Below are 144,179 nucleotides of genomic sequence, written 5' to 3' on the forward strand. Positions count from 1 at the left end.
CTACGGCAGTATTTTATGAGAAGGTACAATCCTGAGTAAGTAAACTCAAAGTCTTTATAGAATTGAAGTCTGACTGCTTGTAAGTTTCATAAAATTCTGACACATCGCTCATTTGTTTCCTAGGACTTTAAACTTTTTATGAATTTATTACATTTGAAGGAGGTTATGGGAGTACAATTTGGAAAGGAAGAAATTAAAGTATCTCTATTTGTAGATGATATGATGGTATACAGAAATGATCCTAAAAATTTGACAGGAACTCCCTGCAACCACTAAGTACTTTCAGCTAAGGACCTTGATATAAAACTTAAAAATCAGAAGCCCTCCCATATTCAGCATGACAAATGGGCAGAGAAATAAATCAAAGAAACAACACCCTGCAATAGCCACAAATAATATAAATAATATTATCTTGGGGTATCTCAATCCAAGTAACCAAAAGACTTATATGAAAAAAACTTTGCAGCATTGAAGAAAGAAAAGAAAATATCAGAAGACAGATCTTATATGCTCATGTACTGGTAGGATTAGTATAGTAAAAATAGCATCCTAGCAAAACCAATGTACAGATTCAATTCAATCACTACCAAAATTTCATAATAATTCACAGATCTTGAAAGAATATTTTATTTTTCAGATTCATACAAAAACATAAAAACCTAGGATAACTGCTGGAGGTACCGTCACCCCCAATTTCACTTTGTGCTTCAAGGCTGTTAAAAACAAAACAGAACAAAACAAAACAAAAACTCAGCATGGATGGTATTGTCACACAAAAAAAGACACATAGATCAATAGAATGAAATTGAACACACACACACACACACACACACACACACACACACATTGGTTTTTCTAGACAGGGTTTCTCTGTGTAGCCCTGGTTGTCCTGGAACTCACTCTGTATATCAGGCTGGCCTCAAATTCAGAAATCTGCCTGCCTCTACTTCCCAAATGTTGGATTAAAGGTGTGTGCCACTGCTGCCTGGCTATATTTTTTACATATTATTTCCCTGGCTGATATAGTCTCTACCCAAACAACATCAAGTATGGGTTTCATTTCATAGAGTGTGCTCACCTATGGACAACTGATTATTTTTTTAAGAAGAGAGAAATGCACACTGGAGAAAAAAAAGATAGCATCTTCATTAACTGATGCTGTCAAACTGAATCATTGTATTTAGAAAAATAATTTAAATAGATATATATTTATCACTATGCACAAAACTGAACTCCAATATATCACAGACCTCAACATAAAACAAGATACATTGAGCCTGATAGAAAAGTAATTTGTTGGCACATGCAAAGACTTTCTAAAAAGAATGCAAACACACCACAGGAACTAAGGTCAACAATTAGTGAAAGAAACCTCCTGAAACTAAAAAGCCATCGGTTAGACAAATGATACATCTATTGGACAAATGGGCAGCCTACAGATTGGAAAATATTTTTATGGACTACACATCTAATATAGGTCTAATACCATATATATGTATAGAGAGAGAACTCAAAAAATTAAACATTTAGAATTCAATATGGGATATTGATTTAAGCAGATTTCTCAAACAGGAAACTCAGATGTCTGAGAAACACTTAAAATAAAAGTCCACTATGCTTAGTCATAGGGAAATGCAAACAAGCATTACTTTGCCATATTATCTATTCCTGTCAGAATGGCTAAGCTCAATAAAATAAATGACAGCTCATGCTTCCATGGATGTAGAATAAATGAAACCCTCCTCCATTGCTGGATCAATGTAGCAGTTCCTAAAAAAGACAAGAATTGTTGTATCTCAAGATACAGCTATACCACTCAGGGCAATTTATCCAAAAGATGCTTCATTTTAACACAGAATCACTTGCTCAACCATATTTGTTCACAGTAACCAGAAGTTAGAAACAACCCAGATGTCCATCAACAGAAGAACAGATAAAGCAAATGTGATATATTTACACAATACAGAGTTTTTAATGGCCTGAGTATACTGAAACAATTCTCTACTGTGTGATTGTGCTCAGTCATTAAAAAAAATAGCATCATAAAATTTGAAGGTAAATGGATGGACATAACAGAAATCATCCTGGAGTAACACAGATCCAGAGAGACAGATATGGTGTGTATTCACTTGTATGTAGACATCAGCTGTTAAATCAATAGAACCACAGAATTTACAGATAGATTAAGCCACTAGCAGGACAAACAGATCTCCCTAGGGAAGAGAAATAGAGTTATGGGTAGATGGGAGTGGAGTCTAGAATGGGGGGATCAAGTAGAAAGGTATGGTAGGAAGATCAGGAAGATGGGGAGAGACAGCAAAGACTATGGTCTATTTGAGAGCTAGTATGAAAACCTAAAGCAGGAGAAACTTCCTAAAGTACAAATGTGTATGAAGGTGAACAAGATGAAATCAACAAATAATGGGGGATAGATCTCCAAAAGGATAACTCTTGATCAATGAAGCTTCTAGTACTGAGTTTGGGTTGTACCTAATTGGGTTTTTGGCCAAGGTGTCCCATGGGAATTCCCAAACAACCCAGGCTATTGCTAAGACTATAGGTTGCTCTCTGAAAACTGACAGCAAGGTCACATTGCTGAAGAAAACACCCACGAAAAGCTTGTGGAAATGTCTAGCTGGTGCCAACATAGAGCCTTCTGTATATATTTGATAATGTATTTGGTACATTACTCTGCAGGCTATCAAATGATAAAGGTAAACACCAATCCACCCATCAAATGGTTTGATCTACAATGGTGTCCTTTCCTCAAGATATGCTAGGGCAATGATGGCATAAAGCTTGTGAGAATACTCAACCAATATTTGTTCCTACTAAAGGCTTGCTCAAAGAGATGAAACCCATACTTGACACTACTTGGGTGATCAAAACATAAGAACTGAATCGTCTAAGGACCTAGGGTAAAGCAAAATACTACTGTTTTAAACACATACACACACACACACACACACACACACACACACACACACACACATACACACACATGCATGTACATACACCTGCTCACAAACTACAAACAAAAATGTAGCAATAAAATGACTCCTAATACCATTCTGCCATACTCATAGTTCTTGTTAAGTCATCATTAAGACAAATAAGATCTATTTATCTAAATTGACAAATAAGTTGGACTGAAAAATATATATCATACTTTGTAATTTACATAATTGTTATAATTTTGTTCAATTTACATTGAGAGAAAATAGCCTTTTATTGGACAAAATGGGAGAATTGTTGAGGTTTTGCCTTTTATTCTTTATTGTAATGCTAAGTGTGGGCCCCCAAGACCTGAATCTACATATAGCTCCTGGGACCCTGCCCCCAAGTTTACTCTGATTGGTGAATAAAAATGCTGACAGCCAACAGGTTGGCAGAAGAGACATAGATATGGTTGAGATTTCATGGGCTTGGAGAGAGAGGACCAAGAGGAGGGAGAGAGAGAGGCTGCCATGGAAAAACATGCAGGAGGGAGAAGGGAAGTCATGATGGGCTAAGAGCCAAGAGAACATGGCCCAGAGGACTGCTCAATTTGGTTAAGAGAAGTGCAGATAGGAAGTGATAGATTGGGATTATAGATAGGAAAGTAGATTCAACAATATGAAGGTAAGCAACTGGCCACCTACTATGCCCCCTAAGGCTTATTAAAATACAAAGCCTGTGTATGTCTTTCATCTGGGAACATAAACATTCTAAGGTAGTAAAGAAGCCCTAGGCCAAGAGTTTTAATAATTTTTACTACAGAACCAAATTTTATTTTTAACATTATCAAAATACACATATGTAATATAAAGTCAATATATATATTATATTTAGATTAAGGAAAATTTAGGTTATAATTTAATAATTTAAAATTATACTTCACTAAAATCTACATTACATATGTAAAATAATATTTTAAAATTATAATCCAGAGCTAGCAAGTGGCTTAGTAGATAAGGAGGCTTGTTCATACATCTGCGTTCAATCCCTTTAGCCCACAGCAGTATGAGAAAACTGACTCCTGAGAGCTGCTCATGTATGCACTATGTCAAGAACACACACTGTCTCTTCCATAAAACTATGAAAAAAATGCTAATCCATAAAACATGGTCAGAAATGTTTCATAAACGTATTCTTTATTATTAAAATGAAAATATGAATAGATACTTTTATGATAATTTTCTCTTATGAAATTATAGCATTGCCACAATCTTATGAAATCTCCAAAGCATAGACTGCTGTCCTTAGAACCTGGGCAATCACAGGCTCTCCAGTCCTAAAGATTGAAACCAAAGAGAGTTAGTCAATTTTCACATAAAACTAGCTTATACATTTTCACATTGCACGTTCAATTTAAAGAGTGTGAGTACAACGGATATTTTCTGCCCCATACTTTTTTATGCCTGTCATGGGTATAGATGATGTCATCTTTCCATGCAAGGTCATATTAAAGTTATCACTTCTCGCTGAAAAGAAAATAACAGAGAAAACTGGCTTATTTGTTCTTGTTTTGTTGTTGTTGTTGTTGTTGTTGTTTTGTTGTTGATTTTTGTTTGTTTGTTTTGTTTTTTCGAGATAGTGTTTCTCTGTATAGCCCTCGCTGTCCTGGACCTCACTCTGTAAACCAGGCTGGCCTCGAACTCAGAAATCCACCTGCCTCTGCCTCCCAAGTGCTGGGATTTAAAGGTGTACACCACCACTGCCGGGTTGGCTTATTTGTTCTTGTTACAGAAAAAAATATTTTTTTATCTAGTATTTGGAAACTATAGCAAAATGTTTACCAAATATGAAAAATTAAAATTTCTTTAGAAATATAGTTTAATTTGAGAAAAATCCCTTACATTAATTGATATGTTCCTATATTTAAGTGCAAATTTTTCTCCATAGGAAACACTTGTGCTTAATTTTAAACTAAAGGGTAAAGAAAAAAAATAGGCAATTTATTCAGATTATCAGGCACTTTTAATAAAATTGGGGTGTATGTAAAATGTAGAGGTCTGTGACAACATCAAATTTCATGGCTTCTAAAATAAAACTCAGTAGAATATGCATACTGCAATTTTCTGGAATAATCTCTTTATGTCAAGCCATCAGTGCCTAGAAATTTAGCTCTTAAAAGCCAAAATGATCTATCTTGGAAATTTAATATGATTTTAATTTACATTTTCATAATGTAATAGTGAAATATCTAATTCAATTTATAAGATTATCAAGAAATGATTACCAAGGTGCCCAATAAAATTAATAAAAATAGACATTAGGAGGATGAAGTATAGATACGATAGCATTTTATTTTTATACATGTGAAATTCTCACGAATAAAGTAGAACACTTGAAGAAAAGGAGTTAATGCGATATGGCGTATATCCAGTAACTAACTGGGAAACATTGCATAGTTAAAATGTGTACATTTTTACATTTCCATCTCACACTCCTCTATTAACTTCCTATTAAAAGTATTAGGAGTGCTCTCTGTTCCCCCAGATCCAATACCCCAGCCTCACTGAAACCTCTGCAACAGAATACCTGTTGCAGCCTTCTTTGTTCCCCTCCCCCATCTTCTGTGGATCACACAAACCTTCCCCTCCTAATATCACTCTCTCCATTTTCTGCTTCATTCTAGCTGCCAACTCCAGCTAAATCACAGACCATTCATGGAAAAAAAATTTTTTTTTCACCTCTCCTTCTGTTCCTTGAAAGGAAAATTTCCAACTTCATATGGAAAACAAAACAAAACAAAACAAACCACCACCACCAGTAACAACAAAAAACAGTATAGCTAAAACAACCCTGAACAAGAAAAGAACTGATGGAGATCTCCCCATTTCCAATTTCATGTTGTACCTTGGAGCTGTGGCAATAAAAATCACATGACATTGACAGAAAACAGATACACTGATTAAAGAAATCTAACTAAAGACCCTGACATAAACCGCCACACCTATGAACACCTGATTTTTTTTTTTAATAAAGAAACCAGAAATAAACACTTGAAAAAGTACATCTTTAACAAATGGTGCTCATCTACCTGGATGCCTGCATGTAGAAGAATGCAAATAGATTCATATTTATCACACTGCACAAAATTCAAGTCCAGATGGACCAAAATCCTTAACATACAACAAAATACACTGAACCTAACAGAAGAGAAAAAGAAAGTGAAAGAAAAACCTTTAACACATTGTCATAGAAGAACACTTTCTGAACAGAACACTTATAGCAAGGTACTAAAATCAACAATCATTAAATGGGAACTCATGGAACTGAAAAGCTTCTGTAAGGCAAAGTATACCTTAATTTGGACAAATCAGCAACCTACAGAATGAGAAAGAAATTTTACCAATTCCATGTCTGATGGAGAACTAGTATCAAACATATATAAAGAACTAAAGAAAGTAAGTATCAAGAAAACCAAAACAATCTAATTAAAAACTGGAGTACAGACCGAAACAAAGAATTCTCTATAGAGGAAACTCAAACATCAGAGAAACTCGTAAAGGAAATGTTCAGCATCCTTAGCTACTAAGAAAATGCAAATCAAACCTCGTTTTGTTGTTTTGATATTCCATCTTACACATGTCAGAATGACTAACAATAACAAATGATAGCACATGGTTTTGATGGTATGGAAGAAGGGTAACTCTCCTCCATTGATGGTGGGAGTGCTGACTTGTGTAGTCACAATAGCAACCTGTATAGTAGTTACTCAGAAAGGTGGGAATTGATTTACTCCTACCATTCTTGGGCATACATTTAAAGGACAATCCATCCTGCCACAAGGACATTCCCTCAACCATATTAACTGCTGCATTGTTCATAACAGATAGCAGGAATTATAAATAAATCTAAGTGACCCAAAACTCAAGGATGGATAAAGAAAATGTGGTACATTTTCACAATGGAGTATTACTCAGTGTTGAAAAATTGTGACATTAAATTTGCAGGCAAATGGACGGAAGTAGATTAATCTTGAATGAGGTAATCCAGACCCATAAAGATAAAAAGTATGTATTCACATATATGTGATTAAGTAGATATTAAATAAATGATAATCAGCCTACAATACATACACAAAGAAAAGGTATATATAGAAAGGAAGGGAAGGGGAGGCACAGGGGTCTCCCTGGGAGGGGAAAACAGAACAAATTTTATGAGTGCACTGATGCTGCATGTAGATGGGAATGAGATAGTCATGTGGGGAGTGGGAGTGGAGATAGAGTTAAAGGGGATATTGATGGTCATTTGACAGATGATACAAAAGTCTAGGGCAGTAGAAACACTCTAGAACATATAAGGGTGATCCAAATGAGGTCTCCTAATAATGGAGGAAAGAGAGTCCAAAAATACCTATCTCTTGTTTCAAGTGAAGCTTTTAGTAGTAGGACTATGATGCATTCATTTTAGTTGTTGACTAAAGGGGTCAGTGGAAATTCCCAAACAAGTCAGGCTGTTGCTAAGACAATGAGTTGGCCACACTGCAAGAACAATGTCTACACCACTCCTTGAACATAGGTAAGCCCGCCTGGTGCCTACGTTGAGCCTTAAACCCTACATTCTAGTCTCCTTGGTGTGGGAAGGTACGCTGTGGGATACTAAAAAAGAAACAAAATCACCAACAAAGCCACAATACTTTTGGCCTATAATCTGTATTGCCTCTAAGGTAGGCTAAGGCAATGATGGCACAGAACTTGTGGAAGCATCCAACTCATATTTGATTTGACTTAAGGCTCACTCCATAAGCCAGAACTCATACCTGATGCTGCTTGAAGTGACCAAGAACCAGACACCAAACACTACTTTAATCCCAGCACACCTTTAATCCCAGCACTTGGGAGGCAGAGGCAGGCAGATTTCTGAGTTCAAGGCCAGCCTGGTCTACAGAGTGAGTTCCAGGACAGCCAAGGCTACACAGAGAAACCCTGTATTGAAAAACAAAAAACAAACAAACAAAAAACCAAAACCAAAACCAACAACGAAAAACAAACAAACAAAGGCAGTAAAATGACTTCTAAGGATAGTCTGCTGTACTCAAAGATCAGTGCATTATTCAGTCACCATCAGAGAAGTTTCCTGCAGCAAATGGGAACAGATGCAGGGACCCACAGCTAGACATTATGCAGAGCGAATGAGTTCTTGGAACGTGTACCTTTAAATGGGATGTCTCCATCAAATCCTTTCCCTCAGAGTTCAGGAAACCTGGCAGAAGAGGAGGAAAGAGTGTAAGAGCTGGAAGGGATAAAATACCAGAACAAGGCTCTCTGTATCTACTGGGGAAGGCTCATATGAACTTGTAGACACGAAAGCAGTTCTCTCATAAATTATAGCTTTCATCTTGTTGTTTATATGGAACTCCTACGTATCTGAAGGACTGGATCTCTGATTCTTCTAGATCTTGTGGATCTTTTCCTTCTGTTGGGTTGCCTCGTCCAGGTCCAATGTAATGGTTTTTATTTTTATCTCATTGTATTTTATTTGTTATGTTTGGTTGTTATCTCCTAGAAGCCCATATTCTAATGAGAGACAGAAAGGGGGTAGAGGAGGCGAGGTGGGGAGGAACTTTGAGAAATAGAAAGAGGGGAAACTCTAATCAGAATATATTGTATGAGAAAAGAATCAATTTTAAATGAAAGGAAAAAGCTGCAAGATATATATACTCACATATATAATATATGAGTGCTCTATCTGCTTGTACACCTGTATGCCAGAAGACAGCATCAGATCACATTACAGATGATCGTTGCTGGAAACTGAAGTCAGGACCTCTGCAAGAGCACCTCATTCTCTTAATTACCACACTTCTCTTGTTATAGATTTAGTGTGTGTGTGTGTGTGTGTGTGTGTGTGTGTGTGTGTGTGTGTGTGGTGCCCATTTTCCAATTAAATCAGCATGTTTGTTGTTTTGTTTATTTGTTTTTGGAAACAGTTTGTAACTCTGGTTGTCCTAGAACTTTGTCTGTAGATCAACCTGGTCTTGAATTCAAAGATTTATTCACTCTGCCTCCCAAATGCTGAGATTAAAGACGTGCACTGGAACCCAGCATTTTTATTTTTTTGTTACCTTGCTATGTTTATTCCTTGATTTTACATTCTATACAGGTCAAGTGAGTAAAAAGTTTAAATAATTATATATATGGATATATCTATATCTCTCTCTATCTCTCTCTATCTATCTATCTATCTATCTATCTATCTATCTATCTGGATTTTCCCTGTCCAATTTTTTTTAATTCCTACATTTTTATTAGATATTTTCTTTATTTACATTTCAAATGCTATCCCCAAAGTCTCCTATACCCCCCACCCTGCTCCCCAACCCACCCACTCCCACTTCTTGGCCCTGTACTGGGGCATATAAAGTTTGCAAGGGGCCTCTCTTCCCAATGATGGCCGACTAGGCCATCTTTTGCTACATAATCAGCTAGAGACACGAGCTCTGGGGGTACTGGTTAGTTCATATTGTTGTTCCACCTATAGGGTTGCAGACCCCTTCAGCTCCTTGGGTGCTTTCTCTAGCTTCTCCATTGGGGGCCCTGTGTTCCATCCTATAGATGACTGTGAGCATCCACTTTTTTAAAAAGAAAAATTACTAAATATTCAAATATCTTAAGCAATCTTAAAGAGATCATGTTTTTATGCATCAGGTTAATTGTAGTATTACATAAAGCATATTTTAAAACTATATCACCATTATCATCTTGAAAGTTATTGATACAGTATTCCATTGACAAAGGGAAAATTAAAATTCTTACCAAGGAAGAAATCAGTTAATAATTATTTTTTATTTTTTGCCTCTTTTATTTTTTATTTTTTGCTTCTTTTCTTTGCATTCTTGCTTCCAACTCTGGAAACATTATATTTAAAAAATGCCAAGAGAGTAAAGAAGGTTGTGGCCAATTTGCAAAAAATACCTGTGTTAAAAAAGGAATAATGTAAGTCTGGATTTAACCAAAGTTTTTTGAAAAGAATGCCATGTACCTGAAGAAAAGATAGTTTATTTCTCAAAGTATTAATTTCCCAATTACAAAATGAAATTATTATAGAGTAGTATAAAATTAATATTTTCAATGCTTACAAAACTTTTCATATTAATCAGCCTCCAAAGAGAAATGTTTTATGAATTCATTTACTGTATTAATTTAAAGATACACGAATGCATTTTATGTTCCAAATTTATCATCAATAGAAACGGAAACGTTCTTCAAGCTTTAAGTAGCTATAGTGTTTAAAATATTGATCATTTTCCACACATAAAACATTAATTTGTAGAAAATTGCTTTCGTAGATTTTTGAAAATTAAAATTTATTACATAAGAATAATAATTAAACTTCACGAGTAATAAACCCTATTAGAGTCAAAAAATACCAGCTATCCAATACAGCTACAACACAAGACAAATAAGGTTAGTGAATCTTTTCCATTTATTAAATATTTCATATATCTCAAAGGATAATATCTCAATGATATACCTGTAATATTGCAATGAAAATTATAGGTAGTGAATAACTAGTGTTCTTTTGTAAACACAGAGTTTGAAGAAATAACTGAGAATTGATGAAAAACTACATCCAGTAGTGCTTCCAAGAAGAATGTGGTGGTAGTAAGAGACATATCCGACAAGAACAGAAAAATTCAGAGAGCTCATTATCATCTTCTGCATTTAAATAAATAACATCCAGAGAGAGGAAAGAGGAACCTAGTGGTGCCACTGAGTCCTTTTTGAATACATTTTCCAAAGCACATGGAAGCAAGAGGAAGAAAACGACACTTACATCAAGAAGAATCTGTGACAGAACAGAGCATTCTGCTGTAGTCTTACTAAGACTGACCTGAAATGGTTGCATAGAACAGAGAGTGCAAAGAAATAACAAGAGGTGTGTTTAACTTTAAGAGGGCAGAATTTCAAACAACCAAACAGTAATGATATGCTGTGGGCAGCACTGGCTGTTCTGATTGAGAATTTCAGTAGAACAGAAGGAATGGGAATGGAAAGACTTGGTAAGTTTATAGCCGGGTCAGGAAAGAGCAAAGCCACATGTTTGGAAGAGCAAAACCTAAATGTGGCCCAGTGAGGGCTTGCTAATGAGATTAGTGTGACTAAACATGAGTGGACAGTTGTGCATCAGAACAATCAGCTAAGGCCTGGAGTGACTGAGCTCCGTCACTCAGAATGGCCTTGTTGCTCAGGGGAAGTCTTCTAGAGTGACTGAGCTCCATCTTTCGTTTTTTCTTTTACTTCTCTCCTCTCTCTCCTCTCTCTCTCTCTCTCTCTCTCTCTCTCTCTCTCTCTCTCTCTCTCTCTCCTCCCTCCCTCCCTCCCACCCTCCCCCTCTCTCCCTCCCTCCCTCCCTCCCTCCCTCTCTCCCTCCCTCCCTCCCAAACACTGCTTCCCCCTCCCCATGGTTCCCCCTCACAGAGTCTCTCCCCTTATTCCCCTCCCCTTCTCCTCAGAGAGGATGAAGCCTTCCCTCCACCTCTCCTCCCAGGCACATCAAGTCTCTGCCTGATTGGGCAAATCCTCTCCCAGTGAGTTCAGACAAGGCAGTCATGGAGACTGAGCTGCATGTCTGTTACATATGTGATGGAGGCCTCAGTCTAGCCTGTGTATGTTCTTTGGTGGCTCAGTCCCTGAGAGTTCCGGTGTGTGTGTGTGTGTGTGTGTGTGTGTGTGTGTGTGTGTGTGTGTGGGAGGGTTCAGATTAGTTAACTCTGTTGGTTTTCCTGAGGGGTTTCCATCCCCTTCTGAGCCTTCCACCCTTCCCCCAACTCTTCCATAAGAGTCCCTGATATCCATCAAATGTTTGGCTGTGGGTATTTGCATGTTTCAGTCTGCTGCTGGGTAGAGCCTCTCAGAGGACAGTTATGCTAGGGTCCTTTCTGTAAGAATAACAGAGAATCATTAATAATGTCAGGGATTAGTGCTAGCCCATGGGATGGGTCTCAAGTTGTACTTGTTATTGATTGGCCATTCGTTCACTTTCTGTAGACAGAAAAATGTTGGGGTTGAAAGTTTTGTTGGTGGGTTGGTGGCTCTATACCTCCACTGAGGTACCTGGGTAGCTATAGGAGGTGGCCTCTTCAGGTTACACATCCCCACTGATAGGCATCTCAGCTAAGGTCACTCTCATTGAGTTCTGAGGGGATTCCCCTATCCCAGGTCTCTGGGACTTCCTAGAGATTCCCCACCAATCCTAGCAGCTGAAGATTTGCATTCTTTCTCCTAGCTTTTGAGGCCTCTCTCCTATCTCTGACCACACTGGATCCTGCCTCCCCATACCCCTCTTCCATCCAGTTCCTTCCCTCCTTCTGCTTTCTATGATGATGTTGTTTGCCCTTCTAAGTGTTCATCCTTTCTTGGGTCTTCTTTCTTGTTTAGCTTCTTTGGCTCTATAGGGTATATCATGGGTGTTCTGGACTCCATGGGTAATATCCACTTTGTCATTGAGTGCATGTCCTTTTGGATCAGGATTACCTCACTCAGGGTGATATTTTCTATTTCCATCCATTTGCCTGCAAAACTCATTGTGTCTTTGTTTTTAATAGCCAAATAGAATTCCATTGTGTAAATGAACTACATTTTCTGCACCCATTCTTCTGTTGAGGGACATCTGGGTTGTTTCCAATTTCTGGCTATTATAAATAAAGCCGCTATGAACATAATGGACCATGTGTCTTTGTGGTATGTGGAACATCTTTTGTGTATATGCCCAGGAGCAGTATAGCTGGTTCTTCAGGTATAACTATTTCCAATTTTCTTAGAAACCACCAGACTGATTTCTGGAGTGTACAAGTTTGCAATCCCACCAGCAATGTACAAGTGTTCCCCCTTCTCCACATAATTGCTAGAATCAGCCGCCACTTGAGTTTCTGATCTTTGCCATTCTGATTGGTGTAATGTGGAATTTCAGGATCATTTTTATTTTCATCTCCCTGCTAAGGATGTTGAACATTTCTTTTAGTGCTTCTCGGACATTCTAGATTCCTTTGTTGTGAATTCTCTGTTTATCTCTGTGCCCCATTTTAAAATTGGGTTACTTGGCCTTTTGGAGTCTAGCTTCTTGAGTTCTTTGTATATTTTGGATATTAGTCTCTATCAGATACAGGATGAGTGAAGTACTTTTCCTAATCAATAGGCTGCTGCTTTGTAGTATCATCAGTGTCTTTTGACATATAGAAACTTTTCAGTTAAATGAGGTATCATTTGCCAATTGTTGATCTTAGAGCCTGAGCCCTTTGTTTTCTGATCAGGAAACCGTCTCCTGCAACAATTCAAGGCAATTTCCCATTTTTGCTTCTGTTAGATTTAGTGGATCCAGTTTTGTGTTGAAGTCCTTGATCCACTTGGACTTAAGTGGCCATGGCTCAGACTTGAGTGTCATTGCTCATGCGGGCAGCGGGTCTCACTAAGTGGTCCTACTTATCCAGAGAAACAATATGCAAGTGTCGTGGGGTCCTGACAGCTTCAAAAATATTCTCAAAGAAGTAAGGAAGACCAGTCCAAAATTGGCTAGAAAGTTGGGCCACACTAGTTGAGCTTTGGAAATGGGCCTCTAAAGTAGACAACAGAGAACTAGAGCAGTTAGTAATATGAAGCAGCAGCAGGAAATGTTGTAGAAAGTGTGCAAAGCCAGAAAAAAGAGAAACACTGGGTCCTGCAGGATCATCCAAATCACAGGGCAAAAGCTGGTCAACAGAGTCACTCTTAACTGCAATATTTATGGGATATCAGGATTGAAGCTTTAAAGTTCTATATCTGCCATGCCGAATTTCAGTCTTCCTTGTGCTAAGGTATGCTTTTGTACCTTTTGACATCTCCCTTTAGACCTTAGTCTAAATGTTTATCCTGTGCTTGTCACAATTTCATACTTCTATTTGTAGATGTAATTTTTTTAACAACAGCTCATATGTGAAAATTCTTTCCATTCGTTGCAAGTTAACCTGTGGACTTGAACTTTGCAGGGATTCTGCAGGGTTCTTGACACTATGAGAATGTGGTTATTATATTTTACATTAGAAGAAGGGCATGGATCTTGGAAGCCAAGGATGGGTTGCTGAAGATTGGAAATTCATGCAAGAGAAGCTTGACCCCATTGTATGAACACTATGGTGATAAGTCTGATAAGAGGTAGGGCCCAGCTGGGCGTGGTGGTGCACGCCTTTAATCCCAGCACTCGGGAGGCAGAGGTAGGTGGCTTTCTGAGTTCGGAGCCAGTCTGGTCTACAGAGTGAGTTCCAGGACAGCCAGGGCTATACAGAGAAATCCTGCCTCAAAAACCCAAAATAAAAAGGGGGGGGGGAGGTTAGGGCCCAGCAGAAGACTCACTTAAAACATAGATTTTACAAATAATTGAGCTTGATTATTTTCTATATTAGCACCAAACCCAATTTCTGGATTTTCTAGCTTTTTGTCTCACAATGTGATAGCTCTCTAACAAACAGGTCTCAGACTATGTCAAAGACCATGATCTGATGTAGCAAAAAGTCTCTTACAGAATTGTAATCTTATATGAAATTTTAATGTAGTCCCAAATGGTGGACTAAATAAACTTGTTTTCATTATAACATACTAAGACTTAACCACTATTATTATTTGTATCATTATAAAATACCAAGATTCATTCATAGTATTCAAAGTAGAATAATACACATGGTATCTATCTGGCTTATCCATATTGTGAGAGAAATTGTTCTTTTTCAGGGCAGAATGTATCTTTGCTATGTAATGTTAGGTTGTCATTATCCATCCATCACAATCCATTTTAGATTGCTGCCCATTTTCTGTGATAGTTCTAAGCTTAGTTCTTACCTTTGTTTGCTTTGAAGTTCTAATTGATTCTTATGCTTTCTTTTCTGCTGAATTTCACTTCTTCTTATATACTTCTTTCTGATTGCATTCTCTTTTTGTTTCTATAGTATCCTTCTTTTATCCAATACTAATGTGGGAATATATTCTAAGATTCTCCAATAGTTATGAAGTTATGCTTAGCACCAAATGGCTCGCATTCAAACAAACAACATAGACAACTTCACTTTCTGGTTTAGTTTCTGGTTCTACTATCCATTAAATTAAAAGATAGCTCATATTCACGTTTTTACTCACAAATATTTTGTCCAAATTTAGGTATTCACCTGTGCTAGGTCCATTATTCTTGAATTTTCATGTAAAATATCTAAATGAGTATAACTCTATTGTTCCTATTTGTAGTTTTAGAGAGAGATAGTGCTCTCAGGGTTAATCTTAGCAACTTAATCCAGTATTTTTTTTCCTGATGAAGCACTCTTGTTTATTTTCATTTCCTTTAAAAGGAAGCTCTCAGTAATTCTTCTCCACAATATAGAGGCATAATTCTCTCATAATTTTGAGGCTGTTCTTGTGTAAATTAAAGACTACCTGAACACAAGCCCTGGGATGCCACAGCATGTGACATTTCAGCCAGGATGGCTGTTGACTGGTTAGCAGTAGATAAGGTTCTTAGATAAAGAGAAGTCTTGCATCCTGGGAGGGACTAAAGATAATTGTTCATTTTCTTGTGCTCTTCAAAATGGTTTGTAATTTTAAACTTATCACTTTTGCTTTACCTGGAATCTCCTTTTAGTATCTTCAGGCCATCATTGGTGGTGGGGAACCAGCACCATGGTTAAGGCCCCATTACTCCACACTGGCAGTTTCTTCAGCTTCTTTAAAAGAACTAATTTCTACTGTCTCCTTGTCTAAGTCATAGAGGTTCTTTTAATGTAATTAAAAAATTAATCCTTTTGTAATTTCACACTTTTTTTTTTTTTTTGGTTTTTGGTTTTTCAAAACAAGGTTTCTCTGTATAGCCCTGGCTGTCCTGGAACTCACTCTGTAGGTTGGCCTTGAACTCAGAAATCTGCCTACCTCTGCCCCCCAAGTGCTGGGATTAAGGCGTGTGCCACCACTGCCCAGCTCACACATTCTATTTCATATGCTCATCTGCCACTCATCTCTCTCAAACTTCCCAGACACACCCTACTTTATTATGTCCTCCATCTGCTCCCCCAAACCCTGCTTTTAAAGGAAACTTACTGCAGTGGTTTGAATGACAGTTTCTCCCTTAGCCTCAGGTATTTGGACACTGGTTCCCAGCTGGTGGCCCTGTGAGGGGAGATAGCTCTGCTGAAGAAAACATGTCATTGGGGTAGGATAAGGTTACCCCAAGTCTAGTTTACTCTCTGTGCTTCATGTTTGTAGTTGAAGATGTAATCTCTTAGCTTCCTGCTTCCAATATCATTTCTGCCACTTTCTCCTGTGCCCTCCCACCTGTGGATTCTCATACTCGGGAACCCCACCTCAAGGCAGACTCTTCTATAAGCTGCTTTAGTCACTGTATTTTATCATAGCAACAGGAAAGTAGTGGACACAGAAATGGTATCAGAGAGTGAGATCTCTGTGAAGAACCTGTGGGGTAGAAAAGCAGTTGAATTGTGTGCATATAACTTCATGGCTTATTCAAGTAGGAAAATGGAAGACAACAGCACCAAGAGAAATGTGGAGTGTAGAGGCACAGGTCGACCAGTTTCAGGGAGAAAGTAAAACAACTTGGCTAGCAGTCCTCCTTGTGGTGTTTTTGGTAAAGAAATGCCTATCTTCTTCCTGGGTTCTATGAACTTCAATCGGAGAAATGCAAATCAAAATGACCCGGAGATTCCACCTTACATCAATCACAATGGCTAAGATCAAAATCTCAGGTGACAACACATAGTGGTAAGGATGTGGGGAAAGAGGAACACTCCTCCATTGCTGGTGGGACTGAAAACTAGCACAACCACTCTGGACACCTATCTGGAAGCTCCTCAGAAATCAGAACTAGATCTACCTGAAGATCCAGCAATACCACTCTTGAAAATATACCCAAAAGATGCCTCACCATGCCACAGGAGCACATGTTCCACTATGTTCATAGTGGCCTTGTTTGTGATAGCCAGAAGCTGGAAACAATCTAGATGTTCCATGACAGAAGAATGGATACAGAAAACGTGGTTTGTTTACACAAGGAATACTACTCAGCTACTAACAACAAGGGCATCCTGAGTTTTGCAAGCAAATAGAACTAGAAAATATCTTGAGTGAGTTAACTCAGACCCAAAGGGACATGCATGGTATGTACTCACTAATAAATGGATATATGTCCAAAAAAAAAGTACAGAATACCCAAGATACAGTCCACAGAACTTAAAAAGGCCAACAAACTAAGGGCCCAAGTGAGGATGCCTCAGTCCCACTTGGGAAAGAGAAGAAAGCAATCACAGGGGGGCAAGGGAGGGAGGGATCTGGGACGAAAAGGGGACTGGGGTGGGGGGGAGAGGGGAACATGACCCAGTATTGGGTGGGGGAAAAGGACTGAAGCCCTGAGGGCCAGGAGAAAGAATGGAAACAGGCAACCTCAGGAAGTAGGAGGTTGGGGTGACCCTCCAGAATATACCAGGGACCAGGTTTAGCAAAGGACTACTTGGGGGTTAATCATGCTTAATGCCAAGATTTATGACTGAGCTCAATGCTTATGATTAACATGATTAAAAGAGAGAACAGATTCCTCAAAAGTTGTCTTCTGATAGCCACATGCATGCATGCATACATACATATATACATGCCTACATACACACGAACACTCAAAGAGAGGGAACTTAAATGAAATACCCTATAGCGGGGAGAGGAAACTTGTAGAGCCCACCTCAAGCAGAAAGACAGGGTATCAAGTCAGGGATGGCGTTGCCTTCCTAAGGTCAAAACTCTGACCCATAATTGCTCCTGTCTGAAAGAACTGCAGAGATGGAAATGGAGAGGAGCCTGAGCAAAAGAAGGTCCGGTAACAGGCCCAAAGTGGGATCCAGCTCAAGGGGAGGTCCCAAGGCCTGACACTATTACTAAGGCTTTGGAGTGCTCACAAAAAGGGACCTATCATGATTGCCCCCTGAAAGACCCAACAAGCAGCTCAAAGAGTCAGGTGCAGATATTTGCACCCAATCAATGGACAGAAGCTGCTGACCCCTGTGGTTGAATTAGGGAAAATCTGAAAGAAGCTGAGGAGGAGGGTGACCCTGTAGGAGGACCAGCAGTCTCAATTAACCTGGACCCCTGAGATCTCTCAGACACTGGACCACCAACCAGACAGCATATACCAGCTGATATGAGGCTCCCAACACATATACAACAGAGGACTGCCGGGTCTGGGTTCAGTCAGAGAAGATGCACCTAACCATCAAGAGACTGAAGTCCCCAGGGAGTTTAGAAGTCTGGTGTGGTGGGGGATAGGAACATCCTCATCTAGACAGGGGGGCAGGAAGGAGGTATGGGATGTGGAACAGTCAGAGAGTGGACTGGGAGGGGGATAAAGTATGGAGTGGAAAAAAAAGATTAAGTAAAAAGGAACAAAAAATAAAATTAAATTAAAAAAAGAAAGTCATGGAATGATTTTAATGGAACTTTGCAAAAACTACTACAAATATGATCCTAGGGCGTGAACGTCTATGATAAGCAGGAAGCTAGTTCTGACAAGGTACTGTAGGATTATGGTAGATGGAAAAGTAAAGGGAGCCATGTTTAAATTCTTCCTTCAAAAGTTCAGTATGCTACTGAAGCCAGCAAACCTAGCAGAATAGGAAGGTTCTGAGTGTTTAGAAGCCTCAAGAGAGAGTCCATTTTATGAAGGTGTGAAAGTGAATCCTAGGTGGCAGTGGAAAGCAGAAGATGATAGAGATACAAGAGCAATGAAATATATACCCAAGAGGTCAGCAAACAGCAAGTGGAGCAATATATTGTAGTCAGCAAAGCTGGAGGTTTAGAGACATCTAAAGCTCTGGGCACTTCACATGAAACTTCAGGATCAGACATGTTCACTTATGATTTTTGATCTTGCTTTGGTCTGTTTTTGCTCCACTATGTCCCAAGTCTTCCCCTTTGGAAAGGCAATGTGTCTAATGTGTTTTAGCTATTGAAAATATGTAACTGTCATTTGATTTTACGTGGGGCTTACAGCTAAGAGATTGCCTTGAATCTCCAAAGACACTTTGGACACTGGTCATTTAGATAGCATCGAGATTGTTGTGTTTTCTAGATACTTTTAAAAGTTGACTAGTTGTATTTTGCGGTATGACATGGCCTTGAGCTTATAAGAGACAGGAAGTGGAGTGTGGCAGTTTGAATGAGAACACCCCATAGGCTCAGGGATTTGAACACTTGGATCCTGGTTGTTGGCACTACTTGGGGACATGGAGCAACCTCAGTGGACAAAGTGTATAATTGGAGTGGGGTATGAAAGGTTTGTCCCATTTACACATCATTTTCTCTGATTTCTGTCTATTCAGTAAATACCAACTCTGTACCTAACTGAATAACATGTGGAAATATATATTTTAAAGAATGATACTAAGTAAATGTGAAATTTTCAGTAACTGAAAAATTACAAAATATGTCTTGTATTACAAAATAATCAGGCTTAGTCTTCAGAAGGATAAAGGGATTTTGAAGATGCTATTTACATCTATAATAGTTTATACAAATTTATATAATATTTAATATTGTAAAAATAAAAAATTCACAAGTGAAATCAATTTGGTCATATAAATGTACAGGCAAAATTAGTTAACAGACTGAAATTATACCACTTATAACCCCCTTTAAAAGAATAACACAGAACTGTAGTGCATTTAATATCATATTACAAGTAGTTACATAAATTCTCTAGTACATGTTTATAAAATATATCCTACATGATTTTATAAGCCTTTAATTATCAACATATTTGCTCATGGTTAATTATTACCTTGCTATAAACAACTGTAAATTCTAAAATCAATTTTATTTACTTAAATTTATACACATTATATCACTTACAGAATCCCATCAGTATGAACATCATTTTTAACTTATTATAGATCCAACAACGTCCTTTGTCTCCACATTTATTTATGTCCCAGTAAATACAAGAACGACTTGCTGTTAATTGAAAAAGCAGTGGCCCAGGGATGGATCCTAGAAAACAGTCAGTGACTATGAGTTCTACATAAAAACACTACTGAATAGGATTAGAATAATATTTTCTTTTTTTTTTACAGATGGATAAAATAAATCTTTTAATAATTCAATATTATTGAAAATATGTTAATTGATCCATGAATTTAATACCTATTTCCTCAAGTCTTCCCTTACATCTTTTTTTAAAAAATATTTTTATTACATATTTTCCTCAATTACATTTCCAATGCTATCCCAAAAGTCCCATACCCTCCCCCCGACTTCCCTACCCACCCATTCCCATTTTTTTGGCCCTGGCATTCCCCTGTACTGGGGCATATACAGTTTGCCTGTCCAATGGGCCTCTCTTTCCAGGGATGGCCAACTAGGCCATCTTTTGATACATATGCAGCTAGAGTCAAAAGCTCCGGGGTAATATTTTCTTTAAAAACACACACACACATAATCTTATACACATTATTTAAAATTGTTATAGCTTTTTAATTGATTGGCTCATCTGAATGTATACCAATATCAGTAGTTTGAAATGATTTTAGAATTCTAAGTTGCTGAATTTGCAGGGAATATTTATGAGACATATTTAGAACAAAGGAGCTAAACTACTTGATTTTGTGACTTCCAGTACCTTTAAAGATACACGACTTTGAGATTTTCACCGACTGAAAATGACTTCATACTGCTTTGTGATTGCATTCTGTTGTTTATGTCTCCATAGTGTTCTTCCCTTACCCTGGGGTAATATATTTCAAGATTTTCTAGTGGGTGTGTGGAATTGTATGCAACATCCATCTGTGCACACTCACCCAAACACACACTTTCTGGTTCAACATGCTGCTGTCAATTAAATCAAAATACATTTTCTCTTCACGTCTTTTATTTTCTTTTAGTGTGTAAAGGAGTGGGATTTCATAAATCTTCATCATAATTTTTGAATTTTGGTTCACTCAAAATGACAACCTCATTTTGTCTAAGGCTTTCCGTGGCTCTTCTTTCTACAGCTTCATCACTTCACAACCTGCCCGAACCCTTCCCTTCCCTATTTTCTCCCCCTCTACTTTCATCTCACCTATATTCTAGGATCCCTCCCCAGCACATGCATCCCAGCAAGCAATGAACCATTTCTAGCTTTATCATATGCTTCAGGTTAAAAATACAAATGATTCAAACTACACTACCAACTTTCCAGGCAGGTAGTGCCTAGGGTGCAGTAGTGGTAAAATTGTTTATGGGGATGAGCAATCATTATCTTAACTGAATCTGAGGACTGCTTTGTAGGAAGGAATTAATGACTAGTACTATAAACGTGGTACACACACAGAGAGACACACACACACATGGGTAGAGACTCATTTACCCTAGCAAAGAACATATTGATGTTTTTCCAAATGGTCATGTTGTGACATTTCATCCTGAATACTGCTGATTTCCATATATTTGTGCTGCTCCTGATCTGCATCTGAGAGGCTTCTTACTATCAGTATCAGTATCAGTATCAGTATCAGTATCAGTATCAGTATCAGTATCAGTATCAGTATCAGTATCAGGTAGTACTTAAAGCAGGCTTGTGTTAAGACTATTTCACTGTGAGTGCTTATCTATAGATGTGACATTTGTATCACCCATCTCTTATCAAAGTCCTGGGAAACATCATAGAAGACTGGTTGAGGGAATGTTAAGAGCTAGAGGACAGAGAGAAGAACACAAAACAGTGTCCCCTAGACATGACTTAGCTGGTACAAATATGAACTCATAATAGCTGTTGTTACTTTCTCAGGCATTTAAAATAGCAAGCCAGTTTAAGATCTCATAATGGATTTGGAAGATGCCTCAGGATATCCAATCTGTTCTTGGGGTAATTATATCCATAGAAACATCACATTAGGGATTGTCGACATCAGTGATGAAACTATTTTAAAGAACTTAAATTCTGTTTGGTTACTTTCCAAGCCTATGAGAAGTATGAAATCTTTGAGTATGTTAATGTTTTGTACAATCTCTCATATGTATGAGATGATGAAGATACTTTGGTTCCAATGCATGTTCTGGCTGATGCAGTGTAATTGATGCATATTTTATTTAGCTGCATAGCTTTTATTTCACATATTTTCTCTGCAATTGGCTCTTATGTTTTTCAGAATAATCTTCTATTCATTTATTTTGTGTTATTGTACATTATCATTTAATTATAAATTTAAATATACATATAAGCAAAATAGGTGAAAATACATACCAAATAATCTCAAAGTTGTATAGGTCACAGCTATGCCCAGTGAATGTAAATTATGAGGTACAGTTCTGAAAACAAATATCAATCATATTACCTGTGAGTGACATGTGGTAGGCATATATTTTTAAAAAGATATATAGTTATTTAAATATATAATACATATTTATTTGTATGCATCTTAATATATGAATATAAGTATTTTTATAAATTTATGATTATGTATTTATATGTAATGTAGAATTATATATAATGATATGCATAATCTCCTATTCTACAAATCTTTACCCAGTTGACAAAAGTTCAATTTGGCCTATGAATATAGTGTAAAGCCTTCCATTTCTGCACTCCTTTTGTACTAGCTGCCTAAAAACTCAAACCCCATAATTCTTTCCATGGGAAAGAACTTTATGTATCAAATCTGCCCAAGCCACCTTTTCCTGAAACAAATCAGCTCTGTCTAGCTCTCACATTTACTTTCCTCCATTGGCCAGGTATGGAATTGCTTAGAGTCCATTTCAGCGTTGTTAAGTCCACTCTGCATTTTCCTAGTTTGCTGTTTCTGGCGGATTCTACACTCCATAAATTCTACACTTCATAAATCTCTCCTTTTATTAGTTGCATATTTGTACTTCTTTTGTAGTGTCTGTACATTGTATTTCCCATTTATTGATTTAACCATTTGTGCTTCATTTTTTTCTGACTTCTTCATATATTCTGAGTATCAATCTACTGCCAAAGGTATAACTGGATATAGTAATTTCTCCAGCTCATTGAACACCCCCTTTCTTTTTTTTTTAATTTTTTATTAGGTATTTTCCTCATTTACATTTCCAATGCTATCCCAAAAGTACCCATACCCATCCCCCACATCCCTACCCACCCATTCTCCCGTTTTGGCCCTGGCGTTCCCCTGTAATGGGGCATATAAAGTTTGCAAGTCCGATGGGCCTCTCTTTCCAGTGATGGCCGACTAGGCCATCTTTTGATACATATGCATCTAGAGACAAGAGCTCTGGGGTACTGGTTAGTTCATATTGTTGTTACACCTATAGGGTTCCAGACCCCTTTAGCTCCTTGGGTACTTTTCTCTAGCTCCTCTATTGGGGGCCCTGTGATCCATCCAATAACTGACTGTGAGCATCCACTTTTGTGTTTGCTAGGCCTAGGCATAGTCTCACAAGAGACAGCTATATCTGGGTCCTTTCAGCAAAATCTTGCTAGTATATGCAATGGTGTCATCGTTTGGAGGCTGATTATGGGATGGATCCCAGGATATGGCAGTCTCTAGATGGTCCATCCTTTTGTCTCAGCTCTAAACTTTGTCTCTGTAACTCCTTCCATGGGTGTTTTGTTCCCAATTTTAAGAAGGGGCAAAGTGTCCACACTTTGGTCTTCGTTCTCCTAGAGTTTCATGTGTTTAGCAAATTGTATCTTATATCTTGGGTATTCTAAGTTTCTGGGATAATATCCACTTATCAGTGAGTACTATCATGTGAGTTCTTTTGTGATTGGGTTAGCTCACTCCAGATGATGCCCTCCAGGTCCAACCATTTGCCTAGGAATTTCATAAATTCATTCTTTTTAATAGGTGAGTAGTACTCCATTGTGTAAATGTACCACATTTTCTGTATCCATTCCTCTGCTGAGGGGCATCTGGGTTCTTTACAGCTTCTGGCTATTATAAATAAGGCTGCTATGAACATAGTGGAGCATGTGTCCTTCTTACCGGTTGAACACCCCGTTTCTTAATCATTTTTTTACTGTACAGTTTTTAAAAAATATGGTGAAATCTCACTTGTCAATTATTACTCCCTGGTTCCTGAGCTGTTGGATCCATTTTCAGAAAGACATTGCCTATGTTTACATTGTGAGGTATCTGCAGAAAATATTTCAGTTAATTTCTATTTTACAATGTCATCATTATTTTGGCATCTCACATAAGATCTTTGATGTAGTTTTCTTGATGTTTATGTCATTTAATTTTATAAATATATTCAAACAGGCTGACTTTTGTGCAACAACTTTGTGTATTACTGCTTTGCTATTAGAATTCAGATGGATACTGAGGGCCACTTGCTTATTTTTTTATTCTAAACCATAGTTTAATTCTCAAGCCCAGGCTGGTCTTGAACTCATGATCATTTTGCCTGGATCTTCTAGGTTATTGAAAGATAAGTATACAAGACTATGTGATCAGATTTTCTATAAATTATGATATTTATTTTCTTGTTTATACTCCTTTTACTTCTTATTCACTTTTTGGTATTTTGGCTGAAATAGCAAGCCTCACATATAATAGTGAGAGTAAACTCTTGTGAGAGGGAGGATGCTTTTTAAAATTATTTTCAATAACCAATTAAAATGAGGTTAAAAATAAGGTTTTGGGACTATTTTACCTTTCTCTATAACACATTTGCTTGAATATTTTACATTATATTTAAAGAAGTAGTATTCATTATTTTTAATCATCTATTTGTGTGTGTGTGTGAGGAAAGGAGAAAGAGAATGAGATGAGAAAGAGAAAGGGTGTGGGGGTACTGCACAAGTCAGAGGAAACCTTTCAAGATGTGGTATTTTCCCATCTGCCATGTGATTTCTAAGGGATAGAATTCAGGTTCTCAGACTTAGTAGTAAGTATCTTTACTCATTGAGGCATTTCTTCAACTCAAGTATGGGTTCTTTTCCATTTCACTTCTTTGAGATTTATATTTTAGTTCATGGAATTATATTTTTAGTTGCCCAAATGGGAAGTATGATTATGATCTTAGATGTCTTAGTATCCCATCAAAATGATAACTGTCAGCTTTTTAACACAGACAAGTATTTGTCAAACCAACAAATAGTTATCAAATTACCTATAAATATCATTATTTCACTCTCAGTTTCTGTTTTCTTCAGTTTTCACTTTTATCTCCATTTTACACAGTCTTCAAACTACCTATTAAAGATGTGCATCTGACTGCAACCCAAGCCCCAGAGAGGCTGAGGCAGAAGCATCGCAGATTTGAGGCCAGCTTGGATTGTACAGGAAGGCCCTATGCACCAAAACCAGCAAGACACTTGATGTACAGCATCATAGAACAAAAACAGAACACCTACCTCACCATTTGCCTCATGTTCTGTAGATAAATTCATTATGCATATTGTGTATTATGTCCAAATTCTCCCCTATTTTCCCTCCCCTCTGCTTCTTTATTTTCCTTTTTTTCCCCCATGAGAACTATGCATTTGCTAGGATATGCAACAACATCTGTCTCTACATTCATTCCACAACTAACTGAGAACATGCCAAAAGCAAACTATTGTTTTCCACTTCGTTGGTCAGCCTATACAGGACAGTTAAGCCACAGATACTTGTTAAATATTTGACAGAATAAGTTTAGAATAATGCTCTTTTATTAACTTTCTAGAGTAAAAACAAAAGGCAGCATTTTCAACAAATGGTGCTGGCACAACTGGCAGTTATCATGTAGAAGAATGCTAATTGATCCATTCCTATCTCCTTGTACTAAGGTCAAATCTAAGTGAATTAAGGAACTCCACATAAAACCAGAGACACTGAAACTTATAGAGGACAAAGTAGGGAAAAGCCTTGAAGATATGGGTACAGGGGAAAAATTCCTGAATAGAACAGCAATGGCTTGTGCTGTAAGATTGAGAATCCACAAATGGGACCTCATAAAATTGTAAAGCTTCTGCAAGGCAAAAGACACTGTCAATAAGACAAAAAGGCCACCAACAGATTGGGAAAGGATCTTTACCTATCCTAAATCAGATAGGGGACTAATATCCAATATATATAAAGAAATCAAGAAGGTGGACTCCAGAAAATCAATAACCCCGTTAAAAAATGGGGCTCAGAGCTAAACAAAGAATTCTCACCTGAGGAATACCGAATGGCTGAGAAGCACCTGAAAAAATGTTCAACATCCTTAATCATCAGGAAAATGCAAATCAAAACAACCCTGAGATTCCACCTCACACCAGTCAGAATGGTTAAGATAAAAAATTCAGGTGACAGCAGATGCTGGCGAGGATGTGGAGAAAGAGGAACACTCCTCCATTGTTGGTGGGATTGCAAGCTTGTACAACCACTCTGGAAATCAGTCTGGCGGTTCCTCATAAAATTGGACATAGTACTACCAGAGGATCCTGCAATACCTCTCCTGGGCATATATCCAGAAGATGTTCCAACTTGTAAGAAGTACACATGCTCCACTATGTTCATAGCAGCCTTATTTATAATAGCCAGAAGCTGTAAAGAACCCAGATGCCCCTCAGCAGAGGAATGGATACAGAAAATGTGGTACATTTACACAATGGAGTACTACTCACCTATTAAAAAGAATGAATTTATGAAATTCCTAGGCAAATGGTTGGACCTGGAGGGCATCATCTGGAGTGAGCTAACCCAATCACAAAAGAACTCACATGATAGTACTCACTGATAAGTGGATATTATCCCAGAAACTTAGAATACCCAAGATATAAGATACAATTTGCTAAACACATGAAACTCTAGGAGAATGAAGACCAAAGTGTGGACACTTTGCCCCTTCTTAAAATTGGGAACAAAACACCCATGGAAGGAGTTACAGAGACAAAGTTTAGAGCTGAGACAAAAGGATGGACCATCTAGAGACTGCCATATCCTGGGATCCATCCCATAATCAGCCTCCAAACGATGACACCATTGCATATACTAGCAAGATTTTGCTGAAAGGACCCAGATATAGCTGTGTCTTGTGAGACTGTGCTGGGACCTAGCAAACACAAAAGTGGATGCTCACAGTCAGTTATTGGATGGATCACAGGGCCCCCAATGGAGGAAAGGAGCTAACCTGTTCTGCAACTGTATAGCTGGAACAAAGATATGAACTAACCAGTACCCAGGAGCTCGTGTCTCTAGCTGCATATGTACCAAAAGATGGCCTAGTTGGCCATCCATGGAAAGAGAGGTCCATTGGTCGTGCAAACTTTATATGCCTCACTACAGGGGAACGCCAGGGCCAAGAAGTGGGAATGGGTGGGTAGGAGAGTCGGGGGGAGGGTATGGGGGAGTTTTGGGATAGCATTGGAAATGTAAATGAGGAAAATACCTAATAAAAAATAAAAAAAGAGTGTTAGGTAGGCTTAACATATTCATGAATGAAATAAATGATCCATTCAGAATAATAAACTGAAATTAACTGAGCCATTTTTTAAGCTACCAGTATACCAAATTAACTTAATTTAAAATTAACATAAACAAGTAAAAGTAAAAATTATATATTTGCATGACTTTTAACAACTTTCTCTATTTACTAGTTTAAAACAGAAAATCTTTTGCTGTAAAACTCTGAACTATTTCTAAATGTATAATTTTATGAACTAAATATATAATATTTATGACTCTAACATACTTACCGGAGGATAATCAAGGTGATTGGTATACTAGCTGAACTAGAAAAAGCAATTGAAGAAAAGAAAAAAGCAAAAAACAAAGGCAATGCATAACACTTGGTGTTACATTTTCCAGAAGTGGCATCAATGGGATCAGCTTCAGAATCTGCATTTGCCAATCCATGTTTAATGCAAGAACAATTGTAGAATGTCTATGAACAATGACGATAAAAAAACAGAATCTCAGATGCAGCCATGAGAAAACCGCCTTATTTGTATAAAATTTAAAGTTTAGTTCATATGCAAAGGGAGACTTCCTAGTTTTTCATTTTTGTTTAAGTGTTTTTTAGAATAAATTTTAATCATATCATTCTCTGATTCTCTTACCCTCTCCAACCCTTGCTATTTGTTCCCCTTTCAAATTCATAGCCTCTTTTTCTTCAATTGTTGATATATACTAGCTCAGTCTGTATAATGTTACTTGAATTCAGGGCTGATGAATAATAACCAACTAGTATACTTTTTCCTGGAGAAGACTATTTTTCATCCTCTCAGCATACCTCAGACAGGGTCTCACTGTGTATCTCTGGCTAGTCTGGGATTCACTGAGTTCTGGCTGCCTCTGCTTCGAGAATACTGAGATTAAAGGCATGTGCCACCATACCCAGATAACAACTCATTGTTTTAAAAATATTCTCATACTAAACCTGTTCTATATTATTTTGAAATGCAATATTGATTCTAAAATAAGAGATTTATTGCCCGTCAGTGAATTACTTTTTGTGTAGGTATCTGTGGGTGAATAATTGTTGTAAATAACAAAGAGTTCTACAAATTTAAGAAACAGACACCAACCTAGGTTAAATTTATTATCTTTGGATAGTAATATAATTTAAGGACAATTAAAGATAAGGTAATGAATAAAGTTAGACTTTAGCTGATATTTGAAATACAGATAATTACCCAAGTATGAAAGTTTGTGTAATCAGGCTAATACTTTATTTTGAGTATAATCATGACAAATTTGATTTTCATTAAACTCAGTGGACACATTGCTCCAAGAATCAAAGGGTTTTTTTTTTGGTAAAGTTTTATTTATTTTATTTCCATGAGTAGACTGTAGCTGTTTTCATGCACACCAGAAGAGGCCACAGATCCCTTTACAGATGGTTGAGAGTCACCATGTGGATACTGTGAATTGAACTCAAGACCTCTGGAAAAGCAGCCAGTACTCTTAACTGTTGAGTCATCTCACCAGCCCCGAAACAAAGGTTTTGAGAACACAGTAATTGTAATCCCAGTATGGGGGAGAGAGAAGTGCAGGTGCATGCACACACACACACACACACACACACACACACACACACACACACACACAGGAGAAAAGACTTACACAGTGATTGGAGATAAAGAGATCACTTGGGAATTTGTTAGATCATCAAAAACTATCCTTAGTTACAAAGCAACAATTATAACAGAGAAACAAAAATGTAAATATGTATGCTCCCCAAACAGGTAGAAAGATGGCTTAGGCCTGAGTGGTCAAGAACACATTTAAAAACATGATTAATAAACTGGGAATCTTTACCAACCCTACATCTGATAGAGGGCTAATATCCAACATATACAAAGAACTCAAGAAGTTAGAAACCAGAGAACCAAATAACGCTATTAAAAAATGAGGTACAGAGCTAAACAAAAATTTCTCAACTGAGGAATACCAAAAAGCTGAGAATCACCTAAAGTAATGTTCAACATCCTTAGTCATCAGGGAAATTTAAATCAAAACAACACTAAGATTCTACCTCACACCAGTCAGAATGGCTAAGATCAAAAACTCAGGTCACAGCAGATGCTGGCAAGGATGTGGAGAAAGAGAAACATTCCCCCAATGGTGATGGGATTGCAAGCTGATCAAACCACTCTGGAAATCAGTGTGGTGGTTCCTCAGAAAATTGGACATAGTACTACTAGAGCACCCAGCTATACCACTCCTGGGCATATACCCAGAAGATGCTCCAACATGTAATAAGGACACATGTTCCACTTTGTTCATAGCAGCGTTATTAATAATAGCCAGAAGCTGGAAAGAACCCAGATGTCCCTCAACAGAGGAATGGATACAGAAAATGTGGTACATTTACACAATGGAGTACTACTCAGATATTAAGAACAATGAATTCATGAAATTTTTACGCAAATGGATGGAACTAGGAAAAATCATTCTGAGTGAGGTAACCCAATCACAAAGGAACATACAGGGTATACACTCACTGATAAGTAGATATTAACCCAGAAGCTCAGGATACCCAAGATACAATTCACAGACCAAATGAAGCTCCAGAAGAAGAAAGATCAAAGTGTGGATACTTTGGTCCTTCTTAGAAGGAAGAACAAAGTAATACCCATGAGAGGAGATAGAGATACAAAGTGTAAAGCAGAGACTGAAGGAAAGACCATCTAGAGATTGACCCACCCAGGGATCCATCCCTTATACAGTCATCAAATGCAGATATTATTGTGGATGCCAAGAAGTGCTTGCTGACAGGAACCTGATAGAGCTCTGCCAGTGGCTCTGCCATTGCCTGACAAATACAGAGGTGGATGTTCTCAGCCACCCATTGGGCTGAGCGCAAAGTCCCCAGTGGTGGAGCTAGAGTAAGGAGCTTACAGCCCCATAGGAGGATCAACAATATGAACCACTCACTGCCCCCAGAAATTCCACAGACTAAACCACCAACCAAAGAGTACACATGGAGGGACCCATGGCTCCAGCTGCATATGCAGCATAGGATGGCTTTGCTGGACATCAATGGGAGGAGTGACCCTTGGTCCTGAGAAGGCTTGATGATCCAGTACAGGGGAATGCCAGGACAGGGAAGTGGGAGTGGGTGGGTTGATGAGCAAGGGGAGAGAGGATAGGATAGGATAGGGGATTTTTGGAAAACAAACCAGGAAAGAGGATAACAATTAAAATGCAAATAAAGAAAATATCTAATTAAGAAAAGAAAAAAAAATAACATAATTATGCAAATGCCCAAACTAAAATTATTCAGTCCACAAATTTGCCAAATGTCTATATGCTAAACATCATTTTCATTTGAGGGCGCATATTTGTAAACAATACAAGAAATATCTGTTTGCCATTAGAGAGCTTTCTACTTAGAAAAACAAGCAATTAAAGTTTTATATGATTTATATGTGGTTACTATCAAGAAAAATAGGGCAAGAAAAATTGCAGGCAGTATTAAGGGAAATAACTTTTGTACTTAGCACTATCAGGGATTGCATAACTAATGGAATACTATTTGAGATGAAATTTTAAGAATGATTGGAAGAACATTACAAGCCTGTCTAGAAATGTGTTCCAGATAAGAGAAGGAAAGCAGTCAGGCATAAAGCAGTGAACTAGAACTTGTTTGACAAGTTCAGTTTCCAAGCACTGCTAAGGCAAGAGCAGAATGTGAAACAATAAGAAAACAAAACAAAACTAAACTAAACAAAAAACAGACAATAGCAAAAACAAGGAAGGGAATGAGAAATGTAAGTTGTATACAACTTGGTAATTGCAAATTAGGTTAAGGAACATGTGGGGATGAAGGTGAGGAATTACCTGAAAGGTTAGACCCTTAGTTAGAACAGAAAGCAAAAGGGAGCTTATTAGTCATAAGGCTCGCACACACACAAAGTAGCCACCAGTTTGTTTATAATTAAGAAAACTAATCAAGTTAATTGATGCCAGCAGGGCACATCAAGGAGCACCTCCACAGAGGAGGACTCAGAATAGTGAGGACCTTAGACCTCAGGCTTCCATGGCATGTCCAACAAAAAAACAGAGTGGGAAGTGAGTTTATAGCAATAAACAAACAAAAAATGGTGCCTGTAGATTTCTTCAGAGTCCTTTCTAAACTGGTGAAAGATGCCTTCCTTCCTTTGTAGCAGAGATAGCCACATACTGAATAACGCTTCCCTGCTTTTAGGCAATCTGAGAGAGGCAAGAGAACTACTTCATAAATATGCTCAAATCAAAAATATTTATTTTAGAGAGGCATACTTGCAGGTAATGCGCTCTGGCTTCCTTCACACACATAGAATCATCATAAAGACAATAGTAAATTACAGGTGAGAAGAGTTGGTGAAATCCTACCATTTCACATACAATTTATAAGCTAATGATGAACAGTGCTTATAAACTATAGAAGGTGGGTTATAAAAATGCCATTGAAATGAAGCAGCAAAATATATTTAATTCCAATAGTAAAAAAGAATTTGCAACTAATTTGTTTAACATAATCAATGTGTGAGATTTTTCTTTTATTCATGAGTCAATAATTTTTATTTGAAAAAATTAACATTAATAAAATGAAGGTAAATTAAAATTCTTCTATATAAAATATATTAAATATTAAAACAAGAGTTGAAATTGCAGTTTAAAGATATATGCAAGTGTTAGGTAAGAGAAACAATAGCCATACATGAAGCTACAGATACATGGAAGATAAATCAGATAAAATCATCGAAAGAAGGCTAACATTAAGATTCTAAAGTCATTGAAAGTAGATTTGAAGACAGACTATAGTTACCAGTCATGAAAAAGAATGTTTTATGAAGAAAAATATCCTTTAATAAGACATAACAGTGTTCCATACACATAACACAGCCTCAGAAATAAAACACAAACAAGAAAAGATTTTGAAACTGTGCAAGTATGCAATCTTTCTCATGTGTGATATGAATAACTTGGTGTTATTAGGAGCAGATCCAAATAAAAAGTAAAATGGGCTTGAAATGAAGACATAAACAATAAATATCAGCAAGTCTTATTTGATATGGTGGATGGAGTTTGTTGAAAGAGAAGAGTATATCAGAAACTATCAGAAAGAGAACTAAGTATGTATAACATTGCTAGACATTTGCATTCTGTGATATGATGGGATCATTGTAAAGGAATTTTAATCTAGCAACATGGTTGCTCTGGCAATAGATAACATCCAAAGACCTAGGCCTTTGTGATCTGACTGCAATGAAAAAACACCACACACCTTTATTTCCTCTGGCTGGAATACAGACAAGCCTTTAGTAGATATCTTTAATCCCAAATAACAACATCTAATTGAGAGGCATACAAAGTGATGAATCGGAGAAATATTTGACAGAGAGCAAAGAAGAAAGAAGACATAGAAGAGCAGCTTGGGAGAAGGAGATGGTGTGTGTGTGTGTGTGTGTGTGTGTGTGTGTGTGTGCATGTGTGTGTATGACAGTTTTTACCAGGACAATTTTATATATACAGGTCCAGGTGAGGACAGAAAGAGCCAGAGAATGAGAAGGAGCCAGAAGACTAGAACAGAATGCCAAAGTTAGTATGAGGCCAGTCAGAAATTCAGAAGTTGAGAGTAGCCCGATTGAATTAACTTGGAGAGGAGTTTGGGAAAGAACATGTAAGCTGAACCAGCTATAGTTCAGAAAGAGGCAGAAATTCTCACCTTATTCAGCAGTAAGTGTCCAAGACAATTAAGTCAGGCGAATACTAGGCACTTTTATAGACCGTAAAGGTGAAATTAAAATTTAGGTGTAATTGCAGAGGAATCACTATAGAATAAAGGATCAATTAATGACTGGAAAACAGATCAATGAAAATAACTACATTTAAACACAAGAAAAGAGATAGAAACATATGGAAAGTACTAAAATGTATAGGACAGTGTAGAAAAGTCCCCCCCCCGTCTGTGTTAGGAAGTAATTCAAGATGGCTATATGATTTCTTCCATAGCTCATGCATGACTGCATAGTACCACGGGGAAAGAATCTATAGTTTTAGTTCCCTTTCTAAACTATAATACAAGTGTAATGAAAAAGGAAGCTACTTTGAGTAAACCTCACCTACCTAGGTGAGCTTCAAACCATATCAGGATTTTCTGGATGTCATAGTTTCAAGCAGGCAAAGTAAGATTCTATTTTGTTGGTCTTGGGGGAAAGGGTTCATCTCTTCAAGAATTTGAGTAGTCCATAATAGTCAAAACTGCTTCTGAAGAGGGCTAGCAAAGAAATACATATTTCACTTCTTTCAAGCTCAAAGAAATGTATGTGCTTACAAGTCATTCCTTTTCAGACCTCCTAGAAAGAGCAGATCATGTACTCGCACCCTGATTTCTTTCCATACAACTAAGTCATGCTATCTCTTGGCTTCTGAACTTAGAATTGGGATGTCATGACGAATGTTATTTAAAACGCACAAATGTATTGCTAATTCACTAGGTAGGGAAAGAATAACAAATGTCAGACATGCATCTGGACTCAAGATGCAAATCAATCAATCAACCAACCAATAAAGTGAAAATTATATCCAAGTTAAGTGAAACTACAGATAGCACAGAACAATGAGAAAATTCTAAATGCATCCGGAGACAGACAGAAGATAACAATAGAGCTTAGTGGTGGTGACTTTTGATTATTAGTTTGGATTGTGTGTACATGAGGTTGGTTCCAGAGCTTAGTTAGTGGACTTGAGGGAGTGTAAGAACAGGTGCCTAGTAGGAAGGGTCCAGAAGGAAACAAAGTGAAAGCATCACTCAGTGCAGGCACACTCCCCTGTTCCTCCCTCCTTCCTTTATGAAGTAAGGTGAGAACTTTAGGCACCTCCACACACAGACTTAAAACTAATGCAGCTAACTACAAGGGGCTAAAGATGTGAAAGTCCAAGGAAAGCAAATCTTTGTTTCTTCCTATTGTTTTCCTTGGGTGTTTGACAAAGAATCAGAAAGTCCAAAATTGTGTATTTTAATTGCTTGGGGGAAAGCTAGTAACCCATGAACAGTTAAAAGTTCTCAGACATGATGGAGAAGTTCTTTAAGCAAAAGTAAATCAATACCATGAGAATAAAAATATTACAAAAATGTGTAAATCTTGACTGTAAAAAATAAATAGTAATAGTGTATGTCATTTAAAAATATATGAACACGTAGGACTATAAATTTCTACAGCCACTATGGAAATCTATCTGGTAGTTCCTCAAGAATTTCTTAATAGATCTACCACAAGATCCAGTTATTTAAATATTGGGCATATAACTAAAGGAGTCTACATCCTACTACAGAGACTCTTGCTCAACAATGTTCATTACTGACCTATTAAAAAGTGCCAGAAATTAGGAACAGCATAAATATCCATCAACAGATCAATAGATAAAGAAAACATGCTACTATGGTACTTTTATACAATGGAATATTACTCAACTGAGGAGGAGGAGGAGAAGGAGGAGGGAGTAGGAGGAGGAAGGGGGAGAGGAGGAGAAGGGGGAGGAGGAGAAGGAGGAGGGGAGAAGGAGGGGAGGAGGAGGAAGGAGGGGGAGGAGGGAGGAGGAGGGAAGAGGAGGAAGAGGAGAAGAGAAGGAGAAGGAGGAGAAGGAGGAGGAGGAGGAGGAGGAGGAGGAGGAGGAGAAGGAGAAGGAGAAGGAGAAGGAGAAGGAGAAGGAGAAGGAGAAGGAGAAGGAGAAGGAGAAGGAGAAGGAGAAGGAGAAGGAGAAGAATAAGAATGAAAATTGCAGGTGAATCAATGGAACTAGGAAAAAAAGGTGATCCTGCATCAGATAATGGAGACTTCCAAAAGATGAATATGTTATGGATTTCCTTATATATGCATTTAAGTCAATGTAAGCAAGCTACACTCCATGAAATCAAAGAGGATACATGTAGAGTCAGAGACCTGGAGGAGGGTTGGATCTCCCTAGGAGGGGGAAACAGAATAGTTAGGTATGGATGGACAGGAGTGGGTGGGGGAATAGGATGGGAGGATCAACTAGGAAAAGGGAGATGAGAGAATTAAAGGAGCAAATATGGAAAGGACAAATACTTTGGGCATTTGAAAAGTTGTGTGCAAGCCTAATGATGGTAGATGCTTCTTTACATATATGCATATATGAAATAAATTCAATGGAATCTCCAAATAACAAGGGAGACAAAACACAAACTACTCAAGAAGCTCAGGCCATTGCTAAGGATATAGTTTGTTTTCCCCAACTGATGGTAAGTCCTTCTTGCTGAAATGACAATCACATAATTCCCTGACTGAATTTGAAGAAGTTGCACTGATGCCTACATAGAGCCTTCATCCCTACCAACTAGTGTTCACCTATAAGGCACTTCAAGGTACTCTGCATGCTACAGAGGAAAATTGTAAGTACCAAATGTACCTGCAAAGGCTGTGATCTACAACGATGGTCTTCCTTAAAGTATATTGATTCCATAGTGGCCTGAATGTTGTTATAGTAACCAAAACATATCTGCCTGGACACTCTATGAGATGGAAACCAGCCCAACACTTTGTAGTGGCTAAGACAAATGACCACATAGGTCGTGGCCTCAGGGGAAAATCTAATACTACTGCTTTGTTAACAAAATACAATGACTTATAATGATATTCTGCTATACTCATAGATCAGTGTCTTACTTGGCCATCATCAGAGAAGCTTCCTTCTTTTCCAGCAGATTGGAACAAATGATGAGACTCATAACTGCAGAGAGTGAGAGCTCTTGGAACATCACTCTTAAATGGGATGTCTCTGTCAAATTTCCCTATGTAAGGGTTCAAATAACTCTTCATAGGAGGAGGAAGAAGGATTTTTTTTAGAGCCAATGGGGATGGAGGACACCAAAGGAACAAGGCCTTCTAGACACATGACTAATGCACATATGACTTCACAGAGATAATGGCAGTATGTACAGGTCTGGGCCTGACTGGGTTACCAGCTCTGAGAGGGGAAGTAGATACAACCCTTTATCCCTAACACAGAAGTGGTCTCCACTTGACAATCACTTGTGAATGAAAATACAGTTTTCTCCAACCAAGTCTCATTGAGAACTCAAACTACTTTCAAGTGAGGCTGCATGTCCATCAATTGCTAGACAATACATAGCAAATTCAAACACAATATTTCTGTTTGTCTGCCCATCTGTCTGTCCATATTCATCTGCTTGCACACCTCCCTGTCTCCATCTGTCCTTCATCTGTCTGTCTGTCTGACAACACTTTGTCTGGGGGCATTTATTTATTTATTTATTTACTAACTACAGAAAATTTGCTTATAAAGTATAGTTTTCAGTTTTATTTTTCAGGATATTCTGTGACTGTCAATGCCCCAGTACAGAGGAACTCCAGGGCCAAAAAGGGGGAGTGGGTGGGTAGGGGATTGGGGGTGGGTGGGTATGGGGGACCTTTGGGATAGCATTGAAAATGTAAACGAGGAAAATACCTAATAATTAAAAAATAAATAAATAAATAAAATGCGTGCCTCTTAGCATCTATATGTGTTTCTTATTTGTTTGTTTAGTGTTTTTTTCTTCAGCTATTTTTCTTTCCTATGTTTTGTTCTACTCTGGCTTTTAAAATGTATTATTATTATTATTATTATTACTATTATTATTATTATTATCCTGATTGTCTTTTAATGATATAGAGAAAGACAGGTTTTAGGTTTGAATGGGCAGTGATGTGGGGAGGATCTAGTATAGATGGAGGAGGGGTAACTCTATTCACTATATTTTGTATGAAAAAACATTTTCTATTTAAAAAATTAAAAATAAAAGGTATGAGTGCCTATAAAAAATAAAAAGAATCAAGAAATAGAGCTTGGGAAAGGACTCATTCAATAGAATGGTTGCCATGCACCAAGAAGAACCAAATTTTAATAGTCAATACCCAAGGGAAAAGGGAATCTAATCCCCTAGCTCTGGGTTGGGAAAATGAGAAAGGAGATAATTGGCCACCCAGCCTAACCAAAGAGATGAGATCCAGATTCAATGAGAGACCTTTTTGCAGAACTTAAGGCAGAGAGCAACTGAGGAAGACATTTACCAACTTCTAGATTACACACACACACACACACACACACACACACACACACTAAATAAAATGAATTATTAAGATGTTAGAAAAATAAAAACTATCCAAAGTCAGGACAAATAGTTTAAGGGTATTACAGGCGAAGGAGATTCTAATAGCTCCTTTCTGTTTACTAAAAAAATATTAATCTTTGGGGTATACCAATGAAAATCACAATTTATTTTAAAATATCCATTATTCTTCAGAGGTAAGTAAATATTTTGATAAATTAGAAACACACAAATAGCTCCTTACATCTGCCACATCTCCCTCATTAGAATCCTCTATGATTCTCTTTACATTTGTATGTCTTGCGATACCTATTTCATATGTAGGATTGCCATACTTTCTTCTTGTGTAAGATTATTTTACAAATTCAAATGTAAAAGAAAAAAATCCATGTATTATTTTTCATTTTCTCTCTAATCTGAGATACACTTTCTGCTTTGCAATACTCTTATGAACTCCGATAAAAAGCTGTCACTATCCTTTGTCACCTAAGAGATTCCGTAATGCTTTGGGTGAAATAAATTGGCTCCTCCAATGGGGAATGGGAATGAGGTGTCTGTTGTGCTCAAGAAGCTGCTGATAGAAGTTCTCAGCCTTGATGTCTTATACTCAGAGCTGCATCACCTAACAGGAAGAACCAGTCAAAGGGGCAACAACATAAAGGAAGCTCCCAGGGTTTTTAAAATATAAATGTGTGAAAAAAAATGTGAGCATTTTTAGAAGCATAAATTGTTGGCCTAAAGAGACCCAAATGCAGATTACTAATATGAAAAAAGACATAATTTTCATATCATATAGGCATTGTTTCTTCCTCATTGTTCAAAATTATTTTGTCATTTCAGTTCTTTCCTTTTTAATGCTGAGCCTGTACACTTTTCAGTTCCATTCCTATCAGTTTTCTCTAACCACAGACTTTGTTTTTGTTAGTTTGACTTAAATGCTATTGTTGCCATCTAAGATTACTGTCTTTCTATACAACTTCTGGCAGCTACACCCTTTACTGGAAACTTTTCATTTTTAAATAGCGAATGCTGTTATACATGATGTGTGACAATTTTGTGGGATCCTTTTATATTTGATATGCATTATGAATTAATTTCCTTGTAGAAATATAAAACAATTAAAATGATTTCATGAGATGAATGCATCTAAGTAGGATTCCCCACACGGTAAAGTAGTTCAATAATTATACTGTGCTTAGCCTCTCATTAACTGTACATTTGATGTATTGTGGCATGGTGGACATTTACAGCTGTGTTTACTAAATGCCAAGAATGGAGGGTTGGATATTATCCCCAGCACCTACATAAAAATTCAAGTGTGGTGTTGTACTTTGAACCCCACTGCTTCAAATACAGAAATGTGTGGATCTCTGGGGCTCTTGGGGGCCAGGTACCCTAGTCTATTTGGAGGAACTCCAGGCCTGTGAAAGACTGCCTCAAAGATCAAGGTGCTGATCCTGGGGAATGACCTCAGAGATCATCCTCTGACCAGCACTTCATTTTAATGTCAAGTGCTTTATATTTGTGCACATGTGTTTCACATGCACACACATACATACATGCATCAAAAGAAAACATGTATACATACAAAATGAAAAGAAAAACCTGTAAACGTAGACAAGTAGTATATTTCTAATTGCTCTCTACAACATAAGTATAAGGAGAAAAAAAAAAAAACCTCTGGGTGGTCCTAGCAGTCCAGGGAATAAGAAATTAATGTTAGTGCCAAAAGATGTGTAACTACACTATCTTTTAGTAAAGTCAGTGGGTAGTTCTTTAAAACAGAAAGCAGACACAACTCAGCTAAGTTATATTTCTCCAATTCCCATGAGTTCTCTATATCTTGGTTTTCTAGATTGTAAGATATATTTTGTGAAAGCATTGTATATGTGGTAAGATCTGGTGCACAAAGAATGAGGAACTGGGGATCTAGCTAAGCAGTATAGCATTGTATTCAACCTCCTCACATACTTCAAAATAATATCCATAACTGAGTTACTGTGGAGCAGAGAGAGGAAACAGAAGGAAACTACAGTGTGTGCATTTTGAATCTCAGCAGAAGACACATTCGAAGGAAAGATGAGTCACAGGATAGCACTGGCAAACCCTTTGGTGTATAAAAAAATTATGTAAATATTTCAGTGGGTGCTGATGAAAAGGAATTCTGAAAACACAAAGCAGGATTTCTTTCCATGTTGTTGAAATTAAAAAAATATGGAAAATATAAAAGCAAAATTCTAGAGAGAGCCAAGAGTAAAATCTAATCACGATGTACAAGTTGAGCATGCTACTGGTGAGGAAGAATCATAAGAAAATTTACCTTTTCATAGTCTAGGTGTTTAGAAGCAAGGCAGCCTGCAAAGCAGGGAGAGAAATATTCAGTCTCATCTCTTCCACATACAGAAGAATAGGTGGAACGGTCACAACCACAGTGTGCATTGCATGGAGCTGTGAGGTTTCCCAAACTACCTGTTCTGTTAAATTGAGATGAAATAAAATGATAATACCTTCATTTAAATTTACTGCATACATCAAGATATCAATAAAATTCAGAAGTATGCTTACTGAAATAATTTTTAACAAATTTACTAAGGTATAAAAGCATAATAAAAAGCATATTTAAGAGTGTAGCACATGACACTGTAGCCCTGGAGAGGTGACTTAGCTCTTAAGAGAATGTTCTGCTCTTCCAGAGTACCAAAATTCTGTTCCCAACATCATCATGGCAGCTCACAACACTTTGTAATTCCAGTAACAGAGAATCTTCTGCCTCTTTGGTTTCTGCAAGCATCAGGCATGGATGTGGTACATAGGAGAACATTCAAACACAAAATCTAAACATAAATAAATCTTAAAAATGTACCACTTGATTGATTTTATGCTATAGTGAAATTGTCACTAAGGTCATGTTAACAAGTAAAATCACCACCTACAAGAGGTCCCACCCCACCCCCACCTTCTTCAAAGATTTCCTTTACCCCTTTGTAATTCCTCTTCTTTTCTCCTCTTTTCTTTTTCTTCCTTCCTTTTTCTTTCTTTCATTCTTTCTTTCTTTCCATCTTTCTTTCTTTCTTTCTTTCTTTCTTTCTTTCTTTCTTTCTTTCTTTCTTTCTTTCTTTCTTTCTTTCTTCCTTCCTTCCTTCCTTCCTTCCTTCCTTCCTCTTCCTTTCTTTCTTTCTTTTTCTACCTCGCTCCCTCCCTCCTATCCTTTCTTTCTTTTCCTTTTTCTTTCTTCCTTCCTCTTTCTTCTTTCTTCCTTCCCTTTCTTTCTTCCTTCCTCCCTTCCTCCCTTCCCTTTCTTTCTTTCTTTCTTTCTTTCTTTCTTTCTTTCTTTCTTTCCTTTCTCTTTCTTCCTTTCTTTCTTTCTCTCTTTCTTTCTTTCTTTCTTTCTTTCTTTCTTTCTTTCTTTCTTTCTTTCTTACTTTCTTTCTTTCTTTCTTTCTTTCTTACTTTCTTTCTCTCTCTCTTTCTTTCCTTCCTTCCTTCTTTCTTTCTTTCTTTCTTTTTTTCTTTTTTTCTTTCTTTCTTTCTCTCTTTCTTCTCTCTTCCTCCTCCTCTTCTTCCCTGTCTCTGTCCTCTCTTTCTTTTTCTCTTCCTTCCTTCCACCTTTCCTCCCTCTATTTTCCTCTGTTTTTCCTTGTGTGACAGACCAACATAATCTCACTATATAGTCAAGGCTGACCTTCAACTCATGGCAGTCCCTCCATCTCCCTTATGTTTCCCATGTTCTATGGAACTTTTTTTTTTTCACCTCAGAAAGTAACAGATGTTGAATTTTATCAAGTTGTATTTTTTGTCCACCTCAAGAACTTCCATTTCATTTTTAGTTTGTTTAGTAGGATATATCTCTTGATTTTTATCTCTTAATCTGATTTTTCCTGATGATTCTTGGTTGATTATATATACATATATGTATATATATAGCCCATATATATGTATATGAAGAAATTCATTAAATATTCAATTCTGAGATTAAATTTTTGCATTTTATCACCATAAGCATTTCTTATTAATTTTTATTTTGAAACACTGAAAGTTCTCTTTGCTACCTACTTAAAAATATGTAAGTTATTAACCATGATTATATTATTGTGTTATACATATTAACAGTCATTTCTTACATACAAATGCCTCCTTTAATATACTGACCATTTTTTTCTCCAGTCACTTCTTATTCTCACAATTATCCAGCCTTTGGTAGCCACAATTTCACTGTGTCTTTTAGTTTATTGAGCAGGGATTTATGATTTTATTTATCTTTTCTTTTTTATTTGATATTTTCTTTATTTACATTTCAAATGTTATCCCCTTCCTGGTTTCCCTCCCTCCTGGAAACACCCTATCACATCCTCCCTCTCCCTGCTTCTATGAGGGTGTCCTCTACCCATCCACCCACCCACTCCTACTACCCCCCCCCCCCCCGCGTGCCCTTGATTCCCCTATACTGGGGCATCTATCGAGCCTTCATAAGACCAAGCGCCTCTCCTTCCATTCATGCATGACAAGGCCATCTTCTGCTATATATGCAGCTGGAGCCATGTGTACTCCTTTGTTGATGCCTTTGTCCCTGGGAGTTCTGTAGGGTCTGGTTGGTTGATATTGTTGTTCTTCCTATGGGGTTGCAAACCCCTTCAACTCCTTCAGTTCCTTCTCTAATTCCTCTACTAGAGACCCTGCACTCAGTCCAATGGTTGGCTGCAAACATCCACCTCTGTGTTTGTAAGGCTCTGGCAGGGCCACTCAGGAGACAGCCATATCAGGCTCCCATCAGCATGTGTTTCTTGGCATCCACAATAGTGTCTGTATTTGGTAACTGTATATGGGATGAATCCCCAGGTGAGACAGTCTCTGGGTGGCCTTTCCTTTTTAAAAAAATTAGTGTAGGTTTGTGGGGAGCCGCCCTCACATTCGCTGTTACAAGATGGCGCTGACATCCTGTGTTCTAAGTGGTAAACAAATAATCTACGCATGTGCCAAGGGTAGTTCTCCACTCCATGTGCTCTGCCTTCCCCGGGACGACAACTTGGCCAATGGGCTGCAGCCAATCAGGGATCGACACGTCCTAGGCGGAGGATAATTCTCCTTAAAAGGGACGGGGTTTTGCCATTTTCTCTCTTGCTCCTGAAGATGTAAGCAATAAAGCTTTTGCCGCAGAAGATTCCGGTTTGTTGCGTTCTTCCTGGCCGGTCGCGAACTCGCATAAGATAGGTTGGCCTTGAACTTACTGTTTAATTATACATTTCACTGCAGTAAAAGTTCTTTGGTTAAATTCATTCTTGAGAATTTTGTGTCATTTGTTTTTTGGAAGTACAGCTAAAATATTATTTTTTTGTAATCATCATATGGTTAATTCAACCTAACTGCATTTGATTCTTTCCATCCAGCCCTTTGAGACTTTATGGTGTCTGCTGTAATGGCTTTCTTTGATCTCTAATTTTACTAACTTCAGTTTCTCTGGTTTTCTAGTTTAGTTGAAGGACAGGAAGTTATTTACTTATTTATTTTTCAAAGAATCAGTGTTGTGTTATACTTCTTTTGGGGGGGTCTGGAGAAGTGGCTCAGGAGTTAAGAGCACTTGTTGCTTTTCTTTCTAGAGAACCAAAGTTTAGTTTTCTGGGACGAGGTATTCCTGCATTGTATGGAATTACAGTATGCCTGCAGTTCCAGGTCTTTTCTGGCTATAGGCACCCACACATGCACCATACACAAAAATAAAATAAAAAGTACTCCTTTCTGTATTTTTAAGTTTCTGGTACATTTTTTTTCATTCCTACTAATTAGTTACTATTGAGAAAGTAACTGGTTCTGAATAATGAAAGCAAACCAAACCAAAAATCTATAGGTCACAGGACCAATAGCAGCTTCCATGATACTAATTTAGACCATCTAGCTCACAGGTATCTAAATCAATCTCTTCAAACTACTGGTGTGAAAATTTGTCCCTCATACCAGTAGCATCACCAATTGCCTGTAAACTTAAAATTCTCAGTTTTATCATATTAGAAATTGCAGGATGGTAGCCAGCAATCTATAACCTACATGTCTCATAGGAGATTGCTATTAAAGTTGAGAAAAATAGTGTTTTAAGAATGTAATAAAAAAAAGAATGTAATAAATTGTGAAATGTTGTAAACAGAACATAATTCAGCAGTCAAGTTTCTTTTTTCTTTCTTTTTCTTTTTTTGTTTTTTTGTTTTTTCGAGACAGGGTTTCTCTGTGTAGCCCTGGCAGTCCTGGAACTCACTTTGTAGACCAGGCTAGCCTCGAACTCAGAAATATACCTGCGTCTGCCTCCCAAGTGCTGGGATTAAAGGCATGAGCCACCACACCCGGCTAGCAGTCAAGTTTCTTATGTCATGACAAGTTTTATTGTACATCTAGTGATCTCTTGCTTACTAGAAAATTATGTAAAGATGTATCAAATTATGTTTCTAGTTGTATATGTAAATTTTCCTGGGATATGTTTTTGAAGCATGTTGGAATGTCTGCTTTATATACATTATGTTTCTAAGTATTAATAATGTATCTCCTAGCTGTCCTGAATCATGTAAAGATTTTTAGTTAAGACAATACCATCATACTTGTTTGGTTTCACTGTAGATTTTTATTTCTTGCATTTGAGTTCTCCAAATTGGTTTCATTGATTTCTTATATAATGGAGTATATTTTCAACTCAATACCTTGTGTTTTTTGCCATACACACACACAGACACACACACACACACACGTACATAATGTACATACTCTGAGGTATATGAAATTCTTTCTTAGGGGGAAATTATATATATTCTCTTTTAATTAAATGTATTTTAAAACATAATTCCATTTGAATGTTTTGTATTTTAAAATGATAGTCTATGCATTATGAATAATTTTCAAATGAATTTGTAGAGAAAGCATCTCTATGACATTTAACATTCAAGTATGTGAGTGCTTACAATACAATGCTTAGGCATTCATTTAAATGAGTAGGATTTTACTTTATCTGTAAATGCTTTGTTCACCTTGAATATTTGAGCAACTTATTTGGGCATCTTATTTTTTAATTGGCAAACAAATTGATAGAAATTGGATGCTTTTCCATTTATTTTCTGCTGAAGTGAGGGAGCAATTAAATCTTAGTATTTTTGTGTTCAGCAATTTTTCAGTTGACATGACATTAATTATCTAGTTCCAGGCTTTCTCAATTTTCATTTTTCAAGCATTTCTCCTTTGCCTATTATACTTATTTCATAAAACTTACCATAGTTCAGTTATAAATATACCTATTATTACTATGTCTATAGGGTCATCACTTTCCTCTAAGTCCCATGGGTGAATTTGTGAAAGAAGTGAAGTTACAGTCATGTTTTATATCCCTTTGGATAGCTCCAGTACCATTTATTGGATTGTAGTTTGTTATATGCTATCCCATTGTAGTTGAAAGTGCTATTATTCTTTTTTATCATTTCACTTACTTAATCCTTTGGATTTAAGTGTCATTTATGTTATATAATATTTAATATTAACTCTTGCCAAGTACTTTGAACTTTGGATATTTCATCTAAAATGTCCATGTAGATGCTCATATATTCTTTAAATTTATTGTTTGATGTTTATAAGAAAGTAGACAGATCAGTTCAAGAACACAGGTCAAATCACATTACACATATTCTACATATTCTAGTAACATCTTGTACATGCTACATACTCTAACTCAAAGTTCTAGTTTTGCTCATAAATCTAATAAATGCATGATAAATATATATGTATATATATATATATGAGATGCCTACATTTAATATGAAAAGTTAAACTATATATTTTACTTTACTTTCATGTTTAATAATATGAGTTAAATAAATATATAAGGTCACTGGATTACGAGTCTGGAAAATATGCCTTCAGTTATAATTTTAAAATGTAGTATGCAAACTTATATTTACCCTTCATAATTGGCAGTGATTCCAGCAAATTTCACTCTTTCACACTTTATAAAAATGTTTAATATTAAAAGCAGAAGTGATATGATAGACGTTATCACTATAAATTTCATTTGGCTTCTAGAAGACATTTTCAACTTGGAAACAATGAAACCTCCCAGAAAATTGCCAAGTGCACTTCCTGGAACTAAAATAATTCCTAAGAAAGAGAAAAGAAAATACTGTTTAGGCATACCTGTGGAGAATATCGAAAAATTATAGATGCCATTTCTTCTACTCAAATACAAATTTTCAAACTAAAAACTAAACAAAACAGCTAGAAAATATATTATTTGAATAAATCTAATACATATATACATACATACATACATACATACATACATACATAAATACATACATACATACAGTCTTGTGCAAGTGGATGAAGCTATTCCAGGTCTACTGGACCTAGAATTCTGGTAGTGACGCTGATGCTTTGCTCTGCTATTACTGGGTATCTAATACAAGCCAGGAGCTTAGTCCTGACACAGTATTTAGGAATTGTGCTATTGAAAGATATTAATACTTAGAGGTTTAAATGTAAGACTTATTGCAAAACACTTTGATAAAATAGCAGACTCCCTCAAATCATCCAGTAGATAAGAATTACAACAAACATCTGAGATATCTCATAGATGTTCCACACAAACGAACAGTCTTACAGCAGTGTGAGCCTCCATAGTACGTAATATAAGGTATTGTTTTTCTCCTTAAGCATAGATATTTCGAAAAAGGAAATCAAATAAAAGGAAAACTGAAGCACAGAAAAATAGAAAAAAAAACCCACCACAATATAACACAGTAAACTAAATGTAGACCACTGTATGTCTACATGTGATGGGTAGAGAACACAATACCAATAGCAACATAGACAACAGATTAAGTCTATTGAGGATTTGAATACATACAAATGAAATGATCCATAGAAATGCAACAAACAAGCAAACAAACCAAATAGTGAAGATATAAAGGTGCTGGGTGAAAAAGAATACCAAGTAAGAGAAGTGAACAATAAAACATGTAATTGATAAAATTCAAGTTCAGGTCCAAGATAGTGATATAGGGAGACTCAGCAATTGTTCGTTCTTCCATGGACAGGAAACAAAATAGTAGACTTGCAACTTATGAGAACTGGAAGTTGTCTGCACAGAAAATGAAATATTGCACATTCTGTTTTCAGAGAATGACAAAGCAAGGTGAGCAAAAACATTGCTCCTTGAATACAAAAGTTTAAAAGGAGGAGAGCTTCCTGTACCTGGGCAGGACAGTGGCAGTGGAAGGCAAGACATAGCACTGAAGGTTGCATCCTGCAGACAGGAAGCCTGAAGGAATAACAGGCCTGGAAGGTGAAAGCCAGCTAGCTTTGGAAAAGAAATAACAGGAAGATCCGTGAAAACTCAATTATAGAACCTCCTGGAGGAAGGTTCTATTGTCAAAGACTCAGTCATTCTCAGACTAGAAATCCTGGCAATGTTTCAAGACTCCTCACAAGAATGTCAGTCTTCTTGTGGACATCGCAGTGCATAGCTGGGTAAGAAGCCGCACCAGACAGTTATAATTTGGATGAGTGTCTCAGACACAACATACTGAGAGGTATATATTCACACACACTGTGAGAGGTATACCAGGCATGTCTTGGATGTTTCCTGTGCCTCAGGTTGCAAAAATACTAAAAACCCTCAGAGCAGATGTGTACCAATTCAGTATGGTCCATAGACTGCCCAGTTTAGTGTTCAGTGTGAAGAGCTCCCTCTAACACCAACACTGTCTACATAGCCATTATACAGAGTAAAATTTCCTAAGTGAAGGTAAACCTAAGGTAGCATATATTCTCCCTATGCTCGTGTGGCTAGACAGGCTCACTGCTCTACCATGAATATCCAGGTGCAGGGAATTGCAGACTAAGACTCCAGACAGTGCATAGCCCTAGAACGGTCTACAAACTTTGTCAGACGTTGGACATGGCTTGCTTCTGTTCCCACTAGCTTGATGACAATTGAGAATACCAAGAATAATCTGAAAATACATTCTACTGTTCTTACCCTGTTCATTGTGAATTTCAGATCTAGATGATCCAGAGAGATCTTAGCAAGAACAATGTTTTCTGTTACTTTCCCCCATGTCTCTAATTTCATTTTAATATTGCAATTTTGTTGTTTGATCTTCTTCTTACTTTATTGTAATTTTAATTGAGTTTTCCTCTCCCTGTTTCGTTTTCATTCTTTTTTATCTATCTATCTATCTATCTATCTATCTATCTATCTATCTATCTATTATCATTTTAAGGTTTCCTTCTTCTATTATTATTTAAATTCTGGGAATTTTCATGTGTCCTAGGCAAGTGTGCCACCACTGTGTGACAAGCTCTAGCCTTTCAATTTCTTTTTTAAAAGTCCATTATTTTTATTTTAAAATTTACTTCTTCCCTTTCTCTCCTCAGTCCCACAAGAACAGAGGACCAAAGCCAAGTGCTGGTGTACAATGGGCTGTTACTGCCGCCTGTGTTATAATTTCTGAGGATTTGTATATTGTATATGTAGTCAAACATGTAGCAGGGAAGACTGCATGTGACTGGCAAGTCTGGTGATGAAGTGTGACACAGTATAAGGCTATGCTTTAAATTGTTAATCTTCAACGTGAAGTACCTTCTGTCTGTCTAGAGATCCTTCAAATCATGGACACAGCAACCAACAAAAGAAGCACTTTCAAATAAAACAGTTAACACTAACAATGTCTTTAGAGGCCCATAATTCCTAAGAGTGCTATCTATCCAGGACTAGTCACCAAAGAGCAGTCATCCCACAAGTTAAGATGCCTACACATCTGCTTAAAGGGCCTGAGTTAGACCACCCTTTCTTTTTTCTTTCTTTTTTTTTTATTATTATTAATCATTTTATTCATTTACATTTCAAATGATATCTTCCAGGTTACCGCTTCACAAGCCCCCTATTCTATTCCCCCTCTTTTTTCTCCCCTTTTCCTCTATGAGGGTGCTTTTCTACCCACTCACTCACAACTGCCTCACTGCTTTAGCATCCCCCTATGCTGGGGCATTAAGACTCCATAGGACCAAAGGTGTCCTTCCCACTGATGTCAGATAAGGCCAGCCTCTGACACATATATATCTGGAGCCATGACTCTCTGCATGTATATTCTTTGGTTAATGGTTTAGTCTTTGGGAGCTCTGGGCGGTCCAGTTAGTTGATATCGTTCTTCCTATGGGAATGCAATCCCCTTCAGCTCCTTCAGTCCTTCCCCTAGCTCTTCCACTGGATTACATTTATTTACTTTTGTAAATAAATTCAACATTACATGAGAACTCAATTATTTTTTGTCTTTTTACTTTTTTATTAGATATTTTCTTCATTTACATTTCAAATGCTATCCCCAAAGCCCCCTATACCCTCCCCCCACCCTGCTCCCCAACCTACCTACTCCTGCTTCCTGGCCCTGGCATTCCCCTGTACTTGGGCATGTGATCTTCAGAAGACCAAGGGCCTCTCCTCCCAATGATGGCTGACTACAGCATCCTCTGCTACATATGTAACTAGAGACCCAGCTCGGGGGGTACTGGTTAGTTCAAATCAATTATTAAGAGTAACCTGAGCACAAAAATCCAACACATTATAAAGGTCACCTTATACAAGTAAATAATTAACCATGTGAACTCATCTGAAAATCTACATATAAAAAAGTATAAAAATCAGCACCATACAACACATGAACAGTGTGAATGAGTTAAATAAGATATTTCAAGATAAACAGCTCAATAAAGAGAGAGTCTGAAAAATACTACAAAACTTGAAAATGACAAGCTGTATAAACTGAATCAAAACCAACTAAACTGGGTATGGCAGAGCACACCTAAAAGCAGGAGGAGGAAGACTTGAAGACCAGCCTCAGGTATAGATCAAGGTCAAGTTCATGATTTGTCTCGGCTATTATCTCACCCCATCTCAATAAACAAAATTAGTTGAAAGCCTTACCACTTGGTTAAACAAATCAAAAGAAAAGAGTTTAATTTGGGCACTCTCAAGATGGCTCAACAAGGATTGCTACCCATCTTTGAGACACATATGGTAGAAGGAAAGTATAAACTCCCATAAATTGTATGCTGGCTTCCACATGTGCATTTTTGAAAGACAATGCCCATATATACACACAAACCATAAACAATAAAAAATGCATAAGTCAATGAAAATATTTCTAAAGATGTATTATGCCATTGCACTAGTCATATAAATAACAATACTTCCATAATATACTTGTAAGACCTTTAAATGCATTTCTGTTACTTTAGAATCTCAGATTTGAAGAACACTAGCCATTAAAGAAAGGGTGAGGCATAGAAGAAACTGTTCTTAAGAGGGTCATTTATTATAAGGATGGACCATGTAGAGACTGCCATATCCAGGGATCCACCCCATAATCAGCATCCAAACGCTGACACCATTGCATACACTAGCAAGATTTTATCAAAAGGACCCAGATGTAACTGTCTCTTGTGAGACTATGCCGGGGCCTAGCAAACACAGAAGTGGATGCTCACAGTCAGCTAATGGATGGATCACAGGGCTCCCAATGGAGGAGCTAGAGAAAGTACCCAAGGAGCTAAAGGGATCTGCAACCTTATAGGTGGAACAACATTATGAACTAACCAGTACCCCGGAGCTCTTGACTCTAGCTGCATATGTATCAAAAGATGGCCTAGTCGGCCATCACTGGAAAGAGAGGCCCATTGGACACGCAAACTTTATATGCCCCAGTACAGGGGAACGCCAGGGCGAAAAAGGGGGAGTGGGTGGGTAGGGGAGTGGGGATGGGTGGGTATGGGGGACTTTTGGTATAGCATTGGAAATGTAAATGAGCTAAATACCTAATAAAAAATGGGGAAAAAAAAGACATTAAAAAAAAAAGAGGGTCATTTATTTTCTGTGGTATTTGTAAGGGAGGTCCACTTATGATTTGATGAAATATATCACTTACTGATTCTTACAGTATTAGATCTTAGAATTAGTGCAGTGATACCAGCATTTACTCTGGTTGATGTTCACATAGCATACTCTTTTGGAGCCTCATCCTTTAAATATTTGTGTATCTCATATTTAAGGAAACCTTCAGTTAAGCAATATATGCTGAAATTTCTTCCCATTATGTCAATGTTCAGTCTATTTTGTATATTATATACTTCAAGTATAGATAATAAGTAAATGTTCTTCCTATCTGCCTAAATCTTATGTACATGCCAAATACTGAAGCAGACATCTCTTTGTTCTAAACATTTTGTAAATACATTTTTTTTTGTACTGTAAACAGCCATACATACATATTGTATTTTTGCCTTGGGAGCAGAAACAATTTAACTTGATTTTAGTTTTAGCAAGTGGCAGCCACATACACTGCATTCTCCTTATGTGGCATATTAGGTAAGTATACATATCACCCTTAAACATACATATCACAACAATTCTGAAATCAGCACAGTAACAAGAAAATTCTACCTGTGAGCAGAGTGGCACGTGAGGGTGATAACAAAAACTGACTTTCTAAATATTTGGGCAAAAATTCTGCAGCTCCAATAGTAGCCAAGGCCTCTGTGGCTTTGCACATTGAGTAGCACATCAGCAGTGGGTTCCTCAACAGACTCTGAAACAGGACAGGTCATATCACAATGACTTTATCTCATCATGTACTATTGACCAATATGCAGAACTTGCTTCCTGTATTCTAAACAAAAAGTTTATAACTATGTAACCCAAACTACATAGACCTCTAATAGACACATCTCATATGAGACTTGTAGTTTTGTTTCTCTGCAGTAAACATAGCTATTTTATTTTTTATTTTTTCTATTTTTAAGTTATTTTATTTATTTACATTTTAGTCATTGCCATCCCTCAGTCCCCCTCTCACAGTTCCTTTCCTTTTCCTCCTCCCCCTTGCCTCTGAGAGGGTGCCCCCATGCCCTATCAGGCCTCCCCCTTCTCTGAGGCCTCAAGTCTTCTGAGGATTAAGCATATCTTCTGCCACTGTAGTCAGATCAGACAGACCTCTGCCATATATGCCTCAGATTGGCCTGTGTATACTCCTGGTTGGTGGCAGTTTTGGGGAGCTCTCTGGTGTCTGGGTTAGTTGAGTCTGTTGGTCTTCCTGTGGGGTTGTTCCCCCTTTCAGCTTCTTCAGTCCTTTCCCTAATTCAACCTTAGGGGTCTCTGACTTCAGTCCAATGGTTGGGTGTCTCTGTCTCAGTCAGCTGCTAGTAGGGCCTCTCAGAGGACAGCTACGCCAGGCTCCCTTCTGTAAGCATATCATCAGTAATGTCAGGCCTTGGTGCACCCCAATGAGATTGATTTCAAGTTGGAAGGGTCACTGGACTGCCATTCCTTCACTCTCTTTTATTTTTGTCTCTGCAGTTCTTTTAGACAGGACCAATTCTGAGTCAGAAATTTTGACTATAGGGTGGTAACCCTGTCCTTCCACTTGAGGGACTATATGTCTTCTCATAGTGGACTCTCTGAGTTCCCTCTCCCCAATGTTGGTCATTTTGGCTATGGTCACCTCCAATGAGTCCTGAGAGTGTCTTACCTCCAGGGTCTCTGGTACTTTCTGGAGGTTCCCCCAACCTCCCACCCCCAGAGGCTGCTTATGATCTGTCAGTTTCTTGAAAATATTTTTCAGTGCCTTATTAGATACGCTTATATTGTGCATTTACCTAACTCACCTGGTAAGTGCTATATAATTTTGAACCGTGTCACATATTAATCAGTTCTTAGGATTAAATTCTAATGTCATCTTCAATTTCCCATTGTCACAAATGTGGTTACAATAGACCCCCCTATCATGTACTTTTGATCTCCTATGAAAGTATCTTTAGAATTGTGTACATTTGGAAGGGTTGTTTTGTTTTTGTTGTTGTTTTTGTTTTTTTGTTTTTTTGTTCTTTTTTTTGTTTTTGATATTGGAGATTGTGGTAGTTTGAATATGCTTATCCCATAAGGAGTGGCACTGTTAGAAAATGTGGCCTGTATTGAGGAAGTGTTTGGGCTTTGGAGATTTCCTTCTATGCTCAGGCTCCACCCATTGCTGAGGAGATCCTCCTCATAGCTCCCTGAAGATGCCAGTCTCATCATAGCTGCCTCTGGATCAAGATGTTGAACTATCACCTCTATATCAGCAACCGTGTCTGCCTGGACATTGTCAGGCTTCCTGTCCTAATGATAATGGACTGAACGTCTCAACCTTTGCAAGCCAGCCTCAATTAAATACTGTCCTTTATAAGAGTTGCCTTGGTCATAGCGTCTCTTCCCAGTAATGGAAACTCGAATTAAGCCAGGGCTTATGAATAATTTATTTGATTGTTTGTCCAGATTTCCCTCCTGATTTTATCTTTAATTAAAAACACTTCAATATTTGAGAGTCCAGTTTACTTAATGAAGAGGGTATCCTCTAAGACTCACCAGAAAAGTATTTCACATTTGGCAAGACCTACAATTCCATCATTATTGAGCATCAGAAGGTTTTAAAATTTCCAGTAAGGATATATCTGAGTATTCTAAAACCTAGCATGTAATAACACTAATATTATAGCAAAAAAGCCATGAGATAGTTCCATCCTTCAGACTGTGAGCACTTTTTAATAAACCCCAGGCACAGCTGAGAGAAATAAGCCTCATGCCAATTTTGGGTTGATGAGTAAAACTGTTAAAGTCAATGCTAAAACAATATTAGAACTTTTTATTAAGTTTTTTTGGAATCAAAGCATCCAGTGGCAATTTGAAACACTGATGAGAACAATTGAAGTAGACACACACATACAAAATAAAATGCTGTACATGATAATGACAGGAAGAATTAATGCTGAAAAATGAATAAGAAATCTATATATTTAATGCAACTTCAACCACAATACCAGTCATGTTATTTCTGAACTATCAAAAACAATATTGAAATTCCTAAGGTACACAAAAAGATGCCAATTAATCTGTAATACAACATGGCTAGAGGTGTCAGTATACTTGATATCAAGGCATACTATAGAGACATGGTAGAGAAGCATGACACAGATAGGAGACACAGACTATAGTGAGTCAAAGACAGAGCTGTGAAGGTTCATTTATCTACAGCCAGATGACTTTTTTATTTATGAAGGGTCAAAAAGTACACAGTGAAGAAGAAACAGGTTACTCAATTTACACATAAATGTCCACTGACAGTTAATTGAAAATTGGCCCCATCTTTCATTCTGTAGAAAAAGCCAAATCAATAGTGATTAAAATGTAAAATACAACTAGAAAGTATAAATTTGCTAAGATGGAACATAAAGGCTACCCTGTTTCAGTCTGAGCAAGGATGATATATATATATATATATTGTCTACAACTCCAAAGGCACAGAAAACAGAAGCAATGTAGATAAGTGAGATCGTATTAAAAAAAAAAAAAAGAAGTTTCTGTTAATGAAAGAAAAAAACCTGAAAGATGGAATTAACATAATCCTGAAACACCTCCAAAATCATGTTACTAGGTTTCAGTTTCAATAGGCAGCATGAGAGTATTACAGAACTGCAAATTATATTTGCATGTATTTTTATTTAGATGTCATTCATAAGTCTTGACTTATTACTTATAGTTTGACCTGGGCCTTAGTAACTAAAGCTTTTAAACTGAAAAAAAACAAAACAAAACAAAACAAAAAACAAAACAAAAAACCCAAATGGAATGAAGATACAACTTTTGAAAGGGATAAAATACTTGCTTAATATTCTTCTTTCTAAGGACTAATAGACAAAACAGGTAAGGTTCCAGAGAACCTTTAAAAAAGGTAATCCAGTTTAAAAGTGGACATATGTTCTGAGTGTGCCTTAAAAGAAATATAAATAACTAAGAAATGATACATATAATGTGAAAGATAATTAGCCATCATAGTAATGCAAGGACCTCCACATAAAACCGAATGTATTGGAATTAATGGAAAAGTGGGAAAGAGTCTTGAATACATGGGCACAGGGGAAAAGTTCTATAACAGAACACCAATGGCTATGCTCTAAGATCAAGAATTAACAAATGGGACCTCATAAAAATGCAAAACTTCTGTAGGGCAAAGGACACTGTCAATAGGACAAATGGTAACCAATAGATTGGGAAAAGATCTTTACCAATCCTACATCTAACAGAGGGCTAATATCCAGTATATACAAAGAGCTCAGGAAATTAGACTCTACACAATCAAATAACCCTATTAAAAATGGGGTACAGATTTGACCTTAGTACAAGGAGATAGGAATGGATCAATTCACATTCTTCTACATGATGACCGCCAGTTGTGCCCATGGAAGGAGTTACAGAGACAAAGTTTGGAGCTGAGACGAAAGGATGGACCATCTAGAGACTGCCATATCCGGGGATCCATCACATAATCAGCTTCCAAACGCTGACACCATTGCATACACTAGCAAGATTTTGCTGAAAGGACCCAGATATGGCTGTCTCTTGTGAGACTATGCTGGGGCCTAGCAAACACAGAAGTGGATGCTCACAGTCAGCTATTGGATGGATCACAGGGCCCCCAATGGAGGAGCTAGAGAAAGTATCCAAGGAGCTGAAGGGATCTGCAATCCTATAGGTGGAACAACAATATGAACTAACCAATACCCCCCCCCCCCCGGAGCTCATGTCTCTAGCTGCATATGAATCAGAAGATGGCCTAGTCGGCCATCAGTGGAAAGAGAGGCCTATTGGTTGTACAAACTTTATATGCCTCAGTACAAGGGAATGCCAGGGCCAAGAAGTGGGAATGGTGGGTAGGGGAGTTGGTGGGGGAGTGTGTGGGGGACTTTTGGGATAGCATTGGAAATGTAAATGAGATAAATACCCCCCCAAAATGGGGTACAGAGCTAAAGAAAGAATCCTCAACTGAAGAAAGCAAGAAGCACCTAAAGAAATCTTCAATATCCTTAGCCATCAGGGAAATGCAAATCAAAACAACCCTGTGTTTCCACCTCATACCAGTCAGAATGACTAAGATCAAGAACTCAGGTGACAGCAGATGCTGGCGAGGATGTGGAGAAAGAGGAACACTCCTCCACTGCTGGTGGGATTGCAAGCTTGTACAACAACTCTGGAAATCAGTCTTGCAGTTCCTCAGAACATTGGACATAGTACTACAGAAGGACCCAGCTATACTACTCCTGGGCATATATCCAAAATATTCTCCAACATATAATAGGGATACATACTCCACTATGTTTATAGCAGCCTTATATATAATAGCCAGAAGGTGGAAAGAACTCAGATGTCCTTCAGGAGAGGAAATGATACAGAAAATGTGGTACATTTACACAAGAGAGTACTACTCAGATATTAAAAACAATGACTTCATGAAATTCTTAGGCGAACATATGGAACTTGAAAATATCACCCAGAGTGAGTTAATCCAATCACAAAAGAACACACATGCTATTCACTCCAGGATAAGTCAATATTAGCCCAAAATCTTGGAATACCCCAGATAAAATTTAAAGAACACATGAAGCTCAAGAAGAAGGAAGACCAAAGGAAATGCCAGGACAGGGAAGCAGGATTTGGTGGGTTGGTAAACAGGGGGAGGGGGAGGGGGAGGGGATAAGGGGATTTCAGAGGGAAATCCAGGAAAAGAGATAATACTTGAAATGTAAGTAAAGAAATTATCGAAGGAAGAAGAAGAAGAAGAAGAAGAAGAAGAAGAAGAAGAAGAGGAGGAGGAGGAGGAGGAGGAGGAGGAGGAGGAGGAGGAGGAGGAGGAGGAGGAGGAGGAGGAGGAGGAGGAGAAGAAGAAGAAGAAGAAGAAGAAGAAGAAGAAGAAGAAGAAGAAGAAGAAGAAGAAGAAGGAAGAAGAAGAAGAAGGAAGAAGAAGAAAGAGGAGGAGGAGGAGGAGAAGAAGAAAAAGAAGAAGAAGAAGAAGAAGAAGAAGAAGAAGAAGAAGAAGAAGAAGAAGAAGAAGAAGAAGAAGAAGAAGAAGAAGAAGAAGAAGAAGAAGAAGAAGAAACAAAATACTCAAGGAAGCAAATATAGAGACAAAGTGTGGAGCAGAGACTGAAGGAAAGATTATCCAGAGACTGACCCACCTGGGGATCCATCTCATATACAGTCACCAAATGCAGAAACTATTGTGGAAGCCAAGAAGTACATGCTAACAGGAACCTAAAATAGCTGTCTCCTGAGAGACTCTGCAGAGCCTGACATATACAGAGGCAGATGTTCGCAGGATATCATTGAACTGATCACAGGGTCCCCAATGATGGAGTTAAGAGAAAAGACTGAAGGAGTTGAAGGGGTTTGCAACCCCATAGGAAGATCAACAATATCAACCAACCAGAGCTCCCAGGGTCTAAATCACCAACCAAAGAGTACACATGGAGGGACCCATGGCTCCAGCCGCATATGTAGCCAAGGATGGCCTTGTGGGGCATCAATGGGAGGAGAGGCCCTTGGTACCATGAAAGATTGATAAAGAGGAATGGGAGGGCAGAGAGGCAGGTGTGGGTGGGTGGGTGGGTGGGGGGCACACCCTCATAGAAGCAGGAGGAGGGGATGGGATAGAGGGCTTCTGGGGAGGAAATTTGTTAAGAGGATAACATTTGAAATGTAATAAAATAATTATCCAATAAAAAGAAAGGAAGATACAATGATATGCCTCTTATCCCTGTTAAAATGATGCTTCAATCTACATATAAAATTCTCCCCACATGCCCACTTAGTTGCTAAACTAATGGTGCTCTTTCGGGGGAATTTGGATCTTTTGCGAGGAGGAACGGTTACCTGGAGAGAGGATGCCCCCACAAGGACAACTTTGAGCTTTATATTCTAGCACTACTTTCTCTCTCCTTTCTGTTTATGTAACAAGACATGATACTATGAAGGCATTTCAGCTACATGTCTTCCCCTCCCATATACGTGCCTATAGCTCATGCCTTCTCTGTCATGATAGAATGCATTTTCCAGTCCAAAACAAAACTTAATTAAAGTCTTACTGACATATAATCACTTACTTCAAAGGATTCATGATTTAATAAAGAGAATTTGAAGAATAGTTGCAGGTAAGAATAAATCTTTTAAAATAATATATCCACTTATTTTTGGAAGAATTCAACAAATTCACATGTACTTTGACAAAGTCAACTGAATCCAAATATAAAAATGTGAACTCCAGTAGTTAGACAGGTTCTCCAGTGGAGTGATAGGGACACCAATCCACCTTCAAACAAACAACACAAATAACAAACCATCTAGGGAAAGATAGTGAGAGTTCTCTAAAGCAGAAAAAAATGACTAGTAAATATTTTTAAAGTAATGGGGTCTTTTCCCTAGTGAAGGTTATTTCTCTTGCTCTCAAGGTTTCTTAATTGCCTGTAGTTCTTTCTCTACAGGTGACAGAGAGAAGCAGGATTGGGGATACATGGAAAGGGAAGAAATGGAAAGAGGGAAGAGCCACATCATACTTTAATTTTAAAATAATATCTTAAAAGAAATGGGATATTTTGAGTAGGACCATAAGCAAAAAACAAACAAACAAATATCTCCAGGAAAGTGAAAATAACCGGAAATCGGGACGATAGAGATGTAATTCTAAAGTGAGTTAGAAAAATTCAATTGGGAGCTGAAGGGGTCTGCAACCCTATAGGTGGAACAATAATATGAACTAACCAGTACCTCCCAAAGCTCGTGTCTCTAGCTGCATATGTAGCAGAAGATGGCCTAGTCGGCCGTCATTGGGAGAAGAGGCCTTTGATCTTGCAAAGATTATATGCCCCAGTACAGGGGAACGCCAGGGCCAGGAAGTGGGAGTGGGTGGGTAAGGGAGCAGGGCAGGGGGAGTGTATAGGGGACTTTCGGGATAGCATTTGAAATGTAAATGAAGAAAATATCTAATATAAAAATTATTTTAAAAAGAAAAATTTAATTGATATTTTGAAGACTTTTGGATTCAGAGTGTAAAATTCAGTGGACATGAGTAAAAACTCTATATGATAATTACAACCATGCAATCTATGTGCCAAAAAGAATTTTTTAAGTAGAGCAAAGAACATTCAAAGTAGGACTACAGTATTGGAAGGGGCTTTCTCTGAATCCTGGAGTCTGTTACTTCAGGAGGCGTGTTTCTCACCTACAGAAACAAAGGATTTTGCATTCAATATTGTGATTTGTGGGTTTGAGTGTGAGAGGATATGTTGACCCAGGTTCTTCCAATTCATATCATCTTGTTAATTGTCATATTTATTTCTTCAGAGAGAATAAACACAAAACTACATAAAATCAATAAAAAAAACCAAGTCAAACTTATGGCTGTGGCATTATCTGTTACTAGCACTAGGCAGGTCTTTAGGTATTCCAAATAAGGGGGTTCTTTCTTTCCATTATGACAAAACTAATCTAATAGGAGACCCCAAAACTTTCACCCAAATTTAGGAAACATTTTTGTTATTTGCTTAGCGCTATATGAAGATTAAGCAGGTCAACCTAACTGATTTGTAAAATATTTTAAATAAAATGTATAATATTTTAAATAAAAATATATTACTATACCCAAAGTGCATGAAACAAATCCTGTAAATTATATCCATATTTCATATTCTTAAGCTTCTTGTAAAAGGCAAGAGGTTCCTTTTCTTTCTGTTGCTTTGGCTTGTGTGCACCTAGAGGTTATCAATAAAATAGTTTTATGATTATGTTGAAGTTGGTAAGAAAATATAAATCATGTATTTGTACACATTGTAGTAATCCAAGTTATTCATGGAAATACAAGAGAGTTATTTTTAAACAAACCAAAACCAAGGTATGTTTTAGAATGCAAACTCTTCTACTGCAGTGCTTTGCAAAAGACACTGCTGTAGAAGGCGATTGTGTAATTTCTCAAATCTGCACTGCCCAATTCTGAAGTCAACCACTATGGATCTCTTCTACTACTACTAGGTTTCTTAATGTTCATTTGTGCTGAGTTAATTAGTTCTAATGTAATGTAGAACTCAACAGCCAAATTCAATAAATAACATGGCACAGCCTTAAAATGCACCCCCCCTACACACACACAAATATCACAAAGTATTTTGTGGTATGAAAGGAATAATCAAATAAGAACTTACTTTTTTGTAATAGTACATAGTAATAATGTAATAGCACTAATAGTAGAAGTAAACGTAGCTATAACATTTTCATTTCCATATTTATCATTACACTTTGTCTTCCTTAACATGCCTTTATTCAGTGACCTCTCCTAGCCCCCTTATCTTTTGTTCCCACATAGCTCCTATTCTCCCTTTATGTCCCATCAGTGTATGCCATCTCAGCATTTTTCCTGCAAGTGTTATGCGTTTTCCTTACATCTAAGTGAAGTATCACTCAGTTACACAATTTGCTTATTGAGTCATTTGTTGTTGGGTTTCTAGGCTGTTTTTATATTATGGATCTTGTTGTTCGTGCAGGAACAGTAATGAAGGTTTCACTTGATGGTTACATAAGTGTCATTGGGACCTTCCTTAATGATAGATATTCTAGATAGTGGAAGATGGAATCTCAAAACAGTTTCAACTAGCATTTCTCTGCTGAAGGTGTTACAGTTATGTGCAAACATTTTAGGTTAGTATAAAGAGTAATCAACTTGTAACTTATTTTCATACACATATGTGACCAAGTTCTGTTCTTTCTTATTCCTTTTCCCTTTTGCTCTCTCATACACCACCACCCCTTCCATTTGATTTCTATCTCCTGCAACTCTTATGTTTTGCTTATGTATTTTCTGTATTTCATTATTGAATATGCAGCTTCCTTAAGCTCTTTTTAGACACTCACATGATCATCTTGTCAAACCACAACCCTCCCTCTATCCTACACATGAACACACAAATACATACATGAATGCATGTACATGCACATGCACACATATGTGTACAGACATACATACTTTTAAATTGGCATTCTACATATGGATGAAAAACACATTTGGCATTTGATTTTTTTAGTCTTGATGATTTGACTTAACAGAATTTCTATTTTCATCAGTTTTATTAAAATGTTTATGGTTTAATTTTCATTTTTAGCTGAATAAAATTACAATTTAAATAGGTCTAGGGATTTCTGTGGTATCAGGCAAAGAAACAAACCATGAAAAAGTGGGAATGCAAATAATTCAAATTGGCTTGGTCAACCTGGATTAACCTTGGAAAGTCTCATGCCTAGCAGTTTATTGTCAGCATATTTAAACACAATATAATTTGAAAAAAGTTTCCTGGTATAACACAATCCATTATGCACAAGGAGGCTCTAATTGAATCCAAACCACATCAGAGTACATGTCATTTCTCCCAAGATGATGGGTTCTGGAGATATACTACCTGTATTAATTAGCTCAAGGGTCTAAGGAATAGTCTGTCCTGCATTCAGTTGTACAGACAGCATGGAGTTCATTTTGATTATTAGCCACTTCTAGTCCTGGAGGTAGGAGCTTAGAGCATCTCTTGGCAATATGGATAATGTGAAAATCATTTAGACTATTAGGTATCTTATATCCTCATTACGGAAGCTTTGGGGAGTCCCTGGCTATAAAGATAATGGAAGAGTCACTTAGAATATTAATCACCTCCAGTCCTTGTTTTTGAAGCTTAGTAGGTTTGTAGAGATGGCTCAGTAGTTAAGACCACTGAGTGCTCTTCCAGAGGTCCTGAGTTCAATTCCCAGCAACCACATGGTGGCTCACAGCCATCTGTAATGGGGATCTAATGCCCTCTTCTGATGTCTTTAGACAGCGTTGGTATACTCACATACATGTAGGAGCTTAATATAGCCTGGCTCAACAGGTAATACTGATCACCAGGCTATTAATAACCTCCAATTCCCAACTTTGTGGATGGAAAAACTTCTCCCATTTCTTTGAGAAGTCAGTCCTACATGCTTAACATTCCTGGTTTGCCCACAGACCTGTGGGTACAAGGACCTTCATGCTCCCAACACATAGGTACCATACTTTATCCCATTAAACTATTTGTAAACATCTAGATTTGATCTATCTTCTAGCTACTGTAAATAGTGATGCAGTAAGTAAAGGTATACAGATATTTCTGTGATATAATCCATCCAATATATGTAGACATACCATTTTGGGGCACTCTGTAAAAGTTGTCCTTGTGTAATTCAAACACTGATTTCTCTGTCCTCATAATTGGTTCAATATGCACACATTATTGTTATGGTTCTTCAAAAATATCCTGTCTCGAGTTTGTGTAAACAATTCCTACCATTTAGTCTCTCTACTTATTCTTTATCAAACTGATCACTCAATGGTTGGACAGAAGAAAAAATAGGACAGGACTTCCAGCAGCCAGGGGAAGGAGAGAGAGAGCAGAAGGGACATTCAGATATGCTATGAGTAAGGACTATGAAAGAGTTCATAGAATTCAGCTGAAGAATGGAAGGCTCTAAGTGCAAGTATTAGATTAGCATAGAGAGTAAAGATATTGAGGTAAACCTTGGAAATGAATCTTGGTCTCTCTGTCTCATTATTGGGGACTAGTTAGGATAAATAATTCACTTTATAGGCATACATATGGAAGAGTGGTATAACAAGGTCACATGGTAATTTCATTTTACATTTTAAAAAGATTTTTAATTATGGTCTCTCTCTGTGTGTATGAGTATGTACACATAAGCACTGCCTGTGGAGCCTATAGGTGCAAGCAGTTATGACCAAACTCATGTTCTGTGCAAGAGTGGTATTCATTTTTAACTGATAAGACATCTCTCCAGCCCCTTATTTTCATATTTTTTGAGAAACCTCCAAAGTTTATATATAGCTATATAAGTTTATGTTGTCACCAGCAGAGAATTAGGGTTTTTATTTCCCCACATTATCACTTGCACATTTCTCCTGATTACAGCTATTCTCACCATGTTGAAATGGAACTTCAATGGTTTAAATGTTTAATGCAAAGGTTTAATTTTCATTTTCTTAATGGGAAAGGATGTTGATCAATTTTCAAATATTTACTGTCCATTTTACAAACTGATTATTTGAGTTTTAGCATAGGTCCTGTTAATCATGAGCTTTCCTTTCTCAGAACTGTCCCAGCTATGTCGCAGAGGCTTGGGTACATTGCACGTTTTCATCACTCATTTCCGTTTGTACTTCTTCAGTAACTGAATGTTCAGACATCTCCCTGACCACTTTAGCTCTTTGCCTGCTTACTCTTGCACTCACTAGCAAGTCCATTTCTTCACACTAATTTGAAACTCCTACTTGAGGGTTCTAATTCCAACTAAAGACAAGCTGACACATTCAACCTTGTGGACAGAAAAACTGCAGAGTTCTTGGACTATATTCAAGATGTCCATTTTTGGGTTAGCTGACCACTTTGTACATCATTCTAATTAATCCTCTCTGTAAAAATTTCATTCTATAAGTTCTGTTACTCTAGACAATTCTGACTCACACACTCAAAAACTAGATTTGTGTATATTTTCTTGAAAAAAACAATATCACACTTTAAATAAAAGGATATATTAACAGTAAATTATGAGTAACACAAATATATGCTAATGAAGCTGTAGTACATAAATATTAGGATGTGATATTGCTTGATTTGGTAAAAAAACGGATACTTGAACATACATTTCTTTCTACAGAGCAATACAAGTAGGTGAAGCATATTCATAAAGAGGTGTAGTTTATCTGTGCTATGAAAATTGAAGTTGAAGACATAAATTATTACAACAAATTGATTATATTTTGATACTCACCAGGTAAACGATGTGGAAAACATAAAAATGGGAAAAATGTGAACCATGCGAGCAGAGTGGCAAACAGAAAACCAACAAACCAATTGAACTGCCACAGAAGAAAGTTGTCATTTACCCTTGAATAGAGAAAAGGAGGAAATTTCAGTCAGGCACACTTATAAAACAAGTCATAATTACTTGTGAGAATGGGAGAGTTTTCTGAAATTTGCATTCATTTGTAATTTGTCACTCTTAATTTGGGGGCTTTGCTGATAAGAGCTGGTTGTTAGTTCTCAGTGACATGACTCAGGTACCAGGTGTTCCTGCTTGTTCTTATTTCAAGTTTTCTTCAATTTAATTTCTGCCCATGGAAAACCCAAGTCTTGCTTCTTTCTCAGGCTTTTCAAGTCTTTGCACCTGGGCCTCTATAGCATGAAGCATTGTATTTTAGGTTGCACAGTTTTTCTAATTTATGGCATCTTGATATCACATGCCATCACAAGGTCCCTTGTGCTAAGCATACTTTGTATTTTTGTGACCTTTCCAGTTTTCCTATGGGGCCCATTTGCAGTCTTCTTAAGGTTTCCTTTACTTCTCTCACAAAGCTTAGTAGCTGGTAAGGTAGAAATGTAATAGTGATTCTTCAACTAGACGTATGAATACAAGTTCTTTGATCATTATCGAAATGTCAAATTCATCAAGAATAATAATTATGTTTATTTTAAATAATTCCCATTTTTAGTTTAGCATTTTCTTATGTTCATTTATTTTATGTTATGTATATGAATGTTTTCTCTGAATGCCTGTAGTGTACCACATGCAGAGTCCATAAGAAGTTGTTGGAGACCCTGAAACTACAATCAGATGGTTGTGAGCCATCACATGAATGCTAGAAACCCAATCAATACAGGTTCTTTGAAAGACCTGTATTCATTACAAGTATTCATTACTGCTAATTCATCCTTTTAGCTCTAAGAAAAGTAATTTTCTAAAGCTAGACCTTGATAAAGTGATAAATCTATCAAAGTTGATAACCATAATAATTTGTGTGGGCGTGTAGACAATATACAATACAATTTAAAATATTAAATTGGAATTTTAACACAAATTAAAAAAAATATGTCCAACCAGTAAGAAGGACACATGCTCCACTATGTTCATAGCAATCTTATTTATAATAGCCAGAAACTAGAAAGTACCCAGATGCCCCTCAATAGAGGAATGGATACAGAAAATGTGGTACATTTACACAATGGAGTACTACTCAGCTAAAAAAGAATGAATTTATGAAATTCCTAGGCAAATGGAGGGACCTGGAGGGCATCATCCTGAGTGAGGTAACCCAATCACAAAGGAACTCTCACAATATGTACTCACTGATGAGTGGATATTAACCCAGAAACTTAGGATACCCAAGATATAGGATACAATTTGCTAAACACATTAAGCTCAAGAGAACGAAGACCAAAGTGTGGACACTTTGCCCCTTCTTAGAATAGGAAACAAAACACCCATGGAAGGAGTTACAGAGTCTTACCCGCGTTTCGGCACCAACTCTTACCCGCGTTCACGCAACCGGCCAGGAAAGACGCAACAAACCGGAATCTTCTGCGGCAAAAGCTTTATTGCTTACATCTTCAGGAGCCAGAGAACAAGAGAGCAAGAGTGCAAGAGAGAGCAAGAAAGCAAGAAAAAGAACAAGAAAGCAAGAGAGAGAAAGCAAGAAAGCAAGAGAAAGAACAAGAACAAGAAAGCAAGAGAAAGAAAAAGAACAAGAACAAGAAAGCAAGAAAAAGAACAAGAACAAGAAAGCAAGAAAAAGAAAAAGCAAGAACAAGAGAGAGAGAAAAAGAATGGCAAAACCCCGTCCCTTTTAAGGAGAATTATCCTCCGCCTAGGACGTATTACTCCCTGATTGGCTGCAGCCCATCGGCCCAGTTGTCATCATGAGAAAGGCAGAACACATGGCAGGAAAACTGCCCCTGCACGTGTGCAGATTATGTTTACTACTTAGAACACAGCTGTCAGCGCCATCTTATAATGGCAAATGTGAGGGCGGCTCCCAACATCTCCCCCTTTTCTTTTAATAAGAGCAATAGGCCACCCATATTAATGAGAGTGGAGATAGAGGTCAAATCCCCAGTGTGCAGGTAAAGGAGCCATGTACAGGATTAGCTCTTAGGCTCACAGGCTTTTACCCAGAGCAACCCTGACCTGCTCCCGTGTCGTTTTTCCTGGGGAGAAGGACACTTGGACACTCAACCTTCTTGAAAGATGACATGTCTCCCTAGAATAGGCTCATATATGCTGCAGAGCCCTTCTACTGCAGTGCTTAGCCGTGCAACTCTCTCGGGCTGCTGAAGCACACTCACTCTATCCCGTGCAATGAGACTAGCCTTGTGGGGTGCAAGAGCTGAATGGCCAGCGACCTATTGCTTAAGCATAGATAACCATATATCAGGGGAAGCACCATGTTCTAGAGCTGCAAGTGCCTGGGCAATAACCACCTTGTCTCTCCTAGTTTGGGCCTTAAGCTTACAGACCAACCAAAGAAGCAACACTAATCCACAGCAAAGTGTATCTCCAAATAATATCAATCCCACCCATTCTTTAAAGAAGGAAAATGCTGAGGAGATCCAATTGGGTAATCCTTTGGTCAGGGACAGGTCCAAGCGCGTGGAGTTGACCTGAATGATGGCAAGTCTCAATTCCCGAAGGGTCTGTTCAAATTCAGCCGTCCAATTCTGTAACATATACTGAGAAAGACTTTTTGACAAGTTAGCTGCCCTAGTAAATTTCTCATACTGAATGGAAGTAACGCATAATGAGAGGTCCCCCAAGCTCCCGACAAACCCTGAGCCAGTCTTGTAAACCTTTGTTCTTTCTTGAGGCTATGGCTGCTCAGCACTCCTGTGTGGCTTGCTCATAAATGAGCTATTCTACCAGAGGTGCGGCTTGCTCCAAATCTGCAAAAATACTCTCTGCTGCCTCTGTCATTCTGGCCACAAAATCTGAGAATGACTCCTGAGGTCTCTGGACGATCTTTGTTAGTTGTCCAGTGGCTTCACCTGCTTGGGAGAGCGCCTTCCAGGCCCTAATAGCCTTTTCATCTGATTCAGAACTATTAAGAACTGGCTCCTTGAGCTCACCTAGTGATGAGTATAGGCTCCTTCTCCTAGAGACCTCCGCTAATTGATCTTTTTTCTTTTCTTTTTCCTTCTCCTTCCTTCTAATCTCTCCCCAGGTATTCTTACCTGACCTAAACTTTTCCTCAGGTTCAAGACCCGTGGAAAGGCCTGTATACTTATTTTGTGAACCATATTTCCTCTTTGCTCCTACTCTCTCTCCCTGCTTTACTTCTGATAGATTGCCCTGAATTTTATCCAGAATTTTCAGCCCTGCCTTAACCGCTTGATAACATGTGAAAAGGAACATAAAGGCTCCTAACACTAGAGAAAGTTCAAGGCCAAACATACCTTGTAAAGCTATTTCCCACTTTACTTCTGATAGACTGTCTTGAATTTCGTTAGAAAGTTCAAGGCCAGACTTACCTTGTAAAGCTATTTCCCACTTTACTTCTGATAGACTGTCTTGAATTTCGTTAGAAAGTTCAAGACCAGACTTACCTTGTAAAGCTATACTTACGGGTACCCTGTTCCCCAGCTGAAGAGTTCTGAATTCACGCAGTTGAATCCTTCTCAACAGTCTGTTTTACGGGAACACTTCATTACCACCGTTCCCCAGCTGAAGAGTTCTGAATTCACGCAGTTGAATCCTTCTCAACAGTCTGTTTTACGGGAACACTTCATTACCATGACCCGCAGTTCTGGTTCCGGAATGAGGGATCTTCCTTGCGCCGGTGATGGTAACCGTCCCAGGTTTTCTCGTCCCGGGTCTTCTTGTCCCGGGTTTTCTCGTCCCGGGTCTCCTCGTCCCAGGTCTTCTCGTCCCGGGTTTCAGCACCAACTCTTACCCGCGTTTCGGCACCAACTCTTACCCGCGTTCGCGCGACCGGCCAGGAAAGACGCAACAAACCGGAATCTTCTGCGGCAAAAACTTTATTGCTTACATCTTCAGGAGCCAGAGAACAAGAGAGCAAGAGTGCAAGAGAGAGCAAGAAAGCAAGAAAAAGAACAAGAAAGCAAGAGAGAGAAAGCAAGAAAGCAAGAGAAAGAACAAGAACAAGAAAGCAAGAGAAAGAAAAAGAACAAGAACAAGAAAGCAAGAAAAAGAACAAGAACAAGAAAGCAAGAGAGAGAGAAAAAGAACAAGAACAAGAAAGCAAGAAAAAGAACAAGAACAAGAAAGCAAGAAAAAGAAAAAGCAAGAACAAGAGAGAGAGAAAAAGAATGGCAAAACCCCGTCCCTTTTAAGGAGAATTATCCTCCGCCTAGGACGTATTACTCCCTGATTGGCTGCAGCCCATCGGCCCAGTTGTCATCACGAGAAAGGCAGAACACATGGCGGGAAAACTGCCCCTGCACGTGTGCAGATTATGTTTACTACTTAGAACACAGCTGTCAGCGCCATCTTATAATGGCAAATGTGAGGGCGGCTCCCAACAACAGAGACAAAATTTAGAAGTGTAACGAAAGGATGGACCATCTAGTGATTGCCATATCCAGAGATCCATCCCATGATCAGCTTCCAAACGCTGACACCATTGCATACACTAGCAAGATTTTGCTGAAAGGACCCAGATATAGCTGTCTCTTGTGAGACTATGCCAGGGCCTAGCAAACACAGAAGTAGATGCTCACAGTCAGCTATTGAATGGACCACAGGGCCCCCAATGGAGGACCTAGAGAAAGCACCCAAGGAACTAAAGGGAACTGCAACCCTATAGGTGGAACAACAATATGAACTAAGCAGTACCCCGGAGCTCTTGTCTCTAGCTGCATATGTATCAAAAGATGGCCTAGTCAGCCATCACTGGAAAGAGAGGCCCTTTGGACTTGCAAACTTTATATGCCCCAGTACAGGGGAACGCCAGGGCCAAAAAGGGGGAGTGGGTGGGTAGGGGAGTGTGGGGGGGTGGGTATGGGGGACTTTTGGTATAGCATTGGAAATGTAAATGAGCTAAATACCTAATAAAAAATGGAAAAAAAAACTTCAAGCAACCACAAAAAAAAATGTCATGGGTCACACTAAAATATAAAAAAAGAAAAAAACTGTAACTATGAGGATATTTTATTTATTATGAGATTCTTGGTTACCAATAATTGTTAAAAGGTATATAAAATACAATCAAAGACAAAACCACAAAAAGTATTAATTGCTTTAAAAAATTTCAGAGTGAAACCTCAACCCCTCATTGTAGTAAAACCCAAAAGAAAGTAGTATCAAAAGACTCGTGTACACTTAAATATCATCAATGTCATAAGCCATAGCTTTAGTCAACACTGTGTAAACAAGTACAATCTGAAAGTGTTTCCTCTGAAATTGAGAACCTAAAGTGAGTGTCCACTCTCTGCATATTTCCTTCCACCAGAGAGCTCTTAGTATTAACCTAAGCAGCTGGTTGAGGAAAAGAAGTAGGAGAAAAGCATACATAGGAAAGGGGGGAAAATCCAAATACATTTAAAGGTGATAAGATCTACACATAAAACACCCTACAGGCTCAATCTAAAAACTCTTGAGCCATTATGACATCTTGAGCCATTATTTCTGGCCAAGTATCAGAATAGAAAATTGACATATAAAGATTATTCTAGGCCCCCAACACACATACAGCAGAGGACTACCAGGTCTGGACTCAGTCAGAGAATATGCACCTAACCTCAAGACATTTGGGGCCCCAGGGAGTGGGGAGGTTGGTTGGTTGGGGATGGGGATGGGGGTATCCTCTTGGAGACTGGGGGAGGAGGTATGGGATGGAGAAGAGTCAGAGGGTGGACAGGGAAGGGGATAAAGTCTTGACTGTAAAAAAAGTTTAAATACTAATAAAAAAAGATTAGTAAGTTTCCTAGAACCAATTCAAAGCACAGTGAGTAAGCAATCAGGAAAATAACCACATTCAGTTATTCATTTGCACTAAAGTGTAAAGAGCCTAGGGAAAATATAATGAAGGTTAAGGACACTATGATGAAGTACACAAAACATTAGAAAGTAGAAAATCGTCATGGATTGGAAAAAATAATAAAATAAACTAGTAAAAGCTGAGTTGACTTTTGTATACATGAGTTAAGAGAATTAATATTGTGAAAACAGGTTTATCACTGAAAGTGTTCTATAGATACAATGCAATACTAATCAAATTTTAATGGATTTTTTTTTTGGTTTGTTTTACAGAATCAGAGGAAATATTCTCAAATTCAGGGGGAGACACAAAGACCTTAAACAGCTAGAGTATATGAAGAAAGGAAATACTTGAGAAACTGCCACACTGTATTTCAAAATGTACTGCAGATTCCTCATGCCCTAAATTTCAGTGCACTTATCTAGTGCTGAATTTATATAGATAGATACTGTTTAAGTTTGGATTTGTCATCTACTGTAGTATTTTCTCTCTTTCTGGGGACTGAAAGATTTTTGGCTATAGTACTCTGATCTGGCACCTGTGGTGTCTAATACTCTGTAGCATGTATGTTAAGGCCTTTATGGCTTTTAGAGTCTTCATTGAGAAGTAAGGTGTGCTTCAAATAGGTCTCCTTTATATGTTACTTGGACATTTTCCCTTGCATCTTTTAATATTCATTCTTTGTTCTACATGTTTAATGTTTTGATTATTATGTGGCAAGGAAACATTCTTCTCTAGTCCAATCTATTTGGTGTTCTATATACTTGTACCTTAATAGGCAATACTTCTTTTGCTTAGAAAAATTTCTTCTACGATTTATTTTGAAAATATTTTATGGGATTTTTAGTTGTGATTCTTCTCCTTCTATTCCTATTATTCTTAGATTTGACCCTTTCATAGTGTGCCAGATTTCCTTGATGTTTTGTATCTGGATATTTTATATTTATTTTTTTCTTTGACTAATATATCTGTTTCTTCTATCATATTGTTAATGCCTGTGATCCTCTCTTCCATTTCTTGTATCCTTTTAGTGAAGCATGCCTTAGTATTTCTGTTTGAATTCCTACATTTTTCATTTCCAGATTCCCTTATCGAACAATACACATTAAGAGTGGGAGATGTCAACCCTCTACTCTCACCAATAAACAGGACATCCAGACAGAAACTAAACAGAGCAATAATGGAACAAAGAGTTGTTATTACTAATAAGGAGTTAACAGATATTTATACAATATTTTAGCAAAACACAAAAGGATATACTTTCTTCTCAGTACCTCACAGAACTTTCTTCAAAACTGACCATATACTCAGCCACAAAGCAAGTCTCAAAAGATTCACGAAAATTGAAATAACGTTTCATATTTTATCAGACCACCATGGATTAAAGCTAGACTTCAACAGCAGCAGAAATGACAGAAAGCATACATACCCATCAAAACTGGACAACTCAGCCGGGCAGTGGTGGCACACACCTTTAATCCCAGCACTTGGGAGGCAGAGGCAGGTGGATTTCTGAGTTTGAGGCCAGCCTGGTCTACGGAGTGAGTTCCAGGACAGCCAGGGCAACACAGAGAAACCCTGTCTCAACTCTCTACTAAATGACTACTGGATTAAGAAAGAAATAAAGAAATTAAAGACTTCAATAATTCAGTGAAAATGAGTTCACAGCATAACCACTCTTATGGGACAAAGTAAAAACACTGCTAAGAGGAAAGTACATAGCACTAAGGCCTTCATAAAGAAATTAGTGAGCACTCATATTTGTGACTCAAAAACATATCTGAAAATTCTGGAAAAGAAATGTGCAAACACATAGAAAAAAATTAGATGGCATGAAAAAGTCAAACTCTGGGCTGAAATGAATAGAGACAGAGAACAATGCAAAGAATCAATGAAAGAGAGAGCTAGCTCTTTGAGAAAGTCCACAAGATAGACAAATATTTAGTCAAACTAACAAAGAGTCAGAGAGAATGTCCAAATTAACAAAATCATAACTGAAAAGGGGGGTACTAGAGAGATGGCTCAGCGGTTTAGAGCACTGACTGATCTTCCAGAGTCCTGAGTTCAAGTCCCAGCAAGCACATGGTGGCTCACAACCATCTGTAATGAGATCGAATACCCTCTTCTGGTGTGTTTGAACACAGCTAAGGTGGGTGTACTTAATACTAAATTAGTAAATAAATCTAAAAAAAATGTTTATAAAAAAAAGAAATGAAAAGGGGGACATTATAGTCAATAGGAAAATCATTAGTTCTTACTTCAAAAACCTGTATTCCATAAAATTGGAAAATCTAAATGAAATGGATAATTTTCATGATAGGTACCACACACCAAAATGTAAATACCCCTGTAATGCTAAGGCAATAGACCACAAGCTGGACTATAGAGCAATACTGATAAACATTGCATGGTACTGATACAAAAACAGACAGGTTTATCAATAGATTTGAATCGAAGACCAAGAAATAAACCCACATACCTCTGGACACCTGATTTTGACAAAGAAAATAAAACTATATAAGGAAGAAAACTTTAACAAATGGTATTGGTTTAACTAGATGTCTACATGTGGAAGAATGCAAATAGATCCTTATTTATCAACCTGTACAAAACTCAATTACAAGTGAATCAAAGACCTCAACCTAAAACTGGGTGCATTAAATCTGATAGAAGTGAAAGAAGGGAATAACTTTAAATGAATTGTCACAAGAGACAAATTCCAGAAGAGAACACCAACAACTCAGGCACTATGATCAATAATAAATGAGACCTCATAAAGCAGAATTGGTTTTGTAAGACAAAGGACATCTTCAAACAAACAAAATGGTAGCTTACATAATGGGAAAAGGTTCTTTTTCCAACTCCACATCTGATAGAGGGCTGACATCCAAAATATATAAAGAACTGAAGAAATTAAACATCAACAAACCAAATAACCAAATTTTAAAAAGGGGGATATAAATCTAAATGGGGAATTCTCAGAGAAATTTCTAATGGCTGAAAAGCAGTTAAAGAAATGTTCAAAGTCCTTATTCATCAGGGAAATGCAAATCTAAACAACTGTGAGATTTCATCTTATACCTGTCAGAATGGCTAAGATCAAAACCTCAAGGGACAGTTCATGCTGGTGAGGATGGTGAAACATGGGTGACACTACTCCAATGATGGTGGGAACTTTTACAAACATTTTGGAAATCAATTTTGTAGTTTCTCAGAAAATTGGGACTCTACCTACTTCAATATTCATCTATACCATTCCTGGGCATATACCCAAAAGTCATTCCACTCTCATTAACTATGGACACCCGTTCAATTATGGACATTTGCTCAACTACGTTCATAGAAGTTTTACTTATAATAGCCAGAAACTGGAAACAACTTAGATGTCACTTAAGTGAAGAATGGATAAATAAAATGCGACTCATTTACACAATGGAATACTACTCACCTGTTAAAAACAATGACACAAAATTAGTAGGCACATGGATGGAATGAGTAACCCAGACCCAGAAAGATACACAAGGAATATACTTATTCATAAGTGGATATTAGTCATAAAGTACAGGATGTTCATGCTACAAACAACATATCCATAGAAGTTAAGTAACAAGGAGGGCCCAAGGGAGGATGCTTGAATTGTACTGAGAAGGGAAAATTGATTAGACCTGGGGAGGGGTAAAGGGAGGTGACTGGGTGAGGGAGTGATTGGAATGGGAACAGTAGGGATGAGGTGGTAGGAGGACAAAGAGAAACAGAACTGAGAGAGGGAAATGAAATCAAAACAGGGCATCTCTGGTTCAAACTACAAACCTAGGAATCAGAATTTCTCAGAATTCTATGAGGATGATTCTAGCTAAGGATCCTACCAATGGGGGCTATGGAGTCTGAAACAGCCATCTCCTGTCACCAGGAAACCAACCCAGCCAAGATATTTTTACCCACAATTTGTCCTGCCTGCAAGATGTGCATGGGTTAGAGATGGAGCAGAATTTGAGGGAAGGGCCAACCAATAACTGGCCCAGCTTGAGACCCATGCCATGATAACCAATGCACCCCTGACATTATTAGTGATATTCTGTGACACTTGCAGACAGGAGGCTAGCATAACTGACATCAGAGCACCTTCACCTAGAAATTAATGGAAACAGATACACAGACACATAGCTAACTTTAAGCAGAGCTTGAGGAATCCTCTGGAAGAAGAGGAAGAGGAGTTGAAGTAGCTAGAAGGGTCAAGGACATCACAAGAAAACCTAGAGAATCAAATAACATGGGCCCATAGGGCCCCATAAAGACTGAACTCCCAAACAGAGAACAGGCAAGGGATTGACCTAGGACCTCTGCATATACGTAACAGTTGTGCAGCTGAGTCTTCATGTGGGACTCTTAAAGCAAGAGCAGGGGCTATCTCTGACTACATTGCCTGCTTTTGGATCCCTTTCTCCTATCTGGGCTGCCTCTTCTAGCCTCAGTAGAAGACGATGCGTCTAGTCTTACTACAATTTGGTATGCCAAGGGTGGTTGACATCCATGGGAGGTCTTATACTAAAGAGAAAGTGAAGAGGGGTGTATGGATGGAGGAGAGGGGAAAAGGAGGGAAGGGGAGAAGTGGAGTGAGAGCAAACTCTTGTGAATGGGATATAAAGTAAATAACTTAATAAAAGGAAATTAAAATGTAAAATGTATGGCATTGGTATTAAAAAGACACATTAATCAATGGAATCAGACTGACAACTTATGTATGTACAAACATTGAACTTTTGACTAAAAAACTAAAACTGTATACTGGAGAAAATACATTATTTCCAAAAAATTGTGGTGGTAAAACTAGATAGCTGCATGTACAAGAATGCAAATGGATCCTTTGGGAATTCATCTCCTGCCAATATAACAAACAGCAGCATGTGCTGATAGAGTACACAATGGTACATTATTCATCTGTTAAAAATGAAATTATGACACCAGATTTTTCACCAGAGACTATGAAAGCCAGAAGAGCCTGGACAGAGGTTATACAGACACTAAGAGAACACAAATGCCAGCCCAGGCTACTTACCCGGCCAAACTCTCAATTACCATAGATGGAGAAACCAAAGTATTCCACGACAAAACCAAATTCACACATTATCTTTCCACGAATCCAGCCCTTCAAAGGATAATAACAGAAAAGAAACAATACAAGGACGGAAATCATGCCCTAGAACAAGCAAGAAAGTAATCCCTCAACAAACCAAAAAGAAGACAGTCACAAGAACAGAATGCCAACTCTAACAAAAAAATAAAAGAAAGCAACAATTACTTTTCCTTAATATCTCTTAATATCAATGGACTCAATTCCCCAATAAAAAGACATAGACTAACAGACTGGCTACACAAACAGGACCCAACATTCTGCTGCTTACAGGAAACCCATCTCAGGGAAAAAGACAGACACTACCTAGAGTGAAAGGCTGGAAAACAATTTTCCAAGCAAATGGTCTGAAGAAACAAGCTGGAGTAGCCATTCTAATATCGGATAAAATCAACTTCCAACCCAAAGTTATCAAAAAAGACAAGGAGGGACACTTCATACTCATCAAAGGTAAAATCCTCCAAGAGGAACTCTCAATTCTGAATATCTACACTCCAAATGCAAGGGCAGCCACATTCATTAAAGACACTTTAGTAAAGCTCAAAGCACACATTGCACCTCACACAATAATAGTGGGAGACTTCAACACACCACTTTCACCAATGGACAGATCATGGAAACAGAAACTAAACAGGGACACAGTGAAACTAACAGAAGTGATGAAACAAATGGATCTGACAGATATCTACAGAACATTTTATCCTAAAACAAAAGGATGTACCTTTTTCTCAGCACCTCATGATACCTTCTCCAAAATTGACCACATAATAGGTCACAAAACAGGCCTCAACAGATACAAAAATATTGAAATTGTCCCACGCATCCCATCAGATCACCATGGACTAAGGCTGATCTTCAATAACAAAATAAATAATAGAAAGCCAACATTCACTTGGAAACTGAACAACACTCTTCTCAATGATACCTTGGTCAAGGAAGGAATAAAGAAAGAAATTAAGGACTTCTTAGAGTTCAATGAAAATGAAGCCACAACATACCCAAACTTATGGGACACAATGAAAGCATTTCTAAGAGGGAAACTCATAGCTCTGAGTGCCTCCAAGAAGAAACGGGAGAGAGCACACATTAGCAGCTTGACAACACACCTAAAAGCTCTAGAACAAAAGGAAGCAAATTCACCCAAGAGGAGTAGAAGGCAGGAAATAATCAAACTCAGGGGCGAAATCAACCAAGTGGAAACAAGCAGAACTATTCAGAGAATCAACCAATCGAGGAGCTGGTTCTTTGAGAAAATCAACAAGATAGACAAACCCTTAGCCAGACTCACTAAAGGGCACAGGGAAAGCATTCTAATTAACATAATTAGAAATGAAAAGGGAGACATAACAACAGATCCTGAAGAAATCCAAAGCACCATCAGATCCTTCTACAAAAGGCTATACTCAACAAAACTGGAGAACCTGGATGAAATGGAGAAGTTTCTAGACAGATACCAGGTACCAAAGTTGAATCAAGATCAGGTTAATGATCTAAACAGCCCTATATTCCCCAAAGAAATAGAAGCAGTCATTAATAGTCTCCCAACCAAAATAAGCCCAGGACCAGATAGGTTTAGTGCAGAGTTCTATCAGACCTTCAAAGAAGATCTAATTCCAGTTCTGCACAAACTATTCCACAAAATAGAAACCCAACTCATTCTATGAAGCCACAATTACTCTGATACCTAAACCAAAAAAGACCAAACAAAGATAGAGAACTTCAGACCAATTTCCCTTGTGAATATCGATGCAACAATCCTCAATAAAGTTCTTGCTAACCGAATCCAAGAACACATCAAAACAATCATCCATCCTGACCAAGTAGGTTTCATCCCAGGGATGCAGGGATGGTTCAATATACGGAAATCCATCAACGTAATCCAGTATATAAACAAACTCAAAGACAAAAACCACATGATCATCTCGTTAGATGCAGAAAAAGCATTTGACAAAATCCAACACCCATTCATGATAAAAGTCTTGGAAAGATCAGGAATTCAAGGCCCATACCTAAACATGATAAAAGCAATCTACAGCAAACCAGTAGCCACCATCAAAGTAAATGGTGAGAAGCTTGAAGCAATCCCACTAAAATCAGGTACTAGACAAGGCTGTCCACTCTCTCCCTACCTATTCAACATTGTACTTGAAGTCCTAGCCAGAGCAATTAGACAACAAAAGGAGATCAAGGGGATACAAATTGGAAAGGAAGAAGTCAAAATATCACTTTTTGCAGATGATATGATAGTATATATACGTGACCCTAAAAATTCCACCGGAGAACTTCTAAGCCTGATAAACAGCTTCAGTGAAGTATCTGGATATAAAATTAACTCAAACAAGTCAATGGCCTTTCTCTACACAAAGGACAAACAGGCTGAAAAAGAAATTAGGGAAACAACACCCTTCTCAATAGCCACAAATAATATAAAATATCTTGGCGTGACTCTAACTAAGGAAGTGAAAGATCTGTATGACAAGAACTTCATGTCTCTGAAGAAAGAAATTAAAGAAGATCTCAGAAGAAGGAAAGATCTCCCATGCTCATATATTGGCAGGATCAATATAGTAAAAATGGCTATCTTGTCAAAAGCAATCTACAGATTCAATGCAATCCCCATCAAAATTCCAACTCAATTCTTCAATGAATCAGAAAGGGCAATCTGCAAATTCATCTGGAATAACAAAAAACCTAGGATAACAAAAATTCTTTTCAAGGATAAAAGAACCTCTGGTGGAATCACCATGCCCGACCTAAAGCTGTACTACAGAGCAATTGTGATAAAAACTGCATGGTACTGGTATAGCGAGAGACAAGTAGACCAATGGAACAGAATTGAAGACCCAGAGATGAACCCACACACCTATGGTCACTTGATCTTTGACAAGGGAGCTAAAACCATCCAGTGGAAGAAAGACAGCATTTTCAACAAATCGTGCTGGCACAACTGGCTGTTATCATGTAGAAGATTGCGAGATTACTATCTCCTTGTACTAAGGTCAAATCTAAGTGGATTAAGGAACTCCACATAAAACCAGAGACACTGAAACTTAGAGAGGAGAAAGTAGGGAAAAGACTTGAAGATATGGGTACAGGGGAAAAATTCCTGAATAGAACAGCAATGGCTTGTGCTGTAAGATCGAGAATCGATAAATGGGACCTCATAAAATTGCAAAGCTTCTGCATGGCAAAAGACACTTTGTCAATAAGACAAAAAGACCACCAACAGATTGGGAATGGATCTTTAACTATCCCAAATCGGATAGGGGAGTAATATCAAATATATATAAAGAACTCAAGAAGGTAGACTCCATAAAATCAAAAAAACCCATTAAAAATGGGGCTCAGTACTGAACAAAGATTTCTCACCCGAGGAATACCAAATGGCAGAGAAGCACCTGAGAAAATGTTCAACATCCTTAATCATCAGGGAAATGCAAATCAAAACAACCCTGAGATTCCACCTCACACCAGTCAAAATGGCTAAGATCAAAAATTCAGGTGACAGTAGATGCTGGCGTGGATGTGGAGAAAGAGGAACACTCCTCCATTGTTGGTGGGATTGCAAGCTTGTACAACCACTGTGGAAATCAGTCTGGCGGTTCCTCAGAAAATTGGACATAGTACTACCAGAGGATCCAGCAATACCTCTCCTGGGCATATATCCAGAAGATGCCCCAACTGGTAAGAAGGACACATGCTCCACTATGTTCATAGCAGCCTTATTTATAATAGCCAGAAGCTGGAAAGAACCCAGATGTCCCTCAACAGAGGAATGGATACAGAAAATGTGGTACATTTACACAATGGAGTACTACTCAGCTATTAAAAAGAATGAATTTATGAAATTCCTAGCCAAATGGAGGGACCTGGAGGGCATCATCCTGAGTGAGGTAACCCAATCACAAAGGAACTCTCACAATATGTACTCACTGATAAGTGGATATTAGCCTAGAAACTTAGGATACCCAAGATATAAGATATAATTTGCTAAACACATGAAACTCAAGAGAACGAAGACCAAAGTGTGGACACTTTGCCCCTTCTTAGAATAGGAAACAAAACACCCATGGAAGGAGTTACAGAGACAAAATTTAGAAGTGTGACGAAAGGATGGACCATCTAGTGATTGCCATATCCAGAGATCCATCCCATGATCAGCTTCCAAACGCTGACACCATTGCATACCCTAGCAAGATTTTATTGAAAGGACCCAGATATAGCTGTCTCTTGTGAGACTATGCCAGGGCCTAGCAAACACAGAAGTGGATGCTCACAGTCAGTTATTGAATGAACCACAGGGCCCCCAGTGGAGGAACTAGAGAAAGCACCCAAGGAACTAAAGGGAACTGCAACCCTATAGGTGGAACAACAATATGAACTAAGCAGTATCCCGGAGCTCTTGTCTCTAGCTGCATATGTATCAAAAGATGGCCTAATAGGCCATCACTGGAAAGAGAGGCCCATTGGACTTGCAAACTTTATATGCCCCAGTACAGGGGAACGCCAGGGCCAAAAAGGGGAGTTGTGGGTAGGGGAGTGTGGGGGGGGTGGGTATGGGGGACTTTTGGTATAGCATTGGAAATGTAAATGAGCTAAATACCTAATAAAAAATGGAAAAAGAATGAAATTATGAAAGTTGCTGATAAATGGATATGGCTAGAAAAAAAAAAACATCCTGAGTGAGGTAACTCAGTTCCCAAAAGACCAAATACTTTATATTTTCTCTTATATGTGGATATAAGTTCTCAAGCTTTTGATATGTGTGTTATAATACAACAAACTATAAACGTTAGGTACTACTAAGTAGTCAAGAGGATGGAGAAGATCTAATAATAGATCAGAAATACAAGATAATGTTTTGGAGATATAAGAAAGGAAATAGAATAGGAGGGTTAAATAGGAAAGGAGATGGGGAACAAAGATAAAAGCGGAAATATGGGGAGAAATTAGTACTAAATAACTCTGAAATCCTACTTGGAAACCTACTGCTCTAGAATCTTCCTGAAAGGAATCCAAATGGAGTCACAAAATACTAGAAGAGACAATGCCCCAACTAGATATCTTATGCCAGCAAGTCCCAGGGATAGATTAAATATCACCGAGTCATTTACCAAAGGCATGCCACGAATCTACCATATATCACAAGCCTTTGCCAAGGCTGTCCTCTGCAACCTGCCAGTCAGGCCCAGCTGCTAAACACGACATGCAACTTGTGTCATCAAACACAGAAAAGGTGAGTTAGTGGCTAACTAAAGACTCCTTCCCGACTGACTAATATTTATGCTGCTGGAAGGAATGCTGCATACTACCAGAGAGATCGGTGACCTTCACTATCACCAAGCTACAGACCCTGTAACCTACAACAGGTCTCTGCCTACAATTTGCATTAGGGCAAGAGAGTTACATCTTTTCTGGAAGCAGCCAAGTACTTTTTGCTTGTAATTACAATTCACTGTATAATATAGAACCTATATCTGACACTGCTAAAGTATCCATAATCTGGGAATAAATAAGTCATACTGCTGGGGAAAAACCTAATAGCATTATTCTGATTAAGGACTATAATAGCAAAATGGCTCCAATTAAGTTTCTCATTCGTTTATCTGTAGATCAGTGCCTTATTCAACACACATCAAAGAAACTTCTTCATGTAGTAGAGGTTAATTAATACCCCGTTGTGGGTATTAATTAATGGAAAATCATGGAGACTCTGGCCATGATATACTGAGTCCCACAAGCCCAAACAATAAAGCCAACAGACTAGAAACTGAAGTATCATAAGAACATAAACTAAAACAACTCTTTATTTTTGGATTATTTTATTTATCTACATTTCAAATGTTGTCCCCCTTCCTGGTCTCCCCTTCAAAAGGAACTCCTCTCACCCCTACTCTCCTTTGCCTCTAAGAGGGTACTCCCATATCACCCACCCACTCCTACTTCACAGAGACAACAAGCCTGCACAGAATCATGTGCCTCCCCTCCCATTGATGCCAAACAAGGCCATCCTCTGCTACATACATAGTTGGAGCAATGGACTGACCCATTGTATACTCTTTGCTTGGTAGTTTATTCCCTGGGAGCTCTGAGGGGAGTTGTAAACCCTTTCAGCTCCTTCAGTCTTTCCCTAGCTCTTCCACTGGGGTCCCAGGGCTCAGTCTGATGGTTGGCTCTGAGTGTCTGCATCTGTCTTTTTAATATGATTGTTAACACAAAGAATAGTGTCCCAATCCTAACCATCAAGCTATTTCTTTTTTTTTTTTCAATTTGTCTTTCCATCTTTTTTTTTAATTAGGTATTTAGCACATTTACATTTCCAATGCTATACCAAAAGTCCCCCATACCCACCCACCCCCACTCCCCTACCCACCCACTCCCCCTTTTTCGCCCTGGCGTTCCCCTGTACTGGGGCATATAAAGTTTGCGTGTCCAATGGGCCTCTCTTTCCAGTGATGGCCGACTAGGCCATCTTTTGATACATATGCAGCTAGAGTCAAGAGCTCCGGGGTACTGGTTAGTTCATAATGTTGTTCCACGTATAGGGTTGCAGATCCCTTTAGCTCCTTGGCTACTTTCTCTAGCTCCTCCATTGGGAGCCCTGTGATCCATCCATTAGCTGACTGTGAGCATCCACTTCTGTGTTTGCTAGGCCCCGGCATAGTCTCACAAGAGACAGCTATATCTGGGTCCTTTCAATAAAATCTTGCTAGTGTATGCAATGGTGTCAGTGTTTGGATGCTGATTATGGGGTGGATCCCTGGATATGGCAGTCTCTACATGGTCCATCCTTTCATCTCAGCTCCAAACTTTGTCTCTGTAACTCCTTCCATGAGTGTTTTGTTCCCAATTAGAAGGAGGGGCATAGTGTCCACACTTCAGTCTTCATTCTTCTTGAGTTGCATGTGTTTAGCAAATTGTATCTTATATCTTGGGTATCCTAGGTTTGGGGCTAATATGCACTTATCAGTGAGTACATATTGTGTGAGTTCCTTTGTGAATGTGTTACCTCACTCAGGATGATGCCCTCCAGGTCCATCCATTTGGCTAGGAATTTCATAAATTCATTCTTTTTGATAGCTGAGTAGTACTCCATTGTGTAGATGTACCACATTTTCTGTATCCATTCCTCTGTTGAGGGGCATCTGGGTTCTTTCCAGCTTCTGGCTATTATAAATAAGGCTGCTATGAACATAGTGGAGCATGTGTCCTCCTTACCCATTGGGGCATCTTCTGGATATATGCCCAGGAGAGGTATTGCTGGATCCTCCGGTAGTACTATGTCCAATTTTCTGAGGAACCGCCAGACTGATTTCCAGAGTGGTTGTACAAGGCTGCAATCCCACCAACAATGGAGGAGTGTTCCTCTTTCTCCACATCCACGCCAGCATCTGCTGTCACCTGAATTTTTGATCTTAGCCATTCTGACGGGTGTGAGGTAGAATCTCAGGGTTGTTTTGATTTTCACTTCCCTGATGATTAAGGATGTTGAACATTTTTTCAGGTGCTTCTCTGCCATTCGGTATTCCTCAGGTGAGAATTCTTTGTTCAGTTCTGAGCCCCATTTTTTAATGGGGTTATTTGATTTTCTGAAGACCACCTTCTTGAGTTCTTTATATATGTTGGATATTAGTCCCCTATCTGATTTTGGATAGGTAAAGATCCTTTCCCAATCTGTTGGTGGTCTTTTTGTCTTACTTACGGTGTCTTTTGCCTTGCAGAAACTTTGGAGTTTCATTAGGTCCCATTTGTCAATTCTCTATCTTACAGTACAAGCCATTGCTGTTCTGTTCAGGAATTTTTCCCCTGTGCCCATATCTTCAAGGCTTTTCCCCACTTTCTCCTCTATAAGTTTCAGTGTCTCTGGTTTTATGTGAAGTTCCTTGATCCACTTAGATTTGACCTTAGTACAAGGAGATAAGTATGGATCGATTCGCATTCTTCTACATGATAACAACCAGTTGTGCCAGCACCAATTGTTGAAAATGCTGTCTTTCTTCCACTGGATGGTTTTAGCTCCCTTGTCGAAGATAAAGTGACCATAGGTGTGTGGGTTCATTTCTGGGTCTTCAATTCTATTCCATTGGTCTACTTGTCTGTCTCTATACCAGTACCATGCAGTTTTTATCACAATTGCTCTGTAGTAAAGCTTTAGGTCAGGCATGGTGATTCCACCAGAGGTTCTTTTATCCTTGAGAAGACTTTTTGCTATCCTAGGTTTTTTGTTATTCCAGATGAATTTGCAAATTGCTCCTTCTAATTTGTTGAAGAATTGAGTTGGAATTTTGATGGGGATGGCATTGAATCTGTAGATTGCTTTTGGCAAGATAGCCATTTTTACAATGTTGATTCTGCCAATCCATGAGCATGGGAGATCTTTCCATCTTCTGAGATCTTCTTTAATTTCTTTCTTCAGAGATTTGAAGTTTTTATCATACAGATCTTTCACCTCCTTAGTTAGAGTCATGCCAAGATATTTTATATTGTTTGAGACTATTGAGAAGGGTGTTGTTTCCCTAATTTCTTTCTCAGCCTGTTTATTCTTTGTGTAGAGAAAGGCCAATGACTTGTTTGAGTTTATTTTATATTCAGCTACTTCACCGAAGCTGTTTATCAGGTTTAGGAGTTCTCTAGTAGAATTTTTAGGGTCACTTATATATACTATCATATCATCTGCAAAAAGTGATATTTTGACTTCCTCTTTTCCAATTTGTATCCCCTTGATCTCCTTTTGTTGTCGAATTGCTCTGGCTAATACTTCAAGTACTATGTTGAAAAGGTAGGGAGAAAGTGGGCAGCCTTGTCTAGTCCCTGATTTTAGTGGGATTGCTTCCAGCTTCTCTCCATTTACTTTGATGTTGGCTACTGGTTTGCCGTAGATTGCTTTTATCATGTTTAGGTATGGGCCTTGAATTCCTGATCTTTCCAAAACTTTTATCATGAATGGGTGTTAGATCTTGTCAAATGCTTTTTCTGCATCTAATGAGATGATCATGTGGTTTTTGTCTTTGAGTTTGTTTATATAATGGATTACATTGATGGATTTTCGTATATTAAACCATCCCTGCATCTCTGGAATAAAACCTACTTGGTCAGGATGGATGATTGCTTTAATATGTTCTTGGATTCGGTTAGCGAGAATTTTATTGAGGATTTTTGCATCGATATTCATAAGAGAAATTGGTCTGAAGTTCTCTATCTTTGTTGGGTCTTTCTGTGGTTTAGGCATCAGAGTAATAGTGGCTTCATAAAATGAGTTGGGTAGAGTACCTTCTACTTCTATTTTGTGAAGTAGTTTGTGCAGAACTGGAAATAGATCTTCTTTGAAGGTCTGATAGAACTCTGCACTAAACCTGTCTGGTCCTGGGCTTTTTTTGGCTGGGAGACTATTAATAACTTTTTCTATTTCTTTAGGTGATATGGGACTGTTTAAATGGTCCACTTGATCCTGATTCAACTTTGGTACCTGGTATCTGTCCAGAAATTTGTCCATTTCGTCTAGGTTTTCGAGTTTTCTTGAGTATAGCCTTTTGTAGAAGGATCTGATGGTGTTTTGGATTTCTTCAGGATCTGTTGTTATGTCTCCCTTTTCATTTCTGATTTTGTTAATTAGGATTTTGTCCCTGTGCCCTTTAGTGAGTCTAGCTAAGGGTTTATCTATCTTGTTGATTTTCTCAAAGAACCAACTCCTCCTTTGGTTAATTCTTTGAATAGTTCTTCTTGTTTCCACTTGGTTGATTTCACCCCTGAGTTTGATTATTTCCTGCCGTCTACTCCGCTTGGGTGAATTTGCTTCCTTTTTTTCTAGAGCTTTTAGATGTGTTGTCAAGCTGCTAATATGTGCTGTCTCCCGTTTCTTCTTGGAGGCACTCAGAGCTATGAGTTTCCCTCTTAGAAATGCTTTCATTGTGTCCCAAAGGTTTGGGTTCGTTGTGGCTTCATTTTCATTAAACTCTAAAAAGTCTTTAATTTCTTTCTTTATTCCTTCCTTGACCAAGGTATCATTGAGAAGATTGTTGTTCAGTTTCCACGTGAATGTTGGCTTTCCATTATTTATGTTGTTATTGAAGATCAGTCTTAGGCCATGGTGGTCTGATAGGATACATGGGACAATTTCAATATTTTTGTATCTGTTGAGGCCTGTTTTGTGACCAATTATATGGTCAATTTTGGAGAAGGTCCCGTGAGGTGCTGAGAAGAAAGTATATCCTTTTGTTTTAAGATAAAATGTTCTGTAGATATCTGTCAGGTCCATTTGTTTCATAACTTCTGTTAGTTTCACTGTGTCCCTGTTTAGTTTCTGTTTCCACGATCTGTCCATTGATGAAAGTGGTGGGTTGACGTCTCCCACTATTATTGTGTGAGGTGCAATATGTGCTTTGAGCTTTACTAAAGTGTCTTTAATGAATGTGGCTGCCCTTGCATTTGGAGCGTAGATATTCAGAATTGTGAGTTCCTCTTGGAGGATTTTTACCTTTGATGAGTATGAAGTGTCCCTCCTTGTCTTTTTTGATAACTTTGGGTTGGAAGTCGATTTTATCTGATATTAAAATGGCTACTCCAGCTTGTTTCTTCAGACCATTTGCTTATCAAGCTATTTCTAATGGATGACATTTTGCAAAAGGACAATAAGTTTCCTGCAAATAAAGTGAGGTGTCACTGGGTATAACAACAATGCTCCAGACCAGGTCCCATTACCTGGAATAGGTGACAAATTCAAAATGAACTCAAGGATTTTTGAGGTGTTGTTGTTGTTGTTGTTCCATTTTGCTTTGTTTTGGCATTTTTTATTCCTCATTGTTCATTTGCTTGTTTGTTTTGTTATTCACTGTTGTACTTTTTTTGGTATGGGGTTTCTTTCTTTTTTTGTTTTTCTGTTGTTTTGTTTTTGAATGAATGAATGAGAAAGATCATAATGTTAGGTAGATACAGAGGTAGAGAGGATCTGAGAGAAGCATGATGTGGGGAAGAATGTAAACAGAATACTACATGAAAAAAAACGTTAATTAAGTAAAGTGAACACTATTACATATCATACATGTAGATATTACTATTACATTGTGTTGAATCAAAACTGTATGTTTTTTCAACAAAACATAAAATTTAGTAATGTTTTTCAAAATTTAATTCTTTTTTACATATTCACTTTATGTCCTGCTCATTGTCCCTCTTCCAGTCACTCCCTCCCACAATCCCTCTCCTTCCCCATCTCATTCTCCTCTGAGCAGCTTGGCCCCACCCCTCCCTGGGTATCCCGTTTCAAACAGTAAAAATACAAATGAACACTATACATGTGCACATCACCAGAAGTTGGATACATTTTCTATGCACTATTTGTGAGTTACTCTATCTATTCAATAAATATTCTATACAATGTAAACTAAATAGTAAAGTAAGCAGTATGACTTACTCTTCCTCCGAACTGTGATTAAATGAAGGCCTAAGGTTTGGAGATCCTACTGCATAGCCCAGACCATATCCCAATACAAATGCAGCATCCGCGATACCTTGAAAAGGAACAAAGGACTAAAGAGTTTCAAAATCTAATTTCGTTTAAAAAAAATCTAAACTATCCATGATATTTGAATTTTTTTCATGATATTTTCTATTACTTTACAAAGAGAAGATGGGTAGGAAAAGAGAGGAAGAAAGGGGAGGATGAAAGAAGGAGAAAGAGAAATTTTTAAAATAATTTCTGGAATTGATTCTAACAAATCCCAAATTAGTAGGGCAGGAAGTTCATGAGAAATTCATGCAAGAGTTGATGCTGTCTTTTCTTAAAGGGATAGATTATTTTGAGATATATCAATGTTTACTTTATGTAGAACACAGTTTACACAAGACATTGGGAAAATTACTCCCCCCCCCTCTCTGTCAACAGAGAGACAGAGCAAAATGCATTTTAAACATACATGCATTTTCCATTCCCTTACATCTTTCAGTGACTTAGATTTTTCTAGTATTCCAAACCTCACAATCAGGTAGATCGATGTGATTTTGAAGTTTTGCAAGCAAATTACCAGCACTTAATACAATGGCATCACAGGGCCGACACTATTTCTGTGTCTGTTCAAACATACAGAAATCCAAGGAATATTCAAAATGGGCCATGTATAATAGAAAAAGCAAACTTGCCTAAATAGATGCCAGCCATGTATGTGGAAATGTTGTCATAAATATAGGTTACACCAAGGATATACATCGGCATTCCTGCAATTCCCTGAAGAGACTGCCCGATGATGGAAAAAATGATAATTTCTGATTTGAATGGTACTATGTTTTCTTCACAATCTGGCATTGTTCTTTCTTCTTCATCTATGCACAACTCTTTTGAAAGATAAAAGTTATATTTCACTGAATTGGATTGTACAATACATCTGCAGTTGCTACTAACACCATGATTTTTTCTTTTATTTAATATTTTTGCATTGAATGTACTAATATAATTAATGATCATATTCTTTATTTAATGATAATATTCTCAATAGAAATTGCACAGTAAAAGAAAATGTGTCAGAATACTGAAGGAATCATTCATATTATGAATGAAACTATGATTGCATGTATGTACAAGATTACATCTACACAGGTATGCTTATATGCATACACAATTACTCATATGTAATACATGTATACTCACTTTCCTATACTTTGAGTCCTGTTCTTTTGACGTTTGTCTCCACAAGAAAAGTACTTGTAATGCCCTGAATGGTCCACTATCTGAGTTTAGTTCCATATCCCTTTCATTAGCAATCTTTAAATTACATCCAGACTTTTTTGATGAAATAATTTCCTATTTTTGACTCTTGAGCTTCGGTAATATGCCATTATGGTTTGCATATGAAATACCTCTCTAAAGTCTCATGTGTTCAATTCTTATTTCCTTGTTGATATTATTTGGAGAGTTCTGAGAACTATGAGGGAGAGATACAACCTTGTCTCTGAAAGGAGTTCCTTGTCACATCTCCTTAATTATCTTCACTATGTTTTGTAGTCACCATAAGGTAAACAGAATTCCTCTGCACACTCCCAATTTTCTATCTAGCTATGGGCTCAGAGTCAATGGAGACTAGTAAATGTGGAGGTAGCACTCTGAAAGACTGAGTTAAAAAACTCATGTTTCCTATTTTTAAGTTGTATTTGACTTTTTTTTTACAGCAACAAGACAAGTACACATAGGATCATCAAAACAAGGTATTAAGTCATTAAGTTAGATAGTTGTGGGGCACACCTTTAATCCCAGTATGTGTGAGGGAGAGGCAGGAGGATCTCTGAGCTGAGGCCAGCCTGACTGACACAGTGAGTTCTAGAATAGCCAAGGCTATAAGAGCAGCCAGGGCTATAAAAGAAACCCTGTATCAACAAACAAATAAACAGAGATCACCAACACCATCATAGTGACTGTGTGATAATACACCAATTAGATTTTTAAATCCTCTGGGTCACAGGTTACTTCTCATTATTCTTAATACTTGTTAGGTTGGTGGAGCTAAGCAGGTGACACTAAATCATATATATTATGAGCATATTGGGTGAAGTTTAACATACTCTCTTGAAATATTGTAGAAAACTATAAAAGGGAATACTACATTTATTACACTAATGAAACCTTATTTGGCTTAGTTTCTGTATAATAATACACAATGTTAAGGCAAATCAGAAATTGTCTCTAAAATTGTGATTTTCTTTAAACCGGTCATTTTTCCTCCTTTTAATAATGCATGATGAATGCTATTGGTTTCTTTATGCCATTTTCAAATATGTATGTGATGCATTCTGATCAGTTTCATCCCTTACTCTTTCTGTCTGCCTCACCCTTACACTGATTGGCTTCCTCTTTTGAATTAGACACTCAATCTACCTTCTTTTCTTGTTTTTCTTTTTGTTTTTGTTTTTGTTGTGTTGTTGTTGTTGTTGTTGTTGTTGTTGTTGTTGTTGTTGTTCTTCTTCTTCTTCTTCTTCTTCTTCTTCTTCTTCTTCTTCTTCTTCTTCTTCTTCTTCTTCTTCTTCTTCTCTTCCTCCTCCTCCTCCTCATTGTTTGTGTTCTTATCCTTCATCTTGTTCTCCTCCTCCTCCTCCTCCTCCTCCTCCTCCTCCTCCTCCTCCTCCTTCTTCTTCTTCTTCTTCTTCTTCTTCTTCTCTTCCTCCTCCTCCTCATTGCTTGTGTTCTTATCCTTCATCTTGTTCTCCTCCTCCTCCTCCTCCTCCTCCTCCTCCTCCTCCTCCTCCTCCTTCTTCTTCTTCTTCACCTCTTCAATTACTCCATGAGTTCTGTTTCAGTTGTTTACTGGATGAAGGTTGATGGGTTATTTGCAGAAGCATGGGCACCTTGTTAGGCACCCCACTGCTGAACTCTACATTAGCAAAATCTAGTTACATATAAATATATAGGAATGCATGGGGAAATGTGCTTTCCTTTCCCTTTCTTGATAATATGTTTGTAGATTATCTTGAATAATTTATGTGCAGATATTTATAGCTTCTTTGAGTTAAAGATTATGATGGGTGCTTCTTTGCTAAATTCAGTATTTCACACTGCCTCCCAAACCCTCCACCCCACCTAGCTCTTTCATTCTTCTGCAGTGTTCCCTGGACCTTGGAGAGCCTATCCATAGCTAAGCATACCACAACTATAACTCATGCTTACTTCTTTTTCTTTCTTGAATATTTTCTTTATTTACATTTCAAATGTTATCCCCTTTCCTGGTTTCCATCCTTCCCAGAAACACCCTATCACATCTTCTCTCCCCCTGCTTCTATGAGGGTTTTCCTCTACTCAGCCACCCACCCACTCCCACCTCCCTGTCCTCCATTCCCCTACACTGGAGCATTTATTAAGCCTTCATAGGACCAAGGACTTCTCCTTTCATTGATGCATGACAAGACCATCCTCTGCTACATATGCAGCTGGAGCCATGTGTACTCCTTTATTGATGGCTTAGTCCCTGGGAGCTCAGGGGGGGGGTGGTGGTGGTGGTGGTGGTGGTGGTGGTCTGGTTGGCTTATATTGTTGTTCTTCCTATGGGGTTACAAACCCCTTCAATTCCTTAAGTCCCTTCTCTAACTCCTCTATTAGGGACTCTACACTCAGTCCAATGGTTGGCTGAGAACATCTGCCTCTGTTTTTGTAAGGCATGCTAACTTTTTATTTTCCCAATAATTCTAGCCAGTGTCTTTTAGTGTGTGACCTAAATAATCCTACAAAATCTTATGAGACCAATCCAGTTTCCTAACTTGGTGGCCCCTCCTTTATGTTCCTCTGTAATTAATATCAGCACTTCTGTATGTCTTTTCTCTCTTTCACAGCAAACAAGCTATCATGCAATGTATAACCAAAATCAGATTATCTCTTTACACAGTCTCTAGGTATAATTTTAGAGCTGAAAGGAAACATATGGAGTTAAATACCCAATCTGACTTCATGATAAAACTGGGGATGCTTTCACTATGTTTATAATTATATAATACACCCTAAGCCTATTTACTTCTGCCTCGTTCTCGAAAGTTGAGCTTAGTAGTATACATACTCCTAAGGATCACATTTCTCAGCTTTCTATTGAATGTTATCTGAAAACAAATGGATCCCATTGCTGTAATGAATCTATTCTTTTTTAAGTTTAAGAATAAAAAATGATTCTGTTACAGAAACTGAAGTTTAGAAATAACATAATAGCATACATAGCAAGCCCCAAAAGAGAAACTATCAGGGTGTAGAAAGTATTCACTAATACAAACAATGATTAGAATTCTAAATTCACAACAAGTAAGTTCTTGTAACAGTAAATATCATGGCTTCCATTAGTGAGTTGCTGGAAATAATTCTGTTGCAACATTTTGCATAAAATCATGTTGAAGTTCACCAAATAAACAAGTGTAGATAATCAAGCAACACGAAATCATGTATGGAAACAAGATTTCAACAGGTGAGAAAAGGAGAAATGACCACAATCATGACTGCTATTGCTATTCTTTAAGGACGAAAAGGACTTGGAGCTTGGGTGGCTCAGCAACCCAGAACTCTGGGTGTTCTTCTAGAGAACCTAGTGTCTGTTTCCAGCACCTAAAATGGCAGCTCACAACCATCTGAACCCTCCAGGTCCAGGTTCTGACAGTTTCGCTGACCTTGTTAGATATCAGCATGCACATGGAGTACATACATACCACATGGAAAACATTCAAACAGATAAAACAACATTAATATGTAACAATAGTAGTAATAGAACATAAATATTAGAGTGACAAAGTTGGGTACTGTAAAGAATTGTGGGAGGGAACAACATGGGAGGTTGGGAGGATGAGATATGGGAGGGATTGGAAGGTGGAAAAGGAAAGGGGTAAAAATTAAATTAATTTTAATTATAAAAAACAAAAAAAATTAAGAGGCATTTGAAATTCTAAAATGGAACGAGAATAATTTGATTATGTTTAATCATTAGTGAGAACAGATAGAGAAGGGGACCCTGCAGACAGCAAGCAGTAGAAGGGGATGAGAAATGGAATGAAGGATGAGGTAGGAGCACACAGAAGGATCACTAGAGGACAGCTCCTTCATTTTAACTGGAGTAAAAAATGAAGAATACTGATAGACAACTGTAGGCCAAAGTAAAACTTCAGTTTTAAAAAATTAAGGCAATTTTCATCTGTGACATAATTTTTCACCCAACACAGGACATCTTAGGAGTTCAGTAAGAAAGATTAAAATATTTTCAAAGGATAGAATAGAATTTGCACTGTGATAACTTTCAGGTAAATAGATCCATTTGTAAAGAAACACTTCCAACTGGGAGGCAGCAGATTCATCATAGCACATAGCACAGCAGACACCTGGCATAGTGAAAGGGGCAGGTCCCAAGGTTTCCAAGCAGGAGATTAAAGGACAATGAGATAAAATATCTGAGGGCACTCACTAGATGAGGTTTGAAAGACATGTCATGCTGGCAGACAGAAAACAATCTGCAAATGAAGGAAAGTAGCAACTAGGAAAATCAGGCAAAGCTGGTTGTCTTAGTTAGGGTTTTACTGCTGTGAACAGACACCATGACCAAGGCGAGTCTTATAAAAACATTTAACTGGGGCTGGCTTACAGGTTCAGAGGTTCAGTCCATTATCATCAAGGTGGGAACATGGCAGTATCCAGGCAGGAATGGCACAGGAGGAGCTGAGAGTCCTATGTCTTCATCCAAAGGCTGCTAGTGGAAGACCGACTTCCAGGCAACTAGGGTGAGGATCTTATACCCACACCCACAGTGACACACATTCCAACCAGGTCACACCTATTTCAACAAGGCCACACCTTCAGATGGTGACACTCCCTGGTCCAAGGATATACAAACCATCACACTGGTTTTCATTATCCACTGGTCCTAATGATAGAAAAGAAGTTTGCCTTCATTCTGAGTAAGTACAAACCACTGACTGTTGGTTATCATCAAAACCTAAATTCAATAAAAGCTCAGTAATGGGAGCTTTCTCCTCTGCTGAGAATGTGGTCAGTATGAGAGTGGTACGGATGGTCACTTTATATAAAGTTCTAGAAAAAAAAGTAGTGACACTACAGGATGAGTATTTTCATGAATTCGTCAAGAGATTTTGCTTTGAAATTTTCATGATGTGGTGAAATATCAGGTCTGCCTGTTTGTTGGGGAACACATGTTCTACATGTGTCTTGAATACGGATCTGCCATCATTGTAGATAACAGTTGGAATCATGGAACATGTAAAATAAAAAGTAGAGATTTATGAACTATACCATGAAACTTCTGAGAACACATAGCAGAAGATAAGCCTAGTGTCTAATCAACAAAGCACAAAAAGTAAAGACCAGAAAAATAAAATCAGGAGCAGGAGACATCATCACTGTAAGAGAAGTTCTCTCTCTCTCTCTCTCTCTCTCTCTCTCTCTCTTCTCTCCTCTCACTCTGTATGTGTGTGTATGTATAAACAAATATTAGTCAAAGGGGTTAGTGAAGATATAAACTGTCAAAATAAATCATTTTCAAGAAAGAAGTAACTGGTAGGGGAGCAGGGCAGGGGGAGGGTATAGGGGATAGCATTTGAAATGTAAATGAAGAAAATATCTAATAAAAATTTTTAAGAAAAGAAAGAACCGAGTACTTTTCAAGAAATGATTACGTCTGCTTCTCAGCCATTAGACACCTAGAAACTATTCTAAATGGTGAGCAGTGGACTCCTAATCCCAAGTTAAACAATACATGCAAAAATGTAGATGACATAAACAAGATTCCAAAGGAAAAACACCAGTTTCTACTGTTATAACATCTTCCCAGCACTGATAACAAATTTTTAAAAGTTTATTTTTATTTTTTGTAAATTTTTTGTGTGTGCATATGTGTGTGTGTGTGTAAGTCAATGCCTGTAGAAGCCAATAGATTGTATAAGAGCTATAATTAAGTGTGGTTTCTAGCTGCCTGATGTACATGCATGGAAACAAATTCAGCATCATTTCTTCCTTGAGAGATAAATCAGAGAGCTACAGAAAATAGTCAATAAGCACCGTTACATGAGAATACACAGACATCATGAATTATTTCATATGATTTGAATCAATGATTTAAAAAAATAATCTAGTATATGATAGAATATTTGGAAAATCTCACCTTCACTATCTTCCACTGGACGTACAATTTCATATTTCAAGTATGGAACGGCAAATAAGATTGATGCGAGCCCTACTAGAAGGGCAGCTGCTGCCAACCATTTTGACCGGCTCCCTTTACCTCCATAGTGCGCTACAAGTATTGCTACCAATAAAGATGCCAGATCATAAGAGATGGTCAATATAACTTTCTCTGCCCTTGACAGATAAAAATCCTTCTCAAAATTTCCAGTACTCACACGAGTGAGACCAGATATAGTACCTAAAAAAGTCAAAGAAAAGAAAAAGGGCAATAAACACATTTTAACCGACAAGCTAGATAACCATCATAATCAAAGAAATCTTTAATTTATCCTGATTTATAATATTATGAATGAGTAAAACCTATAAATTAATTTTACTACCCATGAATATTTTCACTCGAATTTTAGAAGCTACTTGTGACTTCCTCTATTAGTTTATTAAAGATAAATTATTTTTTATTAACTCATCACTGTTTTTAAGCATACTGTGTATCAATTTATCAAGAATTAAAAGAACACAAATGGATGTTTTATCTAGTTTCTAAAATTGAAGCCATAAAAAATAAAAACCTGGAACCCAGCTTGTATTTCTAAATATAATGTTGTTCCAGAGCTAGAATTCTGTGCTTGAAGTTTAGCATTTCTGAGCAATTTTAATCTTTTTGAAAAACAATGTACACATTCAATATAATTTTTTTCATTTTCTTGAACATTAAATAAATGATAGCCTGCTATGTATAGAAATATCCATTGCTAGGAATGTCCCATAGCTCATATTCTGAGCTTGAAGTTTAACCTATCTGAACATTTTCAATTTCTTAAAACATATATTTTCAAATTGTTCTCTTCTTGTAAATTGCTTCATGTTTCTTAAGCACTAAGTAAATGATTGTATAATGTGTATACAACTGTCATCCAGCATGTAAAGAATAAAATTGTAATAAGCAAAACATAAATAATTTGATATAGAGGATAGCTAAAAAATAATGCATTTCTTGGATTAAAACAAAAAGTTTTGAGTTAAAACATGTGTCTGCAAGGACAGCTGGATCACAATCGCAAAGGTGCTGTTGGCAGGCCACGTCAAAAACGCCTTCATTTTCAGGGACCTAGGAGTCCGTATTTTCCCTAAACTTCCTAAATCTGTGAGAACCAACTGATTCGCTGCTTGCTTACTGACTCAGGGCCAGACCCAGGAGCACAGTGCTGCTGAAATATTCATGACTGATACTGATCGAGTATCTATTCCCTACTTGACCTCCAAGAACCTCAAGTGTGGGTCCTGCTGCCAAAATCACCATCCAAATGGGAAAACCACAGAAGATTCTGCCTACACATTTGATACCTATTGCCCCAGCCTCTCACTGTTAGGTATAGCTAAGTGTTAGAGCCAACAGGAAGCTGTTCGGTAAATGTAGTTTCCAAGTTAACCAGAGAAATTTCAAATAAAAGTAAGCTCAGAAGTGGATTGAAACTATTTAGTGAATATAGTCCAAAAAGGTGAGTTTTTTATATTAATAAAAGTTATTGATAAAAATATGTATTTAAAATAATAGAGGAGGAAAAATAGGAAGGAGGAAGGAGACGCATGTATAAAAACAACATTGTCTCTCCTTCTTGTGATGTGGACTACTTCAAATCTCACCAAACCCTCAATTCACAGATGAGAAAACAAGATCCTGACTGAAAATTACTTTGCCAGAGTGTTTTCAAAATTGTGAGCAGAAACCACTGTGATCTCATGATGGCGATGCTGTTTTCAACTGTATTTTAATACTGAAAAGATTCAACCCAGAATTTAAGTTGGTCAACAAATAGCATGAGCTAACTTAATGCCACCTTCCCATCCGCTCTCTATTGGAGGCCAGATGCTGATACCCACAGTGTGGAGTGTACCCTGCCAGGCAGGTGGCTAAAGACCTTAAATAACAAGAAAGAATTATGTTCTCTGACTTTTATTCCGCTCATGCTTGGAAAATAAGCCAAGGGTCATATACCCTCTCTTTTCCCACCATGTCAACCTCAAGACTACCTAATGATTCGACTTACCAGAGCAATCCTGATCCTCCAACTTACCTTGAGATAGGGATAATATACAGAACGAGATCAGGAAATAGTTAATGTTGTTGAAACGCTGCAAAGAAGGGAAAACCAGAGGCCCCAAGCCGAACGGCCCCTCCAAGGAAGCATCTTGCATTGTATCTGATAACTGCGATGAGTCTTCAGAGACAGGATTTTGGAGACTTGCAATATGTAACATGGCAGCTGAAAGTTTTGTCTGAAAATGGACTTCTCTAACGTCATTCAACTTCTCCACCGGAGCCTCCCCAGTGATGTCCACTGGAGGCTCCACAGTATTGTCCACCGGGGCTTGCACAGTATTGTTCACCCAGGCCTTCACAGTGCTGTTGAGCGTTTGTTCCGGATTCTGGTCCATGTCTTATCTTTTTCAGAAGCAGGTCCCTGCAGGTGTGTTTCAAGATACCTGTGTACTCCCTGGACTCAGATGACTGATGCTGTCGCTGCCACTCTAACCTTTGCAGGGAACGTTACTTCTAGTGAAGGAAGCCAACGTCCCTTCAGAAGGGTTGAGTGACGCGGCCGAAGTTCCAAGGCTAGATTCCATCTTCTCTGCGTCACAGAGAAGAAAAGAAGAGGAGAGAGGAGGTGAATATATTCAAACCTGATGTTGAACAATATGCTCAAATAACTAATAAAAATATTTGTAAAAGGAAAAGGGACAAATAAACAAATAAGCAAAGGACCTCAGAAGCAACCGCAGTATCTCAAGGTTTCCTTCAGTGTGGTAACTAGATAATCTCACTTGATGCAAATTTCTTAAAGTAGTAAAATAATAAATAACGAATTAATAAGGGAGGGGGAGGGAAAGAAAGGGTAAGAAAGGAAAGAGAAAGAAAGAAAAAGAAAGAAAGAAAAGAAGAAAGAAAAATCAGAAAACATGAGAAGATATATCCACTGTGACGGTCTTTAAAATTCATAGCATTCAGCCTGGTCTACAGAGTGAGTTCTAGGACAGCCAGGGCTACACAGAGAAACCCTGTCTCACAAAACAAAACAAAACAAAACAAAACAAAACAAAACAAAACAAAACAAAAGAAACAAAAAACAAAAATAAAATTCATAGCCTCTATTCTCTTGATTGTGTATATGTTTATCCATGTATGTGCTTATATGTATGTGCATTTAAGTATATGACAGAGGAATCAGCCTCCAATATATCTAGATTTGCTTCAGTGTGATGTATCTATAACTGGATAATAATGTGTGAAGGTACTAAATAAAGTTATAAATAGGAGAGATAAAGAAAAAAGTTTGTGTGTATGTATATGTGTGTGTGTTTGTCAGTTTGACTATTGTATTATTGTGGATCATAGAATTCTGCAAAAATTAGTGTTTGAGAATTTGACTTTAAGAGATCAATGTTTACTTGTGGTCACAATTGATAGGGAAACCTTTATTTGACTTATGAGTACATTTGGCATGTTGCAAGGTCTGTCAAAGTTTGTAGAACTTCCTTTATGATTTAGATGTGCCAAAAGGTACTGTATTTGCTTTTTATAAATCATTATAAATTAAAAAGATGGTTAAAAAAAAGTTTACCTCCACCCATGTGCCATATTATTACACCTTTACACTAAATCTAAAGAAAGTAAGTTTAGAAATTTTAAGTACAAGTCATGGGCTGTTACTTTTATTATTCATGTTTTCTTTTTGGGAAAGGATTTTATTCATTTTCAATAGTCTTAGCTAGTATTCAACTTCCAATACTTGTACTCTGGTTATTATATACAACATAAAAATATTTTATGCCTGTTGGGTTGAATAACATTGATTAAGATTCCTTAATTGTCTTTTAAGATAATACATTTTACAGCAAATTCTTAATGTTTAAATTTGATTTAAAACTCTTGATTAGGGATGTCTGATTCAAAAACTATTTATAGTCATGGGTTAATTGTGAGCAATTTGGGAATCAGAGGATCTATACTGAAACAAAGCCTTGCTTTGCATGACAAATTTTTTCAATGTCACTTTGAGTGAAGAAACATATATTAACTGTCTTATATGCAAAGAAGTAGTCTTTTCTCATATTCCTAAGAAGGTTATTGAGGAAGGCCTTAAGTAAACCACCAACTCCATTTGGTCCTAGTATTGTACAATATGTCACTGCCTTTCCATTAGATTTGCTGTACATGATACCACTGGCTGATGCTACGCAATGGGCTAAAACTGTTTTCTCAAAAATCTCATTTCTCAATGTTGTCAAGGGGATCCTGCTTCTCTCTATTTCTCTCAGTCTTTCCATAAAAAATAACCTTTTGATACCACCCTTTTCTCTCAATGGAAAAACATTTGTATTCTAATAGTCAACTATAGAATTAGTTATTTCTGGGAAATGGAAATAAAATAAATTATAATACCCTCTAACTATCATGTTATTTTAAAAATAATCTTAATGGAACATAGGACACTTGGTAAGCCATAAGTACCAATATGGGCATTAGGAATTTATAATGTGGAAAATTGTAACTACCCTTGAAATTTTAAATATCCTGATTCCGTACTATCTGATGCGGCTCACACTACTTCAAGTTGAAGACTATTCCTACAAACCCCAAGGAAAGTGGCCTTTGTGGCTATAAAGATCATCTCATTCCTTTCTCTCTCCCCTGCTCTCCACATACTGGATCCCACTTTACTGCATGTTCCTTGCCATCCTCTCTCCCACCCAGGTCCCTCTTTCCATCCACCTCTGATGTCTATTTAACTTCCTCTATGGCATACAATTCAAGCATCCTACCTTGGGCACTCCTTGCTATTTAGCTTCCTTGGGTCTGGGGATTGTAGCATAGTTATCCTGGATTTTATGGCTAATACCCATGTATAAATTAGTACATACCATGCATGTCCTTTGATGTTTGGTTTACTTCACTCAGGATGATATTTTTTTTTTTATTTCCATCCATTTGCCTGCAAAATTCATGATGCCCTGCTTTTTTAATAGCTGACTATTAATCCATTGTGTAAATGAATCACTTTTTCTGTATCCATTCTTCAACTGAGGGACATCTGTATTGTTTCCAATTTCTGATAATATGAATAAAGCTGATATTAACATAGTTAAGCAAATGTACTTGTGGTATGGTAAGGAATCTTTTGGTATATGCAAAGAAGTATTGCTGGGTCTTGAATTAGGACTATTTCCAATTTTCTGATAAACCATCAAATTGATTTCCAGAATGGATGTACAAGTTTTCACTCTCATCAGCAGTAGAGGAGTGTTCCTCTTACTCCACATCCTTGCCAGCATCTGCTGTCACTTGAATTTTTAATCTTAGCCATTCTTATGAGTATGAGGTAGAATCTCAGAGTTGTTTTAATAATTTGTACTTCCATGATGAATAAAGGCATTGAACATTTTAGTGTTTCTCAGCCATTAGAGATTCTATTATTGAAAAATTTCTGTTTAGCTCTGTACTTCATTATTTAATATGGTGTTTGGATTGTTATTGTCTAACTTCTTGACTTCTTTATATATTTTGGGTATTAGCACTTTGTCAGATGTAGGGTTGGAGGTTTTGTCCTACTGACAGTGTTCTTTGCCTTACACAAGTTTCATGAGGCTCTATTTATTAATTTCTGATCTTAGTGCTTGAGCTATTTTGTTTTCTGGATTTTCAAATACACCTTTTGCTGTGGCTCAGTAACTTGTATTCACATTACTGGACTTCTCATGTGTGTTCACAATTATGGGAAAAATAAATAAGATTTCAGACTGCTCCTTTCATCGTGTCTCCCAAGGAAAGAGCTGGGTTTTGACAGTGATGTTGGAGAAAAGATAGATGGCATTCTGAATACTGTCCTGTGCGTAACTATCATTGGGTAGTTTTCACTCATTTTGAGGAAGTAAGGTTTCTCCTTCATTTACAATCACTTCAGTAAAACTGCACCCATGGATTTGTTTTTGTTGTTGTTGTTGTTTGTTTGTTTTGTTTTGTTTTTGTTTTTGTTTTTTGGATTTTGGTTTTAACTTCACTTCTCTGTATTCCATCTCCAATGCATTCAGATCAATTTAGTACCATTAAAGTTCAGTATTTCATAGCAGGAGTCTATGCTAAGATAGCAACAGAATTTGGAGAAACAGAGTAGAGGGCAAATCAAAATTAAAATTTATACAGTACACGAAGTACTGTGATAAATATAAGTTCTAACAGAATGACTATATGTTTGCTGACAAAGTTGACTATCCACAAGTAGAGGGAGTTTCAGGAAACCCAGATCATGTCAGCCTGCCTTTTTAGAAAATTTTGTTTTGTTTTGTTTTGTTTTGTTTTGTTTTGTTTTGATTTTAAATCTCTTTGGAAGACCTAGAGTATATTATGTAAGCAATTGTAATTACTTATCATAAGCTGAAATAAAAATTTTGAATGGTTAATGGAACAACAAATTAAAAGAGATGATTGCCAGCTACAGACCAGTTCTCTGTCCCATGAAGTGACATATTATCTTCTGTTATCCTTTTCATACTTTAGCTCTTCTGTTTGTGTCTTTTGGGGGGGTGCAGCAAAGTTTTTTTATGTTATTTAAGAGAGTATGTCTCTCTAGGCCCTTCCATTATTATGGTGATCTGGGATGGAAACTTTGAGAGAGATGCTCAGTGTTGGGAGCCAAGTTGGGACAGGGATTCCTTAGCAACTGAGGTCCTCTCTCTTGTTCTCAACGTTCTTGCTGGGTTTGGTGGTCGAGGGTTTCTTACTCTTTGGATGCCATATAGGCCATGATGTCTACCACCCTGTTGATGTAACCATATTCATTGTCATATCTGGAAATAAGCCTTACAAAGATGTCCTTGAGAGAAATGCCAGACACAGCATCAAAAGTGGGAATGATAATTACTATTTAAGTTATAGGAGACAGCCCGATTCTCAGTGTAACCCAGGATGCAAATTTAATGGGCCCACAGATGCTTGCTGCACCACCTTCTTGATGTCATTATACTTGGCAGGTTTCTCCAGACGGCATGACAGATTCATGATGGATACATTAGCAGTAGGAAAACAGAAGGCTATGCCAGGGAGCTTCCCCTTCATGTGTCATATGAACTTGCCCACAGACTTGTCAGCACCAATGGATGTTCTGGGCAGTCCCATGGCCATCATACCACAGCCTTCCAGAGGGGCCAGCCATAGTCTTCTGTGTGGCAGTGATGTCATGATCTGTGGTCATGAGTCCTTTCAAAATGCCAAAGTTGTCATGGATGACCTTGGCCAAGAGTGCTAAGTAGTTGGTGGTCTAGGAAATATTACTAAAAATCTTGAGTGAGTCATCATACTTCTTGTGCATCACAAACATAGGGGCATCAGAAGAAATAACAGTGATGATGATCCTTTTGGCCACACCCTTCAAGTGGGCCCTGGCCTTCTCCATGGTGGTAAAGATGCCAGTAGACTCCACAACATACTAAGTATCAGCATTACCCCATTTGATGCTAGCGGGATCTCATTCCTGGAAGATGGTGCCGGGCTTTCCCATTGATGATAAGCTTCCTATTCTCAGCCTTGACTGTGCCATTAAGTTTGACACAGGTAGAGTCATATTGGAACACATAGACCATATATTTGAAGCCAGTGAAGGGGTCATTGATTTCAACAATCTCCACTTTTCCAGATAAGAAGGTGCCAATATGGCCAAATTCATTCACTCTGACTTTCACCACTGTGTATAAGGAGATATGGCTGTCTCTGGAACAGGGAGGAGCAGAGAACCCAGTTCATGTGCTAACATGAACTAGTATAGTAGTATACTTTTTCACCTGGCAAGGCTTATACAATGTAAATGCGGGAAGACAAAAGGATATACCTTTTATTCCTCTGTAATTTGAATGTGTTTCTTGGAGAGTGACATGATAGGGTGGTTTTCTTTTCTTTGTTGGGGGGGATACACTGAGAAGATAATAGAGTTAATGTAATGGTGGGCACATTTAACAAGCAGGGACTACAAACACATAAATAGGTTATTGTATGGCATTGCCATTTCAGATTATATATATTTTTAAATCATAGAGTTAGTTCTTATAAGAGCATGTTGTTACAAGCAGAGCAAAACTGAGTCATTCTACTCTTAGGCTTCCTATTTCAAATGTTGTCTGTCTGTCTTCGATGCACTTTCATACTGTGCCATAGGCAACAGTTCCAAACAGAACCACCTGTGGATGAACTCTCAGCACCCAAAACTTTGAGTAAAAACCTCATTGTTTTTAGATATTCAGCCTAAAGAATTTTGCAAAAATAGTAGAAAACAGACTAATAAAACCTCCATTTCTTCTTTTCAGTTCCTCTGAAATAGCTACATCCTGCAAGGTTTACACAATGCAGACATGGGAAGAAGAAAGAAACCAGGGTATACATTTTATTCCTCTGTTATTTGAATGTGTTTCTAAGAGAGTGACATGAGAGGTTTTTTGTTTTGGGTTTTTTTTTTTCAATAGATTGAATATGTCTCTTTTCTTTTTAATTATCAAGAACATTGTTTTCTCCCTTTTCTTTCAGAATATATAGTCAGTTCCCTACGTTGTTAGGTTCTTAAGTCCCTCACTATTCTTGTTTAATTTCTCAGTCTTTCCATCGATGTATTAAACCAACTCCTGGATTTAAACAATTTGTTAAAGGGTTGTTTTTAATTTCTATCAGCCTTTTAGAGCCTCATAGTGTACAATGCACATGCATACATATATGTACATGCACAGCTCTGTACTTCCTCCTTCCTCAAGTCCGTTTTTAAAAAGCGTCTTTTGATGAACTCTGAAATGACAACAGACATTTCCTTATAATGAACTCATGGTAGCAAGAAAACAGTGTGACTTGTAAACATTTCCATTTGTGGAATATGAAGCCCCCACATGTACTCTATTACACTATAGCACCATTGACAGAAACCCTTCATTACAGTAGAGACTTGTAGGTGGAGTTGAAAGATAACAGTCTGAGTGAGTTATCAGTAAAGGTGATGGAGAGACAGACATTCTAATATCAATGCTTCCAGACAACAGTGATACCTGACATGACAGAAAAAGAAGATTTTTTTGTACTACTTTTGTAATTCCATGGGTATTTTTTTTTATCTGACACAGACACTCAAGTCTACAACAATCATAGCAGAAGTCAGATAAAGAAAATATGTGACTGTGGCATTGGAAAGATAGCCCATTCAGAAAAGTGCTTCCTACACAAGCATGTTGACTTAAATTCAGATTCCCATGACTCATGGAATAGGCTGAGTGAAGCTGTTTGTTACCCTCCCACTCAGTAGGAATACAGAGACAGGCAGATTTCTAGAACTTACTGGTCATCTAATCCATGTAAATCAGTGAGCTCCAGGTTCCCTGAGAAACTTGACTCAAGAAAGAAGGTTCAAAAGAATGGGAGAAGATACCTGATGTCGAAGAACACACACATTGGCATGTACATGTGAACCTATAGGAACACATCTGCAAATACTACATACACATGAATACCAACAAGCAATAATAAAATAAAATGGAAAATAAATATTTAATGAACAAGACTAAGCTCCAATAAAATTCTAATGTTTGCAGTAGCATGCTGGAGTTATTTAAGTCAGGGATTTCCTAATCCACATTCTAATGGAGAAGACAGAAATACAAGCAATCACAAAACTCAAAGCCTAATTGAACTTTTAAATGTGCTACAAATGTAAATCATAAGGGCGTTGTAATTATGCACAAGGAAGTCTCCTCTAGCCTGGAAACTAAAAAGCTTCTCTCAGAAGTTGTTTAAGATAAGATCTCCAGAATAAGTAATAATTTGTCAAGCAAAGAGTAGATGCAAGAAGAAATATGTATATCAAGCTTTGAAAACAAAAAGAACACAGTGTGTTCACAGAATTTGGGGAGGAGTAGGAGGTAGTACAGGTAGTACCTCTTGTACAAATCTCCTGTTTATGTAGATATCAGGTTTGTCAATCTGCCAAACAATGAGAATTTGATTAAAAACCATCCAAGCAGAGAAAATGTATTTCCCCCTTTCCTTAGAATGATTAGAAATAACAATAATAATGATGATAATGATCATAATAGTAATAATAATGTGGATTGGCATAGGGCCCAGAAAATACATAGAAAGTTGAAATCACTAGAACTTCATAATAGAATATAAAGAATATGTACAATTTACTTAGGTCTCAGATTAAAGATTCCCAAATATCTTCATAATATTGTTATACCTTTCCTTAAATGTTCTCAAAGATGTTGTTCCAATGTTTGTTATAATCTGTTCTCATAGTTGTGATAGGATCAGGCTTCTTGAACCTAGAGAAAGTTTTATATTTCTACTGAAAAAAATAAAAATATAAAAGAGAAGAACAAAACATAAATTTGTAGTAGTATTCTAAAAAATGTTACCAAACCATAGATAAGTGTGCATATTTAACAAACTTCAAACATAAGTAGTACTGGTCTAAAGTTCTTTTCAAATAGCTAAGCAGTTCTTGAGAAAAAATATATATGAGTAAATGAGATGAAATTCTGTTATTAAACCTTGTCATCTCAAGATATATCATTTATTTCTTTTTTATTAAAAATAGATTATTTTCTAATACAATATACTCTGATTACAGTTTCTGCTGTCTCTACTGCTCCAATTCCTCTCCAACTTCCCTCCATTCAGATACACCCCCTTTCAGCCTCTCATTAGAAAAGAATATGCTTTCAAGAGATAACGACAAACAACATAAAAAAATAAAGCATAATAAGTTAAAACAGAAATGATCACAGTGAAGTCGACAAGGCACACCAACAGAAGGAAGAGAATCCCACAGGAAAGGGCATGAATCAGAGACCCACTTGTTCACACTCAAGAGTTCCTTAGAATATTAAACTGATACCCATAGCATAAACATAGAGTACCTGGTATGTAGACACATGCAGGCCTCTGATTCTTATACTTCTTGGATCTTCCTTTCTATGGGGTTTGCTAAGCTGTGACAGGAAGTATTTGATTGAGTCGTCCCATTTGGAGTCTCTCTCTCTCTCTCTCTCTCTCTCTCTCTCTCTCTCTCTCTCTCTCTGTGTGTGTGTGTGTGTGTAATGCTGTAATGTCTAGCTGTGGGTCTCTGTATTTATTCCTTTCTGCTATAGAAGGAAGCTTCTCCTGATGACTGATAAATGCACTAATGTATGAATATAGCAGAATATCATTTTGATGCTCCCCTTTTTTTTTTCAGACAAGAATTATTTTGTTTTATCCTAGGTCTCTGGGTTCTCTGTGCTTTGGTTCTTTATCACCCTTTGGTATGGGTTCAATTTGATGGAGTTGGCCTTTAGTCAAATCAGATATTGGTGGGTTACTCTCACAAGCATTGTTTCACTTTTACACTAGAATATTTTCCAGCAAACAGTATTGTGTATTAAAGCTGTTGTGGCTGAGTTGTTTGTTTTTTTATTAGGTATTTTCCTCATTTACATTTCCAATGCTATCCAAAAAGTCCCCCATACCCTCCGCCCCCACTCCCCTACCCCCCCTCCCACATTTTGGCCTGGCGTTCCCCTGTACTGGGGCATATAAAGTTTGCAAGTCCAATGGGCCTCTCTTTCCAGTGATGGCTGACCAGGCCATCTTTTGATACATATGCAGCTAGAGTCAAGAGCTTCGGGGTACTGGTTAGTTCATAATGTTGTTCCACCTATAGGGTTGCAGATCCCTTTAGCTCCTTGGGTCCTTTCTCTAGCTCCTCCATTGGGGGCCCTGTGATCCAACCAATAGCTGACTGTGAGCATCCACTTCTGTGTTTGCTAGGCCCCGGCATAGTCTCATCAGAGACAGCTATATCAGGGTCCTATCAGCAAAAACGTGCTAGTGTATGCAATGGTGTCAGGGTTTGGAGGCTGATTATGGGATGGATCCCTAGATATGGCAGTCTCTAGATGGTCAATTCTATTCCATTGGTCTACTTTTCTATTGCTATATCTGTATCATGCCGTTTTTATCACAATTGCTCTGTAGTAAAGCTTTAGGTCAGACATGGTGATTCCACAAGAGGTTCTTTTATCCTTGAGAAGACTTTTTGCTATCCTAGGTTTTTTGTTATTCCAGATGAATTTGCAGATTGCTCTTTCTAATTTGTTGAAGAATTGAGTTGGAATTTTGATGGGGACTGCATTGAATCTGTAGATTGCTTTTGGCAAGATAGCCATTTTTACAATGTTGATCCTGCCAATCCATGAGCATGGGAGATCTTTCCATCTTCTGAGATCTTCTTTAATTTCTATCTTCAGAGACTTGAAGTTTTTATCATACAGATCTTTCACTTCCTTAGTTAGAGTCACGCCGAGATATTTTATATTATTTGTGACTATTGAGAAGGGTGTTGTTTCCCTAAATCCGTTCTCGGCCTTTTTATTCTTTGTGTAGAGAAAGGCCATTGACTTGTTTAATTTTATATCCAGCTACTTCACCAAAGCTGTTTGTCAGGTTTAGGAGTTCTCTGGTGGAATTTTTAGGGTCACTTATATATACTATCATATCATCTACAAAAAGTCATATTTTGACGTCTTCTTTTCCAATTTGTATCCCCTTGATCTCCTTTTGTTATAGAATTGCTCTGGCTAGGACTTCAAGTACAATGTTGAATAGGTAAGGAGAAAGTGGGCAGCCTTTCCGAGACTTTTATCATGAATGGGTGTTGGATTTTGTCAAATGCTTTCTCCACATCTAACAAGATGATCATGTGGTTTTTGTCTTTGAGTTTGTTTATATAATGGATTACATTGATGGATTTCTGTATATTAAACCATTCCTGCATCCCTGGAATAAAACCTACTTGGTCAGGATGGATGATTGTTTTAATGTGTTCTTGGATTCGGATAGCAAGAATTTTATTGAGTATTTCTGCATCTATGTTCATAAGGGAAAATGGTCTGAAGTTCTCTATCTTTGTTGGATCTTTCTTGGTTTAGGTATCAGAGTAATTGTGGCTTCATAGAATGATTTGGGTAGAGTACCTTCTACTTCTATTTTGTGGAATTGTTTGTGCAGAACTGGAATTAGATCTTCTTTGAAGGTCTGATAGAACTCTGCACTAAACCCATTTGGTCCTGGGCGTTTTTTGGTTAGGAGACTATTAATGATTGCTTCTATTTCTTTAGGGGATATGGGACTGTTTAGATCGTTAACATAATCCTGATTTAAATTTGATACCTGGTATCTGTCTAGAAATTTGTCCATTTCATCCAGGTTTTCTAGTTTTGTTGAGTATAGACTTTTGTAGAAGGATCTGATGGCGTTTTGGATTTCTTCAGGATCTGTTGTTATGTCTCCCTTTTCATTTCTGATTTTGTTAATTAGGATGCTGTCCCTGTGCCCTCTAGTGAGTCTGGCTAAGGGTTTATCTATCTTGTTAATTTTCTCAAAGAACCAGCTCCTCATTTAGTTGATTCTTTGAATAGTTCTTGTTTCCACTTGTTTGATTTCGCCCCTGAGTTTGATTATTTCCTGTTGTCTACTCCTATTGGGTGAATTTGCTTCCTTTTTTTTCTAGAGCTTTTAGATGTGTTGTCAAGGTGCTAGTGTGTGCTCTCTCTAGTTTCTTTTTGGAGGCACTCAGAGCTATGAGTTTCCCTCTTAGAAATGCTTTCATAGTGTCCCATAAGTTTGGGTATGTTGTGGCTTCATTTTCATTAAACTCTAAAAAGTCTTTAATTTCTTTCTTTATTCCTTCCTTGACCAAGGTATCGTTGAGAAGAGTGTTGTTCATTTTCCCTGTGAATGTTGGCTTTCCATTATTTATGTTGTTATTGAAGATCAGCCTTAGTGAATGGTGGTCTGATAGGATGCATGGGACAATATTAATATTTTTCTATCTGTTTAGGCCTGTTTTGTGACCAATTATATGGTCAATTTTGGAGAAGGTTCCATGAGGTGCTGAGAAGAAGGTATATCCTTTTGTTTTAGGATAAAATGTTCTGTAGATATCTGTTAAATCCATTTGTTTCATCACTTCTGTTAGTTTTACTGTGTCCCTGTTTATTTTCTTTTTCCACGATCTGTTCATTGATGAAAGTGGTGTGTTGAAGTCTCCCACTATTATTGTGTGAGGTGCAACGTGTGCTTTGAGCTTAATTAAAGTTTCTTTAATGAATGAGGCTGCCCTTGCATTTGGAGCATAGTTATTCAGAATTGAGAGTTCCTCTTGGAGGATTTAACTTTGATTAGTATAAAATGTCCCTCCTTGACTTTTTTGATAACTTTGGGTTGGAAGTCGATTTTAATAGATATTAGAATGGCTACTCCAGCTTGTTTCTTCAGACCATTTCCTTGGAAAATAGTTTTTGAGCCTTTCACTCTGAGGTAGTGTCTGTCTTTTTCCCTGAGATGGGTTTCCTATAAGCAGCAGAATGTTGGGTCCTGTTTGTGTAGCCAGTCAGTTAGTCTACGTCTTTTTATTGGGGAATTGAGTCCATTGATATTAAGAGATATTAAGGAAAAGTAATTGTTGCTTCCTATTATTTTTGTTGTTAGAGTTGGCATTCTGTTCCTGTGGCTGCCTTCTTTTTGTTTTTAGAGGGATTACTTTCTTGCTTTTTCTAGGGTGTTGTTTCTGTCCTTGTATTGTTTTTTTTTTTCTATTATTATCCTTTGAAGGGCTGGATTCATGGAAAGATAATGTGTGAATTTGGTTTTGTCATGGAGTACTTTGGTTTCTCCATCTATGGTAATTGAGAGTTTTGCTGGGTATAGTAACCTGGCTGGCATTTGTGTTCTCTTAGGATCTGTATAACATCTGTCCAGGATCTTCTGGCTTTCATAATCTCTGGTGAAAAGTCTAGTGTAATTCTGATAGGCCTGCCTTTATATGTTAGTTGACCTTTTTTCCTTACTGCTTTTAATATTCTATCTTTATTTAGTGCATTTGTTGTTTTGATTACTATGTGTCGGGAGGAATTTCTTTTCTGGTCCAGTCTATTTGGAGTTCTGTAGGCTTCTTGTATATTCATGGGCATCTCTTTCTTTAGGTTGGGAAGTTTTCTTCTATAATTTTGTTGAAGATATTTGCTGGCCCTCTAAGTTGAAAATCTTCTTTCTCATCTACTCCTATTATCCGTAGGATTGGTCTTCTCATTGTGTCCTGGATTTTCTGGATGTTTTGAGTTAGGATCATTGTGCATTTTCCATTTTCTTTGATTGTTGTGCTGATGTTCTCTATGGAATCTTCATCACCCGAGATTCTCTCTTCCATCTCTTGTATTCTGTTGATGATGCTTGCATCTATGGTTCCAGATTTCTTTCCTAGGGTTTCTATCTCCAGTTTTGCCTCACTTTGAGTTTTTTTTTTATTGTGTCTACTTCCCTTTTTAGGTCTTGAATGGTTTTATTCAATTCCATCACCTGTTTGGTCGTGTTTTCCTGCAATTCTTTAATGGATTTTTGTGCTTCCTCTTTAAGGTCTTCTACCTGTTTAGCAGTGTTCTCCTGTATTTCTTTAAGTGAGTTATTGAAGTCCTTCTTGATGTCCTCTACTATAATCATGAGATATGCTTTTAAATCAGGGACTATCTTTTCAGGTGTGTTGGATGCCCAGGACTGGGTGGGGTGGGAGTGCTGCCTTCTGATGATGGTAAGTGGTTTGTTTTCTGTTAGTAAGATTCTTATGTTTGCCTTTGCCATCTGGTAATCTCTGGAGTTAGTTATTGTAGTTGTCTCTGGTTAGATATTGTCCCCCAGGTGTTTATGTTATCCTCTATCAGCAGACCTGGGAGATTAGCTCTCTCCTGAGTATCAGTGTTCAGAGTACTCTCTGCAGGCAAGCTCTCCTCTTGCAGGGAAGGTACCCAGATATCTGGTGTTCGAACCTGCCTCCTGGCAGAAATTGTGATCCACTCACAGATGTCTTAAGATCCCGTGGAGGGTCCCGTGTATACCTTGTAGGTGTCCATAGACTCCACGTGCAAGGTACCCCGGTGCTGGCGGGGACTGGAAGGGACTTGTACCCCTGATCAGGCCGAGTTTTCTGCTTCCCTAATTATTGCAGTCTCAGGTCCCGTGTGATAGGATTGGAGCAGCAACTGTGTTCCACTCACCAGAGGTCTTAAGATCCAGTGGCAGTTCCTGTGGGTAGCTTGCGTGTATCAGCAGATTCCCAGCCCAAGCCACCCAGGTGCTGGCAGGGACTGGAAGAGTGTTTATGTTTCTCTTTTGGTAGATTGTAGCATAACTTCCTGTACCAAAAATACTACAAGACAGAGGTAAAGTTTTGATGTAGGCACAAGCTCAACCTCTTCATGTTCAATGAATTGTGTGGGTGTTATTTTCAGCAATGAGTTCTTGCTGCCAGTTGATGGAGAGAAACCTATTATTGTTGTGGCTATGTAGCTGGTGTTATTTGGAGATGTCTCTGGAAGTCCTTTGGCTAGCAACTCAACTGGAATTAGCCAAGACCCCATACTAGAAGCTTCTTTTGCTGATGATATGGCCAGTTGGGGTTTGTCTCCTCTATTATTTGGAGGCTTCATTAGGATTGTTAAGACATATAATTTGTACCATTGACACACAGTTTACCTTTGATCTTAGATGAAGGGCCGAGAAGCAATATCACACAGTTTAAATTTCTCACATTTTCCACATATAATTCTTTTTGAGTTCACTTTTAAAGATTTATTCATTTATTTATGATATTTATTACATAGATGACAACTAGTGTGCGTGTGTGTGTGTGTGTGTGTGTGCATGCACACACATACACATATCAGCAGTGTAAAATATTTTTTACACACTAAGGCAATTGACATGATGATGATAGTCTAAGAACCAAACAAAGCAAGGTATCCCGACTAAAAGAAAATTTAATAATAATTATGGTCTATGTTAAAGTCTTTGCTTATGACATATAATTCTTGCCCCATTAAAGTCAAAGACTTCAATATGCCTCAACAGAAATAATTTGTATAAAGTCCTTTTGAAATAATGTGGTGTGACTGGAAAATATCATTCAGTGTCAGAGTACTTTCCCAGCATTGATGGGGACCAGAATTAAACTTCTAGTAATGAAAAAACAGTATAATGTTGCATGATGTGCTTGAAAGCCTACTGGTCTATATGAGAGGTACCTGTCAAGCACGGGCCACTCAATGATTGCCCCATAGACATAGTAAGTATAAGATCCTTGCTCAAAAACACAAACTGTTTCCATTTTCATATGTTTAAACTGAACCACAGAAAAAATAAACAGCTTCAACAAACTCCAAGTACTTGGTGCAAAATGACACACAAGCAGGTAATGCAGTCACTCTTCACTATAGTGGTAAGCTGCAATTAAAAATGCCTTAAGTCATCTAATTCCAGAGTTATCTCTGCATTTTATCTAACACCCAAACTCATTTTCTCTAGGTTTCACCTCTGTCTAGCTATGAATATACAAACCAGTGAAGTTCTCACTTTGATATACTTAGCATTGACAGTTTCTTGCTCCAAGTGACAGCTCTAGACATTTCAATTCTATACTGAGAATCCCATAGCATCTGACTTAGCAAACATATGGAGTAGTCAGCGAATAGTAACCCTGAATAACTCTATTGAAGGTGAGTAAAACCCAAGGACAAAAGCTGCTTCTTGCCCTTTCTCAGATGTACAGTTCCAAGAGGAGACTGGGATCCTGAAAAGACTGGAAACCCATTCCCTAAAAGAGTTGCTAACTTGGTAACTTCCCTTGCTTTGTCCTCCTCTTTGTCCCATTCCACTTTCTGCTGCCTGCTATTAGAGTATACTATATGTAACTTAGCCCCCAAAGAGCTGCTGGCACAGGTCTGTCCTTCAGGTCAGCCCTTTAGAAATACCTTAATTAAAGTTTAGAGTAAGCAGAGATATGATGTGGGGCTGGGATCCAAGTAGATGAAGAACTGGGTGTTTTGCCACACATTAATAAAGGGAAGATTATCATTGAGATGGCTAATTAATAATGGTCACAATTATTTACTTCACTGAACCCTAAACATCTCCATTGTTTCTTTTTCTAAAGGGGTGTTTTGGGGAATGAGTACTATTAAAAGTGGAGATAGTCCCATATTTTGTGGGGTTATCTCACCCCAGGATTGAAGGTTAAATAACTGTAAGAATTATTATTAAGGTGGGTTCTACTCATTCTATGGCAGTTTGAAACAAAGTAGAATTATCTGAATGGAGGTGATCTCAAATTTCTTAGGGTTTTTATTACTGTGACAAAACACTACGATGAAAAAGCAAGTTGGAGAGGAAAGGGTTTATTTAGCTTACACTTCCATGATGCTATTCATCATTGAGGGCAGTAAGGACAGGAACTCCAAAAAGGCAGGAACCTGGAAACAAGAGCTGATGCAGAGGCCAAGAAGTGCTGCTTACTGGCTTGCTCCCCATAGTTGGCTCAGTCTGCCTTTTTATAAATCCCAGGACTACCAGCCCAGGGATGACACCACTCACAATGGGCTGAATTCTTCCCCCATTGATGAATAATTGAGAAAATGACTTACAACTGGATCTAATGGGGATATTTTCTCAACTAATGCTACTTTTCCTGTGATGACTATAGCTTGTGTCAAGTTGATACACAAAACCTGCCACGACACAGCTGCAAGGCATTTTTTTAATTAGTGATTGATGCAGGAGGGTCCAGCCCATTGATGGTAGTGCTAATGCTGAGCTATAGGTATTGTGTTGTGGGAAATATTTAAAAATCGGCATGATCTCGTGTGACATCTAGCTATTCTCTGCCCATGGTCTCACCGACTCTGCCTCTAGGCTAGCCCCTGGCAGCAGTCTTTACAGCTCCAGTTCACCTGCCTCAGAGCTGCTCATACCTTCTCAGCCATCTAGCCCCTGTGGTCAGCAGTCACAAATCCCCTTAACCCAGTAAAGCAAAACTCTAAAAATTTATAATTAATTAGTCAGATTTATATATAATAAATTCTCAATTCACAAGATGCCCAAACAATAATTTCAGAGCCAATTGATAATGATATAAATTGCCCACCTAGATAAGACAAACTGTCCTCTAATTGTCCATCCCTTATATGATAATCATAACTACCTGTGGCTATTTAAAGCCATGTTTCTTCCTTCTCCCCCTTCCTTCTTCTCCTTCTCTGTCTCTGAAACTCTTAGCTCCTCCTCCCTTTTCCCTGTCCAATCACAGACTTCTTGTTCTATTAATATTAAAAGAGATTGGACAGGGAAAATTCTGCTACAGTCTTAGATTAAAAAAAAAAAAAAAAGCAGACCAATCTGGACACAGTACACCTCCATGGCTTCTGTATCAGTTCTTGCCTCCAAATACCTGCTTTGTTTGAATTTCAGCCTTGGCTTCCTTCAGTGATGAACATCAATGTGTAAGTATAAGCAAAACAAACCCTTTCCTCCCCAACTTGCTTTCGGTCATGGTGTTTCATCGCAACAACAGGAACACTAAATAAAACACTGTCACTAGATGTATCATTATTACATAATTCATTAATACACAATTTTTACTTTCTTCTCATAGAGTTCTCCATCTGTAAAACTGAATGCCAAGACTAACTGAGCATGCATGTGCAAGCGCGCACACAAACACACACACACACGTACACACGTACACATGTACACACGTACACACATACACACAAATGAAACTAGAAATCTATATAGAGTGTAAAATCTATATAAACGTCCTGGACTTCTTTCTAATACAGCATAGTTTTCCAAAAACATATTATTATCATCTTTATTCAAGAAATACAAAAAAAATTCTTTCGTTATTCCGTACTATACCAATGTGAATTAAAATTAAATAGTCATAACTTACCACTTAGTGTTTATTCATCAGACATTGTAAAAATAATTTTTTAAACTTAAGAAAAGGGATGGGTGTGTATGTGTGTATGATCATTTGTACATGTGGATGCCAGAAGACAATTTTGGAGATTTGGTTCACCCTCTGGACCTAGAGGGTTTTATGGGTTCCTAGATAAAGCTCATGCCATCAGTGTTGTTAGGCAAGTGTCTTTGTCCACTAAGACTTGCTGGTTCTGAAGATGACTACCCATCAGTCCACCTTTAATTCTATAATATACATGCAGACCAAGGGGAAAGTTGCCTCATAGGTATCTAATTAACTAGGGTCATACAGCTATTTAAAAATCAAATGGTATGTGCCATAACAGCCCTAAGCTACACACCTGGATAAACTATAGAATTAATGATTGTCTAAATGAACAGTCATCTTCAAAGCTTAGTGTGTGTGTATATGTGTGTGTGTGTGTGTGTCCAAATAAATATCTGGTTTTACTCTTGTTTTTGCATTAAACATTTCATTCACAATCTTCTAAACAAACATTCAGGATATGAGTTTTAGAATATTTTAAGCTTTCTTGCTCTGTTCAGCTCCTTAGCAGTGTAACTTTCAGTGTTTTGCTGGGCCCTTTTCTTCTCCATGAAGGTTAAGAAGTATGTTCCAACAAATTGAGAAAGGAAAGGAGAAAAACATGGTCCTCCATCAGAGCAGGGGAGAAGTTTGAGCTTCCTGAAGTCTAATCTGAGGAAAGATAGATAGGAAATTGGTGACTTAATGCTGATTCAGGATTTCTAGAGAGAACACACATTCTCCACCAGAGTCTCCTCCCTATCCAAGTGTTCATAATACACCTTGCTATATTCATATTAAGCACAGTAGAGCGATCTTTTGTGAATTATCTCCCAGAAGGAAGGACAAAGGGCTGAGCAAAACTTCTGATTAACTGCACTGGGCTTGTTTTTCATATCTCCTGGGCAAGAAGAGCAACAGGCCAACAGGGGCTGCCCAGCTCTTCTTTTCAAAACAAGATAATTAGAAATGTTTACGAAATGGTCACTATGTTATCTTAGATCATCTATGTACTGTACTCTAAAGCATATTCTTGTCTTCTAACAAACCGCTTTGGAAAACATGGAACCTAAATGTTATCATTGTTCCTCTAAAATAGCCACAAAATTAACATGCTTTGTATCCTATTTTGTGAAAATGATAGAGAAAAAAAAACTTTTTATGGAATGGCCCCGATTCTCTTGAGGATCAAGAAGAAAATTAGTTCAGATTTTCCCAAGCTATCCTGGCCTGTTAGTTTTTTTTTATTATTATTAAAATTTGTGCCCCCAGGAAAACAAATTTTGAAGACTTTGTTTGTATTTGAAGATTTTGTATTCCTTTTCCAAATTAAAATTCTGTACCACAAAGGGCAATATAAGTTACAGGAAATAACAGTAAGATACACAGATGAGGGCTCACTGAAACATACTTTTGGCCTGTCTTATTGGGGTAAAAAGAAAAAAAAGCATTTTCACAGCAATACCTATTAGAGTTAAGCAAGTAAAAAATGACCACTCAAAATAACATTTGGCAAAGGGAAAATAAGAAAACACAAGTGTGTACTTTTAGTAGCTTTAAAACTCAACTGCCCTCAACAGTGAGGTTGCTTCAATAAGAGTCACTGTTCAGACAGGCAGAACAGTAGTGACAGAAACAGGCAACAGGAAGTATATTGTCTGTGCTTTGTCATTTAACAGAGTGAAATCATGAAAGTTGACATTCGGACAGCTAAAGCTGCATTTATAAATAAGGTCTAGTTCAACTAATTTTTTGAACATGGCCTATTAATACAGTTAGGCAATGAGGGGGATTGAGACAAAAAACCTGAGAAAAAAGGAGAAGAGATGAGGGAAGAGAGGGAAGGGGTCAGAGGGAAGAGAGGGTAGAAGGAGGAGACAGAAAGAGAGGAGAAGAGAGAAGGGAGGAGGGTGGGGGTGAAGTGAAAGGAAAAGAGAGGAGAGAATAGGAAAAGAGAGGGAAGGAGAGAAGAGAAGAGGGGAGGGGAGGGGAGGAGAGGGGAGGGGAGGAGAGGGGAGGGGAGGAGAGGAGAGGGGGGCAGGGGAGGGGAGAGGAGAGGGGAGGGGAGGAGAGGGAGGGGAGAGGAGACGGGAGGGGAGGAGAGGGAGGAGAGGAGAGGGAGGGGAGAGGAGAGGGGTGGGGAGGAGAGGGAGGAGAGGAGAGAACAGGAGAGAAGAGGTATCATGAGTTGAGACAAGAAATACTGACCTGAGATTGCAAAAATTTAATATTTGCCTACCTGGACATATTGTCAAAAATTTATCAGAGTAGAACTGGATGTATCTTGATAAAGTTATTCAATATTTTCTACTTTAGGGTTTTATTTTCCCAGACAGGGTCTCACTATGTAGCTCTGGCAGATCTGTAACTCACTATGTACACCAAGATGAGCTCAAACTCATAAAGATCCACTTGCTTCTGCCTCCTTCATGCTGGTATTAAAAGTGTGCCCCATAACCCAAGTTCTCAGGACATTGGATTAAATTTGCCATTGTCCCATAAACACTTGTACAACATGACTAAACATCTGAGTTCATCAAATGCTATCTGGTCAATATAAAGATGCTTTTCAAATCACATTTTAAAAATGTGGAAATTATTTGAGGTTTTATAACATACTGGATGAGTTTTACCTACACTAATGCATACACTGTATTTGTTTTTTAAAGTACTTATTTAGTTAATCTAATGAAATCCTTTTATTCAGTATTTCTATCTTTTTATTGAAATCTCATAAATGCTGTGTTGTCTTCCTAATTTCATTTAGCAATTTATGTCCTTGAATGTCAGATGGGAATTGATTTTAGCCCTTTTAAAGTCCAGTGTAAGATTTTTCCTTGCATCTCTTTAGAATCCCTTCAATATTTGACAATATTTATGATTTTTTTAAATTATTCTGTGTGGTGAGGTTTGTCTATGCAATTTCCACTGGAGAATACTTCTCTAGTGCTTTTGGTGGGTATAATGTCATGATTGTTTGGATGAAGACCTAGGAAATTCTCTGGGTCCCACCTGGGGTCTGGACATAGAAAGCAGCACCTGAGCAAGGGACTAGACAGAATCTCTAAAAGGCACGTGACTGTGTCTCCATGTTGGGCTTAGGCCTGGAGGATAGTATAGTGAGATACTTCAGACTCACCAAGAGTTTACAGATGTGGCCCCTGCCTGGAACTAGCACATGGCCTGGGCTGACAGTGCAAGGTAAATGAGAGACATGGATTAGATTAGAGAAGGACCTTGCAATTTCTAATTGGTTTTGGGCCTGAATGGTCTTAGAGGAGGGATGGTGGCAGCAGCTTAGACGCCCAAGATTGATTTAGTTTCAGCAAGAAAGCACTGAGATGGAGCTCCAGGGTAGGGCAGAAACTGGGAAGAGCCACCTCAGAGGAGGAAACGGAATTAGACTCAGCAGAAGAGCTTGCTGGGGCCTTGTCTTGAAGAGTCATTGTAGATGAGCATCAAAGACTGTAGATCTTTGGTCAGTCTCTGCATGAGAGTTTGCAGCATAAGATGTTTTACGAGTGGGAGAAACATGTAATGGGGAATTCAATCTTTAAACTTCTTCTTCATGTATACTTTTAAATATGGGGTTTTTATAGCTGCCTCGTATGAGGCTATGCCAGTGCCTGGCAAATACAGAAGTGGATGCTCACAGGCATCTATAAGATGGAACATAGGGCCCCCAATGGAGAAGCTAAAGAAAGCATCCAAGGAGCTGAAGGGGTCTGCAACCCTATAGGTGGAACAACAATATGAACTAACCAGTACCCCCAGAGCTCGTGTCTCTAGCTCCATATGTAGCAGAAGATGGTCTAGCCAGCCATCACTGGGAAGAGAGGCCCCTTGGTATTGCAACCTTTATGTGCCCCAGTACAGGGGAATGCCAGGGCCAAGAAGCGGGAGTGGGTGGGTAGGGGAGCATGGCAGAGGAAGGGTGTAGAGAACTTTCGGGATAACATTTGAAATGTATATAAAGAAAATATCTAATAAAAAAACAATAATGTATAGTGGGAATTCTTATTATTTTAAATTTTATAGTGTATCTGTTTAAAGAAACACAAATTAAATCTCTGCTGTTTAATCTGTAATTTGCCATTAATTTATAGCTTTCTCTTGCTCAATGAAAATGTCAGTCATCAGTGTCTAAAAAGAAATGGCCTCTTTCCAGGTGCCTTGCAGGCTTCACATTTTCAGCTACTTTTTTTAAAACTGTGAAACATGGTGCCCTCTACTGGAGGATCAGAAAATGGCTGCTGAGCCTTGGTAAGCCTGTTCTTTGATCAAATAACAGTCAGGCCAAAGAAAAGACATAAGAAGATAAAATGGGATCATTCTTTTCTAAGAAAAAGTTATTTTTTTCACAGATTTATAAATTAGTGAAACAACCCTCAAAAAAGATGTTCATAGAGTTGTCAAACCAAACCCTTAATTTTTTAAAATTCATATAATATTCTTTGGTTGTATTTTTTCCTCCCAAACTCCTTCAGCTTCTCTCCACCTTCTTACCACCCTTTGTCTTATTCGTAATCAGAAGTCCTACTATTATTTGTACTGGGAAGTCACTTGTAGAGGTGGCAGCTGTGGCTTTTCTTATACAACCTCTTAACCTCTGGTTAGTGTTGAGCAATGGAGAGAGAGGGTCAGATCTGTACCACTGAAGAACTTCTGTTCAGCTACTTAACTTCAACAGGCATCAGTTTCCTCACCATGAATTTCTGGAAAGCAACTTTTGTAACCTACATCTCCAGGATGTGGCAAAGTATGGTGATATAATGTGCTCTGTCTTCCTTTGTGGAACAATTTTGTAACACATAATGTCATTTAAAACAAAGCTTTCTCTATGAGAAGAAAAAGGATAGAACCTTGGTTAAACTACAGTCCAAAGAGCAGAGAATGTGGCTAAAGCCACATAGGAAGCATGGGGCTACTGCCCATCAGAGTCTGTTCAGTGTTTGTATACAGCATTGTACCAAAGATGTGCATATATAAAGATTTACAATAGGATAAAGGCTTATGCTTAAAATCTCCTGTAATTTAGGTAACCACGCTTAAAATACATAGAGGTTTTCTTATATTAATACGGTATGGAAAGCACTTTTAGTTGCATCTTTTTATTTTTAACTATTTTAAGACTGTAATGAAGATTACACTCAATGTTTTATTATGAAAATTGGCATACTATAGAAAAGAAACAAACTATAAATTAAAAATAAAGCGAAGCATCCGTAATATTCTAAGGATATTTCAAACACTATGTGCATAAACTAGATGAGAAACAATTCAGCCCTTGAATAGTCATGGCCACAGAGGGAATAACATCATGATCTTGGCCATTACTGTTCTTTAGGGACAGGTGCTGCTAGGAAACAGAAGCATAAGTCTTCTCTACCATTTGGGGTGACCATTCTGAACAGAGAATGAAAATAATCCCCAAGTGGCAGCAAGTCCAGACCCAAGAATGGCTTCTAGAAACGTATGCCAATGATTATTCCTGTCTAAGACCAGCATTCACGTGGAAGATGTTCATGTCCTGATCATCTTAGCTGTTTATTCCCACCAATCACAAGAGTGCTGCATACTGCATAACTCTTTTGTTTCCCGTTGTGTGTTGTTCAGTATATTTATTCATTTAAAAATATATTCTGGGTCCATCACATAGAAGAGGCTGTCCTCAAGTCCTTACATCTAATTTTAGGAATTCTTTGCAAATTACAGACTGTTTACTCTCAAATTCCACCTACTTTCCTACAGTCAGCACTGATGTACCCAGTGGTGTGCATGTTGTGAAAATGTGTAGCAAAACTGTAAACATGAATTTCACCTAAATAAGGTTGTATCAATAATTAAGTTTAGGAGCTTGGTAGATAGCACAGTTGGTATAGTGCATGCCACACCAAGAAACCTGCCTTGGTAAATACAACACAGAGTAATCATCAAAGACACTGTAGTCTGACCCTTATTTACATACAAACACACTTTCACATGTACTTCCACTGGTACACACACATGTATGTATGCCCACACATATTGGAATATGCATATGCACAACACCACACACACACACACACACACACACACACACACACTCACACACACACTAGCATATATATCAAATTAACCTTGAGAATTAGTTGACCTATAATTATACCAGTCTATAGAATGAGATTTTAGTGTTTGTGCTTTTGAGCTTTTGTTTTTATTTGTATAAACTCCTGCTGTCAGACACAAAATATAAGTGAACTTCTATAACACAGGCACTGTACTGTTTTGATTGCTGTATGTTCAGGGCTCAGTTTTGTATCTGGTGGACGCTAGGTGCTAAATTGAAGTTGAGGCAGTAAATGAGAATATAAATAAAATTTCTGTGGTCAAAGAACAACAAATAGCTTTCTTCCACATTCATTTTTATATTGTTCTACTCAACTTCTCACCCCAGTGGCAAAATATCCAAGAAGGAAACAACATTAAAAGCGGGGGGGGGGGGGGGACGGGGATTTATATTCTTGGCTCCTAGTTTCAAAGGTTTCAATCTATGGTTAGTTGGTTTCATTGTTTTTAGGCCTGTAGCAAGACAGAACATCACTTAGGTAAAACAGTGGGGGAGCCAGGTGGCTTATATCATAGTGAGCACAAAGCAAAGAGATGGATGAGAAGTAGAGCACATGATGTACTCTTGTAATGCTTGACACCCTCCCAGCTCCAGTGATCTGTGACACTAGACAAAGTTTCAGAATCTAGAATTTCTACCAGTTGTAGACATTAACTGGCACCAATCTTTTGGGTGTCATGTAATGCCCAGAGGTCACATTTTAGATCCAAACCATAGCTTCTACAATTACTATTAAAAGAAGAAAAAATAAAAGAAGAGAACAGGAAGAGAAAGGAGAGGAGAGGAGAGGAGAGGAGAGGAGAGGAGAGGAGAGGAGAGGAGGGGAGGGGAGGGGAGGGGAGGGGAGGGGAGGGGAGGGGAGGGGAGGGGAGGGGAGGGGAGGGGAGGGGAGGGGAGGGGAGGGGAAGGGAAAGGAAAGGAAAGGAAAGGAAAGGAAAGGAAAGGAAAGGAAAGGAAAGGAAAGGAAAGGAAAGGAAAGGAAAGGAAAGGAAAGGAAAGGAAAGAAGCAGGTTAGAGAGATTACTCAGTGGTTAAGAACTGATTGTTCTTCCAAAGGTCCTGAGTTCAATTCCCAGCAACCACAGGGTGGCCCACAACCATCTATAATGGGATCTGATGTCCTCTTCTGGTGTGTATGAAGACAGCTACAATGTACTTAATAAATAAGACAAACAAACACATCTTTATAAAAAAGGAAAGAAAAAGGGCCTGAACTTGGCAGAAAGTCCCATGGTTTCCAGAGGACTCTCCACCCCACAGGTGCCCTAGCATCCCCAGGATCTTAGGATCACTGGTGAGTGGAACACAATATCTGTTCCAACAGAACTGGGGAAAATGGGGCTACCTAGAGCAAAGACACAGGAACCCTGCCCGATCATAGCAAGTCCTGTATATACCATCACACCAGAAAAGCAAGATATGGATCTAAAGTCACTTCTCATGATGATGATGGAGAACTATAAGGACATATATAACTCTCTTTAAAAAATGCAGGAGAATACATCCAAACAGGTAAAAGAATTGAACAAAACCATCCAGGACTAAAGATGGAAGTAGAAACAATAAAGAAATCACAAAGGGAGACAACACTGGAAATAGAAAACCTAGGAAAGAAGTCAGGAACCATAGATGCAAGCATAACAAACAGAATACAAGAGATAGAAGAGAGAATCTCAGATGCAGAAGATACCATAGAAAACATTGACACAACAATTAAATAAAATTCGAAATGCAAAAAGATACTTACCCAAAACATCCAGGAAATCCAGGATACAATGAGAAGACCAAACCTAAGGATAATAGGAATAGATGAGAAGGAAGATTTCCCACTTAAAGGGCCAGTAAATATCTTTAACAAAATTATAGAAAAAAAACTTCCCCAACTTAAAGAAAGAGATGCCAATAAACATACAAGAAGTCTACAAAACTCAAAATAGTTTGGACCTAGAGAAGAATCCCTCCCATCATATAATAATCAAAACACTAAATGCACACAACAAAGAAAGAATATTAAAAGCAGTAAGGGAAAAAGTTCAAGTAACATATAAAGGCAGACCTATCACAATTACACCTCACTTCTCACCAGAGACTATGAAAGCCAGAAGATCCTGGGGAGATGTCATACAGACCCAAAGAGAACAAGTATGCCAGCCCAGGCTACTATACCCAGCCAAACTCTCAATTACCATAGATGGAGAAATGAAAGTATTCTATGACAAAACCAGATTTGCACAATATCTTTCCACTAATTCAGCCCTTCAAAGGATAATAAAGGGAAAACTCCAACACAGGAAGGGAAACTATGCTCTAGAAAAAGCAAGAAAGTAATCTTTCAACAAACCTAAAAGAAGATAGTCACATGAATAAAATTCCAACTCTAACAACCAAAATAACAGGAAGCAACAATTAGTTTTTCTTAATATCTCTTAATATCAATGGACCCAATTCCCAAATAAAAAGACATAGAATAACAGACTGGTTATGTAAACAGGATGCAACATTTTGCTGCATACAGGAAACACACCTCAGTGACAAAGACAGATACTACCTCAGAGTAAAAGACTGGAAAACAATTTTCTAAGAAAATGGTCCCAAAAACCAAGCTAGAGTAGCCATTCTAATATCAAACAAAATCAACTTTCAACTTAAAGTTATCAAAAAAGATAAGGAGGGACACCTCATACACATCAAAGGTAAAATTTACCAAGATGAACTCTCATTTCTAAATATCTATGCTCCAAATGCAAGTGCATCCACATTCACTAAAGAAACTTTAGTACAGCTCAAAACACACATTGCATCATACAAAATAATAGTGGGAGATTTCAACACCCCACTCTCATCAATGGACAGATCATGGAAACAGAAATCTGAGGAAATCCAAAACATCATCAGATCCTACTACAAAATCCTACACTCAACACTTTTGGAAACTTTGGATGAAATGGAAAAATTTTTAGACAGATACCAGGTACAAAAGTTAAATTTCAGGATCAGATTAACAATCTAAACAGTCCTATATCCCCTAAAGAAATAGAAACTATCATTAGTAAACAACCACCCCCCCACCCCCCACCCCCACCCCCATCCCCCCGCCGAGCAAACAAAGCACAGGACCTGATGGGTTTAGTGCAGAGTTCTATCTGACATTCAAAAATGACCTAATTTCAACACTCCTCAAACTATTCCACAAAATAGAAACAGAAGGTATTCTACCCAATTCAATCTATGAGGTCACAATTACTCTGATACCTAAAGCACAGAAAGATCCAACAAAGATAGAGAACTTCAGACCAATTTCCCTTATGAATATCGATGCAAAAATACTCAATAAAATTCTCGCTAGGGCTCCGTCGTGGAAGGAGGACTGCGCCTCGTCTTCCTGAAGGTTGAGAACAAAAAGATGCACCTGGACTTTCCCCGGAGCCCTCTGCGTTTTTAAGGCGTCGGGTGGAGTTTGAGTTAGTAAGCCGCGTTCCTTACTGAATATAGAAGTCACTTCTACCTTCCTCCCCTGGAAAACTTGTTACCTTCCATTAAGTGTTTCCTACAGAAGGCATCTGTGGTGGTTCTTTAAGCTACAAAAAATTGCCCAAGCTTGTGTGACATCAGCCCTGTCAAGTGTCCATGATGCTGGGCCCTGAGGGAGGTGAAGGCTATGTGGTCAAACTCCGTGGCCTACCCTGGTCCTGCTCAATTGAGGACGTACAAAACTTCCTCTCCGACTGCACCATTCATGATGGGGTCGCAGGTGTTCATTTCATTTATACTAGAGAAGGCAGTCAGAGTGGTGAGGCTTTTGTTGAACTTGAGTCAGAAGATGATGTAAAATTGGCTCTGAAAAAAGACAGGGAAAGCATGGGACACCCGTATATTGAGGTGTTCAAGTCACACAGAACCGAGATGGATTGGGTGTTGAAGCACAGTGGTCCAAACAGCGCCGACAGTGCCAATGATGGCTTTGTGAGGCTTCGGGGACTCCCATTTGGATGCACAAAGGAAGAAATCGTTCAGTTCTTCTCAGGGTTGGAAATTGTGCCAAACGGGATCACACTACCTGTGGACCCGGAAGGCAAGATTACAGGGGAGGCCTTCGTTCAGTTTGCCTCACAAGAGTTAGCTGAGAAAGCTTTAGGGAAGCACAAGGAGAGAATAGGGCACAGGTATATTGAAGTGTTTAAGAGCAGTCAGGAGGAAGTTAGATCATACTCAGATCCACCTCTGAAGTTTATGTCTGTGCAAAGGCCTGGGCCTTATGACAGGCCTGGCACAGCCCGGAGGTACATTGGCATTGTGAAACAGGCAGGTCTGGATAGGATGAGGTCTGGTGCCTATAGTGCAGGCTATGGGGGCTATGAAGAATACAGTGGCCTCAGTGATGGCTATGGCTTCACCACTGACCTGTTTGGGAGAGACCTCAGCTATTGTCTCTCAGGAATGTATGACCACAGATATGGAGACAGCGAGTTCACAGTGCAGAGCACCACCGGCCACCGCGTCCACATGAGAGGGCTGCCCTACAAAGCAACGGAGAACGACATTTACAACTTCTTCTCTCCATTCAACCCTGTGAGAGTTCATATTGAGATTGGTCCTGATGGAAGAGTGACGGGAGAAGCTGATGTTGAGTTTGCTACTCATGAAGAAGCAGTGGCAGCTATGTCCAAGGACAGGGCCAACATGCAGCACAGATACATAGAACTCTTCCTGAATTCAACAACAGGGGCTAGCAATGGGGCTTATAGCAGCCAGGTGATGCAGAGCATGGGTGTGTCAGCTGCCCAGGCAACTTACAGTGGCCTGGAGAGCCAGTCAGTGAGTGGCTGTTACTGGGCCGGCTACAGCGGTCAGAACAGCATGGGTGGATATGATTAGTACTGTAGGAACATTTGAGTTATTTCAATCAGAAAATTTCACAGGCAGCCAATAAGCAGTCAAGAGCAGTTTATAACTCTAGAGGAAGGTGGGGGACCCACTTTGCACCATGAGTTTGTGAAATCTGGATTAAAAAATTACCTCTTCAGTGTTTCTCATGCAAACTTTTCTTCTAGCATGTAATATTGAGTAAACTAAAGCTATTTTCTTCCGCTTTTCTCAATTAACATTTTTGGTAGTATACTTAAGAGTGATGTTATCTGAGTTAAGTAGTTTAAGTATATTGAGTGGATCTTTAAACACACCACAGTGAACACACTGGGGATATGTACTTTTCTGGAGAACCCAAAGGTGCTAGATCCCTGATGCAAAAGAGAAGCATTTCTCATGTTCATTCTAGTTTATATTTTCATTTAAAATCTTTAGGTTAAGTTTAAGCTTTTTAAAAGTTAGTTTTGAGAATTGAGACACAATACTAATACTGTAGGAATTGGTGAGGCCTTGACTTAAAGCTTTCTTTGTACTGTGATTTCCTTTTGGGTGTATTTTGCTAAGTGAAACTTGTTAAATTTTTTGTTAACTAAATTTTTTTCTTAAAATAAAGACTTTTTCACAATGAAAAAAAAATTCTTGCTAACCAAATCCAAGAACACATTAAAACAATCATCCAATTTCTTGTGTCTCAGGCTCTCCTGTCCACATGAACATTGTGCAGCATTTCTCATTTCAGAAAACTGTGTATCTTCACAATTCTTTCATAGTCAGCAGCTATCTTTTGTATTTATTCATTTACCTTTTAAAATCTCTTTTAGGATAAGGTCTGTGGAAAATAATTTGTCCTCCTTATCAAAATACTCCTGTCCTGTGAAATTATAAATAAATAAATAAATAAATAAATAAATAAATAAATAAATAAAAACAAGCATCCATACTGACCAAGTAGGTTTTATTCCAGGTATGCAGGGATGGTTTAATGTATGGAAATCCATCAAAGTGATCCATTATATAAATAAACTCAAAGACAAAAACCACATGATCATCTCGTTAGATGCTGAGAAAGCATTTGACAAAATCCATACCCATTCATGATAAAAGTCTTGGAAAGATCAGGAATTCAACTTCCATATCTAAACATAAAAAAAGCAATATACAGCAAACCAGTAGCCAACATCAAACTAAATGGAGAGAAACTTGAAGCAATCCTACTAAAATCTGCTGCCTAGTCTCTCCCTACCTATTCAATATAGTACTTGAAGTCCTAGCCAGAGCCATTAGATAACAAAAGGAATTCAAAGGAAATCAAATTCTAAAGGAAGAAGTCAAAATATCACTCTTTGCAAATGATATCATAGTATATATAAGTGATCCCAAAAATTCCACCAGAGAACTCCTAAACCTGATAACATCAGTGAAGTAGCTGGATATAAAATTAACTCAAACAAATAAGTGGCCTTTCTCTACACAAAGGATAAACAGGCTGAGAAAGAAATTAGAGAAACAATACCCTTAAAATAGTCACAAATAATATAAAATACCTTTGTGTGATTCTAACCAAGGAAGTGAAAGATCTGTATGATAAGAACTTCATGTGTCTGAAGAAAGAAATTGAAGATCTCAGAAGTTGGAAATATCTCCTATGCTCATGTATTGGCAGGATTAATATAGTAAAAATGGCTATCTTGCCAAAAGCAATCTATAGATTCAAAGCAATCCCCATCAAAATTCCAACTCAATTCTTTAAAAAGGGCAATTTGCAAATTCATCTGGAATAACAAAAAACCTAGGATAGCAAAAATTATTCTCAACAATAAAAGAACCTCTGGTGGAATCACCATCCCCAATCTCAAGCTGTACTACAGAGAAACTGTGATTAAAAACTACATGGTACTGGTACAATGACAGACAGGGAGATTAATGGAATAGAATTGAAGACCCAGAAATAAATCCACACACCTGTGGTCATTTAATCTTTGACAAAGGAGCTAAAACCATCCAGTGGAAAGAAGACAGCATTTTCAACAAGTGGTCCTGTGTCAACTGGTGGTTAGCATGTAGAAGAATGGGAATTGATCCATTCTTATCTCCTTGTACAAAGCTCAAGTCCAGGTGGATCAAGGACTTCCACAAAAAATCAGAGACACTGAAACTTATAGAGGAGAAAATGGAGAAGAGCCTCGAATATATGGGCACAGGGGAATAATTCCTGGACAGATCAGCAATGGCTTGTGCTATAACATCAAGAATCAAAAAAACCAATCACAAAAGAACTCACACAATATGTACTCACTGATAAGTGGAAGATATAAGATACAATTTTCGAAACACATGACAAGAAGAACGAAGACCAAAGTGTGGACACTGTCCCTTCTTAGAATTGGGAACAAAACACCCATGGAAGGAGTTACAGAGACAAAGCTTGGAGTTGAGACAAAAGGATGGACCATCTAGAGACGGCCATATTCGGGGATCCATCCTATAATCAGCTTTCAAACGCTGACACCATTGCATACACTAGCAAGATTTTGCTGAAAGGACCCAGATATAGCTGTCTCTTGTGAGACTATGCCGGGGCCTGGCAAACACAGAAGTGGATGCTCACAGTCAGCTATTGGATGGATCACAGAGCCCCCAATGGAGGAGCTAGAGAAAGCACCCAAGGAGCTGGGGGGATCTGCAACCCTATAGGTAGAACAACAATATGAACTAACCCAGTACCCCCCGGAGCTCATGTCTCTAGCTGCATATGTATCAGAAGATGGCCTAGTCGGCCATCAGTGGAAAGAGAAGCCCATTGGTTGTGCAAACTTTATATGCCTCAGTACAGGGGAACGCCAGGGCCAAAAAGTGGGAGTGGGTGGGTGGGGGAGCGTGTGGGGGACTTTTGAGATATCATTGGAAATGTAAATGAAATAAATACCTAATTAAAAAAAAATGGAAAAATGGGACCTCATAAAATTGCAAAGCTTCTGTAAGGCAAAGTACACTGTCAGAACAAAATGGCAACCAACAGATTGGGAAAAGATTTTTACCAATCCTAAATCTGATGGGGGCTAATATTCAATATATATAATGAACTCAAAAGTTGGACTCCAGAAAACCAAATAAGCCTATTTAAAAATGGGTTACACAGCTAAACAAAGAATTCTCACCTGAAGAATATGGAATGGCTGAGAAGCACCTAAAGAAGGGAGAGGATAGGGGATTTTCAGAGGGGAAACTAGGAAAGAGGTTGACATTTGAAATGTAAATTAAGAAAGTATCTAATAAAAAAGGAAAGAAATAAAACAAGCAATAAAAGAAATAAAAGAGGCAGGTGTGGTGGCTCGTGCCTTTAATCCCAGCACTCAGGAAGTAGAGGCAGGGAGATTTCTGAGTTCGAGGCCAGCCTGGTCTACAAAGTGAGTTCCAGGACAGCCAGGGATACAAAAAGAAACCCTGTCTTGAACCCCCAACCCCCCAAAAATAAATAAATAAAATAAAATGAAAGAATTTAAAAAAGATAAAATAAGATCAGCTTGTCAATTCAGAGGGTCACGGCTGTGATGAAATTCTCTTTATCTTATCACTGTACATTGGAGAACACAAGTGTTTTTCGTGGTCAGCACCTGGGACTTCCCCACATTACAAATTAATTTCTGTCTGTTCTACCATCTAACAAAATGACATTACTTAGAAAGATGTGTCTCTCATCTCACTAAACTGTCCCTTTGTCTTTCTCTACCACAAAATCATAAACTGCAATTTAGAAAGAATAAAAGGAAGTAAGAAAAAATGTCTGGATAAGTATAATTTTTTTCCATTTTCATTTTTTAAAATTTAAATGGAGATTTCCTTTCATTTTCACACTAGCTGGAGCCATTTGCTTAAACATGTTTTAGACAAATTGATAAAGTCCCAAACTATTTTCTAAAAAAGCTCCATTGCTTTCCTAGCTAGCTTCAACAGTGGCACATGAGTATTCAGCAGACTTCACCTCTAGATTGGAGCTTTGCTTCTCTTTTATTTTATTCATCATAATAGTGTGTGTGTGTGTGTGTGTGTGTGTGTGTGTGTGTGTGCGCGCGCGCGTGCTTGTTTTTGTGGGTGAGTACATTCATACATTCAGATATATAGTCACACATATGAATGTGGAGGTCAAAAGTCAAGGGGAGAATTTTGTTTTCTTTGAAAAATGGAGAAAAACTATGAGAATGTGTTTGCATTTTAATCCTAGGTATGGGATATTGGGCTGCTTCAGATTGTCCACAGAAGCTATGATTTGCCTTGTACTCCAACAGGAGTGTGATTTTTCTAGTGGCAGATAATTTCTGTGAATGTGTGACTTATGGAATTCTGGGATCTTTTCAAGGGATATATAAATGCTAGGTCTCAGAGAGATGGAGTTGTTGCTGTTGGTGGCTTGTGTTTGGATGTTGGTGGGTTGTTGGTTTGTGAGTTTGGCTGTGTTTTGTTAAGTAGTTGTGTGCAAAGAAAGTAGAAGAAAAGGAAGAAGAGAAAGAGGAGGAAAAAAGGAGTAAGAGGAGGAGGGAGGAAGAGGAGGAGGGAGGAGGAAAAAGAAACACTATCTCCTTAATCAGCAGGAAGTTGTCTAATGATAACACTGCCCCCTTTTCCCTCAAACAACTTCTGGATGATTAAGGAGATAGAGTCCTTTGAAGCAAGTTTGCATCAGGATATCTAATTTCTCCTCCTCTAACCTACTGTTAGGGGGTTGGAAGGGTGGAAGGAAAGGGGTAGAGAATGGTGGAAGATAAAAGAACACCCAAAGTAGCTGAAGTCCTATTACAGATGACTTTCTTCAACCACTCTTCACCTTGAGAAAGAGTCTCTCACTAAACTGAATGCTAATAATTAGGTAGCCTTGCTGGCCAATGTACTTTAAGAATATGCATGTCCCTTTGTCTCACTCTCTGAACCCCCAACTCCACCATCACAGGTGCTAACTAGGATTACAGATTCAAGCTATAGTTGCCATTTTTTTCTTGGATGCTTGGGATAAAAAAATCAGGTCCTCATACTCACAGTTTTTCAAATTAGGCAACTCCTTAGGCCTTCATTGTATGGTTACCCTTTCCTTAATTACCAATGCTGGCTAACATATTTTTCAAATATGCATCTTATTTCACTTTACATTTTTTGTCAAACTACCCTTCCAAATATTTTTGCTGATTATTTACTTGTTTCTATTTTTATTCATTTTAATTATTCCTTATTCACTTTATATCCCATTCACTGACCCTCTCCCAGCCACCCCCTCCCACTATCCTTCCCCTATCTCTGCTCCTCTCCCCTTCTTCTCTGAACGGGTAGGTCCTCCCTGGATATTCCCCTCACTTTGCCATTTCACATCTCTGTAATACTAGGTGCTTCCTCTCCCATGGAGGCTAGACAACGCAGCACAGCTAGTAGAACATATGCCACTTACAGGGAACAGCTTTTGGGATAGCCCTTGGTCCAGTTGTTTGGGAACCACATGAAGGCCAAACTGTACATCTGTTACAATATGAGCCAGAGGCCTACATCTAGCTCATGTACATTCTTTGGTTGGTGGTTCAGGTTCTGAGAGGCCCAAAAGTCCACAATAGTTGACTTTGTTGGTCTTCCTGTTGAGTTTCTACCCACTTCAGGGTCTGCAATCCTTCCTCATATTCTTCCATAGAGTCCCTAAGCTCTATCTGCTGTTTGGCTGTGGGAATCTGTCTGAGTCAGCTGCTTGTGGAACCTCTCAGAGGACAACATGCTTCTGTCTGCACACATAACAGACTATCATTAATAGTGTCAAGGATTGGTGCTTGTCCAATGTAGTGGGTCTCAAGTTGGGCCTTTTATTGGTTAGCCATTCCAATAGTCTTTGCCCATGCCTGCTTTTCTTGTAGACAGGGGAATATTTGGGTTGAAAATTTTGTGGGTGGGTTGGTGTCTCTATTACTTCACAGGGGTACCTGTCTGGCTACAGCAGGTGACATCTTCATGTTCCATATTCCCAGTGTAGTGAGTCATAGCAAAAGTCAACCCTACTGATTCTTGGGCACCTCCCTTATCCATGGTCTCTGTCTTGGATATGTACCCTCCATTCCCACCACCTCCTCATCCAGATCAGGTCTAGATTTCCATTCCTTTTCTTGCCATCTAGACATCTCTCCTGTCCTTCCACACATCTGATGCTGAACCTTCTATCCCTTCTTCATTTCCCCTCCTTTCAAGTTCTCTCCCTCCACCTGCCTCTTACGACTATTTTATCCCCCCTTCTAAGTGAGATTCAAGCTTCCTTGCTTGGGCCTTCCTCTTTGTTTAGCTTCTTTGGGTCTGTGTTTTTTAATGTCAAGTTGTACAAGTTATTTTTATTACTATAACATACAAGTAAAACATATGTATACACAAAGATCAATATGGGTATGTTTATAATAATTTTACTAATATGCATCCAAACTGAGAACTGCATATCACCTGGAGAGCAGACAAACTGTGCTTCACTCACAGCATAGAACAGTAACAGCAGTGCAAAGGAAGGAACTGCACGAAACAGGATGAATCTGCAAAGTACAATGCTAAGTGTGGATGGAGATCAGACACAGAAGAGAGCATACGGTAACATGTTCATGTCATTTGTGAAAAACATCCAGACTTCAGAAAGTTTGACTGAACTTAGGAAGAAGATACTGACTGAAACAGGGCACAGATAAATTTTGGAGGAAGGATGAAGTATTCTATAGCTGGTTTGTAATAGTTATGTGATTGTGCATATCCTGGCTAGTTAATACCAACTCATGTTATCTGGGAAAAGAAACATCAGTTAAGAAAAGGCTTCATGAAACTGCTCGTAAGCAAGTCTGTAGACCCTTTTCTTCATTAATTTTGACTTAGGAGAGCCATACTATGATGAGAGGGGGAGTTTCTGCCTGGGGTGGGTGGCTCTGGGTGCAAAAGGAAGCAAATTAAACAAGCTAGGAGGACCAAACCAATCTTAAATGGCCTTTGCTTTAATTCATGCCTCCATGTTCCTGCCCTGACTTCCTAATGATGGACTGGGACCTGTAAGCCAACTAGAATTCTTCCATGTGACATTTGACCATGGTGTTTTATCATATCATCACATTGCAAAATAAGACAATAGAACTTCTGAGAAGTAATTAACCATATATCTAAAAGGGCTGATTTTATTCAAGTTCATTGTTGAATTATTATGGCACCTTAAATAACTTCATATTGGATGATTTAGTATTGAGCCAGTCTAATATACAGAAACTTTCTTTTTGGTATTGTATTTTAAGGATGTGAGTTGAAAAGTTTTTCAAATAAAGTTGTATGCATGTGAGAGGCTCAATTACATGAATGTGCTAGGAATAATGTTTGCTTTCCTAATGAATATTTCAAAGTCTATGAAATAACATGGTGTTTTGTACAAATCTACTATCCATCCATCTTGTTATATCATAATAGGACACTTTTCTTGTCCTTGGATATTGGCCAAGACCAAGCAGAGCATAAACAGATATCACTTGTCTTTTGTATAGAGGTAAAGAGTATTTTATTATCAAATATTAAACTATAAAGGATTCTTATTAGACAGAACATTCTGAGATATAATATATACATGAGATCCCATATGCATATGAGTAGGTTACATAACTCTTGCAAGATGAAAGTCAATTTCTATTTGGATATTACATAATTAAATATAATTCTAGTGTTACTGTTTCGACTCAGTATTTATAAATAATTTCCCTTGAATATACCAGGTAGAAACTTTTACCTATATTCACATAGTGTAGCTTGATGTAAAGTTTTTAACAGGATGATATCCAGTACATCTGGAATCAAATTTTATTGTCGGCAATCAGAAGTTTTGCTGTAAGAGTATGTCTCCTAGTAATAAGCTATATTAATAAAGCCCCACCAACAAGATTACCTCAACATGAGCTGAACAAGGACACCAATGATAGAGACATGTGAATATGGAGATGGAAAAGCCTATAATGTTTCAAACCTACACAAAGAATGACAACCAACTAAGGAATGTGGCATGTGGGAGAAATAGTATTATCGTGAGAAGAGCACACCAAGTGTTGATCCAATATCAAATGGTCAGTTCTGAAATCATGTACAGGAAGTATTATATAGACTGAAAATGTTATATTTTGTACATATTACATATATTCTCTGCATACATTGGTCATTATTCTCCTGGGATAAGTGCCTGACTCTATTCAGCCTTGCCAGAAATAATTGAAAAATGTCAGCTTCTCTTGTAGTGAAGTCTCTCTTTGTCTCACAGGACTCACAATGATGCTGTAGTTTGTAGTATTGTTGTTTGAATTATGTCAGAGTCACTGAATTCTCTGGCACCAGGTTCTGAAAGACACAATATGCTCAACATTGAGAAAAGTGGGGAGGTGTGATTGTCAAAAAAAAAAAAAAAAAGAAAGAAAGAAAAAAAAAAAGCACCGAAACATAATTCTCCATCCTTCCTTTAGTGGCAGCAATGAAAATGCAGACAGGATGATCTCTGATTTTTAAGCCAGCTAGATCTATAGGAGCTCTAGCATATCCAGTGCTACAGAGAGACATCCTGTTTCAAACAAACAAACAAACAAACAAACAAGCAAACAAGCCAAAAACAAAAAAGAAAAAGGAAGAACCAACTGAAGATAATTATCTTTATGGGTCCAGGAATCATGTAAGCTGTGAAGGTGACTTAGCCCTGGATTAAGTCTACTATTCAAAGTAGTAGCTCAATAAAGCATTAATTTCTGGAGTTTGCATGTTTTTACCATCCAAAACTTTAATATAAAAATTTTGACCATTATACAAACAAACAAAAAACCAAAAACACTAAGGAAATCATTTTTGGAGTGAAAAAAGGAATTTTACTTCTACTGTATTTCTTTGAAATTTTACTTTAAAATTGTCTGGGAAGAAATAGATATAAAACTTCTTTTAAACTCTGACCTTTGGTGGCACCCAGCAGGTGTGAGTGCTGGTCCTGAGGTTGTGAGAGCAGGAAAGAGAGCTGGTCTCGCCCCTGACTGGCTTCTGCACTCCAGATAGTGTGCCCTTCACCTCTCCTCGGTAGCACAGTAGAGCTGGCACTGGAGGCGAAGGCACTGGTAAGGGGGAGCAGACCTGAGGACATGAAATCAGGACAACTGACTCTGTTCCTTGCTGACTGATGCTGTAGGTGAGCCAGATGGGGCAGCGATGGAGAGCTGGCCCTCCAGGTGTGGGTGCAGGGCAGCTGACTGGCTGACAAACTCAGTTACCACCAAAGCCCAGATCCAGGGTTTTAAGTTGCCACCCCAGCATCTACCCTACCTATGACCTGTTATAGCAAAAGAAAGGGCTGGTGCTACAGATCCAAAGATGCAGGATCTCCTTAACACAGGGCAACAACAAGATATGTGAGAGGAGTCCCCATGAAAATCCAGCACAGATTGTATAGCAGAATCCAGAGGCCAATGCCTTATTGCAGCAAACATTTACAAGTAAAGATATGTAGAAAAAGGGTTTACTGTGTGACACACTGTGACACAGTACAGCTTCCATGACAATATTTTTTTTACTCTGTCTTATTTTATTTTATTTTATTTTATTTTATTTTATTTGCAAGGTTGTAAGGGTTGGGAGTGCATATGAAGGGATGGGGAGCAGAGTGGGACTGCGGTGTATGATGTGAAACTCACAAAGGATCAGTAAGTTTTAAACAAACAAACAAACAAACAAACAAACAAACTTGTTTTAGGGCTGGAGACATGGCTCATTAGGTAAAGCCATTTGCAGACAAGGCTAAGGCTCTGAGTTCATTTCTCTCCCTAATCCAGAGTGTGGAGAAAGAACTGACTATGACATTTACAGAACTGCTCTGACATACTGCCCTTCCCTTAACACATACAATAAGTAAGTAATTGCCTCCAGGAAGTCCCTTTAATACTTCATCTGTTTTATTCTATACTTGAGCTCTTGTCTAATTTTCAGTGGGTTACTTGTATGTTATTCCTTGTCATTTCCTTCCAGTGAGCACCATGACCACAGAACCCACGTGTCTTGTATTCACTGCTATATCTCTAGCATAAAAAGTAATGGCTACTAAACAATCAACACTCAGCAAGTACTCGTCAATTCATTAATAAGCTCAGTACTTTTAACCTAATCTTCTATCAAAATTTAACTCAAATTCTTTGAGTGGGTGGAGACTAAGGACATAGAACTCACTGACCTCCAGGGTTGGTGATTCCTTTGATGAGTGCCTGGCATTTCCCATGTGCTTCTGTGGTACTATAATGTCCCAGGGTCAATTGGGGGAAGGATGGAGACAGCTTCAACCCAGCAAATCTCAGATATGAGGACGTCAGACGTTGCATATCTTCCCTCTCCCCTTCCTTGCTCCCAAGCTGACACTACAAATCTGGCTCTCCTATCATTAACTCTAGTAAGAATTTCCTGCCCTGACAGTTATCAGGCTTTACTCCTTGTTAGAATTTTAACCATTGATGTACCCCTGGGACCAATATCCCCTGAATATTCAGAGGAAGTATCTTCCAATGCCCTGCCTGCCATGGCTAGGTCCTCAGGTACATACACCCTCTAATAAATTGAACTTGTTCTTTGAAACTGTTCTGGGGTGTGTTCTTTGCCTGTGTACCCATCACTGATTAAGATAGTGTCTGTAGCTAGAGACACGAGCTGGGGTGGGATTATTGGTTAGTTCATATTGTTGTTCCACCTATAGGATTGCAGATCCCTTCAGCTCCTTGGGTACTTTCTCTAGCTCCTCCATTGGAGGCCCTGTGATCGATCCAATAGCTGACTGTGAGCATCCACTTATGTGTTTGCTAGGCCCCGGCAGAGTCTCACAAGAGACAGCTATATCTGGGTCCTTTCAGCAAAATCTTGCTAGTGTATGCAATGGTGTCAGCGTTTGGAAGCTGATTATGGGATGGATCCCTGGATATGGCAGTCTCTAGATGGTCCATCCTTTCGTCTCAGCTCCAAACTTTGTCTCTGTAACTCCATCCATGGGTGTTTTGTTCCCAATTCTAAGAAGGGGCAAAGTGTCCACACTTTGGTCTTCGTTTTTCTAGAGTTTCATGTGTTTAGCAAATTGTATCTTATATCTTGGGTATCCTAAGTTTCTGGGCTAATATCCTCTTATCAGTGAGTACATATTGTGTGAGTTCTTTTGTGATTGTGTTACCTCACTCAGGATGATGCCCTCCAGGTCTATCCATTTGCCTAGGAATTTCATAAATTCATTCTTTTTAATAGCTGAGTAGTACTCCATTGTGTAAATGTACCACATTTTCTGTATCCATTCCTCTGTTGAGGGGCATCTGGGTTATTTCCAGCTTCTGGCTATTACAAATAAGGCTGCTATGAACATAGTGGAGCATGTATCCTTCTTACCGGTTGGAATATCTTCTGGATATATGCCCAGGAGAGGTATTGCTGGATCCTCTGGTAGTACTATGTCCAATTTTCTGAGGAACCACCAGACTGATTTCCAGAGTAGTTGTACAAACCTGCAATCCCACCAACAATGGAGGAGGAGCTCATTTCTCTAGCTGCATATGAATCAGAAGATGGCCTAGTCGGCTGTCAGTGTAAAGAGAGGCCCATTGGTAGTGCAAACTTTATATGCCTCAGTACAGGGGAACGCCAGGGCCAAGAAGTGGGAGTGGGTGGGTAGGGGAGTGGGTAGGGGAGCATGTGGGGAACTTTTGGGATAGCATTGGAAATGTAAATGAAATAAATACCCAATTTAAAAAAAAAGAAGTAGGAGTGGGTGGGTAGGGGAGCAGGGCAGGGGGAGGGTATAGGGAACTTTTGGAATAGCATTTGAAATGTAAATAAAGAAAATATCCAATAAAATTTTTGAAAAAAAAAAGATAGTGTCTGTAAGGAATACCTTCTGTACCCTATTGATATAAGAAAATATCCAAGTACTTTAAGAACGATTACCTATAAATAGGAGTTTTTAAGCATAAGCCTTTATCCTATCATATTCATATATGCACGTTTGTTACAATGCTGTATAAAACTACCAAACTGCTTCTAATGGGCTATGCTTTCTGTGTGGTTGCACACATAGTCTCTATCCTGTGGAGTGCACCCTAGATAAGGTTCTATTCTTTTTCAAGTCTTCTAATAGAGAAGGTGTTGTTTAAAACGAACTTATGTGTTCTTCCCACAAAGGAAGTCAAAGCACATTGCAGAACCATATCCTTGTCACATCCTGGTGATGTAAGTTAACAAATGTTGCTTGCCAGAAGTTCATGATGAGGAAACTGATGTCTGATGAAGCTAAGTGGCAGAATAAAAGTTCTTCAGTTGTGTAGATCTGACTCTCTCCCTCCATTCCTTAACACTATCCAGAGGGTTAAGACATTGGATAGCCACAGTCACAGCCACAGCTGCCCGTTCTCCAACTCACTGCCCAGGACAAACAGGGACTTCTGGCAAATCAACATCTCTCTAAAGCTCTCTGCTCATCCCCTCCTGTGAAATAGGATTTCTAAAATTGTGTCTGTTAACATTATCAACTTAATGTCAGTTTTCTTCTAATCAAAGTTCAAGGAAAGACATATGAGAAAAATTTGAAAAAGTTCTTATTTGAACATATTTGTGAAGTAGTAATATAACCTTCAAAAAAATGGTAAGAGTTGGTCAGCTAAATTCTGAAAAATATTTTTATACAATATGTTTTGGTCATATTTTCTCTCTTTTAAGATCTTCTCCTCTTCTGTAACTTGCTTTGTCTTATGGGTAACCAGAGCTCCCGAATGCTATTTAGTGAAAGACATGACTCATCAACACTCAGCAGCCACTTTTCTGACTATCCAGCAGAGGGCACCAAGTCTCAGTTAACAACGTAAAAATAAAGGACATGAAAATCTAAAACTTTCAGGGGAAAAGTCTTTTCCATAAATTCTGTGACTCTAGAAACTCAGTGAAGAAAACTTGGAAGCAAAAAAAAAAAAAAAAAAAAAAAAAAAAAAGAAGTCTTTTCCTCAGAAAACTGATTTTTTCACTGAAAAAGGAATGAACATAAATTAATCCAAATTATAGATTAAACAGCAGTAATTTTCTTTGTGCTTGTTAAAGCAAATATGAAATTTTAATCATGATTGTTTTTAAAAGTCCCATATTTAAACACACACACACACAAGTCCTCAGCCCTCTGTTACTGAATCTATGCCTAGACACTGGGCCTGGAAGCTACTGCCATCATTCCTACACTATGATTCTCCAAGCCCAGACCCAATCAGGAGTTGAATCTTGAAGCACCTTTGCCTAGTCTGATCCAGGACTCTCATTCTCCTCGTACTGCTACCTCAGGCTGTGTGCCCAGCTCTACCCAGGTGCCACACCTGTGAACTCTTGGTGAGTCTGAACTTGTTTACTGGATTTATACTATCCTCAAGGCTTAAGCCCAAAACTGAGCCACAGTTTCATGCCTTTTAAAGAATCTATATTCTAGATGTTGCCTTTCTAAGTCCTGACCCAGGTGGGACACATACAAAGGCACTTCCTTGGGCTTCATCCAAACAATATCATATGACCCACAAGACCTCTATATCATACTAGTTACCATGAATTCTTGTCCCAATCTCTCAGCACAAAGGTCTGGAATGCTCATGCCTCCTACTTGACCTGCAAGGAACTACCTTTTGAAGTTAGCAAAAACAGAACTAAACTTACATTCAATGTGAGCAGGCTAGAATATCATGCTAGACACACAAGTCTACATACCCTGTCCTCTTGCAATAACACAAAGTATATGAAAGTTCAAAATAATATGACCACCAAAACCACTAGAGAAATGTTCTGCAACTGAAATTAACTAGACAAACCTCAGGGCACAGAATTTAGCAAAAAAAAAAAAAAAAAATTATCAAATATTCATGGAATTTAGAAAAGATGCAAACAAAGACTGTACAGAACTTTAAAAGGGCTGAACTTGATTTCTACCTGACCTTCAAGAACATAAATAGCGAATGAATTCCTCATCTGCACTCCACTTACAAGGCCACAGCTCTGCCTGTCTCTTAGGAAGACTGCTACCACTCAGGACAAGCTGTTCGGCCAGCTTCACTGGAGAACTGATGAAAACCAGGACAATCAGAGGCTTGCTGCCACAAGGGACTACCAGCTCTACCTACAGTCCCAGAGACACTAGGAACTGCCAGGCCAGCCAATACCAGAGACAACCAGGTGACTAAAGGCCAGCGTGAGAACACAATCAACAAAAGGCAGGGCAACATGGCACCCTCAAAACCCAGCTCTCCATCTATAATAACCTGTGGGATATGCTAATATACCTGAAGAAAAAGACAATTACCTTAAATCCAATATTTTAAAGTTTATGCAGGTCTTTAAAGAGGAAATATATACATCCCTTAACAAAACAAAGGAAAACAAAATCAAAGTGATAGTGGTCTTCAAAGAGGAAAGAAAAAAATTATAACGAAAATACAGGAAAATACAATCATGCCGGTGAAGGAAATGAATAGAACTCTCCAAGACTTGAAAATGGAAATAGAATTAACAAAGAAAACATCAAATGACAACAATCCTGGAGATGAGAAACCTAGGAAAGAGAAGAGGAACTACAGATGCAAGCACCAGAAACAGAATACAAGAGATGGAAGAGAGAATTTCAAGCAAAGAAGATATTAAAGAAGAAATTGATACATTGGTAAAGAGATTGCCAAATCTACAAAGTTTCTAATTCAAAATATCCAGAAATTTAGAACACTATGAATAGACCAAAGCTAAGAAAACAGGAATAGGAGTGCCAGAAAATATCTTCAACAAAATCACAGAAGAAAACTTCCCTAAACTACACAGAGAGAGAGAGAGATGGCTACAGACATACAAGAAAGTTACAGAACACCAAATAAATTAGGCCAGAAAAGAAAATCTTCCTGCCACATAAAAATCAAAACACCAAATATATAGAGCAAAAGAGAATATTAAAAGCTGTAGGGAAAAAGGTCGCTATATATATATATATATATATATATATATATATATATATATATATATATATATACATAGCCTGACCTATCAGAGTTAACCTGACTTCTCAACAAAGACTCTAAAAGCCAGACAGCCATGGACTGATGTCTTTCACACCCTAGGGGACCACAGATCTCAGCCCAGCCCACATTACTATACTTACCAAAACTTTCAATCGGGTAGATGGAGAAAATAATATATCCCATAACAAAACCAAACTTAAACACTACCTTCTTACTCTCCAGCCCTAACGAGTATATCAGAGGAAAAATTTCCACAAAAGGAGGGTATCTATACCTAAGAAAATACAAAAAATTAAACATCTCACAGCAATACCAAAAGAAGAGAAACACACACACACACACGCACACACTGATATACACACACAATCACCACCATCAAATTAATAGGAAGTAACAATCACTGGTAATTATTCTCTTTCAATATCAGTGGGCTAAATTTATCAATAAAAGACCCAGGCTAACAAAGTGAATGCATAAACAGAACACATCATTCTGGGGGCATACAAAAAACATTCTTCAGCAACAAAGATAGACAATACCTCAGAATAAAGTGCTTAAAACAGCTTTTCCAAGCAAATGAACCCAAGAATCAAGCTGGAGTAATCATTCTAATATCAAATGAAATAGACTGTCAGTCAAAAGTAATCAAAAGAGATGGGGAAGGACAGCATACTCATCAAGGAAAAATCCATGAAGATAACATCGTAATTCTGAACATCTACATCCCAAATGCAAAGGCATCCACATTTGTAAATGAAACATTACTAAAACTTAAATCTTACACATGGATCTTAACACATTAATCGTGGGAATCTTCAACACCCCAATCTCACAAATGGCCAAGTCATCACAACAGAAAGTAAACAGAGAAATAATTAAACTAGCATGTTATGAATCAAAAGGACCTAACAGATATCTACAGAACCTTTTACCCAAACACAAAAGAATATGGTTTCTTATGAGCACCTTGGAAAACCTTCTACAAAATTGACCATGTTCTTTGTCACGAAGCAAGCCTCAACAGAAACAAGAAGATTGAAATAACCCCTTGAAGCTTATCAAATTACCATTCATTAGAGCTGGATTTCAACAACAGAAACAATAGAAGTCTCCAAACTCAAGGAAACTGAACAAATATCTACTCAGTGACCACTGGGTCAAAGAAGAAATAAAAAATCAGCAACTATCTAGATTTTAGTGAAAATGAAGGCACAACATACCCAAACTTATGGGACACAATGAAAGCAGTGTCAAGAGGAAAGTCCATAGCACTAAGTGCCTTCATATAGAAATTGGAGAGACCACATCCTGGCAACCTAACAGCACACTTGGAAGCTCTAAAACAAAAAAAAGAAGCAAACACACCTAAGAGAAGCAGACAGCAGGAAATAATCAAACTCAAAGCTAAAATCAATCAATGAGAAACAGAAAGAACAGTACAAAGAATCAGTAAAACCAGCTGACACTATTAATGATGCTCTGTTATGCCTACAGACAGGAGCCTAGCATAACTGTCTTCTTAGAGTCTTCATCCAGCACCTGACTGAAACAGACACAAAAACCAACAGTTAAACCTTGCAAAGTGTTTTATAGAAGAGTTGAGGGAAGGATTGAGAGACCCAGAGGAAATAGGAACCTGGTAGGAAGATCAACATGGTCCCTTGGGGGCTCTCAGGTACTGGACCACGAACCAAAGTGCACACATGTGCTGGACCTTGGCCCCACATCTATGTAGCAGGCTTCATGCAGGCTTTCCTTTATCTGCTGCTTGCCTGAAGATCCGTTCCCCTAATTGGGCTGCCTTATCTGCCTTCAATGTGAAAGCGTGCACCTAACCCTAAAGAGACTTGATGTACCAGGGTGGGGGCGTACCTGGGAGGGATCTGCACCCTCTCAGAGGAGAGGAGAGGGGGCATGTGGGTGGAACTGTGTGAGGATGGTACCAGGAGTAGGGAGATAGCCATTAGGATGTAACATGAGTAAATAAAATAAGTAAATAAATAGGGGGAAACCACAAATATCTAAATGAAATTAGGAAGAAAATACTGGGTTTGTGAGTCTATTCAATAAAGAGATAGAAATACAGAACAAAATTATTTTATTAGATTAACTAAATAAGTACTTTTAAAAAACAATGCAATGTATGCATTAATGTAGTTAATTTGAATCTCATATATTATAGAAACTAAAATAGCTTTCAGCTTTTTTCCTTAATGTCATTTGAAAAACATCTATATATTAACCAGAGAGCACTTGATAAATTCAGAACTTTAATCATATTCTACAAGTGTTTTTGAGGCAAAGGCAAATTTAATCCAATGTCCTGAGAACTTGGGTTATGGGGCACACCTTTAATAGAATAAATAAAGCAGAGGCAGGTGGATTTCTATGAGTTTATCAACCTGGTCTACAGATCTGCCAGAGCTACATAGTAAGACCCTGTCTAGGAAAACAAAACCTTAAAGTAGAACACATTGAATAATTTTATCAAGACACATGTACTTCTACTCTGATTAATTTTTGACAAAGTGGCCAGTTAGGTAAACAATTAGTACAGCCTCAGGTCAGAATCTCTCCATTGAGCTTGCCTCTCCCATCCTCTCCATTTCCTTCCCTCCCCTCTCATCAGCTCTTCTTCCATCTTGTCTCTTCTCTTCGGTTCTCTCCCTGGTTTTGCTGGAGGAAGTTTGTCAGTGGCAGAGGGTTTTGGAGGTTTCAAAAGCCCATTTCAGGCTCAGTCTCTTTTTATTGGCCTATAGATCAGGATGTAACTCTCAGCTACTCCTCTAACACTATGCCTGCCTACTGCCATGTATCCTGCCCTAATGACAGTGTACTAGGCTAAACCATTGAAAACGCAAACAATATACTTTATTAGAATTCCCTTGATGATGATGCTTCTTCACAGCAATAGGTCAGTGAATAAGGCCATATTATTTAAACTTAATTGTTTTCATATTTTAACCATTCTACTTATCATGTTTTTACTCTTCTTTGCTTGAATTTTCTATATAAAATTACAGCAAAATATTTTCATTTTTTTCCCCAAGTACTATGCATGCTGTGGGCACACCAGCCCTCCTGACTAAAGCTTTGTAGTGTGACCAGTGCCTTCTAGCATATATTTTTCCCCTAGCATCATGGGCTTGAATGTGTACACAAGGTTGTTCAAGTGACTTCCTTCAGCTAATGGGACTTGGGAAAATAAAACAGCTAGGATGGGTTAAGAAAAACAGATCGCAAGGAAGATCAGACAATGCCAAGTGTCTGGATTTATTGGCAGAGTCCTTTACTTCATGGATTCCTTGTTCATATTTTGAATGAAGTTGAATTCTTTCAGAAAGAGTCAGTGTTGTAGTAAGCAGGACTATAACAGTAATAGTGATGTCAGAGATGAATGTGATGGCCTGGGGATGTACCTTAATGGTAGTAAACTAACATTGTTCATCCACTTAGACTAATGGGTACCTTCCAAGAATCTCAAACACATACCCCCACGTGCTTGTGTTCCACAGTATTATGCTTCAAAGTATGTCAGATTCAATTATTTTTAGCTCTAAAAAGTATATTTACTGTGTCTTGGGGCACATATACTTGGGAACTAATGGCAATTTATTTGTTTGTTTGTTTGTTTGTTTATTACTGATATCAACATGTCCTATCAATTGACAGTAATGACACTTGAAATTTTACATAATCATACATTAAAGTGATTCCTTATAATTCTAGGCACAAATTATGTAATTTACAAATTCCTTTTTACTTAATTGAGGAAGATTTGCAAGCCATTGTGTTGCGGTAAATCTCCTCCCAAATATTCCCTGACAATGAAAACACAACACAGTTAATATGATTACAGCTGTGCTAGATTGGGCAGATCTACCGCTGCACTACCATCTTCCACAGCTTATGAGACCCCTTAGAACTTGCAGTTTTTCCAGGCCATGTGCTTCTGCTCCACTTTTCTTCTTCCTCATCCTCCTCTGTGTCCTCTCCCTCTTCCATTTTCTCCTTCTTCTCTCCCTTCCTTCTGTTCTACCTTCCCTTTTATCTGCCCAATCAGCTCTCCTTTATTTTACAAATTAAGGTGGGAAGCAGGTTTACAGGAAATCACCTGAGTGCTGACTCTTCCTTGGTCACAACCACTAACAGGAGAATGGAATTAGCATCAAATATAATTAGCCCCAGGGCTATCCACAACATCATTGAATCAAATGGAAAGGAAACCATTCAAGATAATGCCGACATTTTCAAATCTTTCTTTACATGTAACTGTGCATATTTTAAGGAAAAATGATTGGATTTTTGACTTATGATGCATTTATTATTGAGCTTACTAATACTTGCTGGAATTTCTGATACAGATATATCCTGGTATACATAAAATATTACTTCTTCAACCGAGCTACATTTTGAAAGGAAAATTTGCAGTGTGGAATGGGACAAAACATACAAACAAGCAAACAAGCCAATGGAAAAAGCACTAAAACGCTTATAGACAGAGATATGTACACACTCTCACACAGGGATTCCATAAAAAGCAAAATCTGAAAGTCATAATGAATGTAAAAAGGATCTGTGAGGTTAAATACATTCCCTGACTTATCATTACGACACAAAGAACCTCCAAACATGATACTGAGTTGGGCTGTTTTTTTCTTTTCTTTTTTCTTTTCTTTTCTTTTCTTTTCATTCCTTTCCTTCTCTTCTCTTCTATTCTTTCTTTCTTTTTGTTTTCCATCTACTACTGGACATGGGCTCTTAGGAGTGGTTTGTTTCTTCAGTGAATCTCCAATGGTGAAAATAATTTTTCATTCACAAATGATTATCAACAGGATATAACTTCTGGATTAGGGATGTTTTAGTATTGATAATTGTTTCTCAAAATCTGCACATATTGTATTAGATATTCCATTATAGATCAGATCATGAAATTTAAATTAAAGTTAAATTAAATTTCTAAAATATATTACTTTAGGTTTTTAGAGTGAAAATTATATATTTTGATGATTTGATATAAAGATATTACCCCAGAAACTATTCACTGCACAATTTTTGCTGCTTTTTTATTTTAGAAGACGTGAAGTCTAATGTCAACAACTATTTCTTAATTTTTGTTCACCTGAATTTTATTAAAAATGCCTGATGTGTGCTCCCAGCTTTTGGGCTAATAGCCACTTATCAGTTAGTGCATACCATGTGTGTTCTTTTGTGACTAGGTTACCTCACTCAAGATGATATTTTCTAATTCCATCTATCTGCCTAAGAATTTCATGAAGT

General features: G+C 38.0%; 1 long non-coding RNA gene and 2 pseudogenes across 1 annotated transcript; 1 reads left to right on the plus strand and 2 right to left on the minus strand.

Moving 5' to 3' along the window:
* Window positions 1-4,108: 4,108 nt before the first annotated feature.
* Window positions 4,109-95,493, minus strand: Slco6b1 (solute carrier organic anion transporter family, member 6b1). Its single transcript, NR_120500.1, has 15 exons — window positions 95,055-95,493; window positions 92,957-93,217; window positions 86,475-86,666; window positions 85,750-85,846; window positions 63,211-63,326; window positions 59,008-59,117; window positions 50,950-51,094; window positions 45,413-45,608; window positions 39,808-39,961; window positions 27,625-27,812; window positions 22,222-22,286; window positions 19,851-19,988; window positions 9,747-9,905; window positions 8,144-8,193; window positions 4,109-4,273 (listed from the first exon to the last, which is right to left on the minus strand). It is a non-coding gene; the product is annotated as a solute carrier organic anion transporter family, member 6b1 (long non-coding RNA).
* On the minus strand, window positions 99,557-100,727 carry Gm9499 (predicted gene 9499; annotated as a pseudogene).
* On the plus strand, window positions 122,333-124,488 carry Gm6430 (predicted gene 6430; annotated as a pseudogene).

This window comes from Mus musculus, chromosome 1 (assembly GCF_000001635.26).
Source record: "Mus musculus strain C57BL/6J chromosome 1, GRCm38.p6 C57BL/6J".
Classification (NCBI taxonomy): domain Eukaryota; kingdom Metazoa; phylum Chordata; class Mammalia; order Rodentia; family Muridae; genus Mus; species Mus musculus.